The sequence below is a fragment of the Balaenoptera musculus genome, chromosome 9, assembly GCF_009873245.2.
Source record: "Balaenoptera musculus isolate JJ_BM4_2016_0621 chromosome 9, mBalMus1.pri.v3, whole genome shotgun sequence".
NCBI classification, from domain to species: Eukaryota; Metazoa; Chordata; class Mammalia; order Artiodactyla; family Balaenopteridae; genus Balaenoptera; species Balaenoptera musculus.
Genome location: NC_045793.1, coordinates 50,984,974 through 51,129,152, shown reverse-complemented (window position 1 = coordinate 51,129,152; position 144,179 = coordinate 50,984,974).

The window sequence follows — 144,179 nt, the reverse complement described above, 5'->3', positions numbered from 1 at the left end:
TCAAACCCGTGCCCCCTGCAGTGGAAGCACGGACTCCTAACCACCGGACCGCCAGAGAATTCCTGAACCAAATGATCTTTAAGGTCCTTCCGTGATCTGAGAAAGTCCTGTAATTGTGTGGTGCCCCTCCCTCACCTACTGCAGCCCCTACCCACGCCCAACTACGCATCCTTATATGCAGGAGCAAAGCTGCCTGGAGCAGGAAGGACTTGGCCCAAACTCTTACCCACCCAGGTTTCCTTTTCGTGTGACACCTTTCCTCCATCTGCTGGGCACCCCCTCAGCTGTGCCGGCCATGTGAGATGTAAGATGTACCGTCAGTAGGATGGGTGTCTTCGAATGGCTCACGCCGGGCACTTCATAACCTCCCACTCCTGCCTCCTCCATGGTCTGCATGGGACAGAAGCATCTTCCTCCAAGAGTAGGGCTGACTGTAGACCAAGACCTTGAAAACGGTTGGGCATCAGAATAAATGGAAGGAATTCTGCTCTTTGAAAGCACTGATTCTTCAGATAGTGTCACTTTGACATCTATAAAACACTATACTGAAGATATTTAAGAGTATCTTCAGTGGCTACTGTGATATCGCTTTCTGTCAATGAATACGATGTGTGCAAAATGAAGATAATGTTAATAGAGAGAAAGGCAGAACTGAGGATTTTAACCGCACAGGCTCCAGGCCAAATCAGGAAAGGAATGCGCTGCTCGCTGCACCTGTGATTCCAGCTGGGCCCCCTACGCTGAGATGAATCTCGCCCTCTTCTGGCCTCGCTCGGCACTTCCAGAGACAAGATGTGAGCACTTGCAGATCACTCCTGCCGCTGCCTACCTGCTTCACGAGTTCCGCACCTAAGGGCAGGGAGCTCGGCGTCCCTGGGGCTCACAGTGCCCACGGCAGAGTGTCTTGAATTGGGTACCACTGGGGTTTCTAGAAAAACCAGTGAGGGTTGAAACCTGGGTTTTTGAGAGTTGTGATAAATGCGGGTGCAGATGTAAAAATCCAGGACTCATATGCTGGGGGTACTTGCTGTCTGGATGTGTCAGAAAGGAAAGGAGCAAAAAAAAAAAAAAAAAAAAAAAGGAGCAGAGGAGGGAAAGTTGTCAGATCAGCAGGGACACGGTAGATGCTCTTAATATTAAAACGTTAAATATTAACCTAAATCTGACTAACAATTATGGTGGACACTCTTTTCGGGCTGACCACTGATTTTCCTCCTTCCCCTCTGTCTCTAACAGATTCCACCCGCTCTGATCTCAGGAGGAAGTGGCGTAGACAGAGGGCCCCATGTCTGACCCAGGTTTGGCCATTCAGAATCTCTCCTCCCCCACCAAAATCACTGGCCAAATAAAATCCAGCCCTGGGGATTTTCTGCTGAAACATGCCCCCCACTGCTTCTACCCTTCCATGCTGTATCTCTGTCCCCTGTAAACTCAAGCTATTGACAGGACCCACAATATGTATTGTTCTAATGCACTAGCACCTGACTCAACCCAAATTATAAATTACCATAATTACCAAGGGTAAAATCCAAGGTTAATGATGAAGCAAATTAATGCATACTTAAAATATATAAACGTGTTCTATAACTACTACGAGATGAAATAAGGTTAATTAAAGTAATTTTCAAAATATTAACAGAACCATAGTTCCAGCAAGTGCAGGAACGTTATCAGCACATTTGAATCATTAAAGAATTTAAACAATTTATAGAGCCATGGAGGGAGCACTTATATTTGTGAAGGTCAATAAAAGGATGAACTCTTAAGCTTTCTTTTGTTGTGTGTGAGCCTATTTTGGTTTTCACATACCATGACATTATTATGTATAAGATTTGAACTGCTCTAATATTACTTGTAGATTTCTATTTATGAAAGAGGTTATCTTGCTTATAGGAAAAATAATTAAGTTTAACCATTCACAAATGGACAGTTATTTGTAGGTACTTAAACATGAAGATCTATCCAAGCATGATAATTTGTCATTTTTAGTGCTTATTTGACTGCCTATAAGCGCACAATTGAGTACAAAATGGCGATGGTTTCTGTAGTGCTGCTGCTGCTTTGATTGATAATGAGAAGATACAGCCACGATTTTTAATTTTTAAAATGCAAGATTATTCTGGAGTAAATTAACCTAATCACACAGCGCAAGTAAATTAATGTCAGTTCATTACCTAATGGCAAAAATAATATTAACCTAAAGAATCTAAATCCACTTCTGACACATATTCAATTTTTATAATGTTACGTTGACAGTTTTTTCTGGATTATATGTGGTGGTTTTCAGCATTAGCTGCTCTGCTAATTGGAAATGTTGGGAGTGAGAACACAAATATTCCCGTGGTATGGAAGAAGGTTGCTTCAGGAATTGATTCAGCTGTATCACAGCTCAGACACCACTTCACTAAAACACCATTGGGTATTTTGCACGGCCAGCCTACCATAAATTCAGCGAGAAAGTCTCAGGGCTTTCGCTCCTGTGGCATAAGTGGATTTTTTTTCCCAAGCAGTCCAGCAGCTCTCATTTGGAGAATTCAGGTTCTCCAGCCCTCAATTCCCCCAACACTGTCTGCCCCAGGAGAGTCCAACAGTGCCTGCGCCATCTCTCCCAGCACCCTGAGGGCTGGGGCCTAGATCTTCCCAAAACGGGGCTCCACGCGGGTCACACAGACTGGAGGAAAGGCCCTGAACTCACAGAATGTCTCCTCAGCCTTAACAGCTTGCGAAGTTGGGAAATTTATGTTGCAACCTTGAGAAAGGCAAAGTAAATACAGAGCATGCCAGCTATTTGTTTTCCTGTTGATGAATTCTCCAAGTTCAGACTGGAAGCCCTCCAAGGACTAAAGTCTCCTCCAAAAGCGGAATGTTAACCCTGAGTCCTTCGGCTGCTTTTCCCTCCGGGTCTCTACTTCTTTCTCTCCCACCTAGAAAGTTCCAAAATATCTCTGGTTTTTGCTTGCTGTGGATGTTGCTCAGGGATGGGTCTGCTTCTCTTGATCCCCCAGAACAAGCCAGGGCCAGAGACAGCGAAGGAAGAAGCCAAGTGACTACGTGGTAGAGGAACTTTCAAGAACTTCTTGTAGCAAGGCTTCCTAGAGCCCAGCTCCTGCACATTTAGTGAAACTGGCTTGGCTCATGGAAGAGTCAACTGTTTAGAGCCAAACTTCTCTAGCTTTAAACATTTGCCACATGCTCTATTGCAAATCTTATTATAAATCCATCATCTTCTCCTTGGAAACATAACAAATTAGCCCTACATTTGTTGGTTTGTTTTTCTCTTTACATGAGACATACACAGTTAATAGACCAGTCTAGGTAAGATGATGCTTTTCAATCCCTTAATCACTATTGATTTTTAGCGTTTAATCTAGCTGTTTTTACCATGTTTAAAAAGTTAAATATAATCTTTTCCTAACCATAAAATTACTACATTCTCTATAGGGAACATGAGAAATGAGTATAAAATTTTTAAAATATTATTTGTAATTTCATCACCCACAGTTAAGTGTTGTTAACATTTCCGTATGTTCTTTTTTTCCTCTGGTAGCTACACTGTCTGGATGCTGATTTTTTTTTCATTCCATCTTATATCATAAATATCTTCTCAATATTTATTTACTATCAATAATCTTCAAAAATGAGATTTTTAATGACTTCGATACTATTCCATCATTGGAATGTATCATAATGTTTTTAACTAATCTCCTATTGTTGGATATTACAAGTAGCATTCCAGTAATCATATTTCTATGTAAATCTTTGGCCACATATCCTAAGTATTAATTCCTTAGGATAGATTCCTAGAAGTAAAATTACTGGGTCAAAGTGTAGGAGCAGTGTTAATACATTTTGCCAAACTCTTTTTTCCAAGGAATGCTTATCCATTTGTGCTTCCACCAGCAGTGACTGAGATGCCCCAGTTAGCCGTTTTCTCATCCACGTGGAGGATTGCTGTTTTCCTACCTTGGTCAATACAATAGATACTTCTGGTGTTGAAACAGGTGGTGTGGCCCAGGGGTGAGGAGGGCTGTAGGCTGGGAGTTAGGAGACCTGGGCTTGAATTTAGGCTCTTCCATTAGTTAGCTCTGCAACTCTGTGGAAAACCCTTAGCAGGAAAGCTGAAAAGTTGGAATAGTAATGACTGCCCACATGAGATAATGAATATGAAAATGCTGTGTAAATGTAAAACGTAAGGTTGTTTTATTACTGCAAGGCACCTACCCATTGCTAATAGTACCTAAGAAAAATTAGGACTTGAGTATACAAATTATAAATAAAAGATGAAATACTGATTTAAGGTTCCTTTTTAAAACTAAGAGAAGGTGACTTTATTAGCATAATTTCTCACATCTCTTTCTGAGCTCACACATACACACAAAAATTAGGCAGTATCTGAAATCTCAGATGAACCTACTGTAATGTATGAAATAAAGTTGGAATTGCCTTGGCTTATGCAAACTAAACCAATAGTTAACACTTTTATGGAAAGTGGATTCAAATGTAATTGCCATTTAGTTGGAGGTGGCAGAAACTCAAGAAATTTTTCAATGTTAACTGCCGCAACACAGTTGAAAGCCATCCGTCTGATCAGGCTTCTCTGTTCCCATTATTCCAACGCAGGATCCTCCGTCTATATTCTTTCCTCCTCCCCATCCATCTGTAGCTGTATTTCCTTTAAGGTTTACCCAGGATCGCCTTTCTCCTGAAGTCTTTCCCAGGTGCCCCAGAGTGAAAGCTTACCCTTCGCAGGTTTCTTACCTGTGAACCCCACAAGCCAGCTCTGGATTACCCACTGCTTTGTGAGGTCCTTTCATCATTTCTAGTGTGTAAATATTTCCTCCCCGGATACGCCTTAAACGATTTGAGGAGAGAGAGTCTTCCTCTGCATTTGCAGCTCTGTGCGCACTCTGGGCCCTAAATTAACTTGCCCCTGAGGTTGATAAAGAGAGAAGGTTTTACCCAGGACCAAGGAGTCACTTTCCCAGTAACTCCACTGGGGAAACTTTCTCTAGACTTTTGTCCCTCTTGGCATGAGGGGGATGGAGGGCAGGTCAGTACCTCCTGCCACGTTTCTTCTGGGGATTATTTTTCCCTCATTAATTGCGCCGACAGGATAAGAATAGCTCACAGCCCAGCGGCAAAGGCTAATGTGGACCGTTTTGTTCTTTCATATTTTTCCTCACCCTATTCTTCCTGAGTCACCCTCCACCTTCCTTGCTAAATATATATCTCCTTTCTGATTAAACGTCACTTTTTTTTCTTTTTAAACAAAACTAAAGAAAAGGCTGCATTTTGGTATAATCATTATGATTCCCAAAGAAATATTAATGTTCTGAGGACAACAATATCCTACTCACATTTTGGAGAGATGAAACTTGATGATGTTTTATTGACAATTCTAGATACATTCCAATTTCCAGAGGCTTAGTTAAGCAACGTGTGATTGCAAGAAATGGAAAGCTACCCAAATTATTCAAGTCAAAGGACAGAATGGAGGTAAGGGAGCTGTACCAGCTTTTCCAGCACATCAAGCTTGAAATCTTGTGTGAGTTACAAGAGAGAATACTGGTTTTCAAAGCATCGAAAAGGACTGTGCAGGAGATGGGTGTTGTTACCATAATAGAGAAGTAAAATTCTTCGCCTCCCATCAAGCAACGGGTGGAGTTCAGAAAACTTTTCTAGTTATTGAGAACTGTGGGAGGAAGCTGGCGATCCCTGGTCGCAGCTCTAATGGAATATGAAGCTTGCAACCATGTGTGTCTACAACTGGGGCATTAGGTCCTGGGCAATGACCCAAGACAACTTTCCTCAGACTTTACAGCACACTTACAAAAAGAGCTGTTGGCAACTGTCCAGAGAGAAGGTTCTGAGAAAGAGCTCGGCAACCCAGCCAAATATAATCGCCTCCCAAAATTAGGTCAAAATTGTCAACGTTAGTGGAGGACCTAGACGCTAAAGTCAGAATACCGACCAGCCAGTCTGTAAACAAATTCATGATTGACCTTCTTCAGAAACCAGTCCATGGGCTCTATCTGCTCTACTGGCAATGATGTTCTTAGAAAACATATTAGGAGCAAAAGTTGAACTCTAAGTTTGCCCTCACCACTACCAAAGGAAATCATTCCACAACCCAGTACTTTCAATTACTTGTGTAATTGTGTACATGCCATTTCACACTTCATTTCCATTTTAGTTCTCTTTTAATTTTAGAATCACCTCAGAACTTTTTTTCATAATTACTGAAACAAAGATCCTAGGTAAGGCTGTAAACAGCTTCCAACCCCTGGCTTTGCACGGTTTGGGGAACAGTGTACATTTACCCTGGCTCCCAGCCTCAGTCGCACCATCCCATCCCACCCACCTCCCTCCAGCCCTTCCTCTGGTCGTCTCAGCTTCCACAGACACAAGCTGGATGAGGCTGAGCCCGTCACGCATGTCACTAATAGTGAACAAAAGACGAGGTAACAGTCTACCAAGATTTAGTTCCAGTCATGAAAGAAGTACTGCTTCTGACTATAATCCTGTGTGATAGACCAGTTCCAGAGGTTGAGCTACCAAGATATACCCTCCGTAAGCTTGTAGACGTTGCTTCCCAGGTACCACAGTTGTTGAACCTGAGAAAATGAAAAGGAAGTCCAGCAGTCCCCTTGACTATCAGAAATGCTGCCGCAATCAAATGAGATGAAACATGGGAAAGGACTTTGAAAGTGATAAAGTGTGAGAAAATGTGAGGCCATAAAAGAAGTATTGCAAGAAGTGTCATGTCACTGATTTCGGGCAAAAGTTGAATAAATGCTATCACTAACATTTTGAATTCAAAGTTCAAAAGAGAGAATTAAAATCCAATCAAAATCAGTCTGCAAGGGGCTTCCCTGGTGGCGCAGTGGTTGAGAATCTGCCTGCTAATGCAGGGGACACGGGTTCAAGCCCTGGTCTGGGAAGTTCCCACATGCCGCGGAGCAACTGGGCCTGTGAGCCACAATTACTGAGCCTGCGCGTCTGGAGCCTGTGCTCCGCAACAAGAGAGGCCGCGATAGTGAGAGGCCCGCGCACCGCGATGAAGAGTGGCCCCCGCTTGCCGTAACTAGAGAAAGCCCTCGCACAGAAACGAAGACCCAACACAGCCATAAATAAATAAATGAATAAACAAATAATTAATTAAAAAAAAATCAGTCTGCAAAAGAGGCATTAGCGCTCTCCAAATGGTCCACGTGCTCCCCGACATTTCCAGCCTCTGTTGCTGTTAGCAGGGGCTGTGTGACTGCCTCTGACCAAAAGATTACAAGTAGAAGGGCTGATGGACTGTGTAGCACTTTGGTCCAGAGTACTTAGGAACAGAAATGAGTCCCCTGACATTTGCCTACTTCCTGCTTCAGTGACCCTGGAAACCAGGCATTGAGACGGAGGGAGCCTGGATCCCTGAGTCACTTGATGAAGGAGTGCCCTCCAACCTGGACGGCAAACATTAGTATAAGGGTTAAGTCACAAAGAGTCCAGTGTTCACTTAATGCCAGAGCATAATAAAGCCTATCTTTTAAAATACACTGATTTTTTTTTCTTTTTAATTAAATCTCTTCCAGAACATAGCGTCAGTGCTCTTCAGAGATGCTCATGATGGAAGGAAGTGATTGTAAATGGAGTGATGCTTGCACTAGGACTACATCATCAATGATCTAGGTATTAAAGAAAAAACAGTCAACCCCAAATCAGATAATGCTGTATACAGTGAATAAACTTCTAACAGAATGGTTTAGTGGATTAAATAAAACAGCTGACTTTGGCACTCAGAGGTCTCATTCTGATCCAGTCATTTTTTTCCTCTCTCAGACCCTAAGTAATTTAATCTCTTCTCTCTGCTTTGGTTTAAGTAGAGAAGGACCTTCCTCAGAGGGTTTTGGTGAGCAATAAAAATTACTGTAAAGCACTTTTCCGGCACAAAGTGCTGCATAAATGCTTAATGATTTCCCTTAATGATATCATGGGCAGGGACACTATACTTTTAGGTGAAATATTTTCATTTGAATTATAGCATGCAATACTCTAGATGTCAAGGTCTCGTGGATGGCTGAAATAAAGATCTTTTGTTTTTCTGGAGTCTGGATAATTTAATCATTTCTCCTTCATCTCCAAAAATTAAATCTAATTAGACACGTCAGGATTCGGATCCAACAGAGGCTAATTATGGCCTATATAAAAAGAGGGGACATGGACCCAACACAGCCATAAAAATAAATAAATAAATAAAATAAAAATTTAAAAAGAGGGGACATGAATGATACAGCCTTCAGGCCATCAGTTTTGCTCATGAATTCTGCTTTAGAGGAAAAACACTCAGTTGGGCTTCTTTTTCTTTTTTCTTTTTTCTTTGTTTTAAATAACTTACTTTGCCTTAGAAAATCATAGCCTTATAATACCGAGCCCAGGTCAGAGTCTCAAGGGGCACGTATTCACTTTCCAATGCAGATGGGCATTTTGTTCTCTAGGGCAGGAAAGAGAGCCTTCAGTCAAATATATCCACCCACCATGGAGAGGCCACATTCTTCTCCATAATTATGACGTAAGAAGGGAAAAGGCAGTGGCAATTTTATTTTTTACAAAAATGTAGTTATAGAACTCTTCTGTCATTTTCTATGTGTGTCATAAAATAAATGCGTTTGAGAAACTCCGCCCTGCATGTCAGTTTGCAAACCCCTCAAACTCTGTTCACAAGAGGCTCCCACCTCTGAGTTATTCCACTTCTCAAATGCCAGATGTGCCCTCTTTCCTTCCCACGCATCCTCTCACGCAGCTACCATTTACCCAATGCTTCCTTTGTGCCAGATTTTGTACGGTGCAGTGGACATCATCTCCTATAATCCATACGATACAATCCTGTATGGCAGGAAGTATTCATCCCATTTTCCAGATGAGGAAAAGATGCTCAACAAAGTTAAATAATTTACCCCAAGTCATACAGCTGGTAGGAAGGGGATCCTGGATTCAAACCCGGTCCAGCGACTCCAGCACTAATATGTCTTTTTTAATAGCCTCATCCTTTAGCTGGTGAGGAAGGGGACAGGAAGGATGGAAGAAGGAAGGAAAGGGAAGTGAACAAAAGTTACTGCTGCTTCTTTTTCTTAGAAAGAAAGAATGTTTAGAGCTGGAAACAACTCTCCAGATTTTCCAGCCACTTTCCACACTTTTTAGAAAAAGAAAGAGATACTCAGACAAGTGAAATGGCATTCACGATGTTATGTAGTACCTTGAATAAGTAAAACCCAAACACGGTATGTTGGGACTGGAACCTGTATCCAGGATTTCGAACTCCCAAGTCTACCTCTTCCACCATAACATCTCCCTACCCTACCCCACCCCTCATTTTAAAAAATAACTCACATTAGTGAATTTACCTCTTAGTAAAAAAAATAAGTAAATAGTTTAAATTGTTTCAGTGATCTAGAATAGCAGTCCGTCATATAACTTTGTGTGGATGGAAAGGCCAAGCCCTAAATTCATTCATTGTTCATTCAACTCACAATTTGGAGCACCTACCAAGTGCAGAGCTCAAGGTCAGTGTCAGAATACAGTGCCAGACTGGGCTGATTGGTCTCTGCCTACACAAGCCTGATGAATCTAAAATTTGATGAATTTTCAGCCTGATGAATCTAAAATTTGATGAATTTGACTCTTTTATCATACACCATGGGTGAAGAGAAAAAAAAGTGAAGTTGATCCAAACTGTTGATTTCTATAATAGTACCCTTTCAATACCTGAATCCTTTGCCTATTTCTATAGTATCTGGTACATTTTTACATACGGTGAAGGAAGGCGTTTCCTTGTACAGATATTTTTACAAGGAAACTTCTAGGCAGTTGGAACGCATCGCTAAACAAAAAAGTCAGAAATATCTGTCCTCACAGAGATTACATCTTAATTGGGAGAAACAGGCAATGAACAAGTACCACAATGAATAAGGAAATTATATATTATATTAGAAGGTGATGTGGGTTAGAGAAAAACAAAAACATCAAAGGATAAGAGGAGTTTGGAATTCGGAGGGGCAGTGGGGCAGACTGCAGTTTTAAAGAGGACGGCCAGAGCAGACCTCGTGGAGAATATTCGAGTTTGATTGAACGTGAGTCAGTTAGCCTTGTGGATTTCTGGGGAAAGAACATTCCAGCAAGGTCAACAGTCAGTGCAAGGAGATAGCTAGGAGCTTTAAGCAGGCCCGTGTTGCTGAAGCAGAATGAGCAAGAGGGAGAGAGGAGGAAAGATCTCAGAGAGATAATGGGGTGAGGGCTGCTATCATGCATGGCCTCGTGGTCCACTGGAAGGACCTGGCTTTACTCTAAGTGAGATGGGGCATCCTTAGGGATTGTGGGCTGAGGAGTGATATGATGAGACTCAGGTTTTCAAAGGACCGCTCTTGGCTGCTGTGTTGAGAAAAACTTCAGGGGCAAGGGTAGAGGCAAGGAGACTGGTTAGGAGACACTAAGTATCTAATTGTGATCTTGTGATTTATAATAAGAAATATATATTGGTTTTTTGACCTCTTCCTGGCACAGAGTTCCTAAAACCCTTGGAATTTCTTAAGTGAGGAGAGCAGTACAGGTGTCTTTGAATGAGGTGACTTTTGGCAAGTCCCTGGGTCACATAAGGATGGGGGCTGGTCACCAGAGGACCCAACCAGGTGATTAGAGGGTTGGAACTTTTGGTTCCAACCCCCTCTCCCCACCCCAGACCTCCCAGGAGGGGAGAGGAACTGGAGGTTGAATCAATCACCAATGGCCAATGATTTAATCAATCATGCCTATACTACATGACTTCACTACGAAGCTTCCATAAATGCCCCAAAGGACAGGGTTCAGATTGTTTCTGGATTGGAACACACATGCAGATTCGGGGAGACTGGTGCATCCAGAGAGGACATGGAAGATCCCTGCCCTTTCCTTATACCTTGCCCTAAGCATCTCTTCCATCTGACTGTTCTGAGTTATATCCTTTTAGAGTAAGCCAGTAATCTAGTAAGTAAAACGTTTCTCTGAGTTTTATGGGCTGCTCTTACAAATTAATCAAACCCAAGGAGGGCATCGTTGGAAGCTCCTATCTTTAGGTCGGTCAGAAGCACAGGTGACAACCAGAACTTGAGACTGGCCTCTGAAGGGAGAGGGGGACAGTCTTGTAGGACTGAGCCCCTAACCTGTGGAATCTGATGCTATCTCTGGGTAGGCAGTGTCGGAATTGAAATGAATTGTAGGACACCCAGCTGATGAAGCAGAGTTCTTGTTGGATATGTGGAGAAACTCACCTCACCTCACCCCACACACACATTGGAACTGGGTCCAGAATCTTCACTAACTGAAGTAATATAGGTGAGAGACAAAGGTGGCCTAGACCTGGGTGGTAGCAGAGGAGGTGGGAGAAATGGTTGGATTCTGGATAGATTTTTGAAGAAGGAGTCACAGATTTTCCTAGCAGATTAGACGGTGTGGTGTAGGGGAGGTGAGCAAAAGAAAAGAGTCCAGGATGATGCCAAAGTGTTTTTGTCTGTTTGTTTTTTATTGAAGTGTAATTGATTTACAATATTGTGTTAGTTTCAGGTGTACAGCAAAGTGATTCAATTATATACATATATATACATGTATTCTTTTTCAGATTCTTTTCCATTATAGGTTATTACAAGATATCGACTATAGTTCCCTGTGCTATACAGTAAATCCTTGTTGTTTATTTTACATATAGTACTGGGTATCTGTTAATCCCATACTCCTAATTTATCCTGGTTTCCCCTTTGGTAACCATAAGTTTGTTTTCTATGTCTGTGAGTCTGTTTCTATTTTATATATAGATTCATTTGTATTATTTTTTTAGATTCCACATAGGAGTGATATATATATATATATATAATATTCATCTTTCTCTGTCTGACTTACTTCACTCAGTATGATAATCTCTAGGTCCATCCATGGTGCTGCAAATGGCAATATTTCATTCTTTTTTACGGATGCCAAAGTTTTTAACCTGAGCAGCTGGAAGGCTGAACTTGTCATCTCCTGGGGAAGACCAGGTGGCACAGATTTGCAGCAGTGAATTCAGGAGTTGGGTGTGGTTGTGTTAGAGACATGAGCCTGTCTTAGGAGGAAAGGCTGGGCTGGAGATGTGAATTTGGGTGTTACATTCTCCCAAAACCGCCAGACTGGACGAGATCACTAAGGGGCTTATCCTGTCTGGTAAAGGCTGGTTTACCATTCTTTGGAGAATTTCATTTCCCCAAACTTGTAAGAACAGGGAGAAATGATTAAGAGCAAAAGGATTGTTTGACAATGATTTATTTTTCTGAACAGCCCCCCAAAGAAAAACAAAATCATGGGAGCAAATTTAATTTTTAAATTTATTTTTCTCAATTATGGTAACAGATTTTGGCCAGGGGTCCCAGGCCTCTACAGAAAACTCACAAATGTGTGGGCAAGAAGCAAGCGTGGAATTTCTTGTGTACATGAAAACACTGGCACCAGGCAAAACCAGAAAGTGCAGTAGAGTCCCAGAGGCCACACTCTTCAATTACTGGGAGACTAAGTTTCACATCTGCACAGCTGGCCCAGCATCCAAAAACCCCAGACATGAGGAGAGAGGGGACACACAGGTCCTTGGTGAGTGGGACACCTAATTAAAGCCCATGTAACTATTGCACAGGTGGATATTTATGTTAAAACGTCTGCCCTTTTAAAATCTACCATTGTTACCAACATGAATAGGAGGCCGAGGCCCTCCCACTATCCTAATCTCCTCCAAATGGTGAAAGTGGCTGGATTGTGGAGTCATTCATCACTTCATTCGTTCACTAAACAGCTATGGAAAGCCATTTCAGCTCCATCCACCAACACTGGAGAAGTGAGCCTGCCCTGCAGGAGATAGCTGGCACCTGCCCCTGGACGCCTCATACAATTATTTGCTCAGCAAAGGAACCACCTTCTCTCAGTCGTCTTCCCACTGGTTTCACCTCTGCATCCTACCGTCCCATGCTGCCGACACAAACAGCGGAAACTTTTGGGCAAGGAATTCAGCAGTATTCAGTTTACCCTCCTAAAGTAAACGTGCTCTCAGGACCCACTCGATTGCTGCAGTTGGTTAAGATCCACTGTGCGGATTTGCTTTACCCCCAGAGTTGTAAGCCGAGCGGTCAAGGATTCCGCGCTGCAGGGCGGTGCAATTAGATCCCAGCGTTCTTCGGCTTTGAGCCCTTCCCTGGTGAGCATTTTGGTGTTTCCTTCCCTCTCTAGTGCTCCAGTTGCTACATATCAAAATGATCTCTCTTTTTTTTTGGTTAAATTACATAAGCCTGGGTCTACAAGTGTCCAATAACCCAAAGGTTGTGTGCCAGTGAATCAATCTCTTCTCGCTTTGTGAATTTAAATTCCCCTGTAAGCTATAGATGGGAACACCGTGTGTCTATATTTCCACAAGCCAGTCCTCTCTTTCCAAGCAGTCCTCCAAGGAAATTCTTATTCTGCTGGCATCAATGCGCCTGCTGTAATTGCTCATAAAGGCATCCGCGGGACTTTGCGGCCGGCGCCTTTACTAAGCTCTGTAATTAATTCTTGGAAAGCCATAGAAGGAGCTTGTTCAGAGCACCGTTAAATCAAAAGCAGGCTTCCTGTTGGCCCGCTCAGATGGAGCCCTGATAGTTTAAAACAGATAATGAACCAGGCTAAAGAAACCTCCGAACAACCATTCATTCTTCCAGCAGTTGAATCTATGTGCCACCCAAGACATAAACAGAGCGCGTGGGTCATATGCGGATGCAGAGACCACGGTTCTTCCGATGCACAGAGGGACTTTGGAGCGTGAACTTTTAACTATTGGCCAAACGCTTCGCTGCTTCACATGATTTTTTTTAACGCATTTGTTTGCTTGTTTGTTTTGTTTGCTCATGGATGCTGAGGTTATTTTGGTAAAAACAATTCGGAAAGACGTGTGGATGTGGCGTGTATCATCAGCTGAAGGGGCAGACGAGTCAAGCTGGTTGATGGCCCTGGTCTATCTGCATGAAGTCAGCTTGAATAATAATAATAAAAGTAAAAGCTGCAATTATTTGTTGAGTGACAGTATGTCCCAGCAGGCTTTGGCCCTTGTGCACACGTTCTCCCAAGGGCTCTAAGAGGACAGAATTATCGCCTTCTTTGTACGGAGTGAAGCCTGGTGTTACAATGTCCTTGTGCCCCACAGATGGCTTCATGAGAATAAGGCAGACCATAGCTTCCTTTCTCCATGCCTAAATAAAACTGCTTCTGTAAAAGCGCCGTGCCTTGTACACATTAAAGACTCGATAAATGTGCTTATTGACTCAGTGAAACTCACACTTAGTCACTAGATTTAAAAGGGAACTGCCATTTCTCTACAGTAGTGGTTCTCAACTGGGGGTGATTTTGCCCCCTAGGGGATATTTTAAATTGTCACAGCTGGAGAGGGGGGCCTTGCTACTGGCATCTAGATGGTAGGGGCCAAGGATGCTGCTGGACATTCTCAAAATGTCAGTGGTATTGAAGATAAGAAATCCTGATCTATAGCCAAGGTCAACCAATAAATTGAGCATCATTTGTTGATTAATACTTAAATTATAAAATATCAAACTGAGAAAAGAAAATGATTAATCCCGTAGGCTCTGAATTGCATACCAGAACTGGCCAAAGATGTGTCTTTATGTTCCAAAATCCAGACAAAAATCTAGCACAAATATTAATACCAGGTACACCTGGGAGATGTCTGAGAAAGACAGGGGCGCCAAGCCCAGTCTTATGTATAGAAGTTAATTTTGAGTTATCATGTGAAATGAAAATCCAGCCAATACACCAGTATAAAAATTGGCTGCCCCTAAGGCCTGTACCAAATCAGAAGAAAATTTCAACAAATTCCAAAGAACTGATATCATAGAGACAGTGTTGTCTGTCCACAATAACGTAAAAATTACAAACCGATAATAAACATGAAAGCAAAAATAAAAGACCTATTTTTGGAAAGGAAAAAATAGACACCTAAATAATTCTTGGATTAAGGAATAACTCATATGACTTGATCATTTGCTTCTGTCACTTAATAATCTATCATAAACATTTCTCATATACCTTTAAAATACGTTCTAAAATATGTTTTTTCGGGGCAGCATGATATTCTAAAATATGGATGACAATTTATTTAACCAATCACTTATTTAGGCACTAAATCTAAAGTAAATTTAGAATTTACATTATTCTCAATTTTCAGCTATTGTAACTATTGCTATAATGAACTTGAAACTTGAAACATTACTATTTTTACTTCATTGTTCACAAATATATTTTGCACCATTAAGTTCTTCTTATGTTTCCTAATTAGAATGTTCCCAATTGGAGACCAGCTATACAACAACTTCATCTGAAGGAAGAATAGCCATAATTTTTAAAAAAGAAAGAAACCCTGCATTGTAGATCTTTCTACAAATATTGGATTGCTCCAGGAAAATATCAAGCCAGGTGATAATGGTTTGTGTCACCATTTTAGAAAGAATTAAGAGAACAGCAGTACTGGGAGTTCCCTGGTGGCCTAGTGTTTAGGACCCCGGGCTTTCCCTGCTGGCCTGGGTTCAATCCCTGGTTGGGGAACTGAGATCCCGCAAGCCGCGTGACACAGCCAAAAAAAAAAAAGGGGGCAGTACAGATACTGCATTACCAGATGCCAACCTTATAATCTGTAGATCTCACACGTCAATATATACATAAGAGATGTCGAGTTATTTCCTCTGCAGACTGCCTCTAAATTGAAGTAAAAACTATATTACTGAAGCTGGGCCAGCTAGAACAGCAAGAACAATAAATCAAACAACAACATTAGTTTCATTTAACACTGGGAAAACCAGCGTTTCTAGATAACTACATATCGTGTAAGACAATTCTGGAAACAGGAAGTAAATGGGTGAAACTAAAACGAAGAAAATTGGACAAGCTTCATCAAGACTGAAAATATTGGCAGTTCCAGAGCAGAGATATTAGCTGAATAATGAGGTGAGATGCATGTGAATATTGACACAGTCCACACTGCCTGAACTCAGGGAAGCAGCATGAAGCGCCTGTTAAAAGCCCACACTCGAATCAAACTGCCTTGGCTTCATTTTAGTGGTAGAGCTGGGTGGCCTTGGCCAAGTTCACCAAGCCTCGGTCTCTACATCTCTAAAGTGGCTATAATAACATCTTGTACCTCTTAGGGATGCTCTGAGACTTGAATGCAAAAACCAGTGTAAATAAGGGGTTTAGCATAGTGCCTAGCATATTTGTGTGTGCTCAGTGAGTGTTAGCCATTATTACATGAACTTCAAGAGACTAAGAAAAGCCACATGGCTAGTTGAGAAACAGGAGTAGGAACTAGATGTTTTTATTATGCCTCTGTGATAAACTCTGTAGTTCATTTTAACACAAGGATGTAAACTGGGTTCTACAAACCACTTTGAAAACATTCTAAATTCTGAAGTACTATGAATCTGTGTGCAAGTTTCTAGCTTAGATTTTAGTTACTAAAACAGATATTTAATTTGTCATGGTCAGACTTATCGTGGAGCTGAGACCTTTAGGCATGGATGCAGTTAGGCCAGTGACTTTGAGGGACATGAGACCAGGTCACCTGGGCCACCCCTGATAGGCTGCCTCTGATTGGAAGTTGATTGCATTCTTTCAAATGGTGAAGATACAGATGTACTCTCTGTGATTTGGCGAAAAGTAATAGAGTTCATTTATATTTGCCAAATGCATTCCCTTGATAATGGCTAGAAGCCAAAACAGTGTTTTCTGTTTTGTTTTGTTTTTTTAAGGATTTGACTTTGAAATACGGAAATTCCCATGATGAGAGGCCACTCAGTAAGAACGGATGATCCTGAATAATTACCAACAACTGAGAGCTCCTCTCCACCGAGTCCATAAAACCCTTCCAATTGGAGATGGCTTCAATTTCCTTTTAGTCAGAATTCAGCCTGTCTATAATGGACCATTTTTTTACTTCATCATTTCCCCAGTAAGTGTTTTAAAGTGTCTTGTTTATTTGCAAAACTAACCAATAGGTAATCATCTTTTCATTTTGAAAACAAGTCTGGTTTCTTTGCTCTCAAGTCTTGGAAATTATGCATGGACAAGGTTTATATTTCCAGAGATTTTTACCTTGGGGGGAGAAACATCTGACCCCAAATGCTGATTATGGAGTAACTGTCTCCCCCTGAAAAAAGACATCCTTCTGCACGGAAATGAGGGGGAAGTGAAGTGATGTGCTAGGGCTTTCTCTTTGGCCTCTCGGTGTGGTTAGGTCCATTTTACACCACTAGTTATCAGCTGGATACTTTGCCTGGGCACAGAAATGTATTGTCTATTTTAATGCTGACCTATGATGTTTTATTCACATTTTAAATCTTTTATCGCCTGAGGCTCCCGTGAGATTTTTGCCTTTTGTTAGCATTTTTTCTGATTCGTATTGATTCTCTATTTTGCCAAAGGGTTAGGAAAACTCCTGCCCTGTTGGCATGAATGCAAAAAATCTTGACTGCTGTTTTCCTCCCCACAAGAGAAGTAACTGTATCCATTTAATTATGTAGTTGATTTTTAAAGCAAGAACGAAAGAAGCAGGGATCATCTTTCATTTAAATTCAGCTTAGCATGTTCTCAGAATGTTAAGCATTCTCAGTGCCTTCAGTTATTGAAATGGGTGTCCTCATCTAAAAAAAATCAGTGCCTTTGGTTTTACCTAGTCTAATGTCACAAGATTTTATTGTATACTGTTTCCTTTCTACAGACAGAGATAGAGTCCATAACCTCAAATACTGTGAAAAAGAAATAAACGTGCTCTGTGGGAAAAGTAATAACTCTTAGACATTCCAGTGGCAGAATAAATCCCATACGTTCCATCGGATGTAGCCTGAAGATAATGGTGACCCCAACTGCCTTAAACGCCCAAACAGAAGCAGCTCCTGCGTTTTATATCTAGAGGATACCAACGTGTTCTCTAGCAATTGAATTTTAATATAATAAAAAGTGTTATTCACAGGTAAGATCAATAGAGAATAGGCAGGAGTATATCTAACAATTCATGTTGTCAAAGGCCAAAATGTATGTATCCAAAGACAGTTGACTAGACTAGACAGAAATGTTTTTTCAATAGGGAACGACCTGCACTGGGCCACCCAGAGTTCCAAATCTCATGGTGCTTCCTACCCCACAACAGCCTTCCCTTCACACATAGGCATCCCCATCTGTGGACTTGGTTTTCCAGGAGCCTCCACTTTCTGGAAGTCCGAAGCTCTGAAACTTCAGTTTACTGGATGGTACTGCGGCAATTTCAAAGGCTTCTTGGGTGGAGGAGTTACAGGGGCGAAGCCTGAAGATTAGAGGCCGAATCCTCCTGCTGACGCAGAGGCGATTCCTTTGCACACATGGAAGGGAAGTTGCCAGGCTGCTGCTGTCTTTGCCCACCTCCACCCCGAGGAGCAGACTCAGCTCTCGGGCTCTCTGGGAATGGTGAAAGTTTCACAGCGTGGCCTATGGCTCCCAGTTCTTCTGGGTCTCTCCCCAAAAGCTGCAGCGGAGAAGTACAGAGGTGAGGCCTTTGTTGGCCCCAGGACAGGCAGTTGACTCCGATGCCTGCGGCTTCTCCAGCCTCTCCTGGGAAGCAGGAAATGCCAGGATACTCCCTTCTGGGGGCAACTCCAATGTCTCTGCCAGCTTTGGGGAGCTCTGGCCCTCCCTTCAAGGGAAAAGGTTGAGTCCCCTAATGTATAGTGGAAAGCGGGGCACAGAGATCTGAGCAGAGCTGGGAAAACAAGCATGAATGTTTCTACCCACATCTACCAGACAGATGAGGCTCCAAGTGTGTAGATTGAAGCCACAGAAGTGCTGGGGGAGACGCATTATGGGTGATGGTTTCCTGCTATTTTGCAAAATTTTTTGATGGTGACTTAACTGTGCTCCAGCCTTACTAGCTTAACCGCAGGTTACAATTTTTACCGAGCCCAGAAACCCTGTGAAAACTTACCTGCCCACCTGAAGGGCCTCACGTCCTCCCCTACCTCCGTAGTTATTTCTGAAAATCCCCAATTAGTGGCACATTTTCTCAGAAACAAACACACCTGGGTTCTCCAGGGTGTGGCCTCCTTGTGGGAACCCTTGAGCCACTAGAGAGACGAGATGCCTCCTGGCCTCGGTTGCTGTGCCCCCAAGACAGCACACTTTCTCGGCCACACTACTGGGCACCATTGCCCCTCAGTCCACCAGATGCTGGCCCTGCTTTCCTGACAGAAATCCAGAGATGCCCATATCCCCAACTTAGGACTTAACCCTCACAAGGATCCACGCTGGAAAACAATCCTTTCTGCCTCTGCCTGCACCCACTCTCTCCATAAGAGTCTCTGAAGCTCTTGGACTTTGGCTAGGATGGAATTTGCCTGGGAAGTCTGTTAGAAATGGAGGTTCCTGTCCCCCCACCCCGACCCCCGCAGCCCCACCAGAGATCCTAATCCAGTAGCTTTGATGAACTGCTTTTAAACAAGCTCCACAGATGATTCTGAAGCAGGCAGTCTGGATGACACTTTGAAATACCAGTTGACTAGACTAGACAGAAATGGTAGAGAACATGTGATGGTGAGTAACACACACTAGGATTTATATGGAGAGGAAACCAGAGAGCATTTGGAGAAACTCCATAGTAAAGAATGTGGTGGGTAGGGCTTCCCTGGTGGTGCAATGGTTGAGAATCTGCCTGCTAATGCAGGGGACACGGGTTCGAGCCCTGGTCTGGGAAGATCCCACATGCCGCGGAGCAACTAGGCCCGTGAGCCACAACTACTGAGCCCGCGCGTCTGGAGCCTGTGCTCCGCAACAAGAGAGGCCGTGATAGTGAGAGGCCCGCGCACCGCGATGAAGAGTGGCCCCCGCTTGCCACAACTAGAGAAAGCCCTCGCACAGAAACGAAGACCCAACACAGCCAAAAATAAATTAATTAATTAATTAATTAAAGTTAATAATGCTTTAAAAAAAAAAAAAAGAATGTGGTGGGTAAAAATGCTTAGTACATATAGGGCTAAGAGAGTAGAAAAGAAATAGAAAGCATTAAGATGGCAACCCTGGGAAGCAATCAGAACTCAGGGATTGTACAGGAAATTAGTGCAGCACCACCAGCCCCAGCTTCTTCCCACTCGCAGACAGGGCGCCAGGAAAGAATCCAGCGACCACCCCCTTCCCACTAACCAAGTCCTTCTATGTGCTTTTTCAAGCCAGCCAAACACAGCCAGCAGAAAAGCAGTATCTGTTGGAATGTTCTGTCATATGAAGGGGGAAATGACAACCTTAATGCAAAGCAGTTTTAACATGGCATTTCCAATGTGCCTTTTCACCTGTGATGGAACCTTAGCTATTTGTGCAGCTAACTCTCTACTGCCAGCACCCTCACCCCACCCTCCTCTTCCCGTCACTCTTTAATCCATCTTATCCTCTCTATGACCAGAGTAGGGAATGGCTTCCTGTAGACTAGAAAACAGGCCTGAAAGAAGGAAAAGACAAGTTGATTTGGGAGGGTTGGCATTGTTTCACATCCCAGAACACACTCAATGTACTGAAAAGTGGTTTTTCATCTCTGCCAGAACTGGATGAGCACAGAGACACACAGTTGCCCCCCATTCCTCTCTCTTTGTGCAGGACATTGTGATTGACTCTTCCCAATAGCCACTCACCCCCAGGCCACTCACCCCCTCAGCCACTTAGCACATGGCATTCCTGTCCAGCCCAAATTGTGTCCAAAGTTGGTCCCATAAGACTAGAGCAGTGCAGGAAATTCCCTGGCAGTCCAGTGGTTAGGACTCTGTGCTTTCACTGCCGAGGGACTGGGTTTGATCCCTGGTTGGGGAGCTAAGATCCCACAAGCCACGTGGCACAGCCAAAAAAAAGAAAGACTAGAGCCGTGCTGTCCAGTAGAAACATATAGCATGCCACAAATGTAATTTTAAGTTTTCTAGTGGACACATCTTAAAAAGTGAAAAGAAACAGGTGAAATTAATTTTTAAAATATATTTATGTAACCCAATATATCCAAAATATTATCATTCAAACACATAATCAATATAAAAATTATTGAGATACTTTACATTCCTTTATTTCATACAAAGTCTTCAAAATTTAGTGTGCTTTTTACACTTATAGCAAATGTCAATTTGGAATAGTCATATTTCAGGTATTTAATAACCACATGTGGTTACTACTACCATAATGGACGGTATAGCGCTAGAGGGTAGGACTTTAATCCCATGTTTTAAAATGGGATGGGCAGAAGGGGATATTCCAGGCTATGATAAGAAAACATATCACCCCTGTGGTTGCTGGCAGCCATCTTAGGACCATGAGGTAATCCAGACTGGATCCTTGGGTCCTCGATCATGTCACTAAGTTTTACTGCTTCAGGGTCTGCCTGCCTCTGAACTTCTAGTAATGGGAAAAGATACCTTTCCTCTATTACTTAAGTCATTTTGAGTCTGCCTTTCTGTTACATGCAGCAAAAACATGCTAATCTACATACCCCTCCCATCCATGTTCTTGCCACAAAGGAGTGTTCCAGCCCTTGGTGTGATGGATTTACTTGCCATTGCAAGCAAATGGATACAAGCCAAACACATTTCTCCTCCAGGTTATAAATTGGGAGAACCAATAAAACTCTAAGCCACCTATTTCCCTGAAGAGTTACTATTTTTACTGGTGTTTAAATACTACTGCAGTTGATCTGTTCTTAATGAAGTTAAGGTAGCACTTCATATTTAATATTTTAGAAGCAAAAGTAGACTCATTTCCTCTAAGTGCTCTTTCAAACGAAATAAGTCCATTGTTAAATATAGACATAATCACAATAAAATAAAATTACTTAGGTCTAAAATAAAATTGATTAGTGCAAACTTGATGGGGTTATATAGACAGGAAGAGTCCCTCCAAAGTCTTAGATGCAAAAGTTGCATGGAAGTCTGAAACTGAAATACAAGTAGTGGGAAAGTGTTTAATGATGGTATCACACCTGGGGTGAAATGATGCCAACAGCTCACTACTTTTTTCTGCAAAATTACCAGAATAAATACATGTCAATAGTGCTATTTAAACATGTACAAAACACTTACATTAAAAGGAAGAAAGATCTAAACAACCTAAATTTACACCAGAAGGAACTATAAAAAGAATAAACTAAAACTTAAGCTAGCAGAAGGAAGAAAATAATAAAGAGTAGAGTAGAGATAAACAAAATAAAGAATAGAAAAAAATAGAAAAATCAGCTAAATCAAGAGTTTGTTCTTCGAAACCTTTAGCCAAATTGACTAAGAATAAGAGAGATGACTCAAACAAAACCAGAAATGAAACAAGAGACGGTACAACTGATTCTATAGAAATAAAAAAGATTATAAGAGAGTACTTTAAACATTTGTAGGCCAACAAATTAGATAACCTAGATGAAATGGATGAATTCCTAGAAACAAAAAAGCTACCAAGACTGAATCATGAAGAAATAGAAAATCTGAACAGACCTATAATTACTAAGGAAATTGAAACTGTAATCAAAAAAACTCCCAACAAAGAAAAGTTTGGGACCAGAAACCTGTTTTAACTAAAAAATAAGTTCCAAAAAATTTCAGGATACAAAATCAACATTCAAAAAACCAGTTGTTTCTAAATGCCTACAGTAAACAACTGGAAAAGGAAATTAAAAAACAATTCCATTTACAATGGCATCAAAAACAATAAAACACTTAGGAATAAACTTAAGGAGGTAAAAGACTTGTATACTGAAAACTACAAAACATTACTGAAAGGAATTAAAGAAGACACCGATAAATGGAAAGACAAACTATGTTAATGGATTGGAAAACCTAATATTGTTAAGATTCAATAGTATCCAAAGATAGCTACAGATTCAGTGCAATCCCTATCAAAATTCCAATAGAAATAGAAAAATCCATCCTAAAATTCATATGGAATTTCAAGGGACCCTGAATAGTCAAAACAATCTTAAAAAAAAAAAATTCTTGATTTCAAAACTTACTGCAAAGCAACAGTACTCAAAAAATTGTGGTACTTGCATAAAGACAGACATATAGGTCAACAGAATAAAACAGAGAACCCAGAGATAAACTCTAACATTTATGGCCAAATGATTTTCAACAAGGATACCAAGACAGTTCAATGGAGAAAGGGCATTCTTTTCTACAAATGGTGATGGGGAAACTGGATATTGAAGAGATATTTGGACACCCATGTTCACAGAAGCATTATACACAATAGCCAAGGAGTAGAAGCAGTCCAAGTGTCCATGGACAGATGAATAGATAAATAAAATATGAAATACACATATAATGGAATATTATTCAGCTTTAAAAAGGAAGGAAACTTGGATGCATGCTACAATATGGATGAACCTTGAGGACACTATGTTAAGCAAAATAAGCCAATCACAAGGAAACATAAGATTCCACTTATCTGAGTTTTAGAGTAATAAAATTCTTATAGACAGAAAGTAGTATGGTGGTTGCCAGGGGCTAGAGGTAGGGGAATGGAGAGTTACTGTTTAATGGATACAAAGTTTCAGTTTTGCAAGATAAAAAGATTTCTGGAGATGGATAGTGGTGATAGTTGTGCAACTATGTAAATGCCACTGAACTTTATACTTAAAATAGCTAAGATGGTAAATTTTATGTTAGGTGTATCTTATCACAATTTTTTAAAGCTTCAAATCTTTCTAGTCTTAGTTCCTGTAAGACTCAATCATCGTAATTCAATAAGTCCATTTCAAATATTTACTTTGCTTTGTTTTTTTGTCTTGACCCTTAATCAGAGCTAGTACCCCTTTAAAATATGGAGGGGCCCAAACAAGATGTTTATACAAACTCCAGACAGAAACAATATAGTCCCCAAACCTGGATTATTTTCTCAGGAAAATTCCTGACCTCTAACACATCAGCATCTTCCTCTTTATATCCGTGTACCTTGTTCAATCAACATTTATTGAGTGACAATTATGAGCTGGGCATCAGGATACAAGGAAAATCAGGGATTGAATCTATCAGGTTTCCTTACAAGAAGCTACACTTGAGCTAGATCTTGAAGGATAAGTAGAATTTGCCAAGTTGCAAAAGATGGGGAAAAGCATCCTTAAAAGTAGAGACAGTAGGTGCCAAGGCATTTAGCTGTGAAAGGGCAGGGTCCATCCTGGGAAATGGGAGACATTTCAACGTGGCTGAATCACTAAGTGGATGGCATGGAGTGTGGAGGCATGAAGCCAGTGAAATAGGTTTCCTGCTCTCTGCCTTTCCAATATAATGAAGGGTTACCTCTGGGCATCTTGCATGCAGTTCAGCAGTAGTAGAACTAGGTACTCGTCTCTCTGGTGTTGGGCAAAGATACGAGGAAAAGCATCTTGGGCCAGGCACAGAAAATGCCTGCACACATGCCACCACTCCCTACACCCAACTCCACAGCAGGCATGACTAATCAATGATAGCACTCTTTCCCTCTGAGGCCACACAAGGTCTCAGTACCCTTTTCATAGTTCCCAGGCAGGTATACCAATGGATTGGGAGGGCACATTAGATAAAACAAGTTTCACATCCCTGTCTGAGGGAACAGCTTTTTTGCATGGTTTGGCTAAACCATGTCGAATATACAGCAAGCCAAAGCTTTCTCATTGTCAGCTCTCAGGAGTTTATGGTTTAAAGCTAGAATATGTAGATAGATCAAGGCTGAATCTTCTCATGCTGAAGCTTACTTCTAGCTTTTACAAACTTACATTTTTGAGTACCTTCTATGTGCCAAGTTGACATTAACACCACACATATTTGCCACATGTACTATTCACAACGATCCAGCAAATCGGGCATCTTTTTTCCTGTTTAAGACGAGGAAAATGTGACACAAATATCTATATAATCTATCCAAGATCACAAGGTTAGAAAGAAGCAAAGTGAGGATTTGAACACCTATGGCCTTTCTACCACATTGTATTGCCACTGCATTATGCTAATTAATTACAGAATAGCTACTACTTTATTGTCTCATTTTACATTTAGAGTGAATTTGGTCAAGAAGTCAAGAAATTATTCAAAAAATTAAGAATGTTTACAAAGTCAAAAACAGAAATCAAAGGGATATTGGCCACAAATTCCAAGGCTGTTTTATGCATAAAGCTCAACAAAGTTCAGTCAGTAGGAAGGTCACATATGACACATAATTGTTCACCTTGAAAACTTCTGATGGGGTCAGAGAAGTTCTTGTTCTGAGAATCATCATGATATCAACAATTTTTCCCTCTGCAGTCAAGTAGGACATGATGCTCCTTCTATTGTCAGCATTCAACTGCTGGGTCCCAGGGGACCATTTCTTGTCTAAAAAGAGAAAGACCAGAAGGTTCTTGCTACCAATGGGTAATTGCTGTTATCTGTACTTGAGTCAAATTGATTTGAATTCAGTACCTGTCCATTACTCTGAGGAGAATTTCCTTCTGAGTTGAGGATGTGAAGATGGTTCTTCCCAAAGATCTTACTCTGGGCAAAGTTGACCTTCCCAAGGTGCCTATCCTAACTTGTGCATTTCTTGGACGATCACTGTATCTGACTTTTTAAAAATCTTTCTTTTGAAAATAAGTTTTATTGCAGTAGAATTATTTTATAATGCTTGCATTGAATTTTCCATTCTCATGAAAGTATTTGCCATGTACTACTAAAGAGAACACGATTAATATAATTTCTCTAAAACTTTGGATTATTATCCAAGTAGTTTTCAAATTCTCATTTTATATAAACATTCATCACCACAAATATATAAAGGACTCTCTCAACGTTTCTCCTTACTTTGAAGAAGCTAATGAGTATTTGGCAGGAAAGCAGTACAACTCATGTTACTTTCCCTTAGGGCTTCAGGAGTAAATATTTTCCACTATCAATAACTACAGTCACAAATGCAATCCAGAAATCACTAAATCTGCATTGCAGAGCTGATTAAGACACACCAATGAAGCAGTAAGGAGGACTGGTTTTCTTGCAGAGATGATGAGAATTTATGAAATCAAGGAGTTAAAATGATAAATCAGGGGCCACTGGCTCACTCTAAAACCAACCACAGTTAGAGGGGGTACTCCTGGGCTAATGCAACATGCCATAGACTAGGAAAAGAACATTTGTGTTCACCACCCAGCTCCACCTCTTCTGATCTATCTGATTTTGGACTCTGGTCAGTGAAATGGAGATGAAAACATCACCCTGCCTTCTACCCCACAGCATTGCTATGAAGAGCAAATAAGATAATGCATATAGTGTGCTCAATTATAAACCACTCTACTGAAGGCAGAGTTATTTAGACCTTGGCAAAAACTGTTAGCATTCACATTACATTAGGGAATGCTAGAACTTTATATATTCAATTAATCTTTTAATAGTTTGCATTCAAGCCTCCATCTCTGTACACCACGACACTTTCTAAAGAATGTCTCAACTTTGAAGTTGACAGAGCATGGAGATAAACTCACAAAGGAACTAAAAAACAAACTGCCACATTCCATGGCTAGCCTATAAGTCCTATCACCCCTGACTACCTTCATTTACACGATAGATTCTTCCTCCAAAATTGCCTATAGAAGGGATATTTTGAAAATCAAATCACATTTTCTATATATATAGTGTTAGTTCATTTTAAAAGAACCTTCAGCCCTAAATCCTTTGGAAAGTGAATTATTATCCTTAATCTATCTGTTGTGTAAATACAGATTTTTATATTTTGAGTTTGCTTGAGCTATATATATACTTGAACTGAAGGGGCCCCAGGAGTGATTTATTCCTCAACTTCAGCTAACAAACTGCTGTTATCGATGCATGATTGCGTTGACAGCAGCAATTGGGATTAAGAAGGAAGGCAGTGGATCAGGCCTCCAGCACCCTGTGTGGCAATGACTCACTCAGGATTCTAACACACTCCATTGTGGCCCTCAAGAAGAGGATTTCCACCCGTTTAAATGAAAGGCTATCTTATTTATAACCGCCTAGTATATTACATTAATTTCAAATAACATAGTTTTCTTAACTACTGGCTCCCAGGGACAGATATTTTATTTCTTATTAAGCATATAACTTACCTGTGTAAAAGTATGACATGCAGTTTATAAGTGCTACATAAACATGAATTAACAGAACAAATATTCAGACCAAAAAAAACAGTAAGCACCTAAAAGATTATGTACTTAGTCTAGGGATTCAATAACATTCCTTTATTAATAACTAATTATGCATCACATCTAAAACACAAATTCTCAGCTAGACTGAATCAACATTTCAGTAAAGCAAATGTTATAAATATGAATGAATGAATGTACATCATTTTATTGAGTCCTCTCCCTCTTGCATCTTTCTCTTTCCAAAACATTTTATCAATGTGTCCTGCTGAAGAATTGTACACTGGTCTTTCAGCGGGGTAAATCGAGGCACACATTGTTTTACGGGCACCTGGGATTTGTCTGAATCAAGTATGGTAAGGCAGGCAGACACAGAAAAGACTGCCATAAAGGAAGAAGGTTTTGATGCTTACAGAGCCTTAGAAACAGGAGGCATAGCATGCCATACAGGGCCACGTGGGGAAGCCAAGGGCGAGAACGGTGCTGTTTCCCCAGCCAAAAAGAAGATGGAGAACAAGGTCCTTAAAGAGGCTGCTGCCCAGGGGACCAGGGAGGGGCCAAAAGCCAAGGCCCCTGCTTCTCCTGAGGGTGTTGTATCCAAGATGGAGCCTGTACCACTGGCCAGGAAGGCAGAGGCCCCCAAGGGCCTGAGAAGGCCCGGCATTCCCACCAAGTCCTCATCATCCAAGGTGGCCAGTAAGAAGGCAGAAGCCAAGAGCTAGAGGCGTGGTGGAGAGAGATTGAGATACTACTTTCTTTATTCCCCTAAAAACCATCACTCTATTTATTTCACTGTAACCTATTTATCGACCAAGAATTTCTCCCCCGCCACACACCCACACAGAAAGGTCAGTAGGAAGCACAGAGAGGGAAAAGCACGGGCAAGAGCCTTTATTGTGGTTTCTGCAGGAAGAAATGGACAAGACAAGGTAAGCAGGTTTAGTATTGGCTAATTTGAATAATTTCAGTGGTCTTGGGCGTGTAGGGCTGTCTCTAGTTGTCTGGCTCTGGGGTGATGAGGGCAGGGGACGAGTGGCTCAGTGAGTAAGAACCTGGTAGAGGCAGTGTTTGGGGATGTGGTCTCTGGATTGGTTGGTTTGCGTATGAAAGGCAGGCTCTCAGATGAGGTGTTTGCTGTCGCTACACCAGCGATAGCATTAGCCGGCTCTGGGAAGGGTAGCCTCTCCAGGGTCAGCAAAGCTCCAAGATGTCAAAGCACCAAAAATGCAGAATAACAAGACATGACTAATAGACATACCAACTGTAATTCTCTGGAATTAAACAGGAAGTGAGAGGTAAGGTCCAAACATGCATTTCGCCCCCTCACTTCTCCTGAACCCAGGAAGACTGTTTCTGAGAATTTCGTAGAAACGAAAACTGAAGCATAGAAATGAAATCTTACTTGTCTAAGACTTTTCCCTGAATAACAATAAAACCTTTCATCTGAGCTGATAATACTTGGAAGTCTTCAAAGTAGAGTATGTATCAGTCAGTTCCATAAATGTGTTGTGAATTTTTTAAAATTTTATTTATTTTTTTATGCAGCAGGTTCTTATTAGTTATCTATTTTATACATATTAGTGTATATATGTCAATCCCAATCTCCCCATTCATCACACCACCACCACCACCCCACCCCCGCTTTCCCCCTTGGTTGTGAATTCATTAGAGTTAGGTTTGGCTACATGTGGCTCACAATCAAATTAACAGCGGCCTAAACAATGTAAAAAGCTTTGTCTTTTTCATGGAAGTGAAATCTAGAAGCAGGCAGTCCGGGGCGGCTATGGCACTTTGCTCCACTGGGTCCTCAGGGATCCAGGCTCATTTGAGCTCAGGCTGAGCTATCCCAAGATCCTCTTTTGGTCCCCATGTATCAGGCAGCAGGATGGAGGAGGGAACAAAAATAAGAGAGTAAGGGACTTCCCTGGTGGTCCAGTGGTTAAAAATCCACCTTGTAATGCAGGGGATGTGTGTTTGATCCCTGATCAGGGAACTAAGATCCCACATGCCACAGAGCGCCACAACTAGAGAGAAGTAAATAAATATTTTTTAAAAAGTAATAAGAGAGTAAGAAGTGCATATCAGCTGTCTTTCAAAGATGATTCCCAGATTTACCACATGACACTTCAGTTTTATCCTTGTTGGCAAGAACTTAGTCACATGGCCATACCTAGATACAAAGAAACCTGAAAAATGTAATTATTTAGCTCAACTAAAAATCAGAGTCTCTACTGCTCCAAAAGAAGAGAAGATTGGACTTAGGAGAGAACTAACGGTCCCCATCCCAGCATTCTGTATTGAATTTCTGCCACCTATCCTTCCAAATTCCCTTCTCTTTTATGCCATCACCAACACCTCCAAAAGTGGTGGTCCAGAGACTTTTCAAGCCAGAAATCTGAGTGTCAGCCTAAGCTTCATTTTTTTTCTTTTATTCTCCACATTCAGGCCAAAACTAAGTTTGGCTTCTCCTCCCTCCTAAATGTCTCTTGAGCAATTTCACATAAGAGTTACTACCATATGAAAATGTAAATTGGTGCAGCACTATGGAAAACAGTATGGAGGTTCCTCAAAAAACTAAAAATAGAGTTGCCATATGATCCAGCAATCCCACTGCTGGGCATATATCCAGAGAAAACTCTAATTCAGAAAGATACATGCACCCCAATGTTCATTGCAGCACTATTTACAACAGCCAAGACATGGAAGCAACCTAAATGTCCATCAACAGATGAATGGATAAAGAAGATGTGGTATATATATACAATGGAATATTACTCAGCCATAAAAAAGAATGAAATAATGCCATTGGCAGCAACATGGATGGACCTAGAGATTATCATACTAAGTGAATTAAGTCAGACAGAGAAAGACAAATACCATATGATATCACTTATATGTGGAATCTAAAATATGACACAAATGAACTTATCTATGAAACAGAAACAGGCTCACAGAGAGAACAGACTTGTGGTTGCCATGGGGGAGGGATGAATTGGGAATGCGGGACTAGCAGATGCAAACTATTATGCATAGAATGGATAAACAACAAAGTCCTACCGTGTAGCACAGGGAACTATATTCAATATCCTGTGTTAAACCATAATGGAAAAGAATACGAAAAACAACATATATATATGTATAACATTTTCTGTACAGCAGAAATTAGCACAATATTGTAAATCAACTGTACCTCAATAAAATAAATTTTTAAAAAAAGAGTTACTACTACCATAACTTCCTATCGAGTCTACCATCCTCCAGACTTACTGCCCATACCCCCTGCTCAATACTCCACAAACCTATTCCAGATCATACTTCTCTCTGCAGCAGGAGCTATTTTTCAAAATGCTCACCATGTCTCTTCCTGCCTATAGCCCTTCAGGGTCTCCTTGTGGCTTTCGGCATAAAGTCCAAATATCCTGGCATTGAATATTAGGCCCCCCCATGATGGGTGGTCCGTATCTGTCTCTCTTGCCTTGTTGTCTGTCTCCTACACTTACAAGCCCATACTATTGCACAACAGCTACACGAGGTCTCAAACCCACCATGCACTTCAGTGACTCCATGCATTTCTGCATGCTGTGTTATCGGGAGTGCCCTTCTCCTTTCTCTCCATCTTTGGGCTCCTATTCATCCTTCAAGACCCAGATCTAGAGTATCCATCTGTCTTAGCCTGTTTGGACTGCTATAACAGAATACCATAGACTGAATGGCTTATAAAAAACAGACATTTATTTCTCACAATTCTGGAGGCTGGGAAGTCCAAGATTAAGGTACTGGCAGATTCAGTGCGTAGAGAGAGCCACCTTCATGGTTCATAGACCGTCATCTTTGTGCTGTGCCCTCACATGGTCACATTCATGTCGCTCTGCCCTCATGATCTAATCTCCTCCCAAAGGCTCTACCTCCTAATACCATCACCTAGAAGGTTAGGTTTCAACATATGAATTTTGAGAGGACACAAACATTCAGTCTATAGAACCATCTTTGGGAAGTGTTCCTGGACCCTCACTTCTGGAACTAGATGATCACTGCTCTCTTGTTGCCATCCCAACCTTATAAATACCCATCTGCCACAGTATGGCACAAGGATTTGATTACACATTTCTCTCTACTGTCAGATTCTGAGTTTCTGTGGGACAAGAATTGCATCTTACTTATTTTGTAGAACCAGTGCTTGACAGCATCTAGTGAATAACAGGTCTTCAGTGAACGTCTATTAACTAAACAAATCCTTTGCTGATGGGGAGATGCTCCCTGAGATTGGAGCCCCTGCAGCACACAAGCATGCCTGCACTCATGTGTCTTTTTGCCCTTGAGTGCCAGCTGGCTGGTTCTTTGGCCAGAATCTCTACTTGAACTGTGCTGTGCACTACTCAGACAGCCTGACCCAAGAGACAGCTATTTGGCGGGCACATCCATTTCCTTCTGAGCGCTCATTTGTAAAACAAGCCACCATTTCTTACCAACTATTTCAAAGTCAAATTATGACCCTTGTAGATGCAAGATCCAGCTTTAGTTTTTACCATGAGGTTTAATGGTGACCCCACCCTGAAATGTACCAATGTGAAAACACCAACATACAGAGGTTTGTGATATCAGCTAGTAAGATTCAGATTCTAGGTGAATTCTGCGCCTCCTGCCCTGAGCAGTCTTTGGCACTCTTTCAATCCATTCAGTAAAGTGACACTAGGGTGAGGCATTTGAAGTTATTTCAATGGTGTGTTAAGACCCTGTGACAGCTTCTGATGGTGGGTAAGCAATGGGATGAAAGGTGGTCCAGGGAGGCCCTCAGGAAGGAGCCCTGAAGTAATGTCATCAGGTACAGAAGCACCCATGGAGACCAGCTGCTATTGAGCTCGACAAAATGGTCTTCGGGGGCTCTGGATCGGAATCCTGGCTCCTCATCACGGCTTTGCCATTTGCCAGCTTTGCAAGGTTGGCCAAGTTACCCCACGGCTTTATGCCTCCGTTTCCTTATAATGTGGAGACAATACACCAGAGTTACTTTGTTGTGAAAATTAAATTAGATAGTTTATGTAAAGCGGCTAGCACAAGGCCTGGTCCACATTAAGTGCTCCATAAATGTTAACTTTTAATTCTTTTATGATTAAGAGAGAAGAGTCAGTATTATGGAGCAGACTGCCTGGGATCAGACCCTAGTTCCTCCCTTTCATACCTGTCTGCCCTCGAGCGAGTTATTCAGCTTCTCTGTGCCTCAGTTACCTCAGCTGTAAAAGGGATGTAATATCAGGTTGTTTCAAGGAATAAATGAGGCAAGTCTGTAAAGTGTTTAAAACAACACCTGTCACATGAAAAAGGAAGCCTTCAGGGTCGTGCTCTTTCCAACGGAGCTTTTACAAGTAAGATATACAGGACCTAGGTAGTAATATTGGTGGCAGTAACGAGGGTTACAGTTAATACTAGTAGTACTAATAAACAATAGCAGCAGCATTACTTTTTACTAATTAAAAACAGCTGACATTTGCTGCATGCTAGCTCTATGCTGGCATTCATGCTAGTCTGGAAGTTTCTCCTTGCCTATCTTTTCCCCAGCAAAGCTCCCTGGATCCTCCCCAGGAAGTTGACACTGAGCCCAGCCAAGGACAGATCCCATCCCTTAACTCACCAGTATATTACTATCCCTTAGCACAATGCCTGGCACGTAGTAGGTGCTCAATAAATACTTGTTCCAGGCACGAAGGATAACAGGACAACCATGTTGCACAACATAGGGGGCAGTCCATAACCAGCACACTGTTCCTACAGCAAGGTTCTATGAAATTTAACTTTGTTTGTGCAAGCTCCCTGTGAAGGGTACCCTGCATCCACTGATGCTAGTGCCTGAGTATGAACTGTTTTAGGATCATAGCCTCAGAGTGGTTCATCAAGCAAGAACAGTATCTTAATTACGTTATCACCACTTTCTGGCCTCTAGAGTTGACAATCCAAAGTGACTGTAAAATGTAATTATTCATATTTATATGTTGGTCACTTAAAACCAGTGATTATTAAGTCAATATTTTGTAAGTGATCTGACATTTTTTTTCTAGCCCTCCAGGAAAAGTTTTAGTATGAGTCTATGAAGCATCAGTTACAACCAGGCAATATTGTCATGTATATATTGTGCCATTCCTCCTCCAGCTCCCTTTCCAAAAAACGTAACCTATAGTTTGGTCTTCACAAGTTTATTTATATATCCCCCCGACCCCCCTTCACCTCAAGAACTTTGAAAAACTATGTGCCCCAAGCACAAATTTAAGTAGATGCTTAACATTTTTCATAAGTTTAAACAACAATTTAAACTTTGTAACTACAAAGGATGTAATTTCTGGTCATTGGAAATACTGAGATGTTTTTAAAGTGTGACATTACTCTTTTATATGTATCCAATGAAACTTAAAAGTCATAGCAATTTGATACCAACAAATTACCCATTTGAAAAATATATGAACAACCTCTTATTTAATAATTAGAATATTTATACTGTCCTTTTTGAAATTGTAATTCATAACACTTTCCCCACAGAATTTTTCTATGATTTAATTTTTTACATTTTTATTGATTATCCTGTCATACTTCTCAGCAATTAAGATGCATATATGAATTGTGATTTAAATTGGTTTTAATTTCCCATGACCATGACTTTCCAAGTGTTAAATATTTTTTCTAGATTGAGCCTTCATTCCAATTATTATGAGTACAAAACTAAGCAAAACTAATGTAAACATAAGTTTTGATTATTAATTATTAAACATAAGAAGCAAAAGTTTTCTGGAAGCCATTTCTTCAATGAGGTTAGTCAGAACGTTGTAGGGCCTTGATTAAAGGAAGCAACCCAGGTGACACTTTTGCACTCCTTGGCCATCTCTTCCTGCTAGAATGGGAGCCCCATGAGGAAAGACTCTACTGTTTTGTTCCATCTAGAACTGTGCCCGGCACATAGTAGGTATTCAATAAATATACGTTGTCAAAGGAAATTGTTTTTTTGTTTGATGTCTCAGAGGCTTTTATACCACAGGCAATGCACTTTAGTAAGATTTGGGGTGAAGGAAAAAGAAAGAAAGCGTCCTTCTTTTGTAGAGTGGGAGAAGGATGCTGGGAATAGGAGATATAGGAGAGGATAAACTACCCAGAACCCAGATGAGCAGGTCAGTTTCAGAAAATCATCAATAGGGAAGCTGAGGACACAGAAGCGATTCCATTGACATTTCAGTGCCCAAGTAACCCCTACAAAGTCTTCGTATACCTCCCTGAATATGCAGGACCCAGTCTGAAGATCTCTGGGCTTCATAATATTAATCAAAGATGTCATGCTATTGTTTTAAAAGAGAGAAGTGGGTGTGTTGGTATCAAGAAGAATAAGGAGAAAAGCTTCTTTCGATTATAATCATTTCAGGCTGGAAACTTCCCAATCCAGGGTCAACCTAAAAAGAAATGTTGGAAGAGAAATGTATGCTTTCACTAATTCCACAAAAGAAAACCTTGGAAAGCAAATATATGGAAGGATGTGGTTATCTCACCTATCATCATATCAAATATCTAAGGAGCCCACATCAGTGAAGATAAATTGAAATTATGTTAACTCTCAAGATACTAAAACACACACATACAAAAGGTTAAGATGCACAAACTCATTCACACATTCAAATCTTTATGGAGTGGCCAGGGACAGTGATAGGTGTTGAGATGTAGCAACAAATCAAGCACAAATGGCCCCGCCCTCATGGAGCTTAGAATCAAAGCCAGTGTAGCCAATGTTCTAGGCATTGTGCTATAATTTTTCAATAAATCATATTTCAGAAACAAAAAGAAAACTCATGATTTGCATTGGGGAGGAAGAAATAATATAAGAGAGTAAAAGTTTTCTACTATTTCTTGCTTTTCTATTCAAATTCAGTTTTTCAAGTTAAATTATTTACAATTCATTATACAGTGAAGTGCCTCAGAGAATGTCAAATTCACTGTTTGGAAGCTAGAAAGATGAACTGAATTCAATTTTCAGTTTTCACAGGGTACAGATAAATCTGTTAACATCAGATGGTTTAACAGTCTGAGCTGGTCTTGCTAAACCATCCTCTTCCTTTTCTCTAATCCCCAGACAACATCATGACACCCTAACAAACCAATTCTCAATGGCCTTTCAAAACTGCATTAGTTGTCTTTCCTCTCCCCTAACACACACACACACACACACACACACACACACACTCTCTCTCTCTCTCACACACACACACACACACACACACACATACACACAGCTTAGGAAGACTGAAAAAACTGAAGGCGTATTTTCCATAGCACTTCAGCTCATGGTAATAACTTCAATATAAATGTTGATTCACAGGGAAACAGTAGCCAACTGGAATTGTAGCTTAAGAAATGAAATAAAAAGCAAGATCTTATCTGCAGATACTAGTTCTTTTTTGTGCTGCTTACAGGGGTTTATCCTCACCATTGAGATGAACACATCTTTTTGACAGCATGCAGCATAATCAGGAAAACAATTCTAAAGGTCCTCTAAGGGTGCCATTTTCACCAATGAAGGTGAACCCAGGTCCAGCCCAAGAAGTTGTGACAGACACAAGTCCCCTCCCAAATGAAGTGAAAATGACACCTCTAGCTGCTTCTTGTGTGTCTTCATAATAAATGTCTGCATAATCCACGTTCTTTTCTATAGACCTCCTATCCCCAAGCAAGGGATGTGTAACTGAACCTTCAAGCAGAGACATAGATGATGATTTTAAACTTTGATTAGGAGCTCTTGAAGATAATTGTCTTTTCCTGTTTCATCCTCTAACAAGATCTCCCCTTCTTTAATTTGGTCACAAAGTGGTTTCCTTTTAAAAGAACTGTTTGACTTTTGGAAAACCCACAAGAAGAAACAGAATACTCACACACCACAGAAAATGGGTACTCAGTGCTAATAAATTTCACTGTCCTCTCACCTCCAAGCCTTACGCCATCAAAAAAATAGAAAGAAAAAAAAGCGCTAATCAGAAATCTAAAATCTTATAGTCTTTTGGAATCAGTCAGCTCTTGTTCAGAAAGGGAGAAGGAGGGCAGGAGGGGGGCAAGGACGCCAGAGGCAGGGTTAACTACTCAGTCGTCCCCACCCCCTAAAAAGAAGTCATTTACATATTAAACACCAAGGAGCACAAGCCTTGGTACATGACCTGGCTCAGACTCTGCCCTGCCTCTACCGGATAGACAGGCTAGCTTTACTTCACTTGTCAAACCACAGTTTTATCCATAAAATGATGGTGTGAGGACAGTGCCCAGCACTCAGTAAGTGCTCAATCACTGTGGCTAGAAATGTTCCTAACAACAAATCTCATAAGAATGCGTAACCTTATTGATGATTTACCATATACCAGGCACTAAGAATTTTAATCTATTCAACAGTTCTGTGAGGTAAGTACTATTATTATCCCTGTTTTAATGACTAGAAAGCTAAGGAACAAGGATGTTAAAGAACGTTCCCAGAGCCACAGAACTAAGAGGCTAAGCCTACACTTGAACTCCAGCTGCCAGGCTTCGAGCGGTACAGTCCGATGGACCTTCCTGCAATGACTGAAATGTTCTATAACCCAAGCTGTCCAACACGACAGCCACTGGCCACGTGTGGCTGCTGAGCACTTGAAATGTGGCTAGTGTGACTGAGGAAGTGAATTTTTTATTTTCTTTCATTTTAATTAATCTAAATTTAAATAGCCACACGTGATTAGTTGCTACTGTGTTGGACAGCCCAGCTCAAGAGGCTACACTGTAAACTACCAAAGATTAGGTACATCCGGTGTGGGCATGAGACTTCAAAAAAGAGAGTAATAAAATAGTGACTAATTTACTTATACATGTGGCTGTAATGTGGGAGAGTATGATCTCATTACTAGCAATATACTATTGCCATGGTCATATTCCATTTGCCTTCTTACCACGTGGCAAATTAATGTTTTATCACAAAAGTATAATATTGTGTTAAAAAAGTTAAAAAATCAAAACCTATTAAGTGAAAGTTCCTCTCTCCACCGCCTCCACCTCTCCCATCCTAATCCCCTTCAGACCAGAACATACCAACTCTACGCCTATTTTGAGTATATATGTACATGAGTGCCCCTAGAAGGATCAAAATAGAATCAATTCCCTTTATTGTTCTATAACATTTTCTTTGCTGAAAACTACATCTCACTGATCCCTCCATATTGATTGCATGCATATCTACCTTACTCTCTCCTAATAGCTATTTCATTGTACGGCGATACCGTAACTTCTCAGGCCCTCTACTGATGGACATTTTGGTTAATTCTAAATTTTTGCCTTTAAAAATAATATTGCAACAAGTGTACACTCACCATGGAGTTGCAGCTTTGTAAGACTGCTCCCTAAAAATGGTTCAACAGACACTTTCATTTGCTTACCCAAAAGACACACCCTCCCCCATCTTTTCTTTGCTAACAGAATAGATTTGGATCAGGGTCCACCTCAACTCCTCCTGAGTCAGAATTAAGTCCTGATTGGTCCAGGCCAGTCACATGGTCCCATTCCCATTGGCAGTCATTGGTTAATGGCTGGGCATCCAACTAGATTCCGCCCAATGGGAAACAGCAGAAAGTGGCTGGGCCTTTGAGAAAAGGGGCTCAGGGACATTCTCTGGTCACATCCAGAGTTGCTGTAGCCTTCACACAGCCATGAGAGGACCTGGTCTGAGAATGAGGCAGAGGAGCTGAGAATGGCAGAGGGGAAAGATGAAAAAACGCAAATCCTTAATGCACTGTTCAGCTGCTGAATTAACCATCCCTGAAGCCTCCCTCCTTCTGGGCTTCTTGTCAAGTGAGAGAAGTTATTTTTCCTTTCAGCCACTTGAGTTTGGGTTTGTAATACTTAGAGCCCAAACTATCTTAACCAATGCAAATGGGATTGCTGTTTGAAAGGGTATGAAAGGGGTTTTATTCTGATAAGTACCCTAAAGTCATTTCTGTTTAAGCTTTTCGTAGCAAAAATATGGAAAGGACCTCATTGGCTTGGATGCATCTTCCATCCTCTAGAAGGGGAGCTTTACTGCTACATTCGTCCAAGCATATTTAAACAGCTCTTCCATCAGTATCCCCTGCCTTCTGATGCACACAGACGATACTGTAATAAAAATAAAATCAGAAATCTGGCCAGACTAAAGATAGGAACCTTCCGGAGCTGTGCTTCCTAGCCTTTTTTCACATCATATTGCATATAGTAAATGATAATATTTTAGGGCACATGGGGGTAAATGGATAATGCTGCTCACAGCCAACAGTTTCCAGACTAGAGGTTCCAGCTGCCTGGCCTCCCTGAGGGCAGAGGAGAACAATATTTGGCCCACTTGAAACCCACTCATGGAACACTGGTTGTGAGTGATACTCTAGAGAGATTCATCATATCTCATTGATTCTAAGCAACATATTTTTTCACATTTTATCTCTGAAATTAAGATGCATCTTACAACTGGTAACACGTTATAAATGCTGTCAGCCAAGCAGCAGGCATCATTTCATTGACATTTTCTACCTTTGCACAAATTCAATCTGAAAATCTTCTTTTGGCCCCTTCTGGTAAGGTCAGGAAAACCCCCGCATCATGGGAAGTTATCGTTAAATGGGTGGAGATTTTCAGTTTGGGGTGATGAAAAGTTCTAGAGATGGATGGTGGTGATAGTGGCAAAACAGTGTGAATGTATTTAATGCCACTGAAGCATACACTTAAAAATGTGTACTGAAAATGAAATGGTAAATTTCGTGTTATTTAAATTAAAAAAAATATTTTTAAAGGCCCAGCATCAACCTTGCACAAAGGGTATCAGCGGCTTGGATGCAGGGACAACAGTGGGGCACTCTTCTAAGAAACACTGCATCTTGATTTGTGCTCTTATTGGCACAGAGGAGGAGACTGTGTGAAAACATTAGCCATTGAGGACTCTGAGTATGAAGTTCCAGGAACACTTTAAGCAATTTATCTCTCGGATAGTTTTTCTTGTTATGTATGCACAGGAGGACATGAGACAACAAAACTTTGTTCTGGCAATTCCCTATTTGACCCCGCAGATGCACTCTCCACCCTTTCCTACCCGTGGGAGGCTGACCTCTATGGACTGACTTCTAGTTCTGAGTATTTACTCTCCTGGCTCCCTCCCTGCCGGGCTGTGGGTTGGTAATAGCTGCGTTCCTTCACCAAAGGCCCCAGCTCCTGTGGGGCAGCTGTCTGCTACAGCCTCAGCCCTCTCCAGGATCTGTCCTTCACCCCTTGCGGCCTGGGAGTGGTTGGTACCTGCTTTCCACCACTACCATCCCCAGGGCGCTTCACTCTTCCCTACTGGCTTCCGCCAACCCTGCCCACACCCCTTGTAAGTATTCTTTTCATCAAACCCTCTACAGTCCCCCACCTTTTGAGGGTGCTCTTTGTTTCTGGCTGGGGTTGTTTTTTTAAATTTATATCTTAATCTAAAAGAGACCTTTAAAATTTCTTTGAAAAAAATCTAAACGTTACATAAGCACTGTGTCAGTTTAACTGGCAGCACTTTTTTCTTTCTTAGTGACACATAAATGATGGCGCGTCTTGAAATTGTTGACTTCTCAAATTTGCTGAACTAGGGTAAAATTTCCAATATGCCATAAAGGGTTAAAGAGATGTTTCTAATATTACACTTCCGGAATTTACTTGAGATTATAGCCAAGCAATTCAATATTTCGAAATATCACACACAGTGCAGTTTAGTGCCAATTTTATTCCCTGGGTGAGTACGACCAACAAAATGTATGCAAGGGCCTCAGGAGCAGCCTGCCTTGGAAGGTTGCCCCAGGTCAGCTGGTCTTCCTGCTCTCATCCTAAACCCATGCACGCCCCTCCTGTGCATCCCACTGGCTCTCACTCTGTCTCCTGCATTACTCTCATAGCTTAGTAACTGGCTAATCTACCTCTACACAATCCACCCTCTTCCCTTCGCTTCCAGAATCTATCTAAAAAAGCAGAGCTCATCAGGCTTAAGATCCTTTAGTTGCTTCATGGTTTTCAGGCTGAAGTTCAAAAATTTAAACATACCACACAAGGCCCTTCATGGTCTACCCCTGCCAATCTGCTTAGCCTCATTTCCTGTCACTCACACATGACATTTATGCCTGCCACACATAAGGGCTTACAGATTCCTAAACACATCATACTGTTGCACATTTCCATGAGTCTGTACTTGCTGTGCCTTTGAACTAGAATGCCCTTCCCTCCCTTCATTCAGCTACCTCCTACTTATCCTACACCATTCAGCTCAGTTATCACCTCCTCTGGGAGGCCTTCCTGGATGTTCCAGGTTAGTGAGCAGTGGTTCCCAGCACTCTGTGCATTTCGCACTACACTGAAACTGCTCACATCCAGGGGTTGACTCATGGTAGGAACTCAAAGTTGTTAAATGAATGCATTAATACAGTTTAGTTATTTTCAATTTTTTGTTTTGTACTGTATCACCCAGCACACTTTGAAGAAACTGCTATTCTTTTTTTCAGCATTCAATTCTGCCCAGTGGCGAAAGTGACCAGTAGACTCAAAAATAGTAAAATAATCCTCAAAGCAGTGCTACCACAGAGCCCTGGGAACCAACCTCACATGCTAAAGACAGACCAGAAGATTTGCATTGAGCTGTAAACCCTGATTATATTCAATGCTTCTAACTTTGAACCTAGACTCCCAGGCTTTGTCCTATGCTGTAACCAATTAGGCAACTGAATGATACCCAGTACAGCACCGCTGCTAAGATTATAGGCTCTGATCTAGACTGCCTGGGCCTGGGCCTTGCTTCAGCCACTGACTTTGTGCCATGGGCATGTTATTTAATCTCTTTGTGCCTTAGTTTCCTTATCTGTAAGATGGGAATGATATTAACAGAATTGACCTCAGAGTAAATGATCTAACATATGTGAATGTTTATAATAGCACCTGGCACAAATGAAGTACTATTTAACTACTAGATTTTTTTTCCCCTATTAAATGGCAAAAAGAGAGGCATGTCTGAGGAGGAAAGCAGACAGATCATTTCAAGAGTGGCTTTTTGCTGTGCTGAAGTCAAAGCTAGCTCTCCTAGCGCCCACTTAATGAAGTCACAGGTCAGAACCATGAGACGTGTGTCTAATATTGCCAGGGGTCTGCTGAAGACACACCGTCCTCCTTCCATCTGGTTCCACCAAGGTGACCAAAGCGACACAGGTTTTTATTCCTGACACATCACATATAGCAGTGTGAACAATGAGTTCTGCCTTTTTCTTTTCCTGCCCACAGCTTTTGTTTGTGTAAGGTTTCTCTGTGTCTGTAGCAGTTATGCCATGAAAGCACCCTGTATGTACTGCCCGCATGAATAAGAAAAATTTAAGTCAAGTAACAAGAGAAGTTTAGCAAGAGTCATTCCTGAAATCACATGTGGCCTAGACGGTAGACTCCTCTGGCTCCTGGGGATCCCAAAAACATATGTCCACCCCCCAACCCTCCCCTCCACTATTTGAAGCATGTTGGGGGAGCATTTAGGAGTTCTTTGGAATAAATATTCTTAGAAATGCAAGGTTACCCAGAATCCTAGACTTCTGCTGGTGGAAGCTACATTCAGGTGAGGAATCGGTGTGGCCTAGTGATGTGTTCCCCCAGCTCCTCATGGGAAGATTTTCTAGCACCCTCACATTTCCCAACCTTTGCACTTGAAAATAAAATGCTCCTTTAAAAAAGTGAAAGGTACCAATGTTTAATAATATACAGTTTCTGTTGCACCTCTTGTATGGTTCATTCACTTGAAAATTGAAAATAACAACGGGAGGCCTGGGCCATGCCAAGTAGGCTGCCGGTGATGGTGTTCTTCAGCCTGGCGACCCAGGTTCCACTAGCACCCTGCCTCCCCAGCGCTCCCCGTTCTCCCTTTCCTGGCATGCTTTCTCTCGTTTTACTGTATATTTTTATTGTCTGCTTCTGGCACGAGAATAACCTCCAAGAGATCTGGGATTCTGGCTTATTTTGTTCACTGCCCAATCCTTAGCATCTAGAATAACACCTGATACTCAGGAGGTGACAAGACACAGGTTGCTGAATGACCAAGGTCAATGAGAAAACGCCAAGTTTATGGTAGGAACCCCCAGAATGCCAGTTTTCCTGTTCCTACCCCATCAACGTCATCACCGGAGTATACCACAGTCCTCCTGTCTACTCAGTCCTTTAACTCACCGAGAGTCACAGGCAGGAGACAAGGCAAAAGATTTCTAAGCAAATCATTTAAGCATAAAGTGAAAGCAGACATAATCCCATCAGGGGACTCCAAACCTTACACTGCTTTGGAGGGGAGACCCTGATCTCATCTCTTTGCTTGGATGACTGCTCTCCCAGTCAACCACTCCACAACCCCACCCTCAAAGAGCCACCTGCATTCTCCTGCAAGGTTGGTTTAAGTTTTGTTGGAGGTTAGTACTTTCAGAATATCTCGTGGACATATTCAGACACAAAAACAGGGGCAAGAATCCTTTTCACAAGTAAGCATATCTTATATCTCAAATGAATACAAGTACATGAGTTCGAAACACTTTATTTTACTGCACAGATATAATTCAGCCATCTTTCAGGTAAAGGATTGAGAAACTGAAGTAAAACGGTCACTGATGATGGAAAGGTAAGAGAATGGATAATAGCCATGTAAAAGAGAATCCAGGATGTCTTAGGATCAGGACACATCATTCCTGTGAAAAGCAAGTACTAAGTCCTACCATTAAGCTCTGATACCAAGCAACTGAATACTTCCCACCCCCCAACCCCCATTGATCCTCCCTCCATTATCACCCTCTCCTGATGGAATACACACAGGTAAAAAGATGGTGGCTTTTATAAAATCAAGGACCTCTCCAGAGACACAAACAGGCAACCCCCCAGGCTTCTGAAGAATCCTACATCAAAAGTGAGTCCCTCCTTCACTTGACTGTCAGCAACAAGGCGCAGGAACCATTTCCTTTTTACTCACCAACCTGTGCCCTGTGTCTGGCACCCAGCAAGCACTTCAAGCATATTTGTTAGATAAATGACTTTGTTAATATAGTTTTTGTAATTCTTTGGATCAATCAGCTCTCCAGCCAAAAGCTCATAAAATCAAAATAGGGCAGTGTCAATGGAACAGGACTAGAACCCAATGCCAGTCACTGGCCCATTGCAAAGGGCACGCTATTGATAGGAACTCCCCAAACCAAAGCCCACATTCCAGTAATGAGAAGAGCAGTGTCTCCCGTGCAGTGTCTCTACAGCCCCAACGAGTAAATATTTCCCCCACTTGCCCCCCACCCAGCTGCCCTTCAAAATTCTTTCTTGAAAAAAGTGCTTCCTTTCCATTAATAAAACCTATTTTAAAAAATAAAAGTGAATTGGACCTGAATCGGAAACAGAATTGAGAATAGATCGCCAAACTCAATCCTTTGCAGGATCTCATTTATCTTACAGGTCACTTGAGTAAAAGGACCATTATCCGTGGCTTTTGTACAAATACATTTTCTTCTTCAAGGGTAGAGAGTTTAAATTCCTGTAAGGCACTGCGCACCCAGAGACCCAGTTATAAACCTGTGGCTCTCCTCTCCTCACTCAAGTGAAGTCCATCTTTTGAGCACCTTTTAAATAACCTTGAAAAGCCCAAACCTTTTTTTTTTTTTTTAAACCAAGAACTCTGCAGTCAGAAGTCCACCAGGGCAAGATGAACGAAGGGAGATTCGGATTTTGGTTTAACCCACCAGCTTCAAGGGAGTTGGCCACGTTCCCCGAGCAGTACTTGGACAACTCCCTCTGGTGTCGCCCCTCCCCCAAGGGAAAAGCGCTGCGACGTGGCCACCAGGGCTACCCGTCTAGCCCGTCGGGTGTCGGCGGACGCCCTCGCGGCGGGTGGTGGTGGTGGTGACGGCGGCGGCGACCACAGTCTCTAGAGACAAAGTTCTGTAGTGCACTGACTTCTATCATATTCAGAGTCGGAGTGTCTCAGAACTTTGCCTCAAAAGACCAAACAGCCTGTCTTCCTCCAGAAGTTTCTTCCTGCAGGTGTGCTTCCCCCCTACCCCCAGCTAAGACAAAGAAGAATAACTCGTTAAAAGCAATTTAGCTCAGGATGCGACAGATAATGGAACGGGTCATTAATTATGGAAAGTTACTGCCGCAGTCAGCAGGAGCAAATGCCCAACAGAACTGGTGTTTTAACAGCCCGGTACGACAAATTCTGGTGGCAATGTCACAGCAAGCGGGCTGCAGCAATCATACACCCTCCCCCGCCTTCCAACCCATCCCAGATTAGAACCTATTCCCGGTCGAACCCCACCTCCTCCTCGGTCCTGCTATTTAAACTTTTGCAAGCAGCTAACTCACTCCATCTAACTTGTGGCAACTTTTTACCTTCCCATCTGGAAAGCTGGTGGGGGAGGGGGGCTGCACGAAGACGAATTCTCGGAGCTGGAAGAGTTAAGGGTGGGGGGGAGTGGGGTGGGGGGAGATGAATACAGGCCCGGGAAATGCCCCGCGGACAGGACCGCGCAGGAAAGCAAAGCAGTGCGGGGCCTCCACAGCGGCTCCCCTTCCCCCAGCCATTCCCACCACTCTATTCCCGGTCTTCCCGCAGCCCGCGCCCCAGCCCCAGAAATCGAGTCTATGCAGTCCTCTCCCCTCCGCTCCACCCACCCACTCTGTGGGATTCTCCCTGCCCCAGTAGGCAGCGAGTTCCCCGCGGACCCCGTATGCACACAACCTTCCCCCTTGCACACAGTTCCCAACACCACCCCTCCGTTCTGAGCCCCCGCCCTGTACCCCCTGCCCCTGCAGTCTCTGCGGCCATCCTCCCTCCCAACTCCGACAGCCCACTCCCCCTACCTACCGCACCTGAACAGCTGTTGCATCCGTGCAACAGGTCTGGAAAGTGTCTTCCCCACCTTCCCCCCCCCAACCGCTCGCCACCGTCCCCTACCCTACGACCCCCGAGAGCTAGGGCCGGAGGGGCAGTGGGGTGCATAGGCGGCTGCCGAAGTGTGGGGTGCCCAGAGGCGCCGGGGACTGGGGGCGGGTGGTCGGGCTCCGGCCTCCCAGGGCCGGGGCGCCCTCCCGCGTGGCCCCTCCTGCGCCCGCCGCAGGATCCCCAGCCTGCCCCTCCAGCACCGGCAGCCAGGCATTCCCGGGCGGGCTCCCCCCCTCGCGCTCCGCTCCGCTCCCTTCCATCTTGACTTTTGCCGACGTGGAAATTTTGGGTTTGGAGACGACCTGCGCTCTTATTGGCTGCCGGCGGGCGGGGTCGGAGGTCACGGCTGCTCTCGCTATTCCGCGCCAAGGGGAGCCGCACAGCGGCTCGTGTCAAGTCAGCAGGTTCCCTCCGCCTCCCTGGGGTCACGTGCGCCCCGGGCAGGCCCTGGAGCCACCTCCTTATGCAAATAGAGCTGCCGCGCGGGGCTGGGGGCGGGGCGGAGGCGGGAGTGGGCGGGGGCGCGCGGGGCGGGGGCGGGGCCGAGGCTCGCAGGCCGGACCGGGGGAGGGGCCGGGAGGGGCGGGGTGCTCCAGGTGCCCACCTGGCTAGGCGTCCTGGCCCGCCCCCCTTGCCACCCCACTCCACCCCGGCCCCCTTACCCCTTCTACCTCTAGCGAGTCGGCAGGACCTCGTCCCCGGCCAGCCCCGCTGGGCCTGAGGAGCCGGGTTTTGTAAGGTGCCCCTCACTGCCCGCTTCCTCCGGAGTCCCTTCCACCAGACCCGAGCCGAGCCCGGTTGGGCCTCACGTCTCCTGGGCCGGGAAAGAGGAGGCAGCGAGGCTGCCTGCAGGGCAGAGAACGAAATGGAAACCTCGGGGAGGGCAGTTTCCTCCTTTGGCAGGGAGTTGAGAGAACTAATAGCGAGATTCCCGGTAAGAGAATTCTAGGACAAAGCAAAATCAAGAATTCATCGGGGTTAAAAGTACTCCCTTTTAATTACCTGCCTTCCACCCCACCCCCAATAAAAAAGAGGCCAAAATACTAAAAGTAAAAGTACCACTCCTGATTTTTTTTTTTTTTAACAGATCTACAAGGACTAACCGAAAGGCCGGTCCATCTCCACCCCGTCCTCTGCTGAGTACTGGGCAGCCGAGGGTGGAACACAGGACGCGTTCTCCTCTCTACATCTGGGTGGAGGTGTGACTTGAGGAGCTCAGAAATTCGTGAGAAGTCACGGGGCACGTAAAAGGAATCAATTCTTAACGTGGTTCCCCAAGCATACCAAGAAAGGTGCTTTTCTAGAAAGAAAGGGAATCGATGAATGGCCCACATGACCAGGACCTCTTCCTTCCCTCCCCCTTCCCCAAGGAAAAGAAAGTAACAGCAATGCAAAGGTAGAGCCCATATTATAAATGCTGACTCTGATGGTTATTGTAAGACCTGCCAGCTTTTAGTCACCAAGAAAAAGGAAAGGGGCTGCGTTTTTTAAAATATAAATCTTTCTCACAATTGGCCTAGTTATTTTTTCCTTCCTATAATAAAATATCTGTATCATCTTTATCATGTTTCTATCATAAGTCTGACCGAATGATACAGAAAAGCAAAAGATACATTTTCATGGGAAGATTCTTACCTGTAAAATTCTTCCCATCCTCTCTTCTTAATTTACTCTCTCCTTCTCCCCATTTCCCCCTATGGAAAGATAAATCATTGCTCCTTCCAACTGTTTTACCCTCAAGGATCTTTTCCACTCTCCTTTCTCTTTGCTCTGCACACTTGGTTTATCTGACCCTTCCCGGGTTTGCAGGGGCCTCTCCCCCGGCATTGTCTCGTCCAGCATCGCCCCCCCCCCCCCCCCCCCCCCCCCCCCCCCCCCCCCCCCCCCCCCCCCCCCCCCCCCCCCCCCCCCCCCCCCCCCCCCCCCCCCCCCCCCCCCCCCCCCCCCCCCCCCCCCCCCCCCCCCCCCCCACCCCCCCCCCCCCCCCCCCCCCCCCCCCCCCCCCCCCCCCCCCCCCCCCCCGCCTCCCGTCCTCGGCCAAGGCCTGCCGGCAGTGCTTGCTGGGCCTCGGAGTTGGTCCCGGCTCTGCCGCCTGTTCTGTTGTGTGCACTGGAATATTGATTTTTCAGTGTGTGCGCGCCGGCTCTGTAAAAATCAATATTTCAGTAGCTCGAGCACAGCGCAGGGCAGTGTAATGGAGTCGGCCTGCTGAGTAACGTGCGGGGGTCCACCCTCAGCGATGAAGATCAGTCAGAAAATGGCAGTGTGTTTTCCTATTTCATTGTTTGCTTCAGAGAGAAGGAAGGAGTTTGCATACCGTGTGTACATCAGATTCCAAGACAGAGAACAGTGCTCTTGGTGACATGCGAACCAAGTTAGAAAGTTATGTTCTTAGGCAAAAATGTGATGGAAACGGTCCGATTAATCCGCTCTAAGAACTCTACGGTAAGGACATTGGAGAAGGGGAAGTTATTGTCTGCCTCGATGCTACCAAATTTCACAATGAGAAAATAAAAACAGGCTCACTCTAGGAAAGGACTAGAGTTCATCTTTTAATACTGGATATACGGATCATTATTAATCTACAGCCCCTAAAATATGCTTTTGATTAATGAGGACAAGAGATTTCTGGCATGATTTGAAGAAAAAAAATAATAATTGTACCAACTTGGGGGCCATCCTCATGACATTTGCAGCAGATGTGGAAAGATGCTGGGCTTAGAGTCAGGCCGGTGGGTTCTGGCCAGACATGCCCCACTGGGGAAGCCTTTCTAATCTTTTCACTTCTCTGAGCCTCAGGGACTTTAACTACAAATTAAAGGGTTATACTAAATGACCTCTAAATACTCTCTAGCTCTAACACCTAAGATTCTACAGAAAAAAAAAAAAGTATATATATATTATAGTTAAAACCTTCAAAAACAAAAATAAAATAAAATATTTTTCTTATTTCACGGATAAGAAAAATAGACTAATACCAGAAGTGTTGCAGAAACAGAAGATAGATACGTTCCTGCTCTTAGTTGTGTATTTTACTTCTTTTTAAATTATATTCCAGTGCAATCTTATGAGGGTAATTTGGCCATTGTTTAAAATGCACTTGTTTTGACCTAGTATTTCTAAGAGTTTTTCCTAAAGAAATTATTAATATCACTGGAAAGATGTTTATCACTGCCAATTTTACAATATTGAAACATTAGAAACAATGTAAGTATCCAATAATAGGGGATGTATTAGATAAAATATGGTATTTATTCAGTGGGACACAACTATTTAATATGGTGGTGTTGAATGTATATTAAAATAATATCAAAGATTTGCATTTATTGAAATGCATGTACTGTTTAAATCTCTATCTATGTATATCTCATCATGGTAAAGGAGATGGGCTCTGGAGCCAGATGGCTTGAGTTCAAATTGTCGTGGTCCAAGTGTGGGTTGGAAAAGAATTTCCAGACACAGGGTAGAAGATAGAGTTTATTAAAGAGAAGGGTCGCTGCAAGAACCTTTCTGCGGGCCGACTTCCTGGTAGCCAGGGAAGGTCGACAATGAGCTTGGGTTGCTTGTCTGTTTTTATAGCCAGGGAACCGGCAAGTCATCTGCTGACTGGGCAGAGTATATATACTTTCAGTGTGCTGAGCGGGAGAAAAACGGGGCAAATGTCTTTCCTTATATGGGATGGGAAAGGGACAGGGCATGCTGCTTGGAGGGGGGCTCTGGTCATTGCAATGATCACATCGTGACAGAGCGATAGGAGTCCTGTAACTGTTTGTTCCAGCAATATTGGCCCTTTGAGTTTATCTTGTTCTTTGTCCTTGGAGCACACCACACAAATCTCTGTCTATCACTAACTAGCCGTGTGGCTGTGATCAGCTCTGTCTATCACTAACAACACAGATGTATTATCTTACAGTTCTGGAGATAGTCCCAAAATGGCTTTCACTGGGCCAAAATCTCCCCTATGGAGGCTCAAGGGGAGAATCTGTCTGCTTGCCTTTTCTAGAGGCTGCCTGCATTCCTTGTCTGGTGGCCCCTTCCTCTATCTTCAAAGCACAGCACTCCAATCTCTGCTTTTGTCGTCACATCTCTCGATGGACTCTCACCCTCCTGCCTCCTTTTGAAAAGGATCTTTGTGATTACACTGGGCCCACCTGGATAATCCAGGATATTCTCTCCATCTCAAGATTCTTAATCATCTGAAAGTTCCTGCTTGCCATGTAAGGTAACAGATTCACAGGTTCCAGAGGTTAGGATGGGGACAACTTTGGAGCCATTATTCTGTCTATCACCTAGGGCTAAAATCAAGATGTCAACACAGTGGTGGCCCTTTCTGGAGTCTCTAAGGGAGAATTTGTCTTCTTGCCTTTTCCAGCTTCTAGAGGCTGCCTGCATTTCTTGGCTCATGGTCCCCTTCCTTGTTCTTTAAAGCCAGCAACGGCTGGTGGAGTCTTTTTCAGACTGTATCACTCCCACACTGACTTTTTTGTCTCCCTCTTCTACATTTAAGAGCCCTTGTGATTACATGGAGCCCAGCCGGGTAACCCAGGATAATCTCCCTATTTTAAGGTCAGCTCATTAGCAACCTTAATTCCATTTGCTACCTTAATTCTCCTTTGACGTGTAACATAACATTACCATGCATTATTAATGGCAATATAGAGTACAACTCTCTTTGCAACATTATTGCAAGCTATTTTTTAAAATCAGTTAAATAAATGAGAGACCAGAGTTCTTCCCACTTAAGACTACTTTTAACTTCCCAGTGGAGGACTATCTTGGATAAATTCAAGATACAGGGAATTACTGCAGGACTGTATAGTTGGGGGGAGTGGGGAGAGCAATAGAAGGATTTAACTTTTGTGAGGTTTTTATTTCTTCAGTCTCACCATCAACAGAGTATTGAAAGGGTCAATGAAACAACATCAGGTCTATTACCGTAGCCCTAGCTGGTCTCTATAATCCATCCTACGTACAGTTATCTTCCTAGAGCACAACTTTGCCCATTCCTTTAATAAATGTGTCTATTATGTGCAAAGCATTGTACTAGACTTGGGAGGGGATTTAAAGACAAACAGAATAGCTGCTTTTCGGGCTTCCCTGGTGGCTCAGTGGTTAAGAATCCGCCTGCCAAAGCAGGGGACATGGGATCGAGCCCAGGTTTGGGAAGATCCCACATGCTGCAGAGCAACTAAGCCTGTGCACCACAACTACTGAGCCTGTGCTCTAGAGCCTGCGAGCCACCTCTACTGAAGCCTGCACGCCTAGACCCCGTGCTCCGCAACAAGAGAAGCCACCGCAATGAGAAGCCCATGCACCTCATCAAAGAGTAGCCCCCGCTCACCGCAACTAGAGAAAAGCCTGTGCGCAGCAACGAAGACCCAACCAGCCAAAAATAAATAAATAAAGTAAGTGACAGCCATAAAAAAGAATGAAATATTGCCATTTGCAGCAACATGGACAGACTTAGAGATTATCATACTAGGTGAAGTAAGTCAGGCAGAGAAAGACAAGTATCATATGATATCACTTCTATGTGGAATCTAAAGAAATGATATAAATGAACTTATTTACAAAATAGAAACAGAATCACAGACATAGAAGACAAACTTATGGTTACCAAAGGAGAAAGGGGAGGGGAGGGATAAATTAGAAGTATGGGATTAATAGACAAACACTATATATAAAATAGATAAACAACAAGATCCTACCATATAGCACAGGGAACTATATTCAGTATCTTATAATAACCTATCATGGAAAAGAATCTGAAGCTGTACACCTGAAACTAACACAATATTGTAAATCAACTATAGTTTAATAAATACAATTTTAAAAAGAAAACAAAACAAGTGAGATTTGGACATGCAGAAATTATAATAATAAACATTTAATGAGTGCTTACTCTGCATCAGGCTCTGCTCTAGTGCTTTACATATAATAAATGATGTAGCATACACAGTCCAGTGAGGCTTCACTATTATCCCTCTTCTGCAGGAGAGTACACTGAGGTACCCAGGATCAAACAACGTGCCAGAGGTTGCCCAGCTAAGAAGTGGAGACCTGGGATTTGAACCCAGATGATATACATCTAGCGCCCACACCTTTAACCATGACACTCGACTGCGTTTCAAGTGAGAGGAGAGAACCTTCCAGGAGGCAGGAATAGCAGAAACAGATAGGAGAGCAGAGGTACAAACATAAGGGGAAGGGAATAATGTCAGGTAGGTACTTCGAATGCCAGACTAAGGGCTCTGAACTCGACTTAGGGAGGGCTTTGGGGCACCAAAGGTTCTTGAGAATGGGGCTTTGTCATGGGATTCTGTGGACTTCCAGGTACTGCAGGGATGTAGGGAATTACCATTGAAAGCATGGTCCATTCCTCCAAGCCAGTGTGCTGCTCTTCCCCTCCTAAAGGACAAATCACTTTCTACCTAGTACTCAAGTTGTGGTGTATAGACTAGAGGCTCCAAGGAGGAGCCTCTCATTCTCATTTTCCATCTCCCATGGCAACTGGCGGAATGCACACTTTAGGCACTTGGGTATTTGTGGAACGAGTAGATATTATACTAGGTTTTACCACATCAAATTGCCAGTATTTGACCCTTTTTGACCTACAAAAATGGCAATTAATTATGGTTTCAACCTATTTTAAGGTATTTAATTACAATTATACACAGAGATTGACTAATGTTAAAATTCAAGTACACCGCTGTTAAAGACATTAAAGTAGGCATTAGAAAATGTGTATGGGACTATTGTTTGGTTACAAACAATGTTGTACAGAATTTAAACCAGAATATATGTATATGTATGTAAATATTATACTATATTGTGTATATACACATGTATTGGGTTGGCCAAAAAGTTCATTCGGGATTTTCCATAAGCTCTTAGGGGAAAACTCAAATGAACGTTTTGGCCAACCCAATGCATATATTGTACATATATGTATATGTAATATACATATATATTAGCATATTGTAGAATATGTGTAGAGAGAGAGACAGAAAGAGACATAAAGCCCTGTCTACAGGTTATTTATGGAAGGAATATTATCCAAGCAATCTGATCCTGAGGTCAAATCAGAAGCCCAAATTCCATTCAAATCAGGTTTATAAACTTGAGGGAAAGCTCAGTACAGTAGATCAAAAATGAAGGGGAGGGCTTCCCTGGTGGCGTAGTGGTTGAGAATCTGCCTGCCAATGCAGGGGACACGGGTTCGAGCCCTGGTCTGGGAAGATCCCACATGCCGCGGAGCAACTAAGCCCGTGAGCCACAATTACTGAGCCTGCGCGCCTGGAGCCTGTGCTCCGCAACAAGAGAGGCCGCGATAGTGAGAGGCCCGCACACCGCGATGAAGAGTGGCCCCCGCTCGCCACAACTAGAGAAAGCCCTCGCACAGAAACGAAGACCCAACACAGCCAAAAATAAATATATAAATAAATAAATTTATTAAAAAAAAAAAAAAATGAAGGGGAAGAAAGAGAAACAAGAAAATTAGATAAACTGTATCCAGTAGTTGATGTCTGATACAGTGTTTCATAGAGGATTCTTTCTCCATGGTAAGAAGTCATTCTTAGCTACTTTCAACCAAGAAGTTAGGAAATTTTAATAGTTAGGTCTGTGTCACATTAGAGATGACGTCACCAATCAGAGGGAAAAGATGAGCTGATGTCAGTGTCCCTCCTAAAGCCAAACAGATCTGCTCACCCGGGAACCTTCTTGCTGACCAGGGCTGCTTCCACAGAGGGTCAAGCACCAAAGCTAAGCCCCCAAGGGTGGCCGTCATCTGTACAGCTTACGTAATGGCAGTGAACAAGTGACTCAGACAGCGTGAGTAAAGTGTGTAGCGTGCAGCCCAGACTTTGCAGCCACTGCCAAATTTCCAGCGAGGAGTTTACATGTACACAAGAATCACAGTTCAAGGAGAAGGGGAATTTAAAGTAGATTGAAACACAACTCAAAATCCTGCCCAGCAAGTCTGTCTTATTCCATATATTTGCTTAGTTAAGTTGAACAGGAGATTGTAAAAGACGATTTATTCCTGAAAGCAGCTCAGACCTGCCTGTTGCTTGCTGACTCTCCTGAAACAGACCTATTAGTGGGAAAGATCTTTCCTAAAGAGTCTTTTCAAAATGAAGTGCTCTGAACTAAATATTCAATAGAGATAATTATTGCCAAGGTAGAGGAAGTAGAGAAGCTGTACTAGACTGTGAATCACTTAACTTTCTATTTGCACACAAAGAATCCTCCCTCTCAAGGTCTGAAAGTAGAGCCAAATTGAAGGGCAAATGTTCCCCCTAAATTCAAACAACTTTGATCAAATGGCGTCAGGTGTTATCTTGCATTTACAAATCACTGGGAAATTCTGTTACAAATCTCAAACGATTTAACTTTTCTAACACCATAGTCAGAAAAAACTCAGCCTCTAGTCTTTAAACTTCATATCAGTATGGATGTTACCCCTCAGATGCTGATCTTATAAAGTGGAATCTACCATGTGCTTCCTAATATAAGCCCCCTTAACAGCACCTTTTGAAGATCAACCTCCCACCCTGACCAAAACCACACATACAAGTACCCTCAACCTCTCTTTAAATCTCTCAATTTTGTGTCTGTGGAAATACAGTACATTCCTAATAGAATTGTTCTTCTTTTTCTCCAGGTTCTCAGGAGTTTTCTTTTTGAGGGAAGAGAGATTTGGGGGATCAGTTCTCTGAGCTGGGGTATCTTGCAGAGTCTTGTCTTCAGTTGCTTGCAATCCTACAAAGCATGGTGGCCCCTACCGGGCACCCCAGTTGCTTACTCTTGTTTTGTTCCCTCCCCTCAATTCAGTTCCTCCTGCTCTAACATGAGAGAGAGACTGTTTTTCCAGAAGCCCTTCTTTCTGGGAGACACCAGAAACCCCAAGGACTCAGGAAAGCCGTAGAGCACAGACTTGTAAAAAGAGAGGCCAATTCTAAGGTCTTAGAACCCTCTCCCCTGATTTTCAGGCTACTGGATACCTCATTTCCTGTTCAGATTTCCGTTGGGGCTAAGAGGTCTGGACAAGCGCCCTTTTCCTGGCCTTTATAACTTTTCTCTTCTCTGTTTCTCTCTGCTCCAAAGAGCTTTTCTTCTCCTTTAGTGATAAAATAATGATATAGCCACCCTTCTGGAAGAATGCCTGGAACTCTATGAAATAACACACCCACCTCCGCACTCGGGCTCCCCACCTCTCTTACCCTCCTTCTGATCATCTAACAATATACGTTTACTCCATGTTTTTTCTCCCCACTCTCCCAAAACTGTAAGCTGCCTGAGGGTGGGGACTTGTCTTTTACTGCTGTGTTCCCAGAGGCCAATACACACATATTGTAGGCAATCTATAAATGTCTGTTGAATGAATGAATAAATGTGCCTAGATTGGATGATATAAATGAAGAGAGTGAAGAACAAACTTACATAAAACAACTTTTCCAGTACTTTTTCATGTAACAGTGTGATGAATATCTGGCAAAGGGTTATAGAATTACCCAACGGGTGTTAAAAGTGTCAAGGACATTCTGGACCCATCCCTCAATAAAGCAGGGAAAAAAGGGACTTTTGCTTTCAGACATATTACTGTAGCCTGACATTCTTTGCGGGATTTTTTTTATTTTTTAAAGACATAATCTTTAGGCAAATATGTGAAGCATTTTTATTTAAAACAGAGAATACGGAGTAATATCATCAAACAATGAGTTTTTCTTTCTTTGAATACCTCAACCACCAACAACCAGATATACCTCTTAAAGTAATTTGATTATCTTTCTGGAGAAAAGTCACTTTCACCAAAGATCACATGAAGAGTACATGTGACTTTTTAAGCAATATCCTTTAAACTATTGGCTACAGAATCACACGGTACTTTCTAAAAGTTTCAGAACTAGTCAGAAAGCTTGTTTCTCTAAAAAAATGAAAGAGAGGGAAAGGAAGAAGAATACATTACAACCTCATTTAAGCTTCCAGAATGATTCACCTCTTCTAATTTTATTTCTCCATATACTGTCAATGCCACACTAAAGTGTTTGATTTACTCAGGATCAAGGAATCTCTTGTTAAATCAAAAGCTGATAAGGGCATTATAAATGTAGCTCCATTCAAATTTACTAACCTATACAGCAGAGATAACTCTGTTCTGGATTCAATTTTGCATATTAAGTATGAGTTGCACTATTGGAGCTGGTACCGATCCTCAGGCTTATTTCTACCCACTGATGGGATTTTGACTGCAAGAGTCAATGACATCAACACTCCAACCAGTGAAGGAAAGCCTTTCACACGAGGCAGAACACAGCTGTTCCAGTGTTCTGCTCTTCCTGCCTGGAATTCCAACTTTCTTCTGAATTACCAGGCACCATTCAGTTGCTTTCTCCTTTATGCTTCAGTAACACTTTCACAAATCTCTCTAGAGCACCTATCACAGTGTTTTGAGATCAATAATTTACATCCAGGATCACTGCTAGCCCATAGGGCACCTTTGTATGAATTAGAAAAAGACACCCATTCCTTTGGGGGAGTCAGAGAAAGATGGGATAACACCAACTATGTATTTTTATAAAGTTCCGGAGAAAAATTAGGGCAGAGAGGACACTCATCTTCCCTATTCCTGTGCCCACACTTCCACCACAAAATAGGAGAGGGAGATATCTGTCAACAACAATATTTTTCATTGCTTAGTTCAATTGCGAGATATATCTTGTTAACAATAGTGAGAGTTTTCCTGTAAAGACCGAATGTCTTCCAGAATAAATGGAACCTGGTCAACATTTTGCATGAGAGAGATTTTTTTTAGAGACAAGACATGATTTTCAAGTGTGTGCTCTGCTGGTTGTCAGCTATTCAGTGACCTCTCACTGTTCTGGAGCTGGTCTTCTATCTTGGGCGTTCCACGAAAACAAGAGGGAAAAATGGAACGGTGCTTTTCTCTTGTGCCTGAGACTGTCTAAAAATACCCTTGATCTATTCTCCCTCCTGCATGCTCTTCAGAAAGCGGAGAGGGAAGGAAGAGAGTCGTGAGAAGGAGCTGAGAGGCATTTCCTACTGGGATCTCAACAATATCCTGACAACACAGTCTGGATGTGTTGGAGCACTGCTTGATTTTCTCCCTGATCTTGGCCAGTAATGGTGATAGCTGCCAATGTGTACTCTCTCTGGAAAGTCCTCTTCTCGGTAGGCTAAAGGCTTATCCCGACCAAGGGGAGAGCTGCACAAGCTCTTCTAGCCCCATTTGCTCAACCAAGCTTGAAGCACTTTGATATATACTGGTATGCATACTAGTATGACCAGGAGCGCCTGTTTCAGGGAATCTTAGGTTTTAACCCTAGAGATAATCTATCTCGGTGTTTTCAAACTTCTTCGACTTCACCTCATAGTAAGAGGTGAAGCGTTGCACCTCTCACTGCAACGTTGTACACACATAACTATATAAACATAGGTTTATATAGTTTATATAAACTATAGTTTATGTGTACACACATAACTATATAAACATAGTTTAACTGAAAGGCTTTTGGAAACAATATTTAGTCAGATGGCATGTAATGCACCGTAATATTTTCTATGCTATTATATATATATATTTTTTAATGCTGATCACAACTCACTAGATTGATTTCATGATTCACTAATGGGCTGGGGCCAACAGTTTGAGAATCACCGATCTACTTTAATCCCCTACGTTGTAGAGCAGGAAATCAAGGTCAAGAAAGGTTAAGCAATCTGGACAAGCTTACACAGCCACTGCCTGCTGGCAGAACCAGGACCAAAACCCAGGTAGCGAAATCATCTAACTTAGCTAATTATTAATGATAAACACTCTTCTTGCAAAAGGACGAGCAAGTGCTGTGCTAGTACTGTGAAGGGTGCGTGCTATTACAAAACACGTAGATCTTCTTTTTTAACAGTGGAAAATTAAAGTCACTCAAAGAAGAACTAAATAGAATGTCACCCCCCAAATCCTCACACACATATCATTTTCAGTCGCAAACTCCAGTTGTCTAGAGGGTTAAGTCTTTCTACATATTTAAACACACACATCTGTGTGTGTGGGGTGTGTGTGTGTGTGTGTGTGTGTGTGTAGTGGGTATGTTTGTTTTACAAATGTTTTAAATTACATCTGCTGCTTGGCTCCAATTTTCTGGCTCATGTACACTTCCTCTCACTGAAATCTATAATGCAATAGAAAAAAACCTGAGCAACCAGTCCTTCCAAAGATCTTTAGTGAGGGCTGCTTGGTCAAAGAAGCGCCGGTGGGCATCTTTGTGATGTCAGTTACACTCGGGGACTCTATGGAGGTATGAATAAGAGGGTGGGCTGCAGCTGGGATCTAGAGACATCTAGTAATAGTACGAGTCAGGCTCAGCAAAGCTCAGCAACCTCACAGCCCATCATTCTTGGATGGTTCGCCCTCAGAGGCTGCATGCACAGTCACTGCAGTTGACTCTGACCTCATTACCTCTCTAAGAGTAGTATTTCCATTAAGATAAGTTAGTCTTTAAAAACGAAGCCCTAAATTTCAGCAACCAGCATACTTTCCTTCAATAAGGCATGCGTGCCTTCCTGTTCCACCTATTTTTATCCTGGGGTTTTTTCGTTTTTTGTTTTTTTTTAAAAAAGCCTACTCCAGCCAAAGCAAATACTATCTCTCTCTCTCATTAGAAGCAAGACTGGTCTCCAGCCTGCCCAGGATACGGAACTGAGGATGCAGCAGGCTGATTTTGCCCATGGCTTTTTTTTTCATTGATATGGTACCTGTTCCTTGGTTCATGTGTCAGCTGATGAAAGCAGCAATGACCTTTTCCAACAATTGGCCTCTATCTTTACATTGGCTTTCTGCACTTGACTGGGAGCCATGAAGATCACCTTAAGGGCACCTTTCAACCTATTCCTGTGAAATGGCAACAGAACAGAAAATGACACAGAAGTAAAGGGACACTGAGGAATAGATACAGGTCCTTTCAGCTTGTGAATGTGAAAATGTCACAGGTCCCTTCTGAGCATGTTCCAGCTGGAGGCAAAAAAACACTTTGGAATAAACATGTGGACCACATGTGCAGAAGCACTGAAAATTAGGTATGAAAGTTATCTATGCAAAATTACCACAAAAATTCCTGCTGTGATCATTATGAAATTACCTTGGAGTGTGGGTTTCTAGCTCACTTTCCAAGCTATGCAATTTCTTTAATAAAACCCCTAGGCAACATTATACCCTCTCCCGTTGGTCTTACCTCAGCATAGCACAGTAAATGTCATGTCTCTTCCAAGCCCTAAATACTAGGACAACTGTGTAAGAAATGATTCCCTTTTGGCGGGATAGGAAGGATAAATCAGAGGGTTTGATTATAATCTTTAAAACTCAATTCTTAAAAACTGGTATGTTTCTGCACTTTCTAAAGACAGACATCTTAAATAGTGCTTACGTTTGTTTTGGCAGACACACGGGTGACTCTTGCAATGGGCAGTCTTCCATATCCGTATTTATGACAAATATGTCAGAATATAATCCATCCCAATGTCTATGAAGGGATCAACATTTACAAGTTATCATTTCCCTCTCATTATGTTGCTTTATTTCTTTTCAAAGACAGACATAGAAATTGCCATGAGATGGAGACTAATCAATACTCAGAAGAAAACATAATACCAACTCTTCTACCTGAATAAAAGTATGGTATCTGTAATGTTTGTTTCATTTCTCACCTACTCTTTGAGTGATGCAATGTAACTCATCACAACTCAACACAATCAAGGAGGTGGCATTTCACAGGAATGACTACTAGTATGGCGGAGAGGAGGTTCCAGAAGTCAGATCTGCTACTGATGACAGTAGCAATTCAGTGACATTAAAAAAAAATTAAGTACCATTTCCAAAAGGATAGTTACCTTTAAAGAAATAATATTGTCTTTTTGTTGACTTTCATGCTCTAGTTCATCCCCAACAGATAGATGCAGTGAAGAGCCTGTATCCGTACTGTGAACAATACACTTCCTTTAATGTCAGTCCCAGGTGAAATGAACCCAGCCAGGAAGAGCACAACAATCTCTCCAATTTTAATAATCAACAGTTCTCCAAAAAGCAGACTTGTGATTGTTGTTATCCCAGCAAGTTGATCATTTACAAATGGACTGTGTCCAAAAATTTCAACTGTATATTTGGATTATAGAGTGTCAAGTATAGGTGCTCATCTAGGCAATATAAAAACGATAGGTTCCCGGAACAGCCCATAGACATCTGTTTCCTTCATGCTTTGCTGATGGTGTTGGGAGAGACAAAGAAGGATGGAGGCTTCAAAGAGTAGTAGTCAGACTTGGGAAGACAATTTGTGGCACAAGACCCCAGAACAATCTCCTGATGATTTCTACCACTTCCAGAAGGGAAGGCAGGAAGGAGTGAAAGAAGGAAAGATGGAAAGAAGGAAGGAAAGGAGGAAAAGAAAGAGGAAGGAATAACCATACCAGCCATGGTCCAACCAAGAAACAGAAAGCACTCGGAGTATTCTGGTTCCTCAAGAGACAAAAATGCTGAGTAGCTACTAAGAGGTAGTGAGGCAACTCAGAAATTAGGAGCAGCAGGAAGTTACTAACATCCCTGGAATGGAGGGTCAAAAAGAGGAGGTGGTGTTAGCAGAATCCAGAAGCCAGATCACCCTGTGGAAGCTGGAACCACAGTGGGCCTGTCCATTTGGGACTGGAGCCATGGAGGAGCTGCCATAGCTGTCATCAGAGAAGAATCTATGGTTTCAGGGAAGGACAGAAGAAATACCATGGCTTCTCCCTTCTCCCACCATGATGCCTTCCATTGACCTAACCCAGCCAGAAACCAGCTGACACAGGATCCTAGGAAATTCAGCCTGCAGAGATCAGCCTCCTGTGATGCAGAGCAGGGAAGGGCAAGGAATGGATCTGAGGATTCACAAGCCAGGCCCGACACACTAGCCAATTAACTAAAAAGAAAAGGAAAAAATCTAATCCCAGTCCTAGCAGATTCAACAAGAAGGGGTTGCAAATGTTATTAGCTCTGAGAACAAGGACCACGCATGATCTACATAGAAAGTGAAATTAAGATACAACAAAAATAACACTACAAGACATCAATATGAAGGATACCACAAGAGAAACCATGACACCTGCCAAATGAATGATCATGAGAGGGGAGAGACCATGTTGGTCTGGAAATGACTGGGTTCTTCTTCAGATAGAAGGAAAATCAGTATGAGTTTAAGGCTTCCAGGGCGGAGCTGGCACCATCTATGGAGAAAAACAGGTGTTTTACTGGGTCAAACACCACATACCTGCAGTCAAAAGATAAGTGAAACCCGGGGAAAGGCACTGGACTCCTTGGTGGGGGAGGAGAGCAGGTGAGTGACTCATGATCTTACCAGGATGGCCCTAGTCTAGGCTAGAGCCACACTGTGTTTAATGACTAGGTGCCATCACATTGTAAAGTCTGACAATGAATGGAAAGACAAAAAGAAGCTCTCAGGGTGGCAGGTTTCCGCAAAGAATCTGGTTCTAAAACAGAGGAAAGAGATAGTAGAGACTAACACCTGCGGCCAAGAACCTGCACAATAAACCGTCTACCAGCCTCCACTCTCCCCCAACCCCGCCCCCCTCCCCCCCCCCCCCCACCAGCAGGCTGCAAGCTACTCGGGGAGGAATTGCACCTCATTTGTCTTAATAGTTCCGGGGCCTCGAACAGTGTCTAGCACACAGTAGGTGCTCACCGCATAGCGGTTAAACGAATGAATGGGCCGAGGTGCAATCTGGGTACACTGGGAGAGCAGAAGAACCGCAGAGGACACGTGACCAACGCTCTGAAGTGATGTGGCAGCGTGCTGGCCTGCTGGAAAACCCCAGCGGCAGCCAGACCGGTGTGGGCAGCTGCAGTCAGAAAATGAGATGGTTCTTTGGAGCAAATATGCAGAGTCATAAATAGCACAGGCCTATGCAAATGGCCACAGCTGCCCAGCAAAGGACTGGAGCGCATCTGGCACACAACACTTTCCTGCCGCCCAAATTCTGCCTGGCTAATCCCACAGCTCACAGAGGGGCGGGGGCTGCCACCCAGAGGGGAGACCCACTGAGTGGGGAGAGGATGGTCACCACTGTAGTAAGGCCTCATAAGTCTGCCCCTAACAATTGCCCTGAAGAGCCTGTGCTTGCAATATTACTGCCTGTGGAAGTGTCCCAACCACTGAGCTGGTTTCAAAGACGCATTAAGAAATAACCAATGCGTGCAGTTGTTAGGTACTATACGGCAGCTTTAATGTAGGAATTTTTAGTGTGACCTTCTATGTCTAAGTGTACCAGACCTTCTCCTTTTGAGGGGTGCTTTAGCAGAGAAAATGGCAACATGCAATCATTTTCTGATTTGTATTGTCTCCCTAAAACCTCTCACCCAGCCCAGGATGAGGGTGAGGCCCTTAACAAAACCAACGAGAAAACAGTGCTATTTATTAGCCTTTTAAGAGAAAGAACCACACCCGATTTGTATTTGTCCCAAGTTCCCTTTCCCGTAGTCAAGAATCTAGCCCAGTGCCTGCTTGTCCCAGAGACTCAAATATTTGTTGAATGAAATAGTCCCTTCAGAGAAGTTATAACAATTCTCTAAATTAAATTTTGAAAGAAATTGAAAACTACCGAATACATTTAATTATAATAACAATACTACCACCAACGACAATTAAAATATATTGAACACAGTTTGTTCCAGGAAATGTGCTAAGCTATGAAACAGTTGACACACTACCTGGCACACTCTCCAGCCAGGAACAGAAACTGCTGGTGGATGTAATCAAAGCCTCAATCTTATTTTTATTTATTTATTCCCCACCTTCCACAAAAGATTTGAGGTGACCTACAAGATACATACATCAAATAAGATATTTAAAGTGTTCTAGTTTCTGGGGGCTGCCATAACAAAGTACCACCAGTTAGGTAGCTTAAATAACAGAAATTTCTTGTCTTTCAGTTCCAGAGGCTAGAAGTACGAGATCAGGTTTTGGCAATGTTGGTTCCTTCTGAAGGAGCTTGGGAAGGGTCTGTTCCAGGCTTCTCTCCTTATTTCTGGTAGCCCCTTTGCTTTTGACAGCATAATTCCATCTTCACATGGCATTCTTCCGGTGTGCATGTCTGTTTCCAAATTTCCCCTTTTATATAAGGACACCAATCATATTGGATCAGGGACCCACCTTACTCTAGTATGACTTCATCTTAACTGATTACATCTGCAATGACCTTATTTCCAAATAAGATCACATTCAGAGGTACTGAGGGTTAGGACTTCAACACACGAATTTTGAGGGGATACAGTTCAACCCATAACAAAAAGGGAAATGAAGAAAGCATGGGGGAATTCTCAGCAGACGGAACACACACAGTTATCTATTCATCCTCCTAAAACCTCACTAAATTAATTAAGTGAAAATAAAAAGTTATTTCTCCATGTGCAGGAAGAAGCTCCAAGGAAGACAACAGTAGATAGGAGATGGAGGGTAGATAGCAGAGAGAGAGGAGAGGGAACTGACCTGGCAGAAAAGAATGAAGTTACAACTCAAGGCCAATAAAATGTGAGGCATTTTATCACTCCACAGCATTCCAGAGACCCTGTATTGGGAGGTGCCAGATGCCGGGGAAGGCAGGGGTCAGGCAAGATGCTCGACACAGATGTGGGTTTACAGTCTGGATTCAGAGGCACTGGGCCTCTTCCCCACCCCACAGAGCCAGATGACCATGTTTCCCAAGCAGCCTCCTAAAAGAACCAGGAGATTTATTTTTGGAGATATCGAGATGGAAAGGCCCAACTCAGAGGACACCAGGCTTATCAGAGGGCTGGGATAGGGGGTAGGCACAGAGCTAAAACCAGGGATATTAGTGAAAGCCCATAGACGCTGTGAACTATCAGCCCCCTTCCCCTACCCAGATCTTAGAACACCTGCAACTGGAAATATAAAGACAGGAGGCTGGAAGATTCTACACTTGGAGACACAAACAGCATCAGGGGAATATCTTGTGATGATATTTAAGTTTCCCCAACAAAAGATTGTCTTCATACTTGGTTATACTGTAGTGATTCCTACCAGTCAGCAATTCTTGCCCATGTTTATAGAACTTAAGTGAGCTTTTAGCATCTCACTCTTAAATACGAAAGGACAATCAGACACTAGAAGAAAGCCTATGAAAGCTGGACATGACATGAATAAACAAAGGCACCAGGAGGAAACAGAGAAAATGAAAGGAACCAAAAAACATTTTTTAAAAATCAGTAATTAATATCCTCAGGGAGATTAAGAACAGAATTTGATAGAAAGAAAACAACTGGAGAATAAGTAAGCCCTCTTGGCAATTAAAAATATGATAAAAAATTAAAACTCATTCAAAACATTAGAAGATAAACACAAGAAAATCTTTTAGAAAGTAGAACAAAGTGTCCAAGAGTTAGAAAGTAGGAAAGAAGAAATAAGGAAATAAAGAGATGAGAAAAGAAAAGGATCAATTTGAGAATTCTAACATCTGCATAATAGGAGTTGCCAAATAGTAATAAGAGAAATGGAGGAAAGAAAATTATCAAATAGCAATAATAACAGTAATAATAATTATGAAGGAAATTTTTCTGGAACTGAAGGAAACATGTCTCCAGGTAGTAATGATCCACTGAAAACCTAGCATGACAAATGAAATACCCAAAACCAAGGCTAATCATTCTGTGATTTGAGACCTCCAGAACTAAAGAGAAGACCTAACTTTTCCCAGAAAGACAATACAGGCCACATAGAAAATATTGGAAAGAGAATGACACTGCAGGTAATGTAGTGTAGTTAAGAGTATAAACTCTGGAGACAACTACCTGGACATGTAACCCAACTTATTAATTGTGTGACTTTGGATAAGTTACTTGACCTCTTTTGCCTCCGTTCTCCATCTCTAAAATGGAGATAACAAGAATCCTTCCGTATATATGGGCTCTAGAAGACAGACCCCAAGGGGAAAAAATTGAATTGATATAATTGAGTATATAGAAAATATTATTGATAGGCATGCAGTAGAGACAGAGCATTCAGAGGAGTGGTTGATGAAATAAAAATTTTTTTAGGCAGGACAAGAAAAATTTTAAACATAAAATCTCTCTCTGCCCATTTGAGCCACTAACCCCGTCCTCTGCATTACACATTAACTAGATCCCCTTAGAAGACATAGGAATGCATACACACACACACACACACACACACACACACACACACACACAATTTTCTCCTGGCGCCAGCAAGGAGATAACATTCCTTTCTCAATCCTGTAAGGGATCAGAATAATCCACTACTTGCCTTGTTGGACTATGTAAACTGTCAATATGTTACTTTGATGTATAACCCTTTGTCTCAAAAACTTATATAACTGTGCCTTGACCTCAAACAGGCGGAACAGTCCTCAGAGCTTTCTGAAAGACTGTCTCCCGGGTTATAATCCTCAAGTTGGCTCAAATGAAATTTTCCGTTTCTTTCTTAGATTGACTACTGATTAATTTTTCGTTGAAAGGAGGGAATGTAAAAACAGAAAATCAGGCAGATTAAAAAAAAATAGGCAGCTTTCAACTCCAGGAAAAAAAAGGGGACAAGTCATAGTCATTCATACAAGAAAGGGGACATAGTCATAGTCATTGCTTGCTCAGAAGCAAATAAGATTTGTATAGGCAAAATGATGTAAATGCTGACTAAAAATGGTGATATAACTGAGTTAGGGAAATAGGGAGAAGGGAAGGGGTACGACTAGAGTGGAGAGAGAGAGCTCAGTCCTCATTTACCAAGATGTTAAAGTGAATAGTTTATATATAAAACTGACAATTAAAGAAATAGCAAGCAGAGCAAGTTATTTCTAAACATGGAGATAAACACCTGGGGATGCAGCTAAAAGAGCTGAAGGTGATTTCCTCTGAGAAGTGGGACTGGTGGGCTGGGGAGAGATAAAACAGGAAATTCCTAGTTTTTCATTTAGTACTATTTGACTTTTTTAAACCACATGTATCTGTTACTTTGATAAAAATTAAATTTTAACTTAAAAAGAGAACGAATAGAGGGAAATAATTCAAATATTAGTAGCAGTTATACGTGGCTAGTATGATTACGGATGATTCTAATTTCTTTCGGGATTCTTTTCTATATTATCCAATTTTTTTATAAATAATATGTATTACTTTTATAATTTAGAAAGTACATTTTATTTTTGAAATGAAATAAAAATAAGTGAAAAGAAAGTTTGTGTAGTTTGATGTAGCTTAAAAAATGATTTTCCAAAAAAGGTAAAATCATGATTCCTATAAAAATATAAAATGACACATGTCAAAGATTAATTAAATGAGGGAACCAGTAAGATATTACAGCTGGTTCAAAGGAGAAGTCAAAGAACTACAAACTACAAATGCAATAAAAACTGTTGAAATGAATTTGCAAAAAGTGGTCTCTCCATAGAGCAAGAATCAATTACATTCTGCAGACAAACTATTTATATTTTTATGGACAAGAATTATTCACATTCCTATCAGTTTTCTATAAATTTTTAAGGAGTTGTAAAATAAGCCTAGTCAAAGATAAACAGGGATATACATTCCTATAGGATCAGATAATCCCAGAGGTTTTAGTGTTCCTTTGAAAGGATATCCAGTAATCGCTTTTGCCCATTTGAAAGTCTCAAAATTTTTCCTTACATGTAGTTAAGGGCTAATTAGTCTACAGAATCTTGTGTCATAAAGTCTCATATGATTATTCAAAAGTGGATGCAAGTTTGGTTTGAGTTCATAGAAGCCAAAGTGAAAAAGAAAAGGTTATAAGTTTACTGCGGTGCCCAGTGGGGCTTCAAATGTTTTGAAACTGAAGAAATTTCATTTTATCTATTTAACTGCTGACAAAACTTTTCTCTGAAGAAAAGATCAATTTGCCTTTGTAGCCTGCTTTCTTTGTTTGGGTAAATATTACCAAAATGATCCCTTTATCCAAATGTAAAGCAATACCCACTCATTGTTTTAAAACAACACCCTGTGAGGTTGCCATTAACTTTGAATGCTGTTCGATTAAGTGGTGTGTTTAGTGAGGGAAATTGGATTCATTTTAAGTAATATCATGTTATTGGAGAATTTTTTCATTTTAATTCCTTTCTATATGGGTTTAGACTAAACTATCTCTGAAAATTGGTTTTGGGGATGGATGTATGTCTTGTTGTACAAGTATTTGCTCCTGTGAGAGATAAGATTGGATGTTGCCAGGAGGCCTATCCTTCTGACCTCTTTATGCCAGATTGTGAAAAGGGACTAAACCTGTCTGGACTGAATTTACAAGGGACACACACACTGTTCTTAAAATGACCCAGAATTTTACCATTTTACCCTTCCCCCCCCATCTCCCCTAACTCAGGTATATCACAATTTTTAGATATAATCAATTATTGGGATTTCCTTATTCAAGCCAAAAAAGCAAGACCATATACTGCAGGTGCACATTTCCCTGTTCCTGTAGTTGATCATCCTGGGACAGGAAGGGAACACACCTCAGACAATCTTTGTGAACAGAAGGGGCAGAAAATGATCAAGTCTTCCTCTTCCCAGAACAAACCTCAGGAATTGTGTTCTTTTTCATATGTACAAGGAAAAATTAGACCTTGAATACCTATCAATGAAAGATTGGTTTAAAAAATTCAATTATAGTAAATCCAAACAGTGAAGTACTATGGAGACATTAAAACAAGTGTAGAAGGTATTGTTGAATTGACGTGGAAAGTATTTTTCTCACGTGCAAAGGGTAGGCAGTACAGAGCCGGTGCAGCTGCTCAAAGAACCAACCACCTTCCATCTCCCCAGACCATCATCTTCCATGTAAGGTCACAAGATGACAGCTGTCCTTCCAGGCTTCACATCTAAGCTCCAGGCAGCATGAAGAAGGAAGGGCAAAGCACAAAAAGCATAGGCCAGCTGAATCTTTCTTTTTCCAACCAGGAAGATGATAGTGTTTCCAGAAGGTCCTCCCCATGTACACTTCTGCTTATACTTCACTGTCAAAATTGTGTCCATTACTGTTGTGACATGGTTAGCTGCAAGGGAGGCTGTGTGATTTGATTTTCAGTGGGACACGGTTGTTGTTTTGAATGCAGTCAATGGTACAGACCAGGTACCTGGCAGTATCTGCCCCAGGAGTATATCAAAAGAACGTACACCAAACAGTTAACAAGGTTTGTCTTTAGGGATAGTATTCTAAGTGATCCATAACCTTTTCCTTTATGTTCTTTTGTAACATTTGGAGCTTTATCATTCTGTATTATTAGAAATCCAGAACCTCAGGTCCCACTACAGGCCTACTGAATCAGAAACTCTGGGACTCGTAATCTACTACTAGGTTTACTACTTCTCAAGGTGATTCTGAAACTCTGGGAGGATTGAGAAAGAGTGTACTATATCACTTGTAAAAATTAGCCAAAAGAAAAAGATATTTGCATTTTGAGAGAAAAAAATTGTGACAAGTCAAGGATATCACTCAAGCTAACAAGTGTTTTTCACAGTAAAGCTACAAATACAACCTAATTAATGAATGTGTCAACTCTTTCTTCCTTCTTTTGAATCATTAACATTTATTCTGGCCTTTAGCAGTAAGAGTTTTTCAAAGCTGACATTCAGAAGAAGAAAAAAAAATCAATCTTGTGTTTTGATTAATTCCTCTACATTTTTCGTTTTAATTGTCAGGGGATGTGTAAATGAGTATGTATAGCTCATAGCACCTCAAATGACACCTCATCAGATTGAAAATAGAAAGTTCCCAGTCACTAGATAGAGAAAAAAAATTTTTTTTTCTTGCCAAAGTTTCACATCCTTAAGAAGATCCTGAATTATATCACTGTAGCCACAATATGTAAGAAGTTAATAGACTCAGGCTTCCCTGGTGACACAGTGGTTAAGAATCCACCTGCCAATGCAGGGGACACGGGTTCGATCCCTGGTCCGGGAAGATCTCACATGCCTCAGAACAACTAAGCCCGTGCGCCACAACTACTGAGCCCACGTGCCACAACTACTGAAGCCCGCGTGCCTAAAGCCCATGCTCTGCAACAAGAGAAGCCACCGCAATGAGAAGCCCACGCACTGCAATGCTTGCCACAACTAGAGAAAGCACACGTACAGCAACGAAGACCCAACGCAGCCAAAAATAAAATAAATAAATAAATTTTAAAAAATAAAAGAATAGACTCATTACTCAAATTTTATCAATCAGAAAATGTCACCCAGAGAAGTGGCATGCAAGTGATTTTAAAAGACTAGAACTTCACATAGAATTTTAATGATTAATTCCTTTTATTGTGAGATTTCACACTCAGAACTAGGATCTGAGTCAAAGCACAAATTTCCAGGTAAGACACCCAGGACCTGGGGAAAGTCGGCCAGCATAGAGATGTTCCTGACCTCTCTTCCTGTGGTTTATCTTCTGGGTATCAATGAATCTTCAGCCACCTATGTGACCATTACACATACTTCATAAACACAAAGTGCTCTCAAAAAATTCCAGTGTCACAAACATCCTCGTGGAAATTATGCCTTCTAATGTTTGCTTCTTGTCTTCATTTTTCTGAAATGAAATAAAATATTCTTAGATGTTCACAGAGATTTAGACTCCTGAGTGGTATGACTGACAGTACTCTTAAATGTTTCCAAATTTGAGTGGACAGAGGCAAAACAAGGCAGGAGAGTTGACGTTGGATAAAGTTAAAACTAAAGATGTCTCACTGTAGAGAACCATTTGAATCTCTCCAAGACCAGCTGACAAATATCTAAATACAAACTAGGCCCTTTTGCCTTGTAAGTTGTTTATACTTTTTTCTATAGTTTGACTGAATGAGGGCATCATTCATGAAGAATAGATCAGTCATAGATTGAGGAAAAGAGAATCACAGTGGCAAATGCTGGCAGGTTCACATCACCCCTTTGAGAAACACCATTCCAGGGGCAGCCAATCAAGCTTAATAGTTAAGTATGTGGGCTGTGCCATCAAGCAGCCTTTAGGGGTCAGAGATTTGAACCTCACGTCTACTAGCTGCTACTGCAGTGTGACTTTAGGGCATTCCACTGGCCCCTTTATATGTCGGTATCATCATCGGTAAAACAGGAATAACAGGTCAATTCTGGGGATGAAATGAGTACCATATGCTAAGTTGTGTTGGAATGGTGCTTGGCACATGGTCAGCCCTCGATATCAGCTGTTGTCATTATTATGTCTGTATGGTTATTTCAATATCAAATAATGCTTTTTCATAAATGCAATTTGAATGCATTTAAATACTTCATATCATTTAATATTAAAATCAATTTAATGAGAGCTTAATTTTTTAAAATTATGGTCTTCTTTGGGGCCACTGGATTCTCTTGAAAATGACCGCTTGCCTCCCCCTATTCCTTAGATTTTCTAGAATCTGAAAGCCTGAAATAAAGCTGAGTAAAGCTTCTATGGGCAAGTTGGGGAGACCAAGAAAGAAACACACGAAGCACACCTACTGTGGCAGACATACTCTAAGGTGACCTCAATTAGTCACTTCCTTGTATAATCCCCTCCTCTTGAGGGTGGGAGGCACCTGTGACTTGCTTATGATCAATAGAATATGTCCCTCCCATGATTGGAGAGAGGAGAGAGAGTGAGAAAGAGAGCATAAGAGAGTGAGTAACTCCATCTGGAGCCACAGAGAGACTCTCTCCGGCCAGCCTTGAAGAAGCAAACTTCCCCACTGTGAACTGCCTACAGAGAGGATCACAGGCAGGGAACTGCAGACAACCTCCAGGTGACAGCCAGTAAGAAGCCAGGGCCCTCAGTCCTGCAGCCACAAGGAAGTGAATCGCGACAACAACCCAAATGAGCTTGCAGCAGATTCTTTCCCCGAGCCTCCCAAATGAGAACACATCCACCAACACTTTTATTAGAGCCTGTGAGAACAAGCAGGGGGCCCAGCTAACCCATGTCGGGACTCCTGACCCATGGAAACTGCGAGATAAAAGTATGTATTTTTTTAAGTTGCTAAATTTGTGGTAATTTGTTGCACAGCAATCAAAAATAAATACACCTGCCTTCACCTGTGCCTCTCGTTATAGGTTAAATTGTGTCCCACTAAAAGATGTTGAAGTCCTAACCCCCAGGACCTGTGAATGTGACTTTATTTAGAAATAGGATCTTTGCAGATGATCAAGTTACGATAAGGTCATGAGGGTGGGCCCTAATCCAATCTGCCTGGTGTTCTTATAAGAAGAGAAATTTTGGACACACAGGCATCTACAGAGGGAAAATGATATTGAAGACACTGGGAAAAGGTGGCCATCTACAAGCCAAGGGATGCCTGAGGCTACCAGAAGTGAGGAAAGAGGCACGGAACAGACTGTCCCTCACAGCCCTCAGAAGGAACCAACCATGCTGACACCTTGATTTTGGATTTCTAACCTCCAGCACTGTAACACAATACATTTATGTTGTTTGAGCTGCTCAGTTTGTGGTACTTTGTTTTGGCAGCCCTCGGAAACTGATATGGTTCCCAAAGACAGGAGGAAGATGGAAAGGGCTGCTTTCCAATCATGGATGAGGAAAGACTGGGAAGGAGAATAGAATTCCTCCACTCATCCATCCATCCATTCAATAGACGTGGAGGGTTTACTTTGCCAGGTGGCCTGCTAGGCATTGCCTGTGTGCCAGGTGGGCACCATGTGCTATGAAGTGGAGTTGTAGAAATCAAAGCACAGCCCCTGCACTCAAGGAGCTCACCATCTAATGGAAAAAGGGCACAGCAAGCACAATTCAGTTTGACATGTGCTAGAGCAGAAAATGAGCATGGCTTTGTGGTGCTTAATCCTACCTGGATGGGGAGGGGTAAGGAAGACTCCCAAGAAGAGGACCCTGGAAGAGGGACAGGAAGAAGGAGAAGGGAGAGGGTGATCTAAAGACAGGGAATCATATGTGGAAAAGGATGAAGGCATAAAAGAGCAAAGACATTCCAAGAATTCTGGCACTGCATGGCTGGATCGGAGAGTACTTGTGAGAATGAGGCCACACGTGCTGATGTGTGCTGTGCTACAGGGTCTGAACTGTGTCCTGAAAGCTTGGGGGCCACTGAGGAGCCTTACAGAAGTCAGTGACATGATCAGATCCAGGTGGGATTCTGATAGAGGGTCCTGAATCATGGCCACAGCAAAGGGGATGGAGAGGAGAAGACATGTTCAAGAAATATGTAGGAGGCAGAATTGCCAGAACTCACTGAGTGGTTGTGTCGAAGGAATGAGGGAAAGACAGGAGTCCAGAATGATTCCGTATTTCTCTTGGTGACTAAGTAGGTAGGAGTACCTTTCTCCAAACAAGGGGCCACGGGAAGAGGTGCAGTCTGGAGAGATGAGGTTAGTTGCCACCCCAGTGGCCGTTTCCCCATATCCTCCTTGCTAGGAGAACCCCAACTTTGTTCACCCTCCTTTGAGGGGCTATGACTTCAGGGGAGGCTGGACCCCTTCCCAGCACCCACACAATAAATCTTGTTAGATCTAGACCCTCACTGTCCAATGCAGTAGCCACGGGCCACGTGTGGCTCTTGCTCACTCGAAACGTGGCCAATCCAAATTGAGATGTGCTGTGCGTGTAAAATCTACACTAGATTTCAAAAACTTCTTTCTAAAAAAAGTGTAAAATATAACATTACTCATTTGTTGCATTAATTGTATGTTGAAATAATATTTTAGATATATTGGGGTCAATAAAATATATTATTGGGACTAATATAACCTGTTTCTTTTTTAATAGGACTGCTAGAGAATTTAAAATCATATATGTGGCTTACATATTTCTACTAGACAACACAGGTCTAAGCCAATCATGGTGGTGTCATTCCCTTACCTAGTAAAGGATCTAGGAGGGTGTGTGCATATAATGCCATTACGACCAATGAAAATGGGGGAGTCAATGGGCAAGGCTTCTGGGAGGCTCTTCCTCTCTCTTCAGATGGAACATAAGACAGAAAGCGGCATTCCTTTTTCTGCCATATACTGTCATCACAGTGTGCTGCCTGGAACAATGGCAACCATTTTGGTACCTTGAGGGCATCTGGCTTAAGAAAATACATCAGAGTACAAAGATAGAGAAAAACTGTGTCCCTGATGACACAACTGAGCCTCTGAACCCACAGAATTTTTATGTTAAAATTATGGTTTTATGTTAAATAAATAAATATATTGTTAAAGCCAAATATAAATGGATTTCCTGTTCCTTGTAGACAAAAGTATTCTAACTGGTTCATCTAGCGACAACAGTCAGAAGGCTGTTGTCTCTGTGTATGGTACCTCTCTACTTCATTTATAATCTGAAAAATAAGGGGGACATTTGAGAAATATTTGGATAATTCTTTTCTGATCTATCCCCAAATACCATCATCCTTCATGTCTGTGGAAAAACAAAAATCCTCAGTGGCTGAAATGGCTTGGTAGGATAATACCTTCCCTGACTAATACTCTATTTTGCTTTTTCTTTCTTTTCTCTTTTTTTTCAAGATGTAAATAAGGAGTAGGCCTGGTCAGGCAATAGAGGATTGATTCATTTAGGTAGTGACACATACGCAGTTACCCTGAGTTCTGTAAATGGTGGGGAGGGAGCCATTTCCCTGGCCAGCTGCCAGTCTCCAAACCATGCAGAACTTGGTAGCCATTGTCTTTGAAAGCAGCTTTCTGTGGCTTCATGGAGAAGGAAGCTTGATGTGATAATCACAGTCTGCTGCATTTTTGGAACCAATATTAAAAATCTAAATTTCACAGATCTTTTCTCTGGTACTTGATTATATACTAATATGAAGATTTTAGTGTACATGATTCTGACCCACCAAGCAAACTGCTTTATTTATCTGTCCCCCACAAGGTCTAAATATAATAAGCTACCAACATCAGAAGTCAGAAACTGCTGGAACCCTGGTCAATGCCTGAAGCACGTAAGAGAGGCAAGGAAAAGGAAAAACGTTTTTAGAACAGTGTTGGCTGCAGAGAAATGTGTGAGAGTGAAGCAGGAGAGAGAAAACAGAAAAGGTGTGGGAACACGGTGTTGAAGCTGAAAGAGACCTTTGAGCTCATTTGGTCCAACCCCTTCCCTTAAACATGAGGTAATGGGGCCCAGAGAGGTGCTCTTGGCTCCTTCCTTTCTCCCTTGTACAGGCAGTGAACGCTGGCCTCTGACCGTACTCTACGAAACACAGGGCTGCAAAGGTGGGGAGACACAGGCAGCCCTGCCCTCCTGGGCTCTCAACACCAGCCATTACAGAGTCATTATCAAATCCAAGTTAGAGTGGTTTTGGTTTTGTTCTCATCTTGTTTTTGTTTTTTTTTTTCCTGCTAAGTCACTGCCTTCCTCTATTCCAGATATGAATCAGTACTGGCTCTCAGACTAGTTCTGCTTTATGTCTGTGCTGGTGGGGTTTGGTCACCATTAGATTAAGAAAATAAAGCAGTAAATTTTTGCTCAGATATTATTGTGGGAAAACTTGCTCTTACTCTCTTTTTCTCTCCTTCTCTCTCTCTCCCTCTCTCCTTTCCTTTCCCCTTCCTTCCTTTCTTCCTTCCTTCCTCCCTTTTTTCCTTCCTCCATACATTATTTCTCTGGGATATTTACCATTTGTTACCATATTTACCATTCTTCCTGAACCTTGGGAATGACAAAGAAATTTCTTGGTTGGAATCACGATCCAAAGAGAACTACTACAAGCTTAGGATTGAAGGGATAAGTGCCAGCCACTGACCCTTTTCTCACTCTTATCTGGAATTTTTACTTGAAATGTAGCTATTCTTTGGAGAAATATGAAACAGGACAAGTTTGCATCTTTTGCCCCTTTCTGGAGCCTGGAATGATAGATGAAGTTACAATAGCTGAAGGGGAGAAAGACCCAATACATTTAGAAGGCCACACAAAGGATGATTCCAGAGGAAGGTCAGCTGTGGTGGAGGCCCCCTTCCTCCTCTCCTTCTCTGACCTTAGAATCCAGCACCTCCCTCTCCCCCAGCTCCAGCCCTGACCAGCAACAAAAGCCAGGTCTGGACCTCAAGCAATGAAAACCTGGCCTGGAGGCCAGCAGAAGAGCAGGATCAGGAGGGTTAAGCCGGGCAGGGACAAACAAAACCAGTGAATAAGGGAAGAAAGGAAGGAATAATGGGGAGGGGGAAAGGAGAAGAGAGAAAGGGTTTTCCCTTCAAGAAACTTCGGGGAATCATCCTGGATCCTGTGTGCCCCACTCACCACACTGTACACCAGCAAGTCAGCGTGGCTCTCCAACATATTCCAAACCCATCAACCTCTTCTCCCCAGTCCAATGCACCATCATCACCCAGTAGAGGCAGAGTCTCCTAAATGGTCTCCCAGCTCCCACTCTTTCCTCCTTAAAATGCATTCTCCATGGAGCAGTCACAGTGATCTTTTATTTTTTTTTAATAAATTTTATTTATTTATTTATTTATTTTTTGGCTGTGTTGGGTCTTTGTTGCTGCACACGGCCTTCTCTAGTTGCAGTGAGCAGGGGCTTCTCATTGCAGTGGTTTCTCTTGTTGCAGAGCACAGGCTGTAGACGCGGACTTCAGTAGTTGTGGCACGTGGGCTCAGTAGTTGTGGCGCACGGGCTTAGTTGCTCCACGGCATGTGGGATCTTAGCGGACCAGGGCTCGAACCGTGTCCCCTGCATTGGCAGGCAGATTCTTAACCACTGCGCCAGCACGGAAGTCCCACGGTGACCTTTTAAAACCATAAATCAGCACCAATTTCCTCAGCAGTAACAATGCTCTCTGTGATCTGCCCTCCCCCCTCCGACCCAGTTCCTCCCCAACCTTTTTTGTAACCACTTGCTCCGTAGCTCACAAATCCAGCCACATTTGCCTCCTTTCTGTTGTTTGTAAATCAAATCATGTTCTCACCTCAGGGCCTTTCCAATTGCTGTTCTCTCTACCTGGATTGCTCTCCCTTCAGCTCCAACCATGGCTGTCTCCTCCTCATCCTTCAAGCCTCAAGTCAGTGCAAATGCTCCCAGGTGGCCTTCTCTGACCACCTGGGCCAGACTCACTCTTCTTCATTATTTTATATCACTCATCACCATTTGAAGGTATCCTGCTGATTCTTTATTTTCTTTCTTTCTTTCTTAAAACTTTTTTTTTTTTTGGTCTGTTTTCCTACAATACTGAAAGTTCTAAGACTGTGCAGGGACTCTGCCTGTCTTATTTGCGGCTCTCTTCTTGGAGCCAAGAACAGAGCCTGACACAGAGTAAATGCTCCATAATTGTTTGTGGAATGAATGAGTGAGTGAATGAAGAAATGTGTGGGGGGTTTCTCAAGAGTCCAGAAGTAAGGTCCCAGACTAGGGTGGCCAGATTTTGCAAATACAAATACAGAGCACCCAGTTACACTTGAATTTCAGATAAACAAGGAATGCATGCAATATTAAATTTGTATATGTCCCAAATACTGCATGCATTCCTTGTTTATGTGAAATGTAACTGGGTGCCCTGTATTATATCTGGCAGCCCTACGCCAGACCCTCTGAGGAGCTTGTGTGAATTGAGCAAAGCAAAGGAGACCTTCTCAAATCTCTGCCTTGTAGATCCTTATGGGTTGGAATAGACCTGAGCTGTTTTGTTCCTTCTTCTGGACTTTGTCTGTGTGTGTACTATTTGGCTAATAGTAAGATGGTTTGGGTAATGTATTCACCACCCCTCCCTTCCACCCTAAAGGGTGCAGAACAGAATATACAACACTGGACAAACCTAGGGAACAGATACAACCACGGACAGGTGTAGCTTGTTTCACATTGACTCAATGAGCCCAGCAGACCCTCTGCTAAAGGAGGGCTGTCCTTGCTGTAATTCTTTCTCTTCTCATAAAGGAAAGGAATCCTGAAGGTGACTGTTTTTTGGAAAAATGGAATAATAAATTAAATGTTTTCTTAAATCTTGTGATTACAAGAAAAGCTCACATTTCTCACAAAAAAACATTTCAGCTCTTTCAGCCTCAAAAATACCAAACTTTATGGGGAAACCAAATTATGTACATTCCAGTATTATTCTCTTGTGTCCATAAAACTGTTCCAGATATGTAAAGTGCATTTTAAAAGTTGCATATATTTTAATTTCCTCCAAAAGTTCAAGTCCAAAGGATAATTTGTTTCCCATGGCTTCAAAATATTAGAAATCATATGGATCTACTGAGAAGTGGTCCAGTCGCAAGGCCTCCAGGAAGCTGTGGAAAGGCCCTCAGGCTGAAAAGGGCTACGTGGACAGGAGACATCTTTGCACCTGGAACAGATTGGGTCAAGTCCCTTCACATGTTGAAGGAAAGCAAAGCATGAAATGCTCTGCTTTGCATTGTCTAAAGCGCTACAATGCATTGAGTTCATTCCTAGAGCTGTAAGCACTTAATCCGGAGGGAGCCCAGAGTCTTTTTGTGTCTTGATAAATCTCATATAACCGAAAAATCTCTTTAATTAATGCAAAATAGAATATTGTTAAATACATATCTATGGGTGTTTTGTTTTGATTGGGGTTTGAGGCCAACAACAGGGCAGCTAATTAACAAGTGTTCCTTGGACCAATCTAGCCATTTCCAAGGACTTCAGAACAATTCATACCTGTTACTGCATTGTCTTCACAGTAACTTTTGGTTTGGGCATTGACATACCCCCTTGCAATCCTATGGATGGGGCAGGTGCCTGACAAACTTAGTGATCTGCAGTAAGTTAGAAGCAAAAATCTCCTCTTCCCCATAATCGCCTATTAGCTGGAAACCAACTCAATATTTCAGTTCAGTGGGGAACTGAGGGAGCTACAAGGGTGATAACACTCAGTCTATTTACCTATCAACCGCATTGAACATCTTCCCTTTCCCCATTAACAACGTTGTTATACGTTTCATATTTATTTTCTTTTATGCATCTTATTCCCAAAAGAATCTGTGATAGTTGTAGAACACGCAAAGAAAAAATACATAATTTTTAATGTAAATATATAAAATATACAAAGATATAAAAAAGCATCTAATACTCTTTTGGTTTTGGATCTGAGTACATAAAACTTTCTACAGCAGAGGTTTAGTGATGGGTTAACCTATAAAATAACAAATTAGTATTCCGTATTGAGAAAAGGGACCTTTGGATGCTGGCTGGTTGAAAGATGGTACAAACAGAGAATGGACACATCCCTAAAAATAAGACTTTACAAATATATGCAAACATGTACTGTTCCTTCATTGCAATAAAGATATGTAGAGCGTCTGGGCAGCTTCACAGATAATTGAGCCAGAGGTTTTGTACTGGGATTCCTGGTAAAGCTCAGTTTGTTACCATTAACTCATCTCAGTTTTCTCATAAAATCTAGCATTTTTCCCAGTAAGCCAAAATCTACTTCTGGTTAAAGTCCTTAGATAAAAGGTAGAGGTATACCACAGAGCAAAAGTCCATTCCTAGAATAATTGTATGTCAACTGAAATTTTATGAATTGACCTGTATTTTAAATGTGTATGATGAAATGAGAAAGAAGGAGTTTGGTAAGGAGTCCACTGTCTAAAGAAGCCCATCAGTGAATCTTTTTTGTATCTACATGTCATATAATTTTAAAATTTTATTTGATAGTATTTTTTTCTTAATTTCATAAGTAATACACACATGTTGTAATAAGCCAGAAATACAGAGAGGTACAAAAAAAAGCTAATAATCTTCCCAGCAGCTCCCATTTCATCCCAGGTGATTAATACAGTCTGATGTGGATCCTTGCATACTCTACTCATTAAAATATATACAAATACACACATATACTTACTGAGGGTTGGTGGAATTTTAGTTCTTGTTTTCACTCTTTTGATTAAAACATTCTATTTTACACTTTATTCATTTTTTTTTCACTTACCTATATAGTACAGTCATCCCTTCATTTCAGTACTCGTGATTCTATCTTATTATGTTTGCTAACAGCCATAGTTACCAAATATACCACAGGGAGAACATCTAATGATTTGCTCAATCGTGCCCCTTTAAATAGACATTCTGTTTTTTCCTTATCTTTTTCAATTTTTTTAACCACTGCAAACAGTGCTGCAAAAGCATTCTGGTACGCTTTTCCTCAAGGACCAGCAACTCTTGTGCTTACTTTCCAAGTTTAGATTTTTTCATATCAGTTTTCCTTAAAATAATTAGAACTGACTTTAATAGAGCATAGAAATATCTTGGAGCAAACTACTATCCCTCCTTTTTAAAATGCATGTTTTTACATCCGTTGAGTACCAACAGACTGCAAGCCAGCTTTCCATCTTGAACTGGTGCAGCAGCTGCTCCTCGATGGAGCATTAAGTGTTTGTCCTGCAAAGCTTTGATCATCCCCTGGCCTCACCACACTGGGAACAATTTTCCCCATTTGCAGGCTCTATAACTGGTTTGTGAACTTTCACTATTCTGGAAACTAACAGAGATGTATAAAAGTCTGAATATTCAGCCTCAAGACCATGTTAGTAATGGCGTCCTTTGTAAAACTATCAGCTATTTATTCAAATAGGGAAATGAAACTCCAGCAATGGTTTGTATAGTTGTTGTGTGCAAGCATGAAGGGTGTCAGGATACTGGAGAGAGCTATATGGCACCAGAAAACCTGATTTTGAGCCTATTATATATAAACTTTTATTATGATAATACATGGGACACACTTAAAAAGTTATCTGTGGTTTATCTGAAATTCCAACTTAACAGGGTGTCCTATATTTTCTCTGAAAGAAGAAATTTGCTCCCTCTCCCCACCTTGAACTTTCTTTGCTTTAGTCTCTGTCAGAACCATACAGCAGAAGGATTCACCTTTCCCTGCAGACTTGGCATGTTCATGCCATGACCCCAGCTCCTATTGGTATAGAGGGAGCAACTAGTCCCAAAACGTTTTGCCTAAATGCTAAGCTCACTGATGGTTATCTTACATCTACTATCCTTACTTTCTGGGTTGAGGGATCTCTGTATTCCCAACCTCCTCCCTCTCTTTGACCAGGAAAAATGGCCCAGTCCCTGACTTATGTCTGACTTCTCTTAATTGCATACCTTCTGTATTCTCCTGCCTCTTCTGCATTTCCAGTGTCTGAATGGTTTTCATCTCCTAAAACTTCAAGCTAAGATTATATAATCAGAAGGTCCAAGTTTTGTTACCTGCACTATATAAACAGGGAAAGTTACCACCTGAGCCTGTTTCCTATCTGAAAAATGGGCGTTGGATTCAGTTAGGAGGTACTCAAGACAGTTTCTAGCTCTGATACTTTGTGGCTATGAAGGACTTTTCCCCTCCAGATCTAGTTCTCCTGGCCACAGCCCTCATCTGAACATCCCTCCTGGCCCTGCCACTGCCTGTATCCCAGCTTGACAGAAACCATTTACATGGCTCTGAGGGTAGGGGCATTGATCCCTGCTCTTCTAAACACTGTACTCAGCTAACATCATAGATTGCTAGTCTTTAAAACTAGCACAGTGCCTAACCGAAGAAAACACTCACCTTTTTGTCACAGATGGTCAATGCAGAAATTCCTAACTGTGTAAATTACTGTGCTTTTTTAAAATCAAGCTATTTACATATTAACACAGTTCAATACTATATAGCTGTAACAACCCTAAAGTGGGTCGATTTTCACTATGTAGAAATCTTTATAAGAAAATGTAACCATGAACATAAATATATGCTTTAAAAAAATAACCATAAATAAGCAGGTCCTACTGTATAGCACAGGGAACTATATTCAGTATCTTGTAATAAACCATAATGGAAGAGAAGCTGAAAAAGAAAAAAAACTTAGACACAACCATCTAACTTATAGTTTAAAATCTGGAAACCACTAAGTAAATTTTGTATCCAGTATGCTAAAAAAAAACAACAAAAAAACCCAGATAAGATGTGTATGTACACATGAACGATGAGAAGAAAATTGAAAAGAAAGTAAACATGTTTAAAATTTTTTAAATTTTTTAAAGAAAATCGCTCATTTATAAACTTTTAAAGAAAGTTTCTATGGTTTTAATCAGACCAAATATTTTAAAATCCAAGTTCTGTGGTGAAAATCTAGAAGAACCAATCTGATGAAGCACTTCAATTTCTTGCAAAAGTAACCTTCCAAACCACAAGACTATTTATCTTTTTTATTTACATGTAGAACATTGTTCAGAAGCATGTAGAAATTTATACTATGCAATGATAAAGTGAAACACATCCGTTACAGGAATTAGAGAATCAAAGGAATGGTCCCTAGAGATGATCTAATCCAGTGTTTTGTAAACTTGTTTCTCCTTGTAGCCCCATAAATATTGGGCTGGCCAAAAATTCATTCGGGTTTTTTTCATAAGAGCGTATGGAAAAACCCGAACGAACTTTTTGGCCACCCCAATACTTTCACAAGATAATACTTATCCTTACTACCTGTGAAGCCATCTGATACTTCTGTTATATTCCATTTTTTAAAAAATGGTTGTGACCTACCTTATTTGTTTCATGACCCATTAATGGATCATCACCCACTAAAAAAATCCCAGCTCCCTCTCCTTAAAAATGGGAAAATCAGAGGACACTATGGTAAATAACTTGATCAAGGTTAGTTCAAGGTAATCACATAATCATGAGAAGCATAAAATATGCTAGTAAGTGCATGATTCTATTCAATCAAAATACTAAATGGGGAATGGCCAATAGGGTGTGTTGGGTATATTAAGTCAATTCCTTAAAAATTAAAAGGAAAATCAAAAAAAGGAGAAGAGGTCCACCACATAACCAAGTACCTGCTATGCATTAAGCACAAATTTAAGCAAAAAAGGAGAATCAGAATCAAGGTCAGAGTCTATCAAAAAATCAAAAATATCATCAGGACATTTTTCACTCGTTCCCTTTTCTCTGCCTATAAAAAAATTATTTTGCCCAACAGAAAACAGAAAAACAATAGAGAAAATCAATGAAACCAAAAGTTTCTTTGAGAAGATCAATAAAATTCACAAACCTATGGCCATATTGGTCAGGACCAAAAGGGAAAAGATACAAGTTGTTGATATCAAGAATGGGAGAAGTGAATATCACAATATATTCTACAGATATTAAAAGGACAATAAGGAATATTACAAACAACTTTATGTCTATAAATTCAACAGTTTAGATGAAATAAAAAATTCTTTGAAAATGCTTTTATAGAATGAAAATTCTATAAAAATATATGAAAAAATTCATATATTACATAAACTTAGTCAGGAAGAAATAAATAATCTTAGTACCTATATCTATTTTAAAAATTGAAATTGTAGTTAAAAATCTTCCCTCAAAGAAAACTCCAGGCCTAGATGGCTTCACCGGTGAATTCTACCAAACATTTAAGGAAGAAATAAGATCAATCCTACAAATCCTTCCCCAAAAATAAAACAGGAAGGCTTAAACAAAAGAATTAAAATTAAAACAAAGAAAACTAAAGACCAAAATCCCTCATGAGCATAGAAGTAAAAATTCTAAACACAATGTTAGTAAATTTAATTCAACAATATGTTAAAAGGATAATACATCATGACCAAGTTGGGTTTATCCCGGGAATACATTACATTCGATATACAAAATCAATTGTACTTTTATATACTAGTGAAAATCAGAAACTGAAATTGAAAAATAATACTATTCACAATAGCATAAAAATGTGAAATATTTAGGGATACATCTGACAAAAGATAGGTAAGACCTATACACTAAAAATGTAAAACATTGCTGATAGAATTTTTAAATACCTAAATAAATACAGAGTGGCTCAGAGGATTCAATACTGTTAATATGTCAATTTTCCTCAAATTGGTCTATAGATTCAATGCAATTTCTATCAAAATCCCAGCAAGCATTTTTGTAGAAACTGACAAACTGATTCTAAATTCATATGAAAATGAAAAGGACCTAGAATAGCCAAAATAAATCTAAAAGTTAAAGGGATAACACTCTCTGATTGTAAAAATTGTTATAAAGCTACAGTGATTAAAATAGTGTGTTTGGCATAAAGAAAGACAAACAGATCAATGAAAAAGAACAGAATCTAGAAATAGACACACACATATATGGACAACTGATTTTTGACAGGTGCAGAAAGGTAACGCTACAGAAAAAGGATAGCCTTTTCAACAAATGATGTTGGAACAATTAGATATCCATACGCAAAACAAAAGTGAACTTGGATCTATACCTTGCACTATATATAAAAATTAACTCAAAATTTATCATAGACCTAATATAAAATTGAAACCTATAAAACTTCTATTAATTGAGGCCTGTGCAGGTCCCAACATGTCTATGGTTTGGGGTTGCTATCTGCCTCATAAAGCAAAGTAGAGGGTTTGTCTTCTGGGAAGACAAATTTGTCTTCTCTGAAAAAGCCTCTTACATAGTTGGCTTTGGCATCTTCCAGGAAAAGAAGGGCAGGATTGAGGCCTCATGAGTCTGGGTTTTCAGTTGAGGGAGAGAGAGAAGACAGTGGTTATAACCAGAAAGTCCAGAGTGGGGTGTCATTACCTCCAGAACTTGTCACTGTTAACTCAGCCTGGGCTCCATGAGTCATAGAAGTGGATTCCTTAATAAAATAATAGTTTCAAAAAAAAAAAACTTCTAGAATAAAACATAGGAGGAAATCTTTGTGACCCTGGGTTAGGCAAAGATTTCTTATGACAACAAAAGTATAATTAATAAAAGAACAAATTGGTCGATTGGACTGCATTAAAATTAAAAACTTCTGCTCTTCTGTTAAGAGAATGAAAAGGCAATCCACAGACAAGGAGAAATTATTTGCAAAGCACATATCAGACAAAGAACTTATATCCAGAATACATAAAGAACTTTCAAAACCAAACAATAAGGAAAAAGCCAATAAAAAGTGGACAAAAGATTTGACCAGACACTTCATAAAAGAAGATGTACAGATAGCATATAAGCACATGAAAAGTTGCTCAACATCATCAGCCACTAGGGAAATGCAAGATAAAATCACAATGAGATATCATTACACATCTATTAGAATGGCTAACATTAAAAAGACTGACATATCGAGTGTTGGTAAGGATGTGGAGAAACTGGAACTCTCTTGCGCTACAGAGGAAATGTAAAATGGAAGAACCATTTTGGAAAAGAATTTGTTTCTTGAAAAGTTAAATACCTACTTTTGATCCAGCCATTCTTCTCTTAGGTATTTACCCAAAAGAAAAGGAAATATGTGTCCATACAAAGACTTGTATATGACTGTTCATAGCAATTTTTTCAGTAATAGCCAAAAACTGTAAACAACCTAACTGTCCATTAACAAGAGCCTGGATAAACAAATTGTGCTATATCCATGCAATGGAATACTACTCAGCAATAAAAAGGAGTGAACTTTGATTCAAGCAATGACATGAAGAAATCTCAAAATAACAGTGTAGAGAGGAAAAAAGCCTTATAAAAAGAGTACGTATTCTGTGATTCCATATATATAAAGCTAGAGAGAGAAAGAGAGAGAGATGCGGTGAACCCTCCCCACCAACGAAAGCAATCATCTTCAAGAAAACATTCATTTCTCACTGGTGCCTTATGGTTTTATTTTGAGGGAATCAATAAAAGTACCAACTTCTTTCTCCATGGTGGGCAGAGGCCAAGAACTGAGCCTGCCCTGGAGCCCCGGCTAATACCTGGGTTACTGGAATAGAAGAACACCAGTGTTCATAACTTATTGCCTTACTAAGACATAGTACATGTCAGGCATTGTGCTAAATGCCTCAGATAACCGATGACTAAGATACACCTTTTGCCCTTGAGACCTCACAGTCCAGTTACAGGACAGACCAGTAAGAAAATACATAATTATAATAAAATGTTATCACATTACTATTCGGGGGGCCATATTAGAGGTGAGTATAAAATGCCTTAAAAATGTAAAGAAACAATCTAACCATGTAGCAGATTAAAAGTATTAGGACTAAAGGAGCAAATATTAGAATTGAAAGTTAAGAAGATTTTCCAGCTAACTTTAGAGTCTCTGAGCCACCCATGATGAAAACAGCTTCTAAATCAAATCCAGCTAGTATTTTCAGGCCAAACTACAGCCCCTTCTATTTCCCACTTATGCCACTTTTTCCACTTCTGTTTCTTTCCAACCAGGTTGTCTCCCATCATCTGTCAAGTAGAGACACTTTAGATATGATACTGGCCTATCAAGGGGGTAAAGGGAGCTGTATTAGCGGAAGAATGTTCTTTACTTCCCCATAGAAGCCTCTGGGATCTTTGCTATTCCTAAAAAAGATCCAGAAAGCAAACAAACAGACCAACAAATGAAAAGTAAAATTAGGTGATTTGGGTAATACCACCATATCTGGTTCTGAGGGCTCTTGGACAAGGGAGGAATCACTTTTCTTGGTTGAATTTGGGCACTCCTGGCTCCTGACACAGAAGTATACTACAAACTCTGACCATAATCCTTCTCCTAGTGTTTGTCTGTGTTGCAATGTTTACATGTATAATCTCCAGAATCTTTACTGCTGCTCATTGTCTCATCAAATGAGCTAACAAATGATCACCCAGCAATAAGATCTAGAAAATCTGGCATCTATGCAAGTTGAAACAACCACCCACAGAAACCTGTGCACAATCAGAACTCAAGCAGTGGTAGAGATACGGATCTGTGTGGCGTGGGGAGAAGGGAGTGGAGTCAACAAATGGAGAATAACCGTACACACCACAGTGAATATCTGTTGAATGAATAAATGAACCCAGCAGGGTACATGGTAATTAATGTGTGCTAATGAATGAATAAATAAGTTATAATGAATGTACATTCTTTCTACATATGCTTTTGTTGGGGGCGGGGTGTCATAATTAGTAAATGTCAATTTTGTTCCTTGGCTTATAACTTCCTCTTAAGCCAAGACTGATAAGGAACTCAAAGAATAAGGAAAATTGGACATGTTTTAGAGATTTCTTATATATTGTCTATGGTACAATTTGGCTTTAAGCCTGGACTTAAGAGTTGTGGCACAAATAATTCTTTACCCCACTCCTGAAAATATCACCAAACCAAGGCTTTGTGTCTAGGAAGCTTACCCTAATTCCAAAAGCTACGCAGATCGCATTTTCTGGAAGGAGTTGAAAAGGTTTGCAAATTTGGAAAAACCACCACGTAGATTGCCAAATAATCTCTTTGTAATGGTCTGTTTTGAATTATATAGCCTAAAAAAAATGTGAGCTGATGAGGGTGAAAGCCAAGGAAGTAAATTAAGTTTTGGGGTTATCTGCCATATGATAGATACTCGCCAATATAATTGCTAAATATCTCTAGTACTGAAATCAGATAGACCTGGTTTTGAATCTCATACTCTGTGACTTTGAGCAAGTTACTGACTCCCATGCCTCAGTTTCCTCATCTATAAAATGGGAATAATATCCACATTTCTTTTGTCTATTATTGTTTGGCAACCAGCATTCATCCCCACCCCTTACATGCTCTCCCTCATATCCCAGGACTAAAAGGCTTGTAATTATATGTCTCAGACTCCATTTCTTTCATGGTTCTCAAAAAGAAATACATTCTGACAATGAGATGTATGACCTTCCGCAAGATTTGGAAGTTCAGGGATTAGCAGATGTGAAGTTTCGCAGCAACTTCTAAGTTTTTCTTTCTAGTTATCAGCCGGGGTGCCGCAGGACAGCTATGACCAGGTGTGACCACAGGCAGCATGTTCTTGTACTTTCCTGATCTGGGTGGTACCAGCAGCTTCTTGTGATAAGACTGCTGTGGCGAAGCTGAAAGCTAGCAGTTGCCTCTCCTGACTTCATTTGCAATGTCAGCCTTCCAACTTCTTTTTATAAGCATCTTATTCCTTCTGTTAAATCCTTTCCTACTTGAAATACCTAAGGTGGTTTCTGTTTTTCTAACTGAACCCTGAATGATATCTCCTAGAGTGTAAGTTTCATACCCAAAGAGTGCCTTTTGCATAAATGATCCTTGAATTAAATCACTTCCCTTGGCATGTATATAACTGTGGAATGTCCTATAAAATTGAAGACTTCAGAATTCTTCACAGCATTGAAGAAATTTGTTCATTATCCTGTTGTCACCTTAATTAAAATCATTTATTTGTTTAATATAACCATTTCTAACACCTTAGTTATAGAATCGTATCATATAAAAAATAAGCTGAACTAGGTTTCTTGGTAAGAAAAGTACAATTTATAAAATTCAAACATATATTTAGAAACCAAATGAAATTTTTATTTACCAAAAGCCACTAATAGCCCATTCCTTAAGACAGAAACTTTTACTTTAAATGATTAGTTCTCTTGATGGGAACGTAAATACTTTACATGTTTATTGTTCTCCCATCTAGTGTGATACGCTGTGTGTGAAGTAACAGAAATGTATTAGTAGCTTTTATACTATTTTAATTAAAAACGGAAGAAAGTCAGACAATTTGTTAGAAACACAGTCATTCTTTGCCGATTCCACTAAACTGTAGTGGGGATGAGGATGGCCTCTCTCATACCAAATCCCTCGTTCCCGGTCCCCAGCACTTTCCATGAGTATTGAATAGTATATTTGAAAATACTCCATGCTGTATTAATTCAGCATTCCCACCTCTCCTGGATAAGATTGTAACCTTCTTGAAGTCAGGTTTATCCCTTTGGGGAAACTCTTGGCATGGTGTTCTGCATACTAAAAAATATTATTGAGATCACACCTCATAGATTTGCAGAGAGAACCACCCACTGAGCCTCCAGCACCACTTCCTTTCGTGCTTGAGCTTTTCAAAGCCAAGTCCGGTCCTTGCTTGCCTCAAAAATCTAATTAATCTTACCTCTTAACTAAATGCAACTGATTACATGGCACTTTGTAAACAACCAAGGTACTCCCCAAAATGTAAACAGCAGTAATATTCAAGATCAAAGTCTCAGGTATGGGGTGCTGCTATTATGGTCTGAGGGTCATGCCTACCTGAAAGAACAATAAACACAGGCAGTTCCCCCAAAAATTAAACATAGAATTTCTATATGATCAGCAATTCCACTTCTAGGTATATACCCAAAAGAATTGAAAGCAGGGACTCAAAGAGATATTTGTACACACATGTTCATAGCAGCATTATTCATAATAGCCAAAAGGGAGAAAGAACTCAAATGTCCATCAGCAGATAAATGGATAAGCAAAATGTGGTATATATATATATGTAAATGGAATATTATTCAGCCTTAAAAAGGAATGAAATTCTTATACATGCTACAACATGGATGAACATTGAGGGCATCGTGTTAAGTGAAACAAGCCAGTCACAAAAGGACAAATTCTGTATGATTCTACTTATATGACGTACCTAGAGTAGTCAAACTCATAGAGACAGAAAAAAATGTTGGTTGGCAGCAGCTGTGAGGAGGGGTAAGTGGGGAGTTATTGTCTACAGAGTTTTTGCCACAGAGTTTCAGTTTGGGATGATGAAAAGTTCTAGAGATGAATAGTGGTAACAGTGTGAATATACTTTATGCCACTGAACTACACACTTTGAAATGGTTAAAGTGATCCATTTTATGTATATTATACCACAGTAAAAAAATAATTTATGGAAATGCTTTTATATCATGTATTTGTTCTCAAATATCCTTTGGGGAAGCAGAGGAGATATTAGGATCCCCCATTGCTAAGATACGGAAAGTAAGGCTCAGAGGGATCCACCAACTTGTTCTAGATATGCCTAGAATTCCCTGGGGATCTTGTCACAATGCAGAAGTCGGATTCAGTGGGTCTGCATGGGGCCCAAGACTTGGCATTTCTAAGCTCTCCCAGGTGATGCTGGGAGTCAACAGACCACAGCCCTGGGTCAGGACCAGGAAGCAGCAGGACTGAGACTCAGAACCTGATTCTTCAGACTCATGATCAAGAATTCTTTTAACTCTTTCAGGGAGTCCCTCAGAATCACTCCACCCTCACAAGGAGCAAAAGAAGAAAGGGCCCACTGAGAACCAGATAGATTCTCATCATCCCCATGGACTGATTAACTCAGAGATTTCCAGATGATCATAATCAGACTCACCTGTTTTCGTGAATGCTCTGGAAACACAGGGAAAACCTAAGTTACACCCTCCTTCGATCTTACGCACATTAGTTTTCTTAATGCTACTTGAATGTTAGCTAAAATAAAGCTACAATAGAAACTAATTTGATTGCACGCTAGTTGAACTACTTACTTAAAGCTTTCCTTAACAAGACTATGTGTCAGGTATATTTCACCTAGGGCAGAAGTTCTAATAGTGAGATGCACATTAAAAATACCTAGCACTGGGGCTTCCCTGGTGGCGCAGTGGTTGAGAATCTGCCTGCCAATGCAGGGGACACGGGTTCGAACCGTGGTCTGGGAAGATCCCACATGCCGTGGAGTAACTGGGCCCGTAAGCCACAACTACTGAGCCTGCGCGTCTGGAGCCTGTACTCCGCAACAAGAGAGGCCGCGATAGTGAGAGGCCCGCGCACCACGATGAAGAGTGGCCCCCACTTGCCGCAACTAGAGAAAGCCCTCGCACAGAAACGAAGACCCAACACAGCCATAAATAAATAAAATTTAAAAAAATAATACCTAGCATATATATTTTTTAATATTTATGCCCAGGACCCACCCCCAGAAAGATGATTTGATTGGTCTGACCGACTTTTGTTTAATTTTTTTAAGTTCCCCAGGTGATTCTAATACCAGTCAAGGCTGGAAACCATTGACTTAGGATGAAATAGCAGCCCAAATTCAAGATATTTAATAAATTGCATTAGTCTCTATTCTTGGTGAGATTACCAGACATCAGAAGAAAGGTCTGGTTTGTTTGCTATTTTGTTTGCTCACGACAAATACAAACAAGACATTTCAGACATTTTATTGGGTCTAAATGTACTCCAGGAGCAAACTTTATGTGAAATAATGCAAGATTGTTAGCAATTATAGGTCCCTCGCAACACAAAGGTTAATTTTAGCACAATTAAACTCCCAACTGGACCCGCCATTCTATTTAAAACCATGGTTGAGTTTACCAACTTAATCAATAGCTACTTTACTTCCCCTCTAAAATAAGACTTGCCACAATAGCCATATGGATGGTACCCTTCTTGTTGGTTATCATTATTCATATTCAGCCATAGTTTGGATACTGCCAGCCAACATTTCCAGCCAAGGACACTTCAGGATAATGTATATAAATTGTGCCTTATTGATCACAGAACATCTGCTGGCACTTAAGCATGTTGACATATAAACATGAACACAAGTTTGCAAGTTTGCAATTCTGATGTTCATAAAATGATAATTTATAATAAAATGAACACTGTTGTGCTTTTTTAAAATCACCTTCATAAAGATAAAGTGATATAAGCAGGAGTTTTAAATTACAAAAACCATTAAAAGAATGTGAAGTCCTAAGGGTTTTTTGAAAATGATTTATGGAAAGAGAATATTATTTTTCTTTTACACTTGATACCATTTAATTGCATTTTGCCTCTTATATGATGAAAACTAAATTTGCCAAGTCATAATTACTGAAATCAGAAATTACAAGGTAACGAAACAGTGTTTTCTTAAGATAGATATGTATATGTATATCTTTTCTTATTTTAAGATTTCAGGAGTCCACAGTAAGATTAGTGCAGTTGATTTCTTGGGACACGTTTCCCAAAGATAGATCAGCATCCGCATATCAGCGGGTGGTTGTTAAATAAAACACATGGTCAAAGTCTCAACCCCTGTCATGAGGTGACTGCAGTGAATACTCTTTTATTAAGACTGAAAAGCTGCAGCTTTTCCCATTAAAAAAAAAAAAAAAAAGATAAACCAGGCAAATAGTGAGCAGGTGTTGACCTGCCCTACTGCCGCTCAAAGTCTAGGAACAAGCCAGGTGACCTCATCAGAGGGCACCTTCCTAAGTCAGGGAAATAAAGAATGAGTTTCAGGAGAAACCTAGGAATGATTTGTTCCCGGGTGAGTGTTGAGGGGATGCCGTCCTGTCACTCACTGCCTTTGCTCCGTTTGCATAGCGAGGGAAAAGCTGACGCTCAGGAAGGGCCCGGGATGGTCTAGGACTATATGCTAGAAAGAACATATGCCACGTATGTTATATAACATGAATAATATTTTGAACATATTGATGGTGTGGGTTTTTATTCCACTCCCACAGTCACGTTCCCTGCAGACATTCCAGAGCTCCAGGAAAGAGAGAAAGGAAATGCCATCTGGGAAGGACAAGAATACAACCCAGAGGGGTGGATGAGCCAGAAAGGATGGGAAAGTAAAAGAAAGGCTTCCAGTTCTGAAAGAATGGGGGAAGCAAACAGTCAGACCCATGGGTTCTGCCCCTCCTCCCACTCTGGACAGAAATCTTGGCACTAGGTGCTGTGGGCTTTTGATAGTGGGGTGGCGAGTTGGAAGGCTTCAGAACTTGCTTTTTACAGGGACTCCAGGAAGTGCCTCCCAGGACTGGGTATCACTATGCCAGCAGAGGGTAGCACAGCAGAGTCAAATTGCCGTCCTGCAAAGCAGAGAAGGGTCCTGAGTCAGTATTCCTGCACTTACTTCCCTTGGTTCCTGTGTGGTGTGGGGAGTGGAGAGAACAGGCCTGCCAAGGAGCTGAGGTGTTGAGAGGTGAGTCGACCCCACCGGAGAGGTCAAAGTTGACCTTCAGAGAGGTCTGCCAGGCCAGAGAGAGCCAAGGTGGAGAGCTTGGCAGAGCAGAGGCCTGGCAGACCACTGAGCCACAGAAGGCAGCAAGGGGACCCAAGTCATGCTGTCCCGTACACTACCCACTAGACCAGGGTTCCTCACCTCAGCACTATTAACACTGGGACCAGATAATTCTTTATTGAGGGGGGCTGTCCAGTGCGCTGCAGGAGAGGAGGAGGAGGAAAGAGAGTCTGAAAACTGAGCATCCATCCCAGAGCTTGCAGTTTCACACTGAGACCCTACAGCGTGAGGAAACTAAGGTACCACCATTGGCAAGTCTAAGGAGCCAGCCCCTCCATGCCACACACCCATCCCTGGGCTACCCCACAGAGCGGAAGCCCAAGACCAGTAGAAAATACAGGAAAATAGAAAATAGTAACTCTGGAAGTATGTGTTATCATTCCATTTTTACAGGTGAGGAAACTGAGTCTCTAAAGTTAAGCAATCTGCCCAAGGTCATATATCCAGTTAGTGGCAAAGCCGGTATTCAACCCCCAGTGAGGTTGCCTCCAAGGCCACGCTCATCCAGGTAAGCCAGGCTACAGCTGCCTCTCCAACACTTAATATATATTTCAGTGTCATCTCCAGAAGACATGAACTCCTGTGGGGAAGAAATGATATATGCCTGGCTCTATACCAAGCATTTAGTTTGTGCTCCATAAATATTCATTGACTGAACGAATGAAACCCTCTCCTCCACCCTTCGGCTAAGTAGGACTATTTTCCAAGGCCAGGTTACACCTGGGAAAACAAGAACGGAGATAAAGCCTCAGCAAAAGTTGACAATTGCAGGACCAGTGTTCTTTCTCAGGAGGTCCTTGAAAGAGGCAAGAAAATGTACGCTGGCTTCCAATCAACAGCACTCATGTGTGTGCCAAGAGATAAGCTCCACAAGCTTGCGGAGAAGGGAGAGCTGGGAGGGGGTGGGATGAGCCAGGCAGGCTATGATGGAGCCTAAGTGGGGATTTGGGTTCAGTTTGGAAGGACTGAGAAAACGAAGGAGGAAGAAAAGTCCAGGGTTGAGTTGGTATAAGAAGTAAGAACAAAGGGGAAAAGACACAAATGAGTAAAACAAGGAGAGTCTAGGCTAAGGGGAAATGTGGGAGAGATGGGTCTGGCATAATGAAGAGCTGATACTGGGAAATAAGGTTGTGAGGGAGGGCAAACTGATGGGGAACTTGAATTTCAGGCAAAGACGTTATACAGTGGACTACTGAATAGCAACAGCAATGACCATGAACACGGACTGGGGAGTCAGCAAAGGTAGGCATTGCTCTGAGCACTTGATGGAGATCAACTCATAAAAGGGAGGCTGATTTCCCACCTGAGGAAACCTGCGGGAGCTCAGCAGGCCCTCCAAGGGGCTGCAAGCCCCATAATTTGTAAGTGATGGGGCTGGAGGAGAATCCAGGCTATATTTCCCAAGAACCCACACTCTTAGCCATCAGGCTACACCACTCCCCGACATGTGATGTGATGAAGGCAAAATTAGCCACTAAAGAGCAGACGAGCGCATCCAAGCCCCTCTTTCATTTCTCCCCCAGTGTAGTGCCTGCCCAAAGTCGTTCTAAAAATAATTGATGGGGTCAGAGTAAACTAGCAAAGCAAACTCTTCATGATGAGTCAGCACCGGGGAAACCAATGCTGGGGAAGACGTGACATATTGTCATGCACGGCACAAATAGCGACAAAACGAAGAATCAGTCACTCAGAACCACCCAGTTATGAAAAACAGTCCCCCACCACCCAGACCACATGGCACACAAAGCATTAACACCTGCATTATTGAAACTTCAGTCCCTTCGCCCTACTGTGGAAGCAATCAGCTTTGTCTGTTCACGGTCCTGGGATCTTTCCATTGGGATATGGGTTGTGTCCAATCCTTCCCCAGACCACGCGAAATGTCTTGGTTCCCGGTAAACTGTCTTAATCTGGGGAAATTCACTTTGTTCTAACAGGTTGCTTTAACTAAATACCTAAGGTATAGTCTCACTAAACCACTCGGGAAGTATTTTGCATTCGTATTGTATTTTTTGCCTTAGAAGTCACTGCAAGTGGTTCTTTGCATTTTCTTGTTCCCTGAAGCAATTTCCTCTGCTAATGTAGCAGTTACAAAACATTTTGTTAATTTTAAAGCTCGATTCTTTTGTGAAACTGGGGTGCCCTTGTGTTAAAATACTGACTGTTAAAAAAGGGCATTACCTGGTAATGGGAACATATTAGTTTTAAAAGAAAAGTCCACTTGGTTCTTGCTTACATAGATCACCTACAACCTACAAAGCTGAGCATGGAAAATGTACATGAAACACTTTTCATTTCCCACCTGTTTTTGTGCTCAATGATTTCCCATTCTTAGATTATTCAGAATTCATTTGATTTGACTGTTTCTTGGGAGTTAAAGGGCCTATAGTCCTCTTCCTCTAGGCTTTAGAGGAAAAGAAGGGATAATCCTGGCTCTTCAGGACCTTTTCAGGATCGCCACTCTAGTTCTTTACCCAGCTTTCTGCTCAGGTGAAGCTGGCTGTTCGGTGGGAGTTTGGGAACTCAATCCTTTGAGGCCAACCTGGCTCCACATGGCCATCCTCAAGGACCTCACCTTACCAATGCAGGCTCCAGAGAGCATCCTGTGACTCCTCCAATGGGCCAGCCAATAACCCTCATTTCCAGGAAGGGAGTTTGGGGGACCGGTAAGGTCAGAAAAACAGTTCATCATTTATCAATATTTATTTATTATTTTTTTAAATAGATCTTTATTGGAGTATAATTGCTTCACAATACTGTGTTAGTCTCTGTTGTACCACAAAGTGAATCAGCCATATGCATACATATATCCCCCTATCCCCTCCCTCTTGCATCTCCCTCCCACCCTCCCTATCCCACCCCTCTAGGTGGTCACAAAGCACCGAGCTGATCTCCCTGTGCCGTGCAGCTGCTTCCCACTAGCTACCTATTTTACATTTGGTAGTGTATATATGTCGATGCTACTCTCACTTTGCCCCAGCTTCCCCCTAACCCCCTCCCTTGTCCACAAGTCCATTCTCTATGTCTACGTCTTTATTCCTGTCCTGCCACTAGGTTCATCAGTACCTTTTTTTTTTTTAGATTCCATATATATATATATTAGCATGGGGTATTTGTTTTTCTCTTTCTGACTTACTTCACTCTGTATGACAGACTCTAGGTCCATCCACCTCACTACAAATAGTTCAATTTCGTTTCTTTTTATGGCTGAATAATATTCCATTGTATACATGTGCCACATCTTCTTTATCCATTCATCTGTCGATGGACATTTACGTTGGTTCCATGTCTTGGCTATTGTAAATAGTGCTGCAGTGAACATTGTGGTACATGTCTCTTTTTCAATTATGGTTTTCTCAGGGTATATGCCCAGTAGTGGGATTGCTGGGTCGTATGGTAGTTCTATTTTTAGTTTTTTAAGGAACCTCCATACTGTTCTCCATAGTGGTTGTAACAATTTACATTCCCACCAACAGTGCAAGAGGGTTCCCTTTTCACCACACCCTTTCCAGGATTTATGGCTTCTTGATTTTTTGATAATGGCCATTCTGACCCGTGTGAGGTGATACCTCATTGTAGTTTTGATTTGCATTTCTCTAATAAGATGTTGAGCCTCTGTTCATGTGCCTCTTGGCCATCTGCATGTCTTCTTTGGTGAAATGTCTATTTAGGTCTTCTGCCCATTTTTTTATTGGATTGTTTGTTTTTATGATGTTGAGCTCCATTAGTTGTTTGTATATATTTTGGAGATTAATCCTTTGTCCATTGTTTCATTTGCAAATATTTTCTCCCATTCTGAGGGTTGTCTTTTCATCTTCTTTATGGTTTCCTTTGCTGTGCAAAAGATTTTAAGTTTCATTAGGTCCCATTTGTTTATTTTTGGTTTTATTTCCATTACTCTAGGAGGTGGATCAAAAAAGATCTTGCTGTGATTTATGTCAAAGAGTGTTCCTCCTATGTTTTCCTCTAAGAGTTTTATAGTGTCCGGTCTTACATTTAGGTCTTTAATCCATTTTGAGTTTATTTTTGTGTATGGTTTTAGGTAGTGTTCTAATTTAATTCTTTTACATGTAGCTGTCTGGTTTTCCCAGCACCACTTATTGAAGAGGCCATCTTTTCTCCATTTGTATGGTCTTGCCTCCTTTGTTGTAAATTAGGTGACGATATGTGTGTGGGTTTATCTCTGGGCTTTCTATCCTGTACCATTGATCTATATTTCTGTTTTTGTGCCAGTACCATACTGTCTTGACTACTATAGCTTTGTAGTATAGTTTAAAGTCAGGGAGCCTGATTCGTCCAGCTCTGTTTTTCTTTCTCAAGATTGCTTTGGCTATTTGGGGGTCTTTTGTGTTTCCATATGAATTGTAAAATTTTTTGTTCTAATTCTGTGAAGAACGCCATTGGTAGTTTGATAGGGATTGCACTGAATTTGTAGATTGCTTGGGGTAGTATAGTCATTTTCACAATATTGATTCTTCTAATCCAAGAACATGGTATATTTCTCCATCTGTTTATGTCATCTTTGATTTCTTTCATCAGTGTTTCATAGTTTTCTGAGTAAAAGTCTTTCACCTCCTTAGGTAGGTTTATTCCTAGGTATTTTATTCTTTTTGTTGCGATGGTAAATGGGATTGTTTCCTTAATTTCTCTTTCTGATTTTTTGCTGTTAGTGTATAGGAATGCTAGAGATTTCTGTGCATTAATTTTGTACCCTGCAACCTTACCAAATTCATTGATTAATTCTAGTAGTTTTCTAGTGGCATCTTTAGGATTTTCTATGTGTAGTATCATGTCATCTGCAAACAGTGACGGTTTTACGTCTTCTTTTCCAATTTGTATTCCTTTTATTTCTTTTTCTTCTCTGATTACCGTGGCTAGGACTTCCAAAACTATGTTGAATAAGAGTGGCGATAGAGGACTTCTTTGCCTTGTTCCTGATCTTAGTGGAAATGTTTTCAGTTTTTCACCATTGAGTATGATGTTTGCTGTGGGTTTGTCATACATGGCCTTTATGTGTTGAGGTAGGTTCCCTCTATTGCCCATTTTCTGGAGGGTTTTTATCATAAATTGGTGGTGAATTTTGTCAAAAGCTTTTCCTGCATCTATTGAGACGATCATATGGTTTTTATTCCTTAATTTATTAATATGGTGTATCACATTGATTGATTTGCATATATTGAAGAATCCTTGCATCCTTGGGATAAATCCCACTTGATCATGGTGTATGATCAGAAAAGATGCTTGATACAATTTCAATTTTCTTAAATATTCCAAGGCTTGATTTGTGACCCAAGATGTGAGCTATCCTGGAGAATGTTCCATGTGCACTTGAGAAGAAAGTGTATTCTGCCACTTTCAGGTGGAATGTTCTATAAATATCAATTAAATCTATCTGGTCTATTGTGTCATTTAAAGCTTGTGTTTCCTTATTTATTTTCTGTTTGGATGATCTGTCCATTGGTGTAAGTGGGGTGTTAAATTCCCCTACAATTATTGTGTTACTGTCGATTTCCCCTTTCATGGTTGTTAGCATTTGCCTTATGTATTGAGGTGCTCTTATGTTGGGTGCATAAACATTTCTAATTGTTATATCTTCTCCTTGGATTTATCCCTTGATCATTATGTAGTGTCCATCCTTATCTCTTGTAACAGTCTTTATTTTAAAGTCTATTTTATCTGATACAAGTATTGCTACTCCAGCTTTCTTCTGATTTCCATTTGCATGGAATATCTTTTTCCATCCCTTCACTTTCAGTCTGTATGTGTCCCTAGGTCTGAAATGGGTCTCTTGTAGACAGCATATATATGGGTCTTGTTTTTGTATGCATTCAGCCAGTCTGTGTCTTTTGGTTGGAGCATTTAATCCATTTACATTCAAGGTTATTATGAATATGTATGTTCCTATTACCATTTTCTTAATTGTTTTGGGTTTGTGTTTGTGGGTCCTTTCCTTCTCTTGTGTTTCCTGCCTAGAGAAGCTTCTTTAGCATTTGTTGTAAAGCTGGTTTGGTGGTGCTGAATTCTCTTAGCTTTTGCTTGTCTGAAAAGATTTTGATTTCTCCATCAAATCTGAATGAGATCCTTGCTGTGTAGAGTTAATCTTGGTTGTAGGTTTTCCTCTTTCATCACTTTAAGTATATCCTGCCACTCCCTTCTGGCCTGCAGAGTTTCTGCTAAAAAATCAGCTGATAACCTTATGGGGATTCCTTTGTATGTTATTTTTTGTTTTTCCCTTGCTACTTTTCATGTTTCTTCTTTGAATTTTTATTTTTGGCTGCATTGGGTCTTTGTTGCTGTGCACAGGCTTTCTCTAGTTGCGGCAAGTGGGGGCTACTCTTTGTTGTGGTGCGCAGGCTTCTCATTATGGTGGCTTCTCTTGTTGCAGAGCACAGGCTCTAGGCGGTGGGTTTCAGTAGTTGTGGCACACGGGCCCAGTAGTTGTGGCTCTTGGGCTCTAGAGCACAGGCTCAGTAGTTGTGGCACTTGGGCTTAGTTGCTCTGCAGCATGTGGGATCTTCCCGGACCAGGGATCAAACCCGCATCCCCTGCATTGGCAGGTGGATTCTTAACCACTATGCCAGCAGGGAAGTCCCTATCAATATTTATTAAGCATCTACTACATGCCTGGACCCTGCCTTCTAGGATCCACTAACCAGCAGCTCTGAAATGCTGCAGCAGATCAGCCTTCCCTACTGGACAGATCATCAAAGGCTCTCTCTGTAAATTGAGCTATGGGGCCACCACGGACATGAGGACCCACCCCTGCAGTGCTGCCTACATGCCAGAAATGCCCAGCATGCAATGCTGCATGACCTCAGGCAAGTCACCTCACCTCCCTGAGCATTGGTATCCTCATCTGCAAGGTTGGGTTGGTGAGAGTGCCAATTTCACAAGCTTGTTGGAACGGTTCAGTGAATCCTCACACTTAGTTCAAGACCTGGTACATAATACTAGATGCTCAGGTGACACTCGTTGTTATATTGGTTATCCATTCAATTTACCGCATGGTAATGAGCACCATCTGTGGCTGCTTGAAGGTTGCTAATTAGCAGAACATGGGACTAGTGATGTTTTAAGACATGAAACCTGCGAGATCCTCCAGGAACCAGATTTGCTCTGCCTACTCCCAACAGTACCAGGCTCAGGGGCCCGCAAGCTCAAATGTCTGAATTGAGAGCTGGGACCACATAGGTCACTGTTGAATGCCACTGTTGCTGCTACTGCTGTTGTTGCTTTGAATTGACCTTGAGGGTCGTAAGGCAGGACCCACCTGTATGCTCCAAGTCCCACACCCCTGTTGCCTCACCCTAGCAGCTTCCACATTACCTTTACACCCTGCGCTGAAGACTTTGGAAGTCTGGCAACACTCACTTCACTGAACATCCAGATGTGCCCATTCAGTGGCAGGCAACCTCTAAAGGTCAGATTGTAACACCATCAGGAATCTTTAAAATCCCACCACTTTGTTTCCAAGGCAGAAGTGGCATGGGGGGAGGGATGGACTGGGAGTTTGGGATTAGCAGATGCAAACTATTACATATAGAATGGATAAACCACAAGGTCCTACTCTATAGCACAGGGAACTATATTCAATATCCTGTGATAAACCATAATGGAAAAGAATATGAAAAAGAATGTCTATATATGTATAACTGAATCACTTTGCTGTACAGCAGGAATTAACACAACATTGTAAATCAACAATACTTCAATAAAATAAATTTTTAAAAAAATCCCACCACTTCGGCCACAAATGAGGAACTGCTCGCCTACCTACTTCTCGCCTCTTAGCGAAGGCTTTGGCTTGTTATAAAGTGTGCATGACATTTGGACTGAGGGGACAATGCTATAAGAATGATGGGGGGGCTTCCCTGGTGGCGCAGTGGTTGAGAATCTGCCTGCCAATGCAGGGGACACGGGTTCGAGCCCTGGTCTGGGAGGATCCCACATGCCGCGGTGCAACTGGTCCCGTGAGCCACAATTACTGAGCCTGCGCGTCTGGAGCCTGTGCTCCGCAGCAAGAGAGGCCGCGATAGTGAGAGGCCCGCGCACCGCGATGAAGAGTGGCCCTCGCTTGCCACAACTAGAGAAAGCCCTCGCACAGAAACGAAGACCCAACACAGCCATAAATAAATAAATAAATAAACCCAAAAGTTAAAAAAAAAAAAAAAAAATGATGGGAAGGCTCCCTTACCTACCGATAGGTGTTTTCTCTGTGGTTCACAGCAGACCTCAAATCCTGGGAGGGATTTTTCTCCAGACGTGGATAAGAGGCCATTCTTGTTGTTCACTTTCCTGTAAACTCCGGTTGATATCTTGCCGATGTAGCAGGATGCTTCCCCGCTCCAGATGGGCAGGAAGCCAAGAACTGCAGTTTTGTGTTTGTTCAGGCACAGATAGTTGAGGAAATCCCCTGAAGCAAATGTACAGCAGAGATCTCTCCAGTGCCTGTTGCAGAGAGTGTCTTATTTCTGAGCAACAGGACAAGCCCAAGGTAAAATTCAGTTCAATGTAAGAAATGGGCTTTTCCAAAAACTATAGTCCTGCTAGGCATCAGGCTCATCCAGAAAACGATGTGGTTGGTCCCCACTGGGCAGTGGTGTTTCCTCAAGTTGTGCCATATGTCCCCTCTCCTGCCTGTGACCTGGGTGACCCTGGGAAAGCAAAATGATTTTTAACATCAGCTTATGTCCAACGTAATCTGGAGGGCAAATCTGCTGCTAACAACAACACGACAGGTCACTTGACTCCTTCCAAAGTCCAACAGAAACAACATTTGCATCATCAGAGCTCTCTCCTATGTGAGCCCACATGCAAAAGAAAGCACTTCTTGTTCATAAAATAAGACTTTGGTGAGTCAACTGGAGTTGAGGGCTTTGCCTGTGAATTCAGATTGTATTTAGTGTTCTTTTTTCTTCAAGCCTCTAAGCTTGAATTGGATGAAAAGTGTGACTCATGTAATAGGTTTTACTCAAGGGATTTGGGGTCTTGATTTCAAATGTATGCTTATGTGTATGGGAACGCTGTGAGGAAAAAAAAAAAGTACAATCACATAAATATTCAGATTAGAAATCCAGAATACATTCCAGCTGTAGGATTCTTGTTGTTGTTGGCTGGTTTTGTTCTGGGGGTGAGGGAAGTGGTGCAGTCTATCCAAACCAGCCCCTTGTAACTACACTTCCCACAGGATTTGTTTTTTTAACATAACAACAAATGCTCATACATTTTGAAGTGAGAGTTAAACACTGTGTCTTTATTTTGTTTAGCCAGGCCGTAGTTTAACTCTGCCTTTTTTCAACTCTGATCTTCTAACCTTACCAGTGGTCAGAGTTGAAGGGAAACCCTTCGTTTTTGCTGGGAACCACATAACTTATATCTGCTTCAGAAGCATTCAAGGGTTTCTTCTGACAAACACATCTATACTCCACCCCCACCCCACCCTGGCCAGGACACATAGATTTGGTTGGTTTACATTGGTTAGCCTGATGGAAAAATGGAAATATGGGTTAGGATGAAGACACCAGTGTTTGATTCCACCTTAGTCCTCGGAGTCTGGATGGAAACTTCAGAGCTGCCAGCCTCTGCAAATGTCCTGGATCTGATAGCACTCCCTATGGCCCTCTGTCTGCCACAACTTCAACCCAAAGGCAGTGGGGAGAAGCCAGGATGAGAGAGGCCCAGGGCATTGGAAGCTTTTCTGGAAATGTCTCCTCCCATTCCCTGATTTGGGACCCTGGCTCCAGTCCTCATTTGAATGCGGGTGAGTTAGACCACTTCTCACATTCCTTCCAATGCTAAAATTTTATTCAAGCTTGAGTTGTTTTTCTAGACTCTGAGGCCTCAGAGGCCAAGTAGGATGATGATACCTGCTCCAGGGTTCAGAGCTCAGGAACCCTGAGAAGGAAGTCTAGAGGCTGAAAGGTGCAATTGCCAAGGAGGACACAGAAATGTGATTTTTCTTCAAGTACAAAGTTATAAGTTGGGAAGATGCCTATCTACTCTAGAGAGGTGTCATGCTGATTAAATGAGATAACGTATAAAGTATATAGTGCAGTCCCTGGCATACAATAGTTTCTCAGTGATGGATGGTTGAAATAATGAGTAAGTGAATGAAACTCTCAAGCAAGTAACTTGCCCCAAGGCCTCACAGTTAGCAAGGGACAGATGGAGGCTGTGACCCTACATTCTCTGATTTATCATCCCACCGATCATCGTACCTACTGATATGTCCCCCAAGTTGGTTGCCTGGTACTTCATTGTGGTCATTCCAAAGTACGAGTTCTGCTTAGACATTCATTACAAATTACCTGACTCAAGGTAAGGACTTTAATCATAATGTTGGATTCACTCAGGTGATTGGCAAAAATTTATGATATCCAAATTGAACACAAGCCACTTGCACCTTCCTACTATATTAGGCCCAGCATTCATACCTTCACTTATTCCCATTAAGCATTTATTGAAAGCTTCCTTTGAGTTAGCACCATGCTCTAAAGATAAGAAATCTTGCATTAGGGCTTAATAAAGAGTAAGGCAGGATCCATAGACAGCTGCGGAGATGAGATGGGCAGACACACACAAGAATTAAGGAGCATTGCAAACATGTAATGGGCCAAAGAGAAGTCTACAAATCAGTCTGGCACCATGGAACACCAATAAGAGGGAGCTCCATGGGGACTGAGAGATGGGCTACAGCTGTGTCTTGAAGGACTTTAGCGAAGAGGAGGGAAGGACATAATAAGGGAGGGAGAAGCCTATGTCAAAAATAGAATTCTCTGCCTACCGAAATGGTGCTGATACTTAGAGTTTTCAAGTGTTGTCAATATCTTCTTACACAGTGGTTCTCACCATGTGAGAATCACCCGCATCAGAATCACGTGGGGGCAGGGGGTGGTGGTGGAGTATAACAAAAAAATATATTGTTCTTTGTCCCTGGTTCTTGGCACAGAGATCCTAAAAAAATCTTGGAATTTTCTGAGTGCTATCATGTTTGATATTCATAACAAACCCCTTTTGAACCACACTTGAGTGTGTGCTAGCAACACAACTCTTGGTGGGCCCTGAGTTTCTGGGGAGGGGCTGGCCACAACAGAAAGACTAAACGTATTTAGAGGACTGGAACATGCAGTGCCACCCTTGACCCCCTGGAAGGGAGAGGGGCTGTAGATCAAGTTCAATCACATACAGCCAATGATTTAATCGATTGTGCCCACTGACGAAGCCTGGATAAGAACTCTTGAATAATGAGGTTCTGGGAGCTTCTAGATTTGTGAAAATTTCATGTGGGTGGCACACCCAGAGAGGGCACAGAAGCTCTGTGCCCCCCACTTCCTACTTACCCTATAGATCTATTTGTCTGATCCTGAGCTGTGTCGTTTATAATAAAGCAGTGCAGTCGACCCTCCATAACCGCAGGTTTCGCATCAGCAGATTCGACGTGCTAGTAATTGAACGTCAGTGGTTGGTTGAATCTGCAGATGCGAAACCCCGCACATAGGGAAGGCTTACTGTAGTCACTGCCCCGCGCCATTTTATGCTGGGGTCCTGCACGTCGGTGGCTTTTGGTACCTGTGGGGTCTCCTGAAACCAGTCTTCTGAGAATACTGAAGGACGACTGTGATTGTAAGTATAGGGCTTTCCAGAGTTTTATGAGTCATTTCAGTGAATTATCGAAAATGGCGGGGGAGAGGGGGTTGGTATGAGAACCTTTGAATTTGTAGCCAAATCGTACAGAAGTGTGGGCGGCCTGGGGATCTGGACTCCCAACTGGCATCTGAAGTGAGGGCGTCTTGTGAGACCGATTCCTTAAACTTGTGGAGTCTGACGCTAAGGGCAAGTAATTTATGCAGAACAGGAGGATCGTGTCCGAGAGCCCGTGTTGAAAAACAGTATAGGGGTATTTATTCAAATTCTAATTCCTAGACCCAGAGTACTATCGACGAAAATTTCAATCTAAGAGAGAAATGAGAAGTTTTATTCGCACCAAATTGAGGATTATAACCTGGGAACAGCCTCTCAGAAATCTTGGAGAACTGTTCTGCTCATTTGAGGTCAAAGCACAGTTTTACAGGTTTTTGAGACAGAGGTAGATGTAGATAGTTTGTACAATCCAGATCTGCAAGTACCAAGTGATGGGTGGTCATGACCTCTTGCAAGATTAAGAAGGAACGTTATCTTTAAGGAGCTGTCTTGTTGGTGGTCTTTATGGTTGAGCAGGTGTTTCTGCCGATGGGAGGTTTGGTCGATACTTAATGCAGATACACAATGCACAGCAGAGGGGGGAGAGAAAGCCAAAGAGCAGAGAATTTATATGTTTATGTTTTTATGTTTAAATTTTCCGTGACTTGCCTTAGAGTACGAATTTTTATTTCATCAGTGCGAACTGCTTAATCAGACTGTGGGTGGGGCAGGGGAAGCTCCCGGGGTGATGGCGAGGCACACCAGCCTTTGAGAAGCACTATCACAACTTCTGCTTTGACAACCTCCATATCAGACCCAGAGTTCATCTTGCCAGAGACACTAGGCTCTGGACTCTGGCAGTTAACCAGCTTGCCAAGTGTACTGCCTTGCTGGAATTGGAGAGGCTGACCAACGGACACTTCTAGAGTTTGGGCCCTGCCATTTCAAGAATCACCTTGGTCAGGGTGCCCACGTGGCCCACTTCTATGATACATGACTCCTTTGGGGGTGGGGGGTGGTTGTGAACCCACAGGAAGAGAGGTGGGTTCCTCAATTTAGTCCCTTTCCCAAAGCCTCTCGGGGCTAGGAAGCAGCCCTGAGATTGCAGAACTTCCATATCTCTAAAGTGGGGGCTTGTGTCCGGAGCCTTAAAGTGGCTTCCCCTCCCAGGAGGAATGCCCAGGGGTGAATCTGCTGTGTGGGAGCCCATGAACGCAGACCCTCATCTCCATGTGGCAGGAAAGGATTTCCTTGGGCCCAGGAGTCGGGGGGGCACCAAGACATTCCTATCCCTGGTCAACATCATCTACGTGGATGCATGTTTTTAATACAGTAGAAGATAAAAATAAAAGCAAAATGCTCAACAAAAATATCAGCTGCAATCCCACCACACCACGATGACCAGTTGGTACTGTATATCTCCTTCCTGTCTTTCAGTACACAATTTAAAGACATGGCTGAGTTCTGTATTTATGTTTATGATTGGCTTCCAGGGCAGTAAATAGAAAAGCACAAAGTTTCTTCCTCAGGTTTCCTCATGGAAGAATATGCTGTGTTCAGTATCCAACAGCTTTGTTCCTTCGGCCATGGAAAACTCAGTCTCTTGAGGAAGGCTTTTTTTGATTTTTATTTGCCTCTTAATCTTTTTACTACCACAATAATACCTACTCATCTTTTATTAAAAATCCAAATAATATAAACATGTATAAAGTCTCTCCCTATCCCATGTTTGATGCGTATGGTTCCAGCCTCTTTCCTTTTCATATTAAGACATATATGAGCTATACCTACATTGTTTTTAATCTGCAAAAACGGAATAATAACGTAGATTCTGTATGATGACTTGCTTTTTTAACCTACCAATATATTGTGGATACCATAGATGTTTTTAGTGAGAAAAAGAGAAAGCAGAAATAAAAACTGGGCTAGAAAGTGAAAACAGCCTCTTTAATCTAGATGCCAGGAAGAAAGTATGTACTGGGTTTGCTATGCTAATTGAAACCACAACCCAAGACTATTATATATTTTGTCCTAAGTATGGGATTGAGAAATGTTAAGTACGTGGATTGCCATTTCTTAAAGCACCCAGAACAAATAATAAATATATGGAAAAGGGCCTAAGAAAAGGTTCACATAAGTCTTAATCGCATACTGTGCTTCAATATGGCATCAACCTGAAATTTAACTTTCTTTTAAATAGACAGTACTGCTAGAAAACAGTGAACCTCCAAAAATACAGATATACATTTTCCTTTTAAAAAATACAAAAGCAGTCAGTTCTACAGATATGTATTTTTTTCTTTTAATTTTTTTTAAAATTTATTTATTTATTTTTATTTATTTTGGCTGTGTTGGGTCTTTGTTTCTGTGCAAGGGCTTTCTCTAGTTGCGGCAAGCGGGGGCCACTCTTCATCGCGGTGCGCAGGCCTCTCACTGTCGCGGCCTCTCTTGTTGAGGAGCACAGGCTCCAGACGCGCAGGCTCAGTAATGGTGGCTCACGGGCCCAGTTGCTCTAAGGCATGTGGGATCTTCCCATACCAGGGCTCAAACCCGTGTCCCCTGCATTGGCAGGCAGATTCTCAACCACTGCGCCACCAGGGAAGCCCTGAAAGATACTCTTATGATAAGATGATGTGTAGCAAAACCCTGAAGAAGTTGAAGGAGTGGGCCAAGCAGATAACTGGGGGGAGTGGAAGCTGCCCGGTGTGTGTTTGTTACAGGTTGAATTGTGTCATCCTCTCCACCCCCCACCCCTTCCGCACAAAAAAAAGATCTCTTGTGACCTATTTGGAAATAGGGTCTTTGCTAGTGTAATCAAGTTAAGGTGAAGTCATTAGGATGTGCTCTAATGCAATGACTGATGCCTTTATAAGAAGAGGGATATTTGGACACAGACGCTCAAGGAGAACACCATGTGGAGACACACAGACATGGAGGGAAGATGGCCACGTGAAGATGGAGGCAGAGACTGAAGTGATGCTGCCACAGCCAAGGGATGTCTGGGCCACCAGAAGCTGAAAGAGGCAAAGGAAGAATCCTCCCCTAGAGGTTTCGGAGGGAGCATGGTCCTACTAACACCTTGATTTAGGACCTTTGGCCTCTGGTCGGGGAAGCAAGTGGAAGGGTCATTCAGAACCCAGTCAGTCTAGAGAAGGACTTGGATTTTCTTCTAGTGAAATGGGATTGTGGGCAAAGGAGTGGCAAGATCTGACCTGTGTTTTCAGAGGTCTGTGTTGCCACTGTACCCAGAATAGACTGGGTGGCCACAAGGAGACACGTTAGGAGGGTTTTGCAGTGATCTTGGTCAAAGGGTCTGTGGTCACAGTGAAAGGGACAGGAAATGGCCAGGCTCCCCAGGTACTTTGAGGATAGGATTTCCTGATGGGTTGAATGTGGGGTGTGAGAGGAAAAGAAGGCCAAGGATGAATGACATTTCCTGAGAATGACATAATAAGGACAGTAGCTCATCTGGGCCGACTTGGCACTGTTATCACTCAGGCAGCACCAAAAACCAAACCAACCAACAAACAAAAGACTACAGACACTGTAGAAGTAATTACCATTGTTTACACTGCCCAAGCGAAGCTTTGAGCAACTTTAGACCTAACCGTAGGAAACCTGATTGGGCATAAGGGTGCTAATTTTTAAATAATTCTGATTTATTGAGAACTCATTGAAAAACCACCTTTTTTGGTACTTTTCATTTCTTCTGGAAAACAAAAGTGCAAATACATGGTTGTCCTTATATCTTTTCATGCCTTGATGAGGAAAATTCATCTCAAATGTACATGGTGACTTCTCTGAATTTAACAGAGAATGGTGAAATCTTTTCTGTCATTTTATGACGATCCTAATGAGGAAGTAAATCCAGATGTGCATGATTCAGGGCACCTGAATTCAGGAAACAGCTATGAGCCCCTCCTGCTGCTGCTGGGAAAGGTTTGGAGGGTACAGAGATAAGCAGGACATGCCCCCATTTGGGGGAGGGAAGGTGGAGAAGTAAATGCACAGAGGATGTATGAAATATAAATAAAAATTGTGGTGGCCCCAGAGGAAGAAATAATTCATTTTGAATTGAGATTTTTGGTTATGTTACATATTGGAGATGATATTTAAACTAGGTCTGAGAGAATGAGGTGCCTTGAGAGAGGCAAAGAATGGGGGAAGAGTATGTCAGGCTTTGGGGACACCTTGAGCAAAGGCAAAGAGGCTTGAGAATAAATTAAGTGTTTGAGGATGATCAGAGATCTGAACGGAAAATAAGGGAAAGGATGTGGTGGGGGAAGAGGCATGAGATGCGCCAGACATGGTGGACAATTGTCTACCTGCTGGTGCCCTTTCTCGGAAGCTAACTCATGGGCTGGCGAGCAACCAATCAGGTGCTTGGTCCTGTGGTCTTGAACTAAGAGACTCAGAAGCTACAGCCTAGAGATGCTGGCATTGACCTTTGAAATGTCATGTGGGGTCAGAGCAGCCATGGCAAGCCAAGGGTGGAGAGGGAGAGAGATAATGAAAGAAGGAAAAAAAGAAGCAGATATGAAAGACGCCAGGGTGGCCCCCATGCAGACAAGTTGTCTGACCGTTTTTCAATGCCCGGGAGGCCCACTTGTACTTCCTACAACTGGGTTTGATGAGATTGTCCTATGTTTTTATAATGGATCCTCTTTTCACCTGAGATCATTTGAATGAGCTTTTGCTTTTTGCTACCAAATAATCCTTAAGACAGGCATCGTAAGGGTAGTGAATTGAGAAGAGGGGCATTGAATGCTGCACTTCAGAGTAAAGATCTCATTTCTGTAAAATTCTCCCCATGCCCCTTCACAGTAGAAATCAGGGTGCCACCACCCATCCAGCCCCTTCCCCAAGTCCTCTCCACATCTATTCCTTGCCTTGTCTCTCACAATAAGTGCTGTAGTTTCAGAAACTATATCTGTAAGCTGAGCAACTCATCTGTTGGGCCTTGGAACCAATCAGACAAGTTTCTCCCAACATGAAAGTAACACGATTGGCCCTTATGGGCATTGGCAACCCGCAATGCTACTACACCCCTTTAATAATATGGCCTCACCTTAATCACCCCGAATCATATCCCTTCCCAGTTTTTTCTCCCTCTCTTTAGATCAAAGCCTTCTAAATTTTCATGGCTTATCCTATCATCCAAAGTACCCACTTTAGATTTATACTTGTGAACTTGACATCCACAAGCTATTAGAATAAAAACCACTTGTAAGCAAAGATTTACAAGCAAGAAGATTCATGTTGCATTTTTCTCTCAATGCATATATTATACTTATATTCTAATTTAAAATTAAGCCTTTCCATGATTAATTTTTGCTATAACATGCTCATTGAAACAAATCAATCAACACAAAAATGGTTTATAAGAAAATGAATAGACTTCTTTCCAGCTCTGCTCCCACAGCAACCACAAGAGAAAATCAAGTTAAAGGCTGGTGTGTATCTTTTCGTCACTAGATTCACACAAACATATATTCACAATGTGGGATTTGCACCTTAAAAAAAACAATAGCGTCATATCATACAAAGCACTCTGCAAACTTTTTTTTCTCATAACAACATTATAAACATCTTCCAGGGCAATATACATAGATCAAACTTATCTTCTTAATAGTTGTGTAATATTGCATTGCATGAATGAATCATAATTTATTCAGCTGTTCTCTGTCAATAGACGTTGATATTTCATTTTCATATTTTTGCTATCTTTCATACATCTATTCTTATTTACTGGGACATTTTATGTCTGTAGAATAGATTCAGAGTAATATGCTTTTTAAATAAAAATATGTTGGCCGTTAAAGATTTATGACCACTGTAAAGTAAATTACTCATTTTTATCTTCTAGAAATAACTTCATTACATCTCTAAGCCTCATACTATATCATAGAGATTGGTAGCTAGGAGAAACTCACTTTTTTTCCTCTTTTTTTTTTTTAACATCTTTATTGGAGTATAATTGCTTTACAATGGTGTGTTAGTTTCTGCTTTATAACCGAGTGAATCAGCTATACATATGCAAATATCCCCATACCTCCTCCCTGTTGGGTCTCCCTCCCACCCTCCCTATCCCACCCCTCTAGGTGGTCACAAAGCACCAAGCTGATCTCCCTGTGCTATGCGGCTGCTTCCCACTAGCTATCTATTTTACATTAGGTAGTGTATATATGTCCATGCCACTCTCTCACTTTGTCCCAGCTTACCCTTCCCCACCCTCCCCTTCCTCAAGTCCATTCTCTACATCTGCTTCTTTATTCCTGTCCTGCCCCTAGGTTCTTCAGAACCATTTTTTTTTTTAGATTCCATATACATGTGTTAGCATACGGTATTTGTTTTTCTCTTTCTGACTTACTTCACTCTGTATGACAGACTCTAGGTCCATCCACCTCACTACAAATAACTCAATTTCATTTCTTTTTATGGCTGAGTAATATTCCATTGTATATATGTGCCACATCTTCTTTGTCCATTCATCTGCTGATGGACACTTAGGTTGCTTCCATGTCCTGGCTATTGTAAATAGAGCTGCAATGAACATTGTGGTACATGACTCTTTTTGAATTATGGTTTTCTCAGGGTATATGCCCAGTAGTGGGATTGCTGGGTCATATGGTAGTTCTATTTTTAGTTTTTTAAGGAACCTCCATACTGTTCTCCATAGTGGCTGTATCAGTTTACATTCCCACCAAGAGTGCAAGAGGGTTCCCTTTTCTCCACACCCTCTCCAGCATTTATTGTTTGTAGATTTTTTGATGATGGCCATTCTGACTGGTGTGAGGTGATACTTCATTGTAGTTTTGATTTGCATTTCTCTAATGATTAGTGACATTGAGCATCCTTTCACGTGTTTGTTGGCAATCTGTATGTCTTCTTTGAAGAAATGTCTGTTTAGGTCTTCTGCCCATTTTTGGATTGGGTTGTTTGTTTTTTTGATACTGAGATGCATGAGCTGCTTGTAAATTTTGGAGATTAATCCATTGTCAGTTGCTTCATTTGCAAATATTTTCTCCCATTCTGAGGGCTGTCTTTTTGTCTTGTTTATGGTTTCCTTTGCTGTGCAAAAGCTTTTACGTTTCATTAGGTCCCATTTGTTTATTTTTGTTATTTCCATTTCTCTAGGAGGTGGGTCAAAGAGGATCTTGCTGTGATTTATGTCATAGAGTGTTCTGCCTATGTTTTCCTCTAAGAGTTTGATAGTGTCTGGCCTTACATTTAGGTCTTTAATCCATTTTGAGTTAGTTTTGTGTATGGTGTTAGGGAGTGTTCTAATTTCATTCTTTTACATGTAGCTGTCCAGTTTTTCCAGCACCACTTGTTGAAAAGGCTGTCTTTTCTCCATTGTATAGTCTTGCCTCCTTTATCAAAAATAAGGTGACCATATGTGCATGGGTTTACCTCTGGGCTTTCTATCCTGTTCCACTGATCTATATTTCTGTTTTTGTGCCAGTGCCATACTGTCTTGATTACAGTAGCTTTGTAGTATAGTCTGAAGTCCGGGAGCCTGCTTCCTCCAGTTGCGTTTTTTTCTCAAGATTTCTTTGGCTATTCGGGGTCTTTTGTGTTTCCATACATATTGTGAAATTTTTTGTTCCAGTTCTCTGAAAAATGCCATTGGTAGTTTGATAGGGATTGCATTGAATCTGTAGATTGCTTTGGGTAGTATAGTCATTTTCACAATGTTGATTCTTCCAATCCAAGAACATGGTATATCTCTCCATCTGTTTGTATCATCTTTAATTTCTTTCATCAGTGTCTTATAGTTTTCTGCATACAGGTCTTTTGTCTCCCTAGGTAGGTTTATTCCTAGGTATTTTGTTCTTTTTGTGGCAATGGTAAATGGGAGTGTTTCCTTAATTTCACTTTCAGATTTTTCATCATTAGTGTATAGGAATGCAAGAGATTTCTGTGCATTAATTTTGCATCCTGCAACTTTACCAAATTCATTGATTAGCTCTAGTAGTTTTCTGGTGGCATCTTTAGGATTCTCTATGTATAGTATCATGTCATCTGCAAACAATGACAGCTTTACTTCTTCTTTTCCAATTTGTATTCCTTTTATTTCTTTTACTTCTCTGATTGCTGTGGCTAAAACGTTCAAAACTATGTTGAATAATAGTGGTGAGAGTGGACAACCTTGTCTTGTTCCTGATCTTAGAGGAAATGATTTCAGTTTTTCACCATTGAGAACGATGTTGGCTATGGGTTTGTCATATATGACCTCTATTATGTTGAGGTAAGTTCCCTCTATGCCTACTTTCTGGAGGGTTTTTATCATAAATGAGTGTTGAATTTTGTCAAAAGCTTTTTCTACATCTATTGAGATGATCATATGGTTTTTCTCCTTCAATTTGTTAATATGGTGTATCACATTGATTGATTTGCATATATTGAAGAATCCTTGCATTGCTGGGATAAATCCCACTTGATCATGGTGTATGATCCTTGTAATGTGTTGTTGGATTCTGTTTGCTAGTATTTTGTTGAGGATTTTTGCATCTATGTTCATCAGTGATATTGGCCTGTAGTTTTCTTTCTTTGTGACATCTTTGTCTGGTTTTGGTATCCGAGTGACGGTAGCCTCGAGGAACTCACTTTTGAAAAATGTTTGCCTTTTCCTCCAAGTGTTCACTGCTGCTCTGTGCTGTGTACTATGGCAGAATCAGCATCACAGTAACAATTATTTTTAAAAAAGAGTAGGCGTTCCCTCCTTCTGGAAATTCTCTCTCTGTGGGGGAATGAAGCTGAGATCCATCACTGGATTTATAAATTTATTTATTTATTTATTTTTGGCTGCATTGGGTCCTCGTTGCTGCATGCGGGCTCTCTCTAGTTACAGAGAGCGGGGGCCACTCCTCGTTGCGGAGCATGGGCTCTAGGCGCCCAGGCTTCAGTAGTTGTGGCTCACGGGCTCCAGAGCGCAGGCTCAGTAGTTGTGGAGCACGGGCCTTGTTGCTCCACGGCATGTGGGATCTTCCCGAACCAGGGCTCAAACCCGTGTCCCTTGCATTGGCAGGCAGATTCTTAACCACTGTGCCACCAGGGAAGCCCTCCATCACTGGATTTAAATGAGAGAAGCAAAGGAGGAGTCAGGGAGGAATATCCCTATAATTTCTCCCACATCCCTCAACATAATAGGCCTTTTCTCCCAAACATGGGCCAAATGCAAAAGTGGGTTCTTTAAAAGTGTTCCTACTTTTGCCAAGGATAACCAGAAGGTGGTTTCTTTTAAAGGCCACCTAGTTCCTGGCATTTGCTAAGTTAAGCTTCTAGCTTTAGCCACAGGGAATGGGCCAGCTTAGAAGAAAGAGGTGCAACATCGTCAGATAAAGCTCAGCCTGGTACCAAACTCTTCAAGGCCCCATCTAGGATGAGGCTTCCAGCTGTTCAGACCCATCCTCACATGCTGAAGGGGTCAGGCTAAAGCTAATGGGAGCTGCAGGATATTGCAAACCACATTGCCCTGAAAAAATTTTAAACCCTCTCCTAACACCAAACCTAGCTAGGTAACTGGTGAAACCAGCTTTGGGAGATTACCTGCAGTGCTCCATGGACATAGACACTTTCTGGAGCTATGTGGTCATCTTTTCTAGATGAGCCAAAAAGAAGACTGGGAAATTCTATCATTACTAAGTTCTTGGTGAAATATGTACTAAGATGAGAAATGAAGATGACACAGCGGTTATGATGGAAACTTCCTTCCTTCCTGTCTCCCAGCGATTCCCTTTCCAGGCACAGGGGTAGTAACATCAGGTTTGGTTCCCTGAATCCCTGCAGAGCGCAGCTGCCTTCCAGCACATTGATGGCTGTTGATACCACACATGCACACACCATCCCTGGGAGCACATCTCCCAGAGATCTGTAGCAAATGCTGGGAACTAGACTGTGAACTTTTTCACCAGATACACTTGGTGTGATCATCTGTTGCCCTGCAGGTACAGGAGGAAGTACACAAGGTACCACTTAGGTTTTAGGAGAAAAACCTAAGTAGAGAGGAGGGCAAGGAAGAAAAGAAGAGGTGAGACAGTCGGATACTGGATACACAAGAAGGCGCTGACGAGGCAACCCTGACCCTGACTAACTTCTACTCTAGGATGTGCTGGAGATGCTTTCTCCAGAAAGCCCTCCCTCTTACCCTGAGATAAGTTGGGGTCCCTCCAGTGCACCCACAGCACTGTCGTGCCATTCACTAGAGGACAAGGCCCGTGCCTTTTCTTGCTCACTCCTACATTCCAGCACCTGGAACCTGTCTGGCACAGAGGAGGTATGCATTGAGCCAGGGTACCAGAGAGGCAAATGAAGGGCTGAGGGAGGTGATGCCAATGAGCACAAGAAGATACAAACAAAGTCCCCAAATGTAGGAGTGTAGCACTGATGAGACACTTAACTTGTAAATCTTAGTTTTGTATATGTATCAGTCGGCAAGACAAAGCAATAGTATAAGATACACTTCTTAGGATAGGGCTTCAGAAAACTTCTGAAAGAGAGCTCTGTGGGTTGGTTGGTTGGTTGGTTGGTTTTTACTACTATCATCCCCAAAGAGTCAGAAATTTTGAACTCATGTATTTAATCTTGGCACTTCGGAGCAAGCTAGCTTACTTGCTTGCTTCTCTTCTTTCTTTTCATCCTTTCTTTTTTTCTTCCTTCCCTCCTTCTTTTTAATCTTTCCTTCCTGTCAAACATTTCATGAGAACCTACTATGTGCCAAGCACAATGAGACGTACCAAGGATATAGTAATGGAGAACATAGCCCCTGATCTAGAGGAAGTTTCAGTCTAATTTGTATTAGTGAGGATAGGCTATCTTATGCTGAAGTTAATAAATACACCCTGAAACATCAGTGGCTTAGCACAGCAGAATTTCATTTCTCACTCCTACAAAGTCCTGTGTAGACCAGTAAGACTCCTGTCCATGCAGTGACACAGGGATTCAGGCTCCCTCTTGGAGCACCACCATCTCACACATGGCTTCCAGGGCCATGAGAAAGGAAGAACAAGCATGGAGGTGGAACACTGGTTTTTCAAGGCTTGCGTGCAAAATGGCCTATTAGTCCCACTTACAGGTCATTGGCCTGAAGTGGTCACATGGCCCCAACCTAACTCCAGAGGAGGCTGGGAAATGTGGGGAGCGCATCGATTTTTACTGAGTATTAAATATCAGTGTCACACTAGCAAAGACACAGACAAGGAAACAATCATTTCTACACAGTGTGTTGGGGGCAGTGATCCAGGTATGCACAGGGCACCAAGGAAGCACAGATGAAGGACCTTCACCTCAGCCTAGGAAGGAGCAGGTGAAGCCTTTCTGAGGAGATGATACTTTCCCTTCTCTTCAGCATGTTTTCAGATCTACAGTGTTATTTAGAGCATAGCTCTGCACTACACAAAGACCCGAAATTCTAATGATATTCTGTGTCATTTTAGAGATACATACTGAAATATACGCAAATGAAATAATAAATTGTCTGGAATTTGCTTCAAAATTACTGGGGAATTGAGTAGGTGGGGGGAGGGCTGAAACAAAATAGGCCATTTTTTAAAAAGTGGTGAAACTGGGTGATGAGTACATTAGGTTCTTTATACTATTCTTTCTACTTTTATTTATGTTTCAGATTTTCCGTAATAATTTGTTTAATTACATAGCCATTGGGTAGATTACAAGTATAGAGTGTCTTGTTACAAACCACACTGATGTCACCTAAATTTTTAAATTTAAACAAGCTATTACTCTAGTTCCACTCCACCCTGGATCTCAAACCTCAGCTTCTCACTCCTTCTTTGCTGACTTGCTTTTATTCACATCTGCCTTGCTGTCTGCAGCCATTTCCATTTATACAGCTTGAGGCTTGGAACCACTTTTTAGCTGAGGGAACTTAATTCACAAAGAGGCACCGACCCGTCCCATCATGCTTCCTTTATAAGAAAAAGCCCTTTTGATAAACTTCTGACAGCCTCTGCCTAGGTTCAGTCTCAATTAATTATGTGGATACAACCTAGTCGAAGAAAAGCAGCTCAAAATTTCTGCACTGGCCCTAAATTTCAAGAGCAGGCAACTTCCTGTTTAGGAAAGTAAAGAAGTGGCCCCAGACTCAGCGAACTCTGTGGCTTCCTCCACTTAACAAAAACCTGATTCATCTTTGTGCCCCTGACACCCAGCCCTGCACAAAGTCTACCGCAGACTGGGAGCTCAGGAAATTCTTGGTGAAGAAACGCGTCTGGTCCCCTCAATACTCCACTTTCTCCAAGATACTCCGGAACAGCAGGGCGCTCGCTGGGTCTACTTCTCTCTGCAACCACACTCGTCCGCTCACACTCAGCTACTTTTCAGCTGCTGCCAGACACAGAGTCCGCATGTACACTCAGCCGCCCACTTTCCTGTATTCCCACGTGGCCAGAACGTCACTCAGAGACACTCCCAAGTTGGTGCCGCATTGTCTCCGGCTTTATACTCCACAGAAGGGCTTCTCTCCTTTCACAGGTTATTATTTTAACATCTCACTATTTTAGAAGCCTTCCGTTTTAAGAATAGCCAATAGCCAGCCTCCTCCTCCTACTGAAGCCCCATGGTCTACTGCTAATGCGTTCTCACATTCCAGCGGCTCACTGGGAAGCAGGAGGCCGCGGAGCTTCCTACACCTATGGCAAGGTTCTTGGCTCTGCATTCTTGGTGGCGTTTCATATCTAGAAATACATCTGGAATCAGTCCAGTGCATTAAAGAAAGAGCTTTAGTCCTTATTTGTAACTTTGGTTTTCCCTCCTACTAGCCCATAAACACTTGGGCCAACTTGCTTCAATTCATTGAATTTTACAAAAAATCAAGAATAAATATTTTGCTTCTAAGTTTTACTGGGAATGAGAAAGGATTCAAATTATTCTTAACATATCTTTAAGAAAAAAAAGTTTTTACCTTAGCAGAAAATGTACTTTTGTGAGATTTCAGGAGGTTTACATTTTTCTTTTTAGCTTGTCTATATTTTAAATGTTTTCCATAAGGATCGTGCATTATTTTGTAATTTTTTAAAATGTAATTATCTCTTTCTTTTAAAGAAGGTTTCTCAGCCTTAGCGCTGTCGATATTTTGGACTTAATGATTCTTTGTCAGGGGTGCGGGGGCATGTCTGCTGCACTGTAGGATATTTGGTGGCATCCCTGGCCTGTACCCACTAGATGCCAGTAGCAGCCACACAGTTGTGACAATAGCAAATGTCTCCCGACATTGCCAAATGCCACCTGTGGGGGAAGGAAGCCGAATCACTTATTTACACATCTACTCTTTTAAAGTAAAGATTCGGGGTCTTGGAGGGGTTTGGGAATCTATTTAGGTAAATGAGTATTCACTAGGAAAAATGTCATCAAGCTGCTAAGATTAAATACGTTAAAGATGACAAAGCATTTCTAAACAACGAATGTCGAACTACACACAGATTGCTAAAAGCCCGGCAAGACAGTCACGGGTTAATGAAATGACCCACTGGGGACAAGCAGAACGGGCTGAGAAAGCACCACCAGGCCCAGAACTCCTACAGAAGTTGGAAAAACGTCAGAAGTAGTGGAACTGGGCTCCTGTGCCCACCAATTGGATGCCATTGCTTCCCAGAGAAGGATAAGCCGGAGGGAGAGAAGAGGAGGCAGTTTTATTTGAGGGGTGCAATTTAAGCAGCAACATGATAAAACTGGTATCATCAGAATGGAGTGTTTTGCTCTTAACCCAAGCTGAGCTGGAAACCCCTGTTATTCAACATCAACCTTTCTCAGACTCACCAGTCTGTTCTCCAGTCTCCAAACGCAGCACAGCTGTTGACTCAGCATCTTCTGATGGCAAAAGCCCATCACAGTTTTCCCTGTACAGGGGCAGTGAATATATGTTGCAAGGATGAGTTAGAAAGAGAAATTCATCCTCTGACTCTCACCCCAGCGGGGAGAAAGAGAGGAAGAGTATCTGCAGGCACCTTGAGAGATTGGCCAGGAAAGGAATGGAGTGTGGGAAGGGCAGAGCAGACAGTGGATGCCCGTAAGACAGAGAACGGGATAGAGTTTGGCCATTTTAGGAAGAGCAGCTGTTACTGAATGCAAGTTTGTGTGCCCAACGCACAGTGAGGCCAAACCAAAACCTCGGAGTTTGGAGCAGAGAAAGGTTTATCGCAGGGCCATGCAAACCATGGGGTTTGCTCGTGCCCCCAAAGCCCCAAACTTGCTGAAGGATTTCAGGAAAACATTTTTAAAGGCAACGGTGAGGGAGGGGCGTTGTTGGTTGTTGCAGACTTCTTGGTACAGGAATCCTTTGTTCTTGTAGCTGTCCACGTAGGTAGGTCAGGTCACAGTGTTCCTGTAAACCTCCAACAAGACAAGTGTTATTCTCTGTTCTGCAACTGATTATATAAATGGAAAAGTGTTGTATGTACCCTGAAAGGTCAGAGCTTTGAGAATGGGCTGTCCTATATATTTCAGGCTATAGGCAATATTCTTAACTCGAAGCAAAAGCAATAGAATACAAAGGTTAAAGTAAAAGAAACAGATCTAATATGGAGTCAGATTTATTCTTCCGTATTACACAGACGCTGGCCTCACCCTTGCAGCAGACTTCTGAGGCACCACCTCAGAAGTGTGTGCCTGGTTACCTGGCAACCTTAAGGTAGCACCTGGAATTGAGCACTGGGGCTCCTCTGAGCTGCAGCAAAGGCCTCTGTACCCACCTAGTCCAGAAGCAGTAAAGCTTCCTGCCTTTCAACAAGCATAGCAGTGGTGGCCAGCGTGGAGTAAAGATCTCCACATTTGGGGGCAACCTAGGATGAGTATTAGGAAAAACTGTGAAAGACTGAAATGGGCAAAAAACAGTTACTAGGTGTCATGTCTTTCACTACCTTTGAGCTATTTTACAATTCTGTACTTGTAGGAAACGAGTAGTATTATGGATTGAATTGTGTTGCCTCAAAAGATACGTTGTAAGTCCTAACCCTCAATACCTCAGGGTCACTGCAGGTATTATTAGTTAACATAAGGTCATACTGGAGTACGGTGGGCCCTTAATCTAATATGACTGATGGCCTTATAAAAAGAGAAAAGACATAGAAATAGAGACACATAAAGGGGGAACGACATGTTGTGATGGAGGCAGAGATTGAAATGCTACAGCTGCAAGCCATGGAATGCCAAGAATTGTCAGCAAACCATCAGAAGCTGGGGAAGACAGGAAGGATTCTCCCCTACAGTATCAGAGGGAGCTTGGTCCAGCCAACATCTTCATCTTGGACCTCTAACCTCCAGACTGTGAGACAATAAATTTCTTTAAGTCACCTAGTTTGTGGTACTTCTTATGCAGCCCTAGGAAACTAATATAGGTTGTAATGCAAATGACTCTTGTCCACTGAAATGCAAATGAATTTTGTCCAGTGAAACACAGCTGATTACCTCCCGGTGGATATTGCCCAGTTTATATCTATTTGTAAATCCATTTCAGCATTCCTGATGGCCTGTATCTGTGTGTGTTTTTTTAAATTATCCTTTGAACCTGTGGTAACATCTTATTTCCTCATTAATTAATGAGTTAAATAAAATCTTTCACATTGTTCATTTTATATTTACTGAATCATCATTTTACCTTTATTTGAAAACTCTCTTAACAAGGAGAAAGGCTCCTCAAAACGCTCCCAAGATGAAGCTTCTTTTTACCATGGTCACAGGGAGACAGAGTCATTTAATTCCACTTAGAAAATAGGAGCAATGAGACAATGATTGCACCCAATGTAGAGGAGTAGATTCAAACCCACAACATGGATTAATTGGGTCCAGTGGGTAGAGAGTTACCTGAAAGCCTAACTCAGAAGCCGTTGGTTTGTTTTATTTAGTTTTGATTCCCAAAGAACAGTTTCATTAGTTATTATTGGCCTTACTTTAAATCTGTCTTTTTCATCCAAACCTTCATTAAATCTCCACTGGGCCAGCCCCAGAGAGTCTTTGAGACGAAGCCCAGTTGCCATCCTCAAGGAACTCAGAACTAAGTGCTAAATATAATACCTGTCACCAAGTGAGAATTCAGTGCTTATTGAAGATTTCCTCAAAAAGTGAGATGGAAACATACATCACTAGCTATGGAGGACTAGTAAGTCAGGTTTTAATTATATTATTATACAACAGTGTTACCAAGCAAGCAAAATATTTTATGAATCTCTGTAGGTAGAAATTCTATACATTATTTAAAAAATCATAATGCAGCTATGCAATAGAACATTTTACTAGAATAAAGAGACTAAACTGGAAATACATAAAATTAGTAGTTTTTAAAAAACAAGCCAGACAGCAATTATATATTTGAAAAAGACTGTACCTTGTCTGAAAATGAAGAAACTATAGAAGGCCTAGGCAAAATTCTATTTCTATAATTTGTGTTTTCTTGCCTTTTCTTTAGTACTTTTCCTCCTCTCCCTCCTGAGGATACCCATAATGCTCAGGCTGTACCCTCAAAGGAGTCTATTGCTCCTACAGTCCATTATCCCTTTTTTTTTTTTTTTTAATTTATTTATTTTTGGCTGTGTTGGGTCTTCATTTCTGTGCGAGGGCTTTCTCTAGTTGCGGCAAGCGGGGGCCACTCTTCATCGCGGTGCGCGGGCCTCTCACTATCGCGGCCTCTCTTGTTGCGGAGCACAGGCTCCAGACGCGCAGGCTCAGTGATTGTGGCTCACGGGCCTAGTTGCTCTGCGGCATGTGGGATCTTCCCAGACCAGGGCCCGAACCCGTGTCCCCTGCATTGGCAGGCAGATTCTCAACCACTGCGCCACCAGGGAAGCCCCATTATCCCTTTTTAAACAGCAGCTTTTAAATAATTGTTATAAAATAAACATGTAAATTCATACTAAGGTGAGAATGACTAACAACACACAATGAATTATCACTTTGGGGGAATATTTACATTTTAGTGAGGACAATTTAATCCAGTAAGCACTTGGGAAATATCCTCCATGTCCAGCATTATGTTATTGCTGTGAGCTCTATGTGATAGAGTCTTGCTTCTGGCATAAGTGACCTAAAGTTAGGCTGAGTTTATAGCCTACTTGATCCTTCTGACCTAAACAAAACTCAGTCTTCTCCCCACATGCAGTTCCTCATCCTCCATCTCAATAAATAATATCCAGCATCATTCAGGCACTCAAACCAAAAACCTAGGGTGATGTTCATGAGTCTTCCCGTGACTCACCCTCTACATCTAATCCATCAGTAAGTGTCTTTTCTGCCTCCAAATATATCCCAAGCCCATACACTTCTCTCCATCTCCTAGTCTAAGCCACCATCATCTTATAACTGGACTAGAAATGTCCTTGCAACTGGTCCCTTATTCCCTGCTTGCCCCTCTACAATCTGTTCTCAGAAGCCAGAGCAGCCTCCTGAAAACTAAAATTATGTCATGGCACTCCCCTCTAATGACTTCCCATTGCACTGGACATAAAATCCAGACTTATTACCTTGACCTCAAGGCCCTGCATGATCAGGCCCCACCACCTCTCTGACCTCATCTTCTGTCTTTCTTGCCCTTGCTAACTCTGCTCCAGCCACACTGTTTTACTTTCAGTTCTCTGAATAAGCCAAACTTGTCCTGCCTCAGAGCCTTTGCACTTGCTCTTCCCTTTGCCTGGAAAGACCTTACCTGGGCTTGCCACATGATTGGCTTCTTGTATCATTTAAGTGTCAGCCTAAATGTCACCTCCTCAGAGAGTACCCTCATAATGTAAAGAGCCCCTCCTAACTGTGCTCTGCTGCACCACCTTTTTTAGTTACTCATCACACTTGGCACCATTTAGACCCCCTTGCTTGCTTATCCGTCTCCTCACGTGCCCACTGTCCTATAAACTCCCACTAGAATGCAAGCTCTGTGCAAGCAAGGATGTTGCCTCTGTTGTTCCTTGTTATATCCCAGTTTATATCAAGCACAGAGAAAGTGCTCAATAAATACTCATTGAATGAAGATGCAAGATAGAAGATTGGGGGGAGAAGTCCTTCGTGGCACCTTTTAAATTACACCTGTCTCTGCAGTCAGTTCCTTTAGTGGGCAAGCTCAGCCAGCCCTATGTGGAAGAGAGATTTAAATTATATCTTCCAAGTACAGGTAGTTTTAGAAACTACAAGGAAAGAAAATACAATAGACATAGTTCCAGGTAATAAACAGAAAGTCATGCAGGAAGTATTGTGTGAAAGGATGGTCAGAGTCACCATTCCGGATAGAGAAGGAAAGAAAAACATCACCAGGACCTCACTCAATTCAAGAAGGACATCAGGAACATCTTTTTTTGGATGTACTTTTTTGGATACTCCAAAAGAAAGAGATTAGAAAATAATCCTCAGGAAGTTTGGAGTTTGTTTAACATTACTTATGAAAAGGACTAGAAAAGAGAGTGGTACAGATCAACTGGCCCAAACTCCCCCCATACAAAGACTATTCAAAACTCATTTGTCGACAAAGACAAATATGATATCACTTATATGTGGAATCTACGGAAAAATGATACAAATGAACCTTTTTACAAAACGGAAACAGACTCACAGATCTTGAAGTCAGATGTATGGTTACCAAAGGGGAAACATGGAGGGAAGTGATAAATTAGGAGATTGGGATTAACATATAAACACTACTATATATAAAATAGATAACTAACAAGGACCTACCATATAGCACAGGGAACTCAATATTCTGTAATAACCTATATGGGAAAAGAATCCGAAAAGAATGGATGTGTGTGTGTGTGTGTGTGTATAACTGATTCACTTTGCTGTATACCTGAAACTAACACAACATTGTAAATCAACTATACTCTAAAAAAGATGTTTAAAAAACTCATTTGATTTGATGAGAGTTATATTGGGCTGCTAAGCTGGGGGTGGGGGGGAGCAGCTTAAAAATTGAAATTCATCCACAGGAAGCAAGAGAAAGTATCCCCCCAAAAGGTAAACAAGAATTAAAGAAGGTGATATGAAATGATCCTTTTAATGCCTCAAAGCGCCTAATAGCTTACATTGGAGTCAATGACGATTTGATTGCCACAATGTAAAAAAGTTGCTCAGGAAGACATAAGGAAAGCAAGGCAACTCAGAATTTTCTGTTTTGGTCTAAGGAGGAAAGTAGTCCTATTTCCAAATAGTCTGGAAGAAGTATACAACTATTAACAATGACCACCATGACAAAGGACCAAGAATACTCTGGGAACCACACTACACTTCCCTTCCTCACGTTGCTGAGCATGGAAGGGGTGGGACCTGAGCGCTTATGGGAGAGCCCATGGGCCTGTGGCGCTGCAGCCCCTGTGATCCCGTAGGAGATGAGTGAATAATTGGACTTGTTAACAGCCCTGAATGATCTGTGCTGCTTATGTCAACTTGAAAGGTATTAGACCAGATTCCCCACCAAAGGTTATTAAAAAGTATAGACAGAGGAGTGGCTCTGAATCAGGACACAGACTGTGCACATGGCGAAGTACATCTCTGGGCTGAGAGCTGAGGCACCGCGGAACAACTAGGGACTTGGGCCAAATCCCAGTTCTGCCCCTCATTAACTCTGTGGCCTTGGGCAAATTCCTTAAGATGACCATGCCTCCAATTACTCATTTTTAAAATGGTGATAGTGATACTGACATCACAGGTTACAGTGAGATTAAAAGAAGTTTTTTTGTTTTTGTTTTGTTTTGTTTTTTAATTTATTTATTTATTATTTATGGCTGTGTTGGGTCTTCGTTTCTGTGCGAGGGCTTTCTCTAGTTGTGGCAAGAGGGGGCCACTCTTCATCGCAGTGCGCGGGCCTCTCACTATCACGGCCTCTCTTGTTGCGGAGCACAGGCTCCAGACGTGCAGGCTCAGTAATTGTGGCTCACGGGCCCAGTTGCTCCGCGGCACGTGGTATCTTCCCAGACCAGGGCTCGAACCCGTGTCCCCTGCATTGGCAGGCAGACTCTCAACCACTGTGCCACCAGGGAAGCCCTAAAAGAAGTTTTATATATATAAATTTTTAAGTGTGATAAGGCCTAGCACACAGCAGGAGTTTAGTAAATAGTAGTTCCCCCCTTCTCTCTTCCATCATGGGGATTTGGGCTGGACTCACCTTTAAATGGTCTGAAAGAGGCTGATGATAAAAGCTCTTTTGGCTCCCCACGTGCCAAACTCACAAATACACTGTAAGATGACTTCATGAGGCCATGGAAGGAGAAGAAAAGAATTAGATTATATCTAAAGAAGGCAGGTGTAGGCCATGAGAGTTCATGCTGGGAGGGTTCCCCAAGGTGCCTGGTCACTGGCCGAGTCCAGCTGTGCACTGGGGGGGTGAAGAACAACTTATTCCAAGGTCACAGTTCTGATCCAAAATAGTCATAACAGCAACATCTCTCATTAAATAGTGCTTTCTCTATGCCGGGCAGGATTCTCAGCACTTAACATATATTATCTCATTTAATCCTTACAACAGTCCTACCAGACAGGAACTACTCTTATCTCCACTTTACAGATGAAGAAACTGAGGCACAGAGAGGTTAAGTGACGTGTGCCTAAACCTACTCTGTTCCCAGTACCATTCTATGACCTCTTCTAGCTGCTTGTTTTCTAGAACCTAGTTTAATAACAAATATTTCTAGAGAGCCCCACGGCTTTAAAACACTGGTTCGAATTTGCAATATCCATTAAAATTTAAATGCTCATACCTTTGACCCAGCAATTGCTTTCCTAGGAATATGGCAGTAATCACTCAAGTATGTAAAAATACCATAACACAAAGTTATTTATTGCAGCTTTGTTTCAAAAAGTTAAAAATTGGAAACAAGCTAGAATGAAACATTGGAAACAAGCTAGAATCACTATGAAATGGATTAAAGTATGGGGCACCCATGCAATTAGGATCCTATGGAGGCATGAAAAAGAATGTGGTAGCTAGCCCTCTAGGCACTGACCTGGAAAGATGTCACAATGTATGAAGTGAATGAAACAAGAGAAAATATAGCATGTAGAATGATCTTGCATTTTCAATTGTATTACATGTTATTAGCCAGAGAGGGAGAAAAAAGTCTGGAGTATAACCAAGCTAGCCCCAGTGGTTATTTCTAGAAATTTTGCATTCCATTACATATTCCTTTTATATATTTTTTTACAATGAGCATGTTTTGATTTTTTATATCAGAAGAAATAGAGACTTGTATCTTTAGGCCTATACTTTGTCTCATTTGATCCTGTGGCTACCCTGGAAGGTACATAAAACAGAAGAAACTGAGGCTCAGAGAGGCAAAATGAGTTGCCCAAGGTCACCTCGCTGTCAGAGGAATGCCCCAGTCATCCAGTCCGGTATACCTGACCCAGCAGTCAGTGCTACGGTATTATACTATTTAATACATCTTTGAATTACACCTTTAGCAGTAGCACTAGCCCACCCTTGTACAAAGTCATGCTGCAGCTTTACCTGCAAAACTGCATAAGATTTCTGTGGTTACATCTCAAGGAAGATGTAAAAGAGTTGGAGACCAATCAGAGAGGAGAAACCAAAACAGTATGATTTCTATACAATAGAGAAGGCTAATGGATGTTAGCCAAGAGTGTCTAAGACTAAAGTTTAAAAACCATGAAAGAGACAGATGCACAGATCAGCAATCTGTTCTCTAAATCCCAAAACTCTGAAGTGTGAAGATGTGATTTAATGTTTCAAAATACTAGCTTTTGGTTCAATACAAGGTAAATACTATCTGCAGAAAACATTACACCAAAGCTGACATAAAATGAGAGTAAAAGTAATAAACATTTATATCAATTCATAAATTATAGCTCAATAACTGTGTAACCTGGAAACCCAGGGCCAGGCCTGACCTGCCACAAAATATCCCACAGAGTCAAAGAAGACAGAATTTGGGGCTGTGGGCCACTGGCATGACTCAATGCCACATTTATGATTATCATTTTATTCCTTTTTCATTCCCTGCGAGCCATGAGACATCTTTTCTAATATTTTAAATCATGTGCTTTGGGTTTAGATTTCTTTCTTCAAAATAGATTAATCTATTTGAATTTACTTTCGTGTCACTGCTTCAGACAACATCTTACTTTACCCATCATATTGCCGATTGCACTCGTATTTGGCATTCAGCAAATCTCTTGACCTTCAGTTGTTTTCCTCTTGGATATTTTCATTTAATAATTGTATTTTCAAAAGTTACTCTCAAAATTGAGCACATCAGAGTTAACAATATCATCATTCTAAAGATTCAGGCCACACTTAATTTTATATTCAGTTTTTGTTTGTTTAAACATAATCTAGTCTTACTTAAATCCACATATCCAAAACCATGCCTGGAGGCTTCCCTGGTGGTGCAGTGGTTAAGAATCCACCTACCAATGCAGGAGACACGGGTTCGAGCCCTGGTCCAGGAAGATCCCACATGCTGCAGAGCAACTAAGCCCGTGCACCACAACTACTGAAACCCACGTGCCTAGAGCCCGTGCTCCACAACAAGAGAAGCCACCGCAGTGAGAAGGCCGCACACTGCAATGAAGAATAGCCCCTGCTCTTCACAACTAGAGAAAGCCCATGCACAGCAACGAAGACCCAGTGCAGCCAAAAATAAATTTTAAAAAATGAAAAAAAAAAAAACAAAAACCCCAAAACCATGCCTGGAATTGTCATCTACTAAATAATTATATCCTGAATTTACTAATATAATTAATTAAATATTCAGACATAGTATATAAGTATCATTATATTAGTAAACTATATAGAGACATCTTTGGTGAGGTCATAAAGAGGGCACAAACCCATCACTGACCCCTCTCCCCACAGCCCCTCAAAATGTTACCCTGTTATTTCAATGTATAGAAATAGAACAAAACACTATACATTTTAAGACTTCTTTTCTTGTTTATTTTGATTCTGTACACATTCTTAATATACAATTTCTTAAACTAAAATTTTGTCTGTCACCTTGGTTATAGCACCCAAGAAGAACCAGCACCTCTAGGTGCTGGAGTCCAAGCTGTCCTTTCATTCTGTGTTCCCATTACTCCATGCTTTCCATACTCTAGATAAAGTGTGGTGAACAGGGCTTCCCTGGTGGCGCAGTGGTTAAGAATCCACCTGCCAAGGCAGGGAACATGAGTTTGAGCCCTGGTCCAGGAAGATCCCACATGCCGCGGAGCAACTAAGCCCGTGCACCACAACTACTGAGCCTGCGCTCTAGAGCCTGCGAGCCACAACTACTGAAGCCCTCGTGCCACAACTACTGAAGCCCGCGTGCCTAGAGCCCATGCTCCGCAACAAGAGAAGCCACTGCAGTGAGAAACCTGCGCACCACAACAAAGAGTAGCCCTCGCTCTCCGCAACTAGAGAAAGCCTGCGTGCAGCAATGAAGACCCAACACAGCCAAAAATAAACAAAAATTTTTTTTAAATACCTATCTTTCATGCTTTTGCCAAAATTAAAAATAATATGCACAGCTCCTACCATGGTACTTGGCACAAAGCAGATGATAAATAGGTGATAGAATGAGATGGATAACAATTTTTTATTCTTTTTTTTTTTTTTTAAGGAATTCCTTTATTTTATTTATTTATTTATTTTTGGCTGTGTTGGGTCTCCGTTTCTGTGCGAGGGCTTTCTCTAATTGTGGCGAGCGGGGGCCACTCTTCATCGCAGTGCGCGGGCCCCTCACTATCGCGGCCTCTCCCGTTGCGGAGCACAGGCTCCAGACGCGCAGGCTCAGTAGCTGTGGCTCACGGGCCTAGTTGCTCCGTGGCATGTGGGATCTTCCCAGACCAGGGCTCGAACCCGTGTCCCCTGCATTGGCAGGCAGATTCTCAACCACTGCGCCACCAGGGAAGCCCAACAATTTTTTATTCTTAAAAAGAGTCTCCTTATAAACAATATGAAGCATACACAAAAGTGTAGAAAGATAGGTAGATGATAAATAGATATACACACATACACACACTTATACAGTATACATATAAACTCTAATGGCCCTGTGTCTGTTTTTGTATGACTCACAGGCTAATGGCTTTACATTTTTTAATGGTTGAAAAAAATCTAAAGAATAATATCTCATGACATTTAAAAATTATATATGTTAAGTTTATGTCCCTAAATAAAGTTTCATGGGAACATAGTCATGCACATTCGATGAGCATGACTACAGTGGTAGTTGTGACAGGGATTATACAGCCCTCAAAGTCTAAAATATCTACTATCTGGCCCTGGAAAATGGGAAACTTGTAGACCTCTGACTTAAGAAATGGAAAGATACCGTTATCTTTGAAGCCTTGGGGTATCCATCCCTCCTGATTACCTCTCCCTCCCTCCTTCCTTCCCCACAAATAGGTCACCTTTCCTGAATCATGTCTTGTTACTTTGTTTTCATTTTCAGTTTTAATGTCTGTTTGCTAAACAAAATATCACTTGGTTTTGCCTGTTTTTGACCTTTGATGAAAGAATTCTCTTGCCTTTCTGTCTCTTGCTGTGACTTTCCATTTTTCACTCAGTAATGTGTTTTTGAGATGCATCCATATTGACCTGTGTAGCTGTAGTTCATTCATTCCATTCCACTGCCAAATGGCCTTCTATTGTATGAGTATACCACAACTTAAGTATTTATCCATTATCCTATTGGTGGTCATTTGAATTGTTTCCAGATCTTTGCTGTGAACATTCTTCTGCATGGCTTCTGGTGCACAGGTGCAAGAGTTTCTCAGGATTTATGTAGGAGTAGAATTCTTGGGTATGCAAACTTAGGTAGTGGCAACATGTTTTCTGAAGTAGTTGTACCAATCTGTTCTCTCATCCATATATCAGAGTTCCCATTGTGCCGCCACACTAAACATTGTGAGACTTTCAAATTTTTGCTAACTTGGTGGATGTAAATAGTATCTCACTGTGGTTGTAATTTCCATCTCACTGATTATTAAGAAGGTTAAACATCTGTTTATACTTCTTCTATAGAATTCCTATTTGTGTCCTGTACCTATTTTTCTATTTGCAATTTATCTTTTTCTGTTTTCCTCTTAGGCACACAGTGTATATTCTAGATGCTAACCTTTTGTCAGTTGTATGTGTACAAATATCTTCTCCCAATTTGTGACATATATTTCCAATCTTTTTATAGAGTCTTTTGATGAGCATAAGTTCTTAATTTCAGTGGAGTAAAATGCATTCATCTTTTCCATTATGGCATGCTTTTTTAGTCAAAACTCCTGATGCATCTTTTGTAATTGGTAAGCCATTCCTTTTCCTGCAGCCTATGTACCATCAAGGCTAAGGCATGAGGTTTAGTGTCCCAGGGAAGAAAAGGGCAAGTCCCACCTAGAGTAAAGAAGGAAAGCAGAAGGAAATGATATAAGGACATAAGGGAAGGTTCCCACCAGGCAGAATGAGGAACCTGAAGTCCTTCCAGAAGTGATGATAATAGAGATCTGGAAAGAAACAGGTAAAGAGAAGACTGTACCTGAATCTCTCAAAGACTAAGCACTGCCTCTCCCGGACCTCACACTGGCCATAATATTATTGTACAGAATAAGAGGAAAGCTGAAAGTAGATGGGGCTTGTGCCACTGCTTCTACAGGACTGTGGGAGAAAGCCACTTCACAGGGTATCCCTTTGCCAAAATGGGGCAGAAAGCATCCTGAGCCTCTCCTTGCTCCCTTGTAGCCTGAAAGGAATTCATATGATACAGTGGGCTCTCCATTGGTTGATACAGAAGCTAGTTGACCACTGAGCACCAAAAGGACTGCCATAGTGCTGGCATGGCTGGTGTCAAAGTGATCCATGGCAGAGACCACAGAATAGGCACTCCAGGCCAGTATTTGATGGAGAACAAGGAAGAGAATCAGAGTATCTGCAGAGCCAGCTAGGGCCAGTGTGAAGCTTAGTCAGCAAAAAGTCTACCAGCTCGTGATCAAGCTGAGATTGGCCATGAGTTGTGTCAGCTGCAGACTTCAACATCCTGCAGATGCCAGCAGGATGCCTGGCAACAAGGTGGAATAATGTGCAATTCTGAGGAGGCCAGTGCAGGTGCAGACAACAGCACAGGACCATCACGTGAACTAGCCATTTTCCCAATGGCCGTGAGACACATAAGCCTTCCCTATACCTGACACAGTTTTGAGAGAGAAGGGAGGAAAGCTTTGAAAAGAGAGAAACAGCTCTGATAAGGGAATTGATTCTTGAATTTGACTGACTAAAGACCAAGCCAACATAAAGAGTTATGTTTCATTAGCAAGTTTAAGGAACTCCTTCTCACCCGTGCACACAGCCATCAGCAAGATGGGACCTTGAGACTGAGATGAGGGCAGTTAGAGAAAACAATAGAAAGCTAATTTTTCAAAAAAAAATAAAATAAAAAGCTACTTTTTCTTTTCTACACATTTGAGAGCTACAATGTACAATTCTACTCCGCTTCAGTGATTATTAGTATTATTATTGTGGAATCCAGACATGCAAAAAAAGATTACAGTGCCGTCTAAATAAAGTTATAGAGCTATGTACCATATACACAGAGTCCACAGAGGAGGGGGAAATTAGCTACATATCTTAGTTTTCTATTGTTGTGCAACAGTATTACCACAAACTAAGCAGGTTAAAACACACATTTGTTATCTCACAGGTTCTGTAGGTCAGGAGTCAGAACATGGCTTAATTGGGTCCTCTCTAAGGCTTCAATCAAGGTAATGGCCAGGGATGGATCCTCACTCAAACATTCAACTGGGGAAGGATCTGTGTCTAAGCTTATATGGTTGATGGCAGCATTCCATGCCTTGTTGGGTGTTGGACTGAGGGCTTCGAATCCTTTTAGGCTGTCAGCCAGGGGCCGCCCTCAGTTCCTCACCACACACACCTCCCCAGCATGGCTGCTTGCTTCCTCAAAGCCAGCAAGGGAGATGTGACAATCTCCCTTGCAAAACAGATGTGACAATCTTATGTAACATCATGCAAGTGACTTCCCATCACCTTTGCTGTATTTTATTTGGTTAATCAAGTCACAGGATCTTCCTACACTCAAGGGGAAGGAATTTCAGAAGGGCATAAATACCAGGAGACAGGATCAGGGGAGCTGCCTTAGAGTCTGTCTGCCATACTACAAGGCGAGTGGGTGGGAGAGATCATGCTAGATGTAGCCTCTCAGAGGAGACACAATCTGAGCTGGCTTTTGAAGAAGGTTAAGGGCCCAGAAATTGCTTGGCAGGCCCAGAACCTAGCAATATCTAGCCCCAGAGGAGACAACAATAAACGTTTGTGAATGAATATCGACCTCAGGAGAAAAGTCTGGTCATCCTGGTAAGAAAGAAGACTGTGTTCTACATAGGACAAAAGCAAGAAAAATATTTGTCAACTGTCATCTCAATAGCAATAAGTAACATTAAAGACTTTCCAAAGGTGTTTTAAAATAGGAGGGGCCACTGCATTAATGGCTCAGCAAGCCTCACCAGGAAAGTGCAATGAACGTCAAGGGCACTAAAAGGACGGGAGATGATCTAATGCAGGAAGCTCCCCACATACTCTATTTATACAAATGATAAATAGGTTTCAAGAAAGGGGAAACCAACTAATGTTGATGACTAGAGAAATAAATAATACTACAACTTCCCACTGCAGTAGCATCTTTCATCTGGGATCCTAAAAAGCTTTAAGAGTAATTAAATTTGGGTGCTGCATAAAAGTAGATCCATTTTTTAAAACCAAAATATGGATTGTACGCCCTTAATCAGAATTAGCACATAACGCTCTCAACGATAACAAAGTGCAACCTGGATGGCAGTTTATTTTGAAGAATGTTTTGTAATTGTTTCCAAGTTTCTAAATTCATAATTAGCTGAGTCTAAAGAAATGCAGGGTGTGGCCACATTTTTTTCTGCACATCCAAGAAGAGGCATCAGTTTTAGCTCAGGCAGAGTATGGAGGAATTGATGGTTAGAAATAATCCAGATGGAAAACTGCCGTGCTTGACAGGAAGCAGCCTGCTGGCGGAGAGGAGGCTTCAGCAAAGCTGCATAGAAGTAGTAGTTCAGGCCTTCCCTGGTGGCGCAGTGGTTGAGAGTGGCCAATGCAGGGGACACGGGTTCGAGCCCTGGTCTGGGAGGATCCCACATGCCGCGGAGCGACTAGGCCTGTGAGCCACAACTACTGAGCCTGCGCGTCTGGAGCCTGTGCTCCTCAACAAGAGAGGCCGCGATAGTGAGAGGCCCGCGCACCGCGATGAGGAGTGGGCCCCACTTGCCACAACTAGAGAAAGCCCTCGCACAGAAACGAAGACCCAACACAGCCAAAAATAAATAAATTAATTAATTTTTTTTTAAAAAGTAGTAGTTACAGGTTTACCGGGGGCGAGCCCAAGTCGGTCTGTTACTGTACACCTAGGAAGCATATTTTGGAAGAATTCAGGCATGACAATGACTCAATGGCAGCACAACTGATGGACAATGAAAGCGAGTGGGTATTCTCATAAATGTAGAAATAATCAGAATTGTGCAGTGGTCATGTTGTTTGGTGGTGTCTAAAATCTACTGGCAATCAGCAAAGTTGGCTGTTTCCGTTTTCCAGCAAATAGTTAGGAAGATTCTGGAGGGATTCCAAATACATGAAATGGGTACAAAACCATATGGACTTGGGAACAGCTGAGTTAGTGTTATGTTGAAGTGTGGTCACAGCTTGATTTATTTGAAAATATTGATACCAGTCATTGAAGGGCATCTGTCGGTAGGTGGACAGTAGCCTCAAGCTCTCTGTAAAGTCATGCTTTCCATTTGAAGATAACACTAGAGGCATTCGTAAAGCATCTGGTATGTGTCTAACCCTTCTTGGCTTTGAAGTATTATTATTCAAGTGCTCCTGCGTCTTAAAAGCTCTATGTTTATCATGTCATTTCTACATCCAAAACATGTAATTCCAGTTTTAGTTGTGTTGGAGCAAGCCCTGTTCCTGGCTGGTGATCCCAGTATGCTTCAGTATTTTGCCATCTTACCATTTTATGTAAAATGAGGTTCCCGGGGCAATGTTGAATCCACTCAAAACCTGGGGTTTCTTTGGGAAGTCTCTCAGGGACGCTGACACCCCTGCTGGGATGCTTAGTGGTTGAGACAGGCAGTTTCATCCCCCCAAACTCAAGTATTATTCACTCCCTTCCATTTTCTACTTTTCTTTCAAAAGGTGTCCATCAGTTTTGCTGTTTGGGCAACAGGAGGTGGAGACAGCTTTCAGTCCCCAGTTTTCTAGATGATAGCACAGGACCATCATGTAGATAAGTGGTACGAAAGCATAGAGCACCTTGACCATCATTCTGTTCAGAACAGAGCTCTGCCACATCTGTAAAACGGCCCATCATCTTGTGAGCTTGAGTGACAACTGTCCTTGTATATAAAGAGGATATGAAAGGATTAGGAAAATAGACACCATTTATTCATTCACTCCTACCAGAAGAAATGGCTTCTGAGAGTGAACTAAAATAATCTGAAGAAATACTGCTAAAGGTTAGACAGGGAGACAGTTGTGACTGGGGGAAGATACTAAGTGAAGTTTCAATCAAGTCCCAGATTTGATTTTTCAATGTGGAGTTCTGGATGGGCATCTGATACAGAAAGACAGAGAACCATAGCTTCAGAACCTGTTACTGATCTGGACTTAGCCCTAGGGCCATGCCTGTCTCCAAAGTGTTCAAGTCCTATTTGTTCTATAAGATCCACCTGCCACTGACACCTTCACAAGGTTTCTTATCTATGAGTAGTCCACCTTTCTCTGAACTCCAACATTTTATATGTACGTCCCTTGAGACACTCATCCCTATGTCCATTCTATTTTAGCAGTTTATGCACGTCATATCTTCTTTCCAATTAACTTGAGGCCCCTAGCACTGTGCCTTACACATAGTAGGTGCTCAGTAAATACCTTGGAATGAATTAAATGTTTTTTTTTTTGAATTAACTTTTTGATACTGATTAAAATACACTGGCCTTTCATCCCACCACCTCCAGTTCTAACTTATGAGGTGACACCTTTGTGCTTGGGAGAGCTGTCACACTGCTAAATACTTTTGGATATATTGTGATGTTCTTTCTGGAGACCAGATATACCCAGGTTTCAGCCCAATTTCAGTTTTTAAAAATGGGATCAAGACCACACTTTCCAGAAATAGATGAATCTCGGTCACAGCCACTGATATCCTGCTTTGTAATGATCTTAAGCCTCTTTCAGGTGTGCCTATTCTATATGCACAGTTTCATAAGCTCTCCAAGGACAGGATTGTGTCTATTTTGTTGGTGTAATTGTTGCTCACACATACTACCTTCCTGGTAAGGATCTCTGCCCACACTAGGCAAACACTATCAACTGACAAAGAATACCATTTTATTTTAACACAGTTAGATATGAAGCACTCCATTCCAAGAAATCCCTTGAAACAATAGCTGCTGAGTTAGTTCGTCAGACTCAACACACACACCTTTAGCTACGTCCTCAGTCCATACAAGTCATAGGGTTCATTTCCCCCCTGCCTAGAGTCAACAGTTTCAATCATTTTTTTTCCAGAAAGGAAAAAAAAAAAGACACACACACACGCACACACACACACACACACACACACACACACATGCAAAAATTAGTTTGCCATTTGCAAGCTGAAGATGGCAATGAGGGGATTTTCTTTGTTAAAAATAACCTGATAGGCAGCTTTCTCCATCTAGGTGAGCTATCCATTCCCGTGAGTTCTTCTTTGCTCCTTCCGCTACAAGAATCCATTTACTCTGGTTCATTTATAGAAGGTTACTGTGGTTTTTCCAGGAAACTACTTCCTGACAGAAGAGGTGAATTTTCTTGTGTACAGAATTAAGGACGATTTTTACAGAAACAGACATAAGAGTCTATTAGCCATATTAATATCTTTATGATACCTGGGCTTTCCCAACAACAGTTAAGTGTTGCCAAACTAGCTTTACTTTGTGTTGGCAGAGCACACACCACAATATATAGTTCTTCTTGTCTTGGCAATAAGGCTGGCACTCTCCTGCCAGAATCGACTCTAAAGGAAATGGCCAAGAGACAATAAGCCCATTCAAGTGCATTAGCAGTGTCTCCAGTGGGGATTTTTCAATTTTTAAATTGATACAAACTTTAAAACCACCCTATTTTAAGTAGGGGAAGATTTATTTTCCAAAAGAAGATGTTATATTTACCAATATATTTCTGACATCTGTTTTCAACAAGATATATTATATTGCCAGGTTACTGGGGCGAAGGTGGTTAGAAAAAAGAGAGAGAGCGGCATCTCCCTTTCAAAAGGATATAAATGCATGTTGTAATTGATTGGCTTCATTCATTCAGTCAGCAGTTTAATTTGTGGGGCTTAAGCACTTACATAAACTTACATTACTGCTAAGCTATCGTCCCCCTGGCTACACACATTTTGTTTATGACAACAACATGTCTGTGAGTGAATTAGAAATTACAATTTCTAGCAGCAAACCTTATACCCTTCAAAAACCAAAACCAAAAAATCCTTGAAGAACCACCTATAAAAAGCAAAAACCTGTTTGCTAACACAAAGTTTAATATTTGCCAGAGTTGGAAAAATCCTACTTAGAGGAAAAAAAAAAAAAAAGGAGGAGATGATTATTTCTGGTTGCATGAGGCTGTAGAATTTCAGGTAAACTCACCAGGTACTTGTAGACTATACTGAATTCTAGAGAGAGTCGAAGAGCCCCCTGCTGGCTGAAAAAGGAAGAGCCATGAATGGGCACCAGGGCAGTCATTTTGAGACACCCCCGTTTTCCCCTGTTTCATTCATGCAGCAAATATGTGTTGAGGCTTGCTATGTGCCAGACACTGTTCTAGGCTCTGGGCATAACATGTTAAACAAGACAGACAAGGTCTTTGCCTTCTTGGAGCCCTTACATTGTAAAAGGGGAGACAGAAAACAAATAAATATGCCAAGTAGGGATAAATACTATCAGAAGAGCTGTGAGTTACAACACAGCAGGGAGAGGAAGTAGAGAGTGATGGGAGGAGGATGCTATTTTGGACAGAAGACTGAACATCTGAACTGAATGAAGCTAAGGAGGAAGTGGGAGGAAGATCTGCGGGAGGAGCATTCCAGACAAGGCGCCAAGCGAGGTGAGCTGCTCTGGGCCTGTTAGCAATCCAGCCAGAAGGCCACGCGGCTAGCGAGTGGGTTAGGAGATGAGCCCAGTGATACAGAACCTTGCATGGCAGGAAATTTGGATTTCACAGGAATCCACTGCAGAGTGTTGAACAGAGAATTAAGTGAATCTGCTTCTCACTTTAAACAGGTCATTCTGTGTACAACAAGGAGAATTAACTGCACCTGTGAAATCTGAGCGGCCCATTACGAGGCTATTTCAAACAATTCAGTCCATGAATTTTACCAGATTCCTGCTATTTACAGTGAGGTTCAAAGAATAAGAGATGATCTCTGCCCTCAGAGAGCTTTCAACCAACTTGGGGAAGTAAGATAGACACACATTAAATTAAATTCACAAGAGCTAGGAGGCAGTGAGTGTTTGCTGAGTGGTGTAGGCAAAAATGATGACGATGAAGATGATGAAGCTGATATCCTCCGCAGCCAAGCACCAGCTTAAGGCAGTTTAGCCTAATGGGTAAGAGCACAAGCCCTGGAGCTGGGCTGCTGGAGTTCTTAATTCTGCCGGTGAAAGAGAGGGAAGAATTAGAAGGTTAGCAAGAGAAACAAATTATTGAGAAAGACGGAGAAGCTACTGCCAAATGCTACTACAAGATAACGAATGACTATAAATATGCCTTTGGATGAGGTAACAACGAAGTTATTGATAGAGTCATGGAAACGTGCAGGTCATCCTGAAGGCATCTGTTAAGTGTCAGTCAGGAATGCTGTGCCACCCAATTTCCCCTTCAGGACCCAAGGTTTTATTCCCCAGAGAAAGTTGCAGGCTGACAGCTCCCAGCTGCCTCGCTGAGGAAAGCCATCTTGTCTAAGGTCATGCCCCTTCCTGGGGCAGCTGACTGGTTGACCTGGAGTTAGGAAGACCCAGTCCTTTCACACAAATATGGACAACTCAGAAGAGTCATCCGAGCTTCAGAGCTCGCCGTGGAACCAGCTGAGACCAGCGTTGTGACTGCATCGTGGCCCAGCCTCTCCCTCACCCAGTCTTCCTGCTTTCCCTTCCCCACACAGGTGTTGTTGCTGGGAGCACCCCCAGTAAACTTCCCACAAGCTGCTCTCCATCTCACAGTCTCCTTCCCTGGGAACCCAACAGCTGCACTGTATTATGAAAACCAGTAAAAATAAAAAAAGGAAGAGCTGGACACAAGGAAATCAGTATATAAATAGTATTTAACAGATGAATGAAAATAGTTTCTTCTAAATAGAAATTCTGAAATTTAAAGGAGTTAAATCTGAGGAAAGTTAGTAGGAATGGGCTTTTCTCCAGAACCCCAAACCCATCCAACTTGCAGAAATGAGATGGTACCATTTGCCTTTGGTGAGAACAAAGTGCTGGGTTTCATAACCCGATTGATGGTGCTGTCATGCGTACAACCTCACAATCTCTTTTCATCTCCACACCCTCGTCACTTTGCTGCCATCTGGAGAGAGGATTAATTTCATTTGTCCCCCAAGGAGATTAATTGTATCGCATTGGATTCCCACGCACAGAGGGATACCACTCCCCAGCCCATCAGCATTAATCTGATTTCAGCAACTGCTAAAAGACTTCCCTGCCCTCATCCACCGTCAAGAATGCAGTGATCTTCGAAAGTCACCCTCATTCTCTTCATAGCTGGGGAACATGGATGGGGTGCAAAAGCCCTTCCTGCTGCTCCCAAGAAGGAAGAACCTCTGAGAATCCTGCAACACTGTCGTTGTGACGCCTTGCAAAGTTCCCTCTCGTAATCGGGCTGTCCCACTAGACTTCCTAGGGCTGAGAGATCTCTCCGTGAGCCTAGTGGGTCTTCCCAGAAAACAATGGGGGTGGGGGCTAGGGGAGTGAATTACCCTTCTTATGTAAGAGAATGTGCTTTCACACAACTGGGTACACTGTCCAACCTCAGAGATGCTGGGAAAGGCTGCGATCGAGCCTGTTTGCTCCCCACTGTACCCCCGAGAACCCAGCGAGATGCCGAAACACATAGTAGGTGTTGACTGAATGAATGAATGAAAAACTGGTGCAAGGTGAATTACGAATGAAGTAAACAAAATAACCAGCAAACGTAGATTATAAAGGCTGCCAAAGACAGCTTGCCTGCATGTAAATCCTGACTAAATTGGGCCCCTTCCTATCACCTCAGTGTACATCAGTCCCTATAGCTCTCTCAGGGATCCAGTTGCCCTTGGTAGATACTTAATAAAAACCCTTTGGACTGAGTTAAATTACAACGAGACATTATTAGTGGGGTCCCAAATGCCTAGGCTCTTATAAAAAAAGAAAAGCATATTTATTGGTGCCAGTACCTCAGAAGAAGGGGAATTATTCTGCACAGAGGATATGAGAATTGCAGGAAAAGAAAAACAGGGACATTTTCTAATAATGAGAAGAAAGGAATCCAAATGGTAAGATTTTAAGAAACACAAGCAGTGTTCCACTTTAATGGAACTAGTCTGTTTAAAGCTTCAAGACATGGCCTGAGGGACCTCCATGAAATTTGCTATCCCAGTTAATTTCACGAAGTAAAAATAATACATGTTAGTGGTTCTCACCATTCTGATGACTTTACGTGTATTATTGTTTAATCTTCTTGATAGCCCCATGCTTTAGGTTTACTAGTATTACCATTTCCATTTTTCAGAGGAGGAGACTAGATCTGGAGAAGTGAGTTGCCCAAGGTGACACAGCTGGTACGTGGTACCTCAGATGTTTGAACCTAGACAGTTTGACTCCAGGGTCCATGCTTTTAACCTCTGCACTGTACCACCCCCTGGAAGGACGAACGTTCCACCTTCTTCCCCCTTTCAACCCACAGGTACATCCAGTATTATCTGGTTTTTATACTCTTTAGAGAGAATGCTCTTGGACAAAACCATATGACGTGTTTTTAAGTGCGATTGGTGTCTAAGACTACACCTCAGCATTGAGGTTCTAAGGAACAGTACTGTTAACATGTGGGTGTTTAAAACAAAACAAAACAGAAAGTGGACCGTATTTGAGGGCAGCAGTTTTTGTCTGTTTAGTTCACAGCTAAACCCCAAGAGCCTAGAATAGTGCCTGGGATATGGCAGGCACTCAGAAATATTTGTTGAACTTCTGGTTGAACCAAGATGAGATATGCAGCATCTTTTATACAGGTACCATATAAACTTTATAACACGGTTAAGATCCAGCCCGCAGGACATAGTTCCTTGGAAGAATCCAGATTGCTGTCTCACTTCTTATTTGCCTTATATTTTATATTAGAATCATTCTGTGAGATGATCAAGGCAGTTTTATGATGGTTAAGGAATATCTCCAAAATCACACAACTTGCTAGAGGAAGAAATAAGTAGCACTATAACAGAGGTCTTCTCGATTGACCTGATCTGGGTGTAATTGATGTTTTCTTAGCCCCATAAGCCCGAGTTCAAGCAGATATGTTAATCACCGGATGACTTTTCATTTGCACATTGAGGCAGGACTGTCTCGTGGTTAACAGGCATGGGCTGAATGACCAGACTTAGGTATGTTTCTTAATGCCTCTGAGCCTTGTTTTCCTTATATGGAGAAAGTGGGTACTGTGGTATTTGCCTCTGTCAGGTTCCAGTCAGGAGAGAAAACCACTCCAGAAACTTCAAAGAGAGGGCACTTCATATGGAGAATTGATTACCTGGATGATGGAAGGGCTAAGAAGCCAAACAGGAGGGGGAGGAAACCCAGAGATTAGCTGCGTCAGGAAGCCACTTCCACCCCCTCGCAGATGTCAGAGCAGGTAGTGATACCAGCTCAGAAGCCAGGGCTAGAGGGAGCTGGATCCATGGAGGAGACCCAGCTGTTCCCAGAGCCACGGCCTGCGTCAGAGCAAGAAGGGAGAAATTCCCTCACTTCTTCTCCCTTCCTGCCCATCAGCCTTTACCATTGCCTCTTATTGGCTGAACCCAAGCAGCCAAGGAGCCTGAGAAATGTGACACAGAGCAGAGCAGGAAAAGGGCAGAGACTGGATCTGGGAGCAGCAAATAGGCCAGCAACCAGCTCAGGACCTCATGGAGCTGCTGTGAGATTTAAATGAGATATAAGTAAAGTACGTAGCACTGTGCCTGGTATGTAACAGTGCTTAATGAAAGTTATCGTTGTTATTATATATTATAGGCCTTGGACTAGGCATGGGTAATAGAAAAGATATAGATTCTTCCGCCCACAGCAAGTAGCCCATTTTTTAAGCCATGACAGACACTTTGGGCCTCCAGAGTGAAATCTTCTAGTGGGTGTTATCCCACCATGATGGTCCAAGTGCCAACATCAGAGCATGAATATCATCCCCTCAGGCATCAATGATTATGGAGAAAAACAGGCCGATATTGGCTTATAAATGTTTTACTTTCCTAGAATAAAAGGGGTCATTAAAAATGCAAAACATTCTTACATGAGACACAAAATGATCTGTCAATAAAATAGTCATCAGCTCAATCATCTTCCCTGAGAAGAGGGTAAGTCAATGAATGTACTGTTTATACAGCTGACTGCATGTCTGATTTTAAAGTATTTGATACTTTCCTAAAAAGGCAGTGGTGTTACTGTTAGAAGTTTATTTTAAAGAAGAGTTTTCTCAGGTAACACATGCTCCCCACACTGCTGACATGGAACCATGGATGAAGGGGTTCATGTCCCTGATAACGAGCAGAGCCCATGGATGGCGCTAATTAGAGGCCAAGGAATCTTGTCTCTCTACCTCTTCCTTTTTATTCCAGGCCTTGGCATCACAGAATATCAGTGCCGGAACTCGGAAAACACATTAGCATGTTTCAGTAAGATGTAGAGACCACTCTGAAAACAACAATGCCAAGTACTGCCAATATTCATTGTTAGTAGAAAGATAAGGCAGAGATTGAGATAGTGACTTGACCACGGCAAGGGGGCCCAACTCCACCAAGGAAGCATCTGATACTCCCCGCCATCTCGTCCTGTCTCCATCTACTGTGGGACATGTAGAAAATGGGCTGTGGGGAAGATTCATACTCTTTGTGTTTGAAGTAATAATGCCATCTTAAATATCAGGCATCCTGGAGCATTTTAAGTAGGTGGGAAGGCACCAGAAGGTATAATCTGTATCTTCCATACAATGACTAAATGAAATAGCTGAGAGCTTTAAATTCATCTCTAAAAGAGCATGAATGAAAATGCTATTTTATACAGAGAAATAAAGGGAAAGATGGAGTGAGGTTCCCAAAATTACAGGTAAAATTGAGCTAAATTAATAACCTCTTTCCTATACAAAGTGAATTGGCTTGACAACTCAATGACTCAGAAGTCACCATAGGTTTAAGACAATGGAACGGCTTTGCCATTCTCAATGCTAATCAAAAACCTCTCAAAAAGGAGAGTTTCTGAACACAACAGATTTCATTCTGATATTGTTTCCTGGTTCTGTCTTTTTGGTCCCCATTATAAATGATATCACTGTTCCCACTAGTTAAGCATGAGGTACTGCCAACCCATAATTACAAATCCCCCCACGCCGAGCCCCTGGGCCAGCACTCTGTTACATCGAGCTGTCAGTGGGTTTCATCTCCAAATTGTAATGGCATTATTTGCTTTATTTAGGCTTGGGTGATACAGGATGGATGCCCTTCTAGAAAAGCGTGTGCATTTAAGATGGCAGAGCAAGAATGATTTATATGGGGTATAACTCCTTAGTCTGTCAAAGACCTGGCAGAATCTTTCTGGGAAAACTAATTGCAGCCAGTTCCTTCCAGGGCTTGGAGATGAACTATCGGCATCTCTGCCAGCTATCATAAGATACAATCTGCCAACCATAAGAGGAGAGGAAACCAGATTCCTCATTCTCAGCATTTGTACATGCCTGATAATGCTAAGTTTCTCGTGAACCAATTATTCAGATTTGAAAGTCCCCTTGACAAACGTTCACCATTTTCCTTTGATCGCTAACAAAATCACATGACCTTTCTGAACCATTTAAGATGCATACAAAAATAGTTTGTATCCCACAGCCATGCTGATATAGATGCTGTGAATGTCAGGTCTGTGATGCCCTTGAGCTCTCATAAAGGGTAGACATGCAGGCTGCTAATCCGATGGGAAAGGCGAGGAAAGGGTCTGCCCCAACGTGGGCGGCGTTTTGCCGGAGTTCGAGAGTTGTCCTGTCATCGACTGTTCTCCCTACTCTCCTTGTTGTGCTTCTTTCTCCCCTGTCCCCTCTCCCTGATCCTCCTCCCATTAGTCTGAGAACTGTACTGGACTCACTGCTCATCCACCAAAGTTGGCAGCACCAATGTTAAGGAAGGTGGTACGGTGTGGAGCATGTCTCCCTATGAAACCCAGAGTCCTCAGATCATCCCTGGGTTCTCCCTGGGAGAGGCCCCAATTCAGTCCTGTCGGATCATCAAGGCCAGTAGTTATCAATAAGGATGATTTTTCCCACAGGGGAAATTTGAGAACGTCTGGAAAAATTTTTGATCATCACAACTGGGGGTAGGGAGTGCTACTGGCATCTAGTGGGCAGAGACCAGGGATGCTGTTAAACGTCCTACTATGCACAGGACAGACTCCCACAAGAAAGACTTGCACGACCCAAAATGTCAATAGTGCCAAGGTTGAGAAATTGTGATGTAGATCTTAATCCAGGTGTGCAAATGAGAGAGTTCAGGCAAGTATCTCTCTCTTCCAATTGGTACAAGCCCTGCACAGAAGCTACACCCCATGCAGGAGCTCTGTTTAGGCCCTGCATTTGCCTGATTCAGCAGATCACACTTTAATAATGTAATTCAGTTCTTCCTCATTTTTTTAATGTTATTTGGGCCCTTTAATATAATTTGGCAAGCTATTATAGTTGTTACAGCTGCTAGTTTTGCCCTCAATACTGATTTCACTTATGACCTCAGCTGGAATAAGATTTAAAGTTTGAGATGATGTAAGTGAATAAGGATTATTAGATTTATTCATATGGCAATTTAAATAAGAAACTGCCTGGCTTAGAATAAGTGGTAAATGAAAAATGCTAGTGATTTATAGACCTGTCCACTTTAAAGATTTATATGATGTGTGGGATGATTAAGTAAGAGACAGGCCTGATTATATGAAATATGTAATTTTTGTAAATGCAATATTGGAAGCAAGCTGCTAAACAGTGCTGCATAGCAATTTTTATTACACGATTATCATAAACTGGGATGCGGAGTCATGTGCGATTTACACATGGAGTCCTTGCTCTAATTCTTTATAGCTGGATAGAAGTGTGTTCATAGGCAATGCATCTAACTTCAGCCCCAAAACATCAGTCAAGTCGGTACCCCAAAAGGCAAGGCAGGCTGGTGATTTCAGACCTGACTCAGTGACTGCCCGGCCTGAGTGATTCTCTCTTTTGTAAGGAACTCGGCTACATTGTTCAGGTAGCAGCAGCCAAACTTATGAGATGGAGTTTGTCCTATTTTATTGACATACTTTGGTGAAAATACTCATGACTCCAAAGTTCTACAATCAGAAAGAGAAATGCAAGGGGCTGTGATGTAGTTTCCTTTCTCCACTGTGAATCCTACTCTTACTTGAAAACTGTGAGGGCTTAGAGGTGATTCACCCACATCTCCGGTTACTTCCCTTCCAGGAGCCCCAGGAGCCTGTGGAGAGAGCTGAGGTCCAGTGCTTCTCCGAGGCTCTGTACACAGCTCCGAAGTCAGCCAAGGGATTGCTGTGGAGGAATGAACAATGGTTCGAGTCTTCTCTCTCAGGAGTGGGGAATATGTAAGAAATATTATTCATATTTAAATTATTTTCATAGCTGCTTGGTACAAACAAAAAACAAAATAAAACCAAACACCTATCCTAGGAGAACACAGAGTCCTGAGTAGCAGTCATATTTCTTCCACAAATTGATGTTGGACCTTGGGTAAACTGTCCACCTCTGTAAACTCAGGGCTACAGCTTCTATATCCACTTCTCAGGGTGGGTATGAGGTGCTAAAGGGGGTAACTGAAAGGAATGCCCTGTTTGAAGCAAAGGGCAACCTACAAATGCAAATAGAAAAGGAGGCTCAGAAGACAAAATGGGGGCTTCCCTGGTGGCACAGTGGTTAAGAATCTGCCTGCCAGTGCAGGGGACACGGGTTCGAGCCCTGGTCTGGGAAGATCCCACATGCAGCGGAGCAACTAAGCCCGTGCGCCACAACTACTGAGCCTGCGCTCTAGAGCCCGCTAGCCACAACTACTGAAGCCCGCGTGGCTAGAGCCCATGCTCCGCCACAAGAGAAGCCACCGCAATGAGAAGCCCGTGCACTGCAACGAAGAGTAGCCCCCGCTCGCCACAACTAGAGAAAGACCGCTCGCAGCAACGAAGACCCAACGCAGCCAAAAATAAATAAATAAATTTATTTTTTTAAAAAAAAGACAAAATGGAGGCCAAAGCGAAACAGGAAACACCTTCATTCAATAAATATCCATGGGGGCCCTTCGAGTAACCAAGAGGAGCAACCCAACCTGGGGGGAGCTCAGGGCTGAGTTTGGGGGTTATCTAAACTCTGCAGTGTTTACACAACAGATTAAGTGCTGAGGAGGAGTATAATTCAGCTGGGGAGGTGGGAAGTGTGGGGTAGCAAAGTAGAAAACTTCACAGAGTAAATAACATTGAAACCAGCTCTTGCAGAATGTAGAAGAATTAGACAAACAGAGAAAGGAGACTCCTAGTCCATCCAGATGTGTGACCACGCTGGCCCTGCGACCACTGAAAGGAGGTGGAGAAAATGACCAACATGCAGTTGATTTGCTATCAGGAACCAGGAACACATGTATAGTCAAGCTTTGTGGAGGAGAGTGACACAATGTTCTGCAGATCTAGAAACTTCCAAAGCTGGCAGGGATCAGAAACTCTTAAAGCCCAACCTCATGTTGAAATTTAATATCCTTCATTAAAAATGTGGAATTTTTGGGCTTCCCTGGTGGCGCAGTGGTTGGGAATTCTCCTGCCAATGCAGGGGACACAGGTTCGAGCCCTGGTCCGGGAAGATCCCACATGCCACGGAGCAGCTAAGCCCGTGTGCCACAACTACTGAGCCTGCGCTCTAGAGCCCGTGAGCCACACTACTGAGCCTGTGTGCCACAACTGCTGAAGCCCACGAGCCACAACTACTGAGCCCGCATGCCACAACTACTGAAGCCCATGCACGTAGAGCCTGTGCTCCGCACCTAGAGCCTGTGCTCCGCAACAAGAGAAGCCACCTCAATGAGAAGCCTGCACACCGCAACGAAGAGTAGCCCCTGCTCGCTGCAACTAGAGAAAGCCCGTGCGCAGCAACGAATACCCAACACAGCCAAAAATAAATAAATAAAATAAATAAATATATTTTTTTTAAATGTGGAATTTTTAACAGATCATAACAACTGTACTCACACCACTCTTTCTCTGATATAATGTTTGTATCATTTACTGATCAAGTATAATTCTTTTCAAATTTTAATGTGGCCATGGATTTTT